The 144,179-nt window shown below is 33.3% G+C and overlaps 1 protein-coding gene across 2 annotated transcripts; it reads left to right on the forward strand.

Moving 5' to 3' along the window:
- The first annotated feature begins 4,947 nt into the window (after positions 1 to 4,947).
- Positions 4,948 to 101,144, forward strand: LOC123565066 (RYamide receptor-like). 2 transcript variants are annotated; one of them, XM_045359075.2, is made up of 4 exons: positions 4,948 to 5,248; positions 84,285 to 85,425; positions 98,141 to 98,452; positions 100,267 to 101,144. In XM_045359075.2, the coding sequence occupies exons 2-4, from the start codon at positions 84,667 to 84,669 to the stop codon at positions 100,366 to 100,368; spliced, it is 1,173 nt and encodes a 390-aa protein (XP_045215010.1). In that variant the 5' UTR covers positions 4,948 to 5,248; positions 84,285 to 84,666; the 3' UTR covers positions 100,369 to 101,144. The 2 variants fall into 2 exon arrangements, with proteins under 2 accessions (XP_045215010.1, XP_053393604.1); XM_053537629.1 differs by lacking the exon at positions 4,948 to 5,248 and having other exon boundaries at positions 81,723 to 85,425.
- Positions 101,145 to 144,179: the final 43,035 nt, after the last annotated feature.

Here is a 144,179-nt window from a genome sequence, read left to right on the forward strand (position 1 = left end):
TGTCTTTTAGCATGTCATACGGTTCGGAAAAACAAACTTTATAAAACTGTAAAGCTTTTTTGTCTCCTTGGCTACTTTCAGGACAAAGAAAGCAGTTTAGGTGGATGGGGAGCGGATCAACTCCTTTCCTTTATAGATAATAAGTCCAAAAAAGCAGTACAGTAACTTCTGATTTATATTATGATATGGCACTAAGGCAAGCTTCAAAATGAAAGCATTAATTTGACCTATGCGGTCACCGTTAAATGGAGTAGACATTACAGCCTACCCCTAACCCATCTTAAAATCAAAAATATTTGAGCATCTTTTCTTACTTCCAACAGATGCTCGTTTGTGTACTTTCATACAATTAGATCAGGTTTTCATAAAAAAATCAACCCTAAGGGTACAAAACCCTGCTAAGCAAAGTGTCAGCTTCAACCACTATGTTGATTTGTATATTATATTGCACCAGATTTATGTACCATTGATAATCGATAGAGTATTTATGTATCCCACACCACTGTCTGGTGGGAGACATATTGATTTACTTCTGTCTGTCTGTCCGTCTGTCACAAATCTTGTCACTCTAAGTCGAACTTTTCTCATCCGATCTTCACCAAACTTAAACAAAATGTGTTTGCCAATAAGTCCTCGGCCAAGTTAGATAACTAGTCAAATCGGCCCAGGCACTTCGGAATTATGGCCCTTGAATTACTGATCCAAACCACTCATCCAAGTCCATTTTGAATCACTAAACCAAAACTTACTGAACCGAGTGGCCCTTTGAATTTATTTATTGAACCAAAACTTACACCTGAAGTGTACTTGTTTTCACTATTCAGATGATTAGGCAGTTGTGGGAGACATGCACTTTTCTTAAAAACAGCTCTAGTATATATAATAATGTCAGTTACCTACCTTTTCGATTTTTATATCAGTACATTGATCAGATCTGAAATACATCTACATGTATTTATTCATTTATTTAATTGATTATCTAAATGACTTGAAAGTTGTGTAAGATTGCTATAGATTGACCTAGAACAAAATGTTAGAATGGTAAAAGGAAGATGCATAGCATTTACACGTGTACAACTTGTTGCTGAAATTAATAAATTTGATGTTCTTGAACCAGAAATAATCAATTTCCTTTAACATGTACATGACCATAATAATTCGATACTCATTTAAATTACTTCTTCAGGCAATTTATCAAATGTCTTTTATTAAGATTCGGGGTATGACTTGCCTACATGTTATGAAGACAAGAGCTACTTTATTACATGTCTGCCACTTCTGTCTTAATATCCTGAAAGTTTTGAAAAGCTCAGACATCACAATTTCGTACAGATTAACTTTGATTTTTATTACGTTAAAAGATAAGAAACACATTCTGAATGACTTGCTGTTCAATAGACAAATTAAATGTCACTTGTTCCTCCGAACCTTGGGCAATAGTTTTGACTTCAACTAGTACATACTGATACATTTTTCAAGCTGTATAAGAATATTTGCTTAGATAAATTTGAAAACCTATGCGATACGTCTATAAAGGTAATGATAATGGTAATATTCTTACAACATTTTCCGAGACATGTTTGGATTCACCGTAACGGTTGCTAGTTTGGGTCATGTTTTAGGGGTGTGATGGGTGCTTCACATTTTATTAACTCTAATGAATAAAATCAAACCAAATAAATACGAACATGTACTTTGTTCGTTACATTCTATGCTTCAAAAAATCTACTTACATAGCCTACCATGGATCAGGAACATTGTTATTTTCTATTGAATAAATTCTTAATTCCCCATGTGCTTTTAAAATTATTTATATTTATGACATGTGTTTAAATTCTTCAAAGTAATTATAGAGAAACCTAGATAGAGTCAAATGCAGATTTTCATTTATGGATCAACATTATATATAACATATGATGTCCCCATTTAGCTGTTCATATGGAATTTCCAACGAGACATTTCACACTAACGCGTAAGCAGTGTTACATTAAACATAGTGTATTTTTTCCAAGGTACGTTTTCCCTATAAAAGAGATATGTGTATATTATAGGCGTTTATATTTAATGGGTTATTAAGATGTTCATAGATTGATAAATATTTCCTATAATGATACCGGGCTGCTTGTTGCCAGTGTGTTGCCTGTTTAGGCCTATCTTTCTTTTAGGCTTATTATATTGTATTTTATAGAAGGTCGAATTCAATCATTATGAGAGCGTTATACTCATGAGACTTTCACATTCAAAAATTGCACGTTTGCACGCGTAGGCAGTGTCACATTAAACATAGCGTAATTTGGGCCTGGTATGTTTTCCAGAGAGATTTGTTTACTTTACAGTCATTTATATTCAATGGGTTATTAAGATGTTCATAGATCTTAATGAATATCTCTAATTCTGATAATTTTTCTTTGAAAGTTTTAATTTGATGTGCTGACTTTATTTTGATTGATTTCAAGCTTATGGATAATAAATCTGTAAATATATAGGCAATATTATTTTCACTTCCAACTCGGTTTCAAAAATATTTGAAAACATTAGATTGTTAATTTTCTTGTGTTGTGTGATTATATAGACCTACATCCGTAGAATTATGTTTATATCACTAGTTTATATTAAAATCATACGCTCTCAAGAGAAAATGACTACATGTTTTGGTAGATATGGTTTTATACGAGGATTCGAAAGGCATACTTTCAGCGATCGCCGCACGTCACTGACGTTATTGACGTCCGAGGCGACGTTTCTTACTGACTGCTATCAATATTCATCATTTTCAAAGTATCGTCCTTGATTTTCTATTCAGCGCTCATATCATGTGTGTTCACCCCTTTACGGTGAACAGCAACATATCAGTCCTTTGAAAGAGATAAAAATACATTTTTGTAAATATTTTCAAATGATCAAGGTCTTGGAAATAGACCCCTTTGAATTTATCTTTCAGATGAGGAAAAAGCGCAAAATCACACGGCGCCAAAATCACAGGTCTTTCGGTTCTCTGGCAATCCTATAGTGACTCTTCACCGTCTCTGAAACGCTCATACCACCTGTATACTAGTCTCCTGTTCACTGGTTTGGGACCATTTGTGTTATTCATCGTCTGCATGGTCTCTAACGGTGATTTTCCTAATTTAAAACAAAAACACAGTACATCGCGCTTCGGTGTTTTGTCAGAAATCGACATATTTGCTCTCAGGATAAACAAGCGTTCACACTGCATAGATATTGTCAGCGAGCGATGACGTCAATAAAATTTCAACAGCAAACGGAGGAATTACGTGATGTCACGTTGTAAAAATCTCATATGATTCAAGCGCGTTATTTTGGTAAAGATCAGTGGATGCATTTGACACTTTTATTAATGAACCAATAGTATTTTAGCGTGCGGCGACATAGCGTTACTGGTATTTTTATAATTAATGTGCTTTAAAAAAATGCCGGAAATAAATATTTTGCCATATTATCAGAATTGAAATTTTGTACATTTTGATATATCTTTAGTATTATACTCAGATGAATAAGCGCACCGTGGACGCAGTGACATTACTTTTGGATCAACCCTCGTATTATATAAACTTTTGTGCTATGTCTCAGTAACTATATTAGGTCACTACATGATAATATTCTCCTTGCAATCCTATAACTTATAGACAGTTTGATAGCATTTATTTTCCCTGGTACTATAGAGATAAAGAGAAACTTTGTCGTTTTCAATTTCTGTATTATCGGTCTCCATTATGCAACGTCTTATATTGCGCGATGACATTTGAAGATACTAGCAGAAATTACAAAAACTATTAATTGCACGTGATAGAACCCACCGCGTTTATATATTACTCTAATAAAATTGGGCAAAATGACTTTTGATTAAAGTATGAGTCTAAAATTTCTCTAGAGAAAACAAATATATACGTTTCATTGATGCCTTAATCAGTAAAATAATGCCAATGAGCTTATGCATGAATGACGCAAATTGATAAGAAATTATTGGAGGAGTTTAAAATAATCAAGTAGTCTGTTTTATTGGTGCCTGTTCTAATGACTCTCGCAGTAAAGTCAATCACATAGTCATCTGGGAATGATTTCAATATTTTCTTATTCTGCATTTACATATTACTGTAATGTGACTATTTTAACACTTAACTTCGAATTAAAGCAAGTAGAAGGAATGATGAATGAATTTTGCAAGATTGAATGCAGTAAATGTCAGTTTTCAGCAGACCTTTGGGAGCCTTAGGTTACGGGCTAATATTGAAACGCTTTGCATGTTTATGTCTCGTGACCAGAAATTAATCAGAGTGAGTAAGTCGTTATTAGATACTATTACATTTAATATATCAACATTTGGTCCGTACTGATAAAATGATATATCCATTCAAATGCGTTTTAGTTTATTTAAAAAATTTTCTACGGAATCTCGTCAGTTTTTTTCAACAACATTTGATTTACATAATATACACAATGCAGTAAATATTTATTGAAACAACGTGCATGTTAGTTGAATCTTGTTCTGAAGTGGAAAGTTAATTACCTGTATAGAGATAAGCGTCTTCTTTACTTTATCAAATCTATAGTTTTTATAGAATGATTGGAAGTGCAAAAGAATATTTTTTCCAACAACCTGATTTCGTTAAAAATCTTTTACACAGTTAGGGACTTCTGTGGAAGATTTGTTAGGGTCGCAAACTATGAAAGAATCTTTCCCCAGCGACGTATGTTCATTCTTTGCTGCGTGTCTAAACAGAAACAAGCAAAAATTATTTAGATAATATAAATGAAAAGGCTTTACCCGTTTCTGCAAGCATTAAAATTCGAAAGCAAATCTTTGTAAGTTAAACTGTTCAGTAAGGTTACGGTAAACGGTATTTTAGTTCTACATTTGTAAACATACATCAGCAAAGGATTTGCATAAGAGTTAACTCTGCTCGTGTTGTACACGTGTTTTTATTGCCCTGGGACAGCGCGGAGTAGAAACCTCACTAATTGTTTTCAATGTCTCCGCGATCACACTTGGTAAAATCCTTTCCAAGCTCAGACCTATATAAAATCATCTGCTTTATCAACTTTCATTCAATCTTGTTCAGACAGTGGCTTGTAATTATTTGTTTAGTGAATGGAATTGAAATTCTAACTATATTGGTATATTGGTAAGACTTTTGTATGCAGCTCTGCGATTCGAGCATGCTCTCTTATCTTTCATTTAAAAGAAATTATGAAATTGGATTGTATAAAGTGGAGAAAATTCAAAATGGTAAGTTAATTGTATTTAATATTATTATGTTTAAAACGAAATGAAATATATTGTTATAATTTTTCAATTAAATTGAAAAATCATAACAATATATTTCATTTCGTTTTAGACATCTGAATCGTTAACGATTTTTTGTATTAATTTCTATTTCTTCTAATTTTTGAAATATACAACAAAATACATGTAAACCATTTTATCATATCTGATTATTCTAAATTCAATCTGACATCTGTTGCTAAAACGTTAATTGAATAGAACTATAGGTGCCTTATATCATATCAGACAACATATTTAACTGTAGCATATAAAATAAATGTGAGATAAAGGAGTAGAGAAAGATCTATATTTGTACAGAATACAATAATAATATAATTAAATACTTAGGCAAGAATCATAGTTTAAACAATTATGATTAATTGTAATAATATTTGATAGATTAAAAATATGTTCATATTCATTGTAAAAGTAAGTGATTGGGACTAACCAACAGATTTTAGGCGAAAAATAATTTATCTCAAAAATAAATTTTAAAAACGTACCCTGAAAGTGACTAGTGGAACAATTTTATTAACATAAGATTTTTACAAAGAACCAAATATATTGTGCAGAAGGTAGTAAACGGTTGCAACGTGTTTAAAATAATGCAGAAAACTGTGTCATGCCAAATTTGGTGGAAATTTATATGTTGAAAATTTTCACCCATTTGTCAAACTGTATAATAATTATATACGTGAACTGGAAATTGTTTCATTTCAAACTAGGCCAATTTGAGCTTGGAGAAGTTTTAATTTGTTCCCAAATATGCAGTTAAGTATTTCTTCATAATGTATCTCTGTGATGGTCAGTGGCTTAATGGTCAGTGGCTTCATAATGCCTCACTGTAACGGTCAGCGGCTTCATAATGACTCCCTGTAACGGTCAGCGGCTTCGTAATGACTCTCTGTGACGTTGAGTGGCTTCATAATGACTCTCTGTAACGGTCAGTGGCTTCATAATGACACACTCTAAAGGTCAGTAGCTTCATAATGACTCTCTGCAATGGTTAGTGACTTCATAATGACTCTCTTTGATGGTCAGTGGCTTCAATGGTCAGTGACTTCATAATGACTCTCTGTAATGGTGAGTAGCTTCATAATGACTCACTGTAATGGTCAGTAGCTTCATAATGACTCTCTGTAACGGTCAGTGGCTTCATAATGACTCTCTGTAACGGTCAGTGACTTCATTATGACTCTCTGTGATGGTCATTGACTTCATAATGACTCTCTGTAATGGTCAGTAGCTTCATAATGACTCTCTGTAAGGGTCAGTGGCTTCATAATGACTCACTGTAATGGTCATTGGCTTCATTATGACTCTCTGTAAGGGTCAGTGGCTTCATAATGACTCTCTGTAAGGGTCAGTGGCTTCATTATGACTCTCTGTGATGGTCATTGACTTCATAATGACTCTCTGTAATGGTCAGTGCTTCATAATGACTCTCTGTAAGGTCAGTGTTATAATGACTCTCTGTACGGTCAGGCTTCATATACTCTCTGTATGGTCATGCTTCATAATGACTTCTGTAATGTCGTGCTTCATATGATTCATACAGTCAGTGGCTTCATAATGACTCTCTGTAACGGTCAGTGGCTTCATTATGACTCTCTGTGATGGTCATTGGCTTCATAATGACTCTCTGTAATGGTCAGTTGCTTCATAATGACTATCTATAACAGTCAGTGGCTTCAATATGACTCTCTGTTACGGTCAGTGGCTTCATTATGACTCTCTGTGATAGTCATTGGCTTCATAATGACTCTCTGTAACGGTCAGTGGCTTCATTATGACTCTCTGTGATGGTCAGTGACTTTATAATGACTCTCTGTAACGGTCAAAGGCTTCATTATGACTCTCTGTAATGGTCAGTGACTTCATTATGACTCTCTGTAATGGTCAGTAGCTTCATAATGACTCACTGTAATGGTCAGTTGTTTCATAATGACTCTCTGTAACGGTCAATGGCTTCATAATGACTCTCTGTAACGGTCAGTGGCTTCATTATAACTCTCTGTAATGGTCAGTAGCTTCATAATGACTCACTGTAATGGTCACTGGCTTCATTATGACTCTCTGTAACGGTCAGTGGCTTCATAATGACTCTCTGTAACGGTCAGTGGCTTCATTATGACTCTCTGGGATGGTCATTGGCTTCATAATGACTCTCTGTAACGGCCAGTGGCTTCATAATGACACACTCTTACGGTCAGTGGCTTCATAATGACTCTCTATGATGGTCAGTGGCTTCATAATTACTCTCTTTAATGGTTAGTGACTTCATAATGACTCTCTTTGATGGTCAGTGGCTTCAGTGCTCAATGACTTCATAATGACTCTCTGTAACGGTCAGTGGCTTCATAATGACTCACTGTAATGGTCATTGGCTCCATAATGACTCTCTGTAAGGGTCAGTGGCTTCATAATGACTCTCTGTAACGGTCAGTGACTTCGTAATTACTCTCTGTGATGGTCATTGGCTTCATAATGACTCTCTGTAATGGTCTGTGGCTTCATAATGTATCTCTGTACCAGTCAGTGAGGTAATGACTCTCTGTTACGGTCAGTGACTCAATGTAAAGCTCTGTGGTCAGTGGATTCATAATTATTCTCTGTAATGGTCAGTGACTTCTTAAGGATTTTCCATAATGGCTCTTTCTGATAGCCAATGGCTTAATAATGACTATCTGTTATGATCAGTTGCTTCATAACAATTCTCTTACCATTAGCATTTTCTGTTTGTTTACCTAAAACGCTAATCATGCTACATTATGACTTTCTGCAATGGTCAGTGGCTTCGTAATGTATTTCTGTAACGGTCAATGGCTTAATAATGTCTCCTTGTTATGATCAGTGGCTTCATAACGATTTTCTAACCATTCGTATTGCTCGGATTGTTTACCTTAAGCGCTATTCTCGTGGTAATATGTTACTTGATGCATTGTAATCGCCAAAGAATTACAAACATAAATAAAGGTTATTTGATTAGATAAAATTATTCAGATCTGCAATCTAATCAACAATAAGATAATATAATGATAGTAAGGTTATTTTATCAGATAAAATTTTTCTGCAATTTAATCAACAATAAGATAATATAATGATAGTAAGGTATTGCGTCTTTCGAATATTTCATGATATATACTTTTTGAGAATTAAGTGCTACATGATTTTTATGATTAAACGATTTTTTTACTTCAAAACATACGTCAGATATATCATGATTACTGGACAAAAAACGTAAACAAACAAAACTCCTACTGTTTATATGTGTGATTTTACTTAGGGACGCTGTTAAGCATGTTAAATAGCCCTTTATTTATTTTACAATTTTTGAAAATATTTATTGTCCAAAAGTACCAGAAGTATAACAGTACTGAGTCCAAGTACGGGGACACTTTTTTACAGCCACCACACAGCCCTTAAAGGCGTACCTTATTACAGCTTAAAAAATATGTTTATTTGATTACGTGCACCTATAAACATGCAGTTTGGCTCATTTATTAGTAGCCTAGTTACTCTTTTCGTACCGAAATACTGGCTAGTATTCGATATTGTTCTATTTGTACTTTATGATATCAAAACTTAAAAATCACTAATGACAAAGATTAATATATATTTATGGGGAAAATTGTTTCTATTTTATTTTCATCACTAAACTGAATATTTAGCTGACATTGCATCTTGTGGTGGCATTTTTGCTAGAAAACGAATTTAGGATTTCAGTGCCACCGATTAATAAAATTCTGGAGAATTACCTCAATGTCTGTAATCTCCTCCGTCTTCCAGTAAGATAAATGGATGCCAAAACAAAACACGTGGTTTTGAAATCTTGTTTTTAAAAGATTTTCACATAAAGATTTGTATGTGAATCTATCTGTGAAGTAATTTCAGAAAAGTGTATCTGTCTTTGAAGAAATTATTTAATATTATAACATTTGTTCTTTGATAATATGGAAAAAGGTGTTAACACTATATAGTTCATTAAATATTTGTTATACATTGGACCTTTTGGTCTTGCTGTTAACTTGATTAAACGATTGACTGTCATTCTTATAGTTAATACAATCTATAAGAATGTCACTACATCACTCCCCGTAGCATCGGCTTAAGCGGTACTTAGTTATACTTACAGATTAAATACACTCAATGATCCCAAATGACCGGAAATATAAAAACAACAGAATATCCTAGAACGTGTTACCCTGTTTTACGCCATCACACCGCACTTAAGGGCTGTTATGAAGATGGTTAATAAAATGTAAGAAAAACCTTTAAACTTTGGAGAACATGACACAGTCATACAATGTATACACCATTCCTGTGTAAGCAAAAGGTTTAATCTTTAAAATATGTTTTTCTTTCATCATCATCATCTCCTCATTCTAGAAGAGTGTACTCACGATTTGATTGAAATACTGTACATGCGCAGCCGCAAGAGACAACTATTTACATATAAAAACATTCTAGAAGAGTGTGCTCGCGATTTGATTACTGTACATGGGCAGCGCAAGGGGCAACTATTTACATATAAAGACTAAAAGTCTCTTTATACATATTCGAGAATCTTTGCAGTCATTGTGAATGGTCAAACCCGATAGAAGTCAAAATATGTTTTATGTCATTATATTTACATTCGCCCTATTCTTTTCCATTGAAAATTATGACGTTCATTTCGTATGAACAGCAAAAGGAAAGGCGCGAAAGTTATGTCATCGCTGCTTAGTGATAACCGATCGCTGTTTTGACGATGTCCGCGTATAGTCAGGGAGAACGTTCCTTAGATGACGTCGCAGTTGTTCCGACTGGTGAACAGAATAGCCGGGAAGCTGATTTTTATGTTAAATGCCGCAAAATATATGCAATTTACAACATTATCTTGTTTACAAATGGAAAGGAAATATTATCTTAATATGAGAAATGAAACTTTTTTTTTCGGTGTTCATGCGAAATGAACGACAGAATAGGATCGGCAAAGCGCGATTCATAGATTTGCCGATCCTATTCTGTCGTTCATTTCGCATGAACACCGAAAAAAATCATTTCATTTTTTAAATATTCGAAATTCTATTCCATTATATCATTGACTGTTGTTTAGTGTATATGTTTAATGACTATATTCTACATATTTTCAATATTTTCTTCTTTACTATATATCAACTAGGAGTAAAAACGTTGGTAGGACGAAACCTTTTATCGGCAACTTGTAGCTTCTTCAATTATTATTGTCTGTGAAGCCAGTTCCTAGAATACATAAAGGACACTCTCAATACTTTGTACGCTGAAAGTCACTTGGAGACATTGATGGAACAAATACTGTTTCCCTAACCATTGTATGCAGCATCACCCAATAACTTTAACAAAACCAAATCTTGATATCGGCCTTTGATACATAGGAAAACTAAAGAAATTCGTCTCTTGTGGACAAATATAACTAGAAATAATTTCCCAGCGGATCACTTTGGAATAAATGGTCTCAAATATACAAGATATCTTTATGAACTGACAATTCTTTGATACACATTTGATTTGAAAGTTCTTGAACTATTCGTACCGCACTGCTTTTAAATTCATTTCTAACGTCTTTGCACCAGGAACTATTTGCTTAAATAATATGATATTTGAAATACAAAGGTAAGTCATTATTCGTTGATGGCAATCTGTTGTGCTGTTTCACTAATCATAGCTCCTTTATTACATAAATAAAGAAAATACTCATAAATTCCTCAGAGATAAACATAATAAAATGGTTAATAAACTGTATATGTCAAATTTCTTTGATTATATCTGGCACCATGGCTCTACCTGATAAATGGTTTGTACGCACGGGTTTAAATTTTAAAGATAAACTGACTTTACTGTCATCATTATATAAAGCTGCATCGTCAAGAATAGTTTGTGCAAGTACAGATAATATTAAAGATATGCTTGATTGTAATTCAAGGCTTCAATACAGGTATTTGTACGCTTTCAGTTTTAACCTTTGTTAAATGTGTGTCTGTTTCGCAGTAAGAAATGTATCGAGCAATAAATATATATATATTGATTTTACTCATCATATTATCAATGTAATCAAATCTGTTTGAATATTCTTACATATGGGCAATCTGATATTGAAAAATACGACCTTTTTATACAGATAATATTGTAATCACGCATAATGCAATTTACCTGAATCGACCTTCTGAATCATTTACTGACTATATGCTTCGAAACAAATGGTTCAGAAACAAGTCCGACATGCCGCGATCTACATATTATTACCGTATCAGTAAGTAAGGTTCGAAAATAAGCCAACAGGTGAAGATAAATGCTCGTGTCCATTTGTACCCTACTTTCGAGTAGAGAACGTACATTAAACAGTTCTCACCAAAATATGAACATTAAAACACGAAAACTATCTTTACATTTTCAACTGTAACACTACCTTTAATACCGTTATACAGTAGCAGGCACCATCAAACTCATATAAATGTAAACGCCTTCAATATCAAATTTTAAAATGTTCATATGTTGTATGTGTTTAACCAGTTCTGAATACCACTTCCATCCCCTCCCGCCCCGCACCCCACCCCACCCCCCTGCAAACCAGAACCCTAAAATTAGAAATTAGAGGGAAAGATAATGTTGATAGGGCCTAAGTAAGTAAGTGATAACAGTCAGCTAACGATATGCCTAGTAGACTGACACATCTAAAGTTGCGATAAAATGAAAAAGAATACAAAAAAGAACATGATTGAGAGATGATCCTATAATTGTGAGAACTTCACTATACCATAAGTACGAAAGAAGACGCTGTAACAAAGTTTCATATCTGAACTTTACACCTTTGACCTCCTTAATGTCTTTAATGTTAAGTCCGTCCGAAAAATAATAGCAGTATTTGAGTCAGGAAAAAGTAAGGGTAAAACATGCGCGGAGTTTAATTTCAAAGTACGCATTTCATAGACAAAGATAATAAATTTATGATTTGATAAATATTATCTCTTTTGCGAATAATTGTATTTTGATCTTTTTTGAATTGGTTATTCCCTAAGCATAGATTTATCTATCATATTCAATTTATGTGTCTTTTCTTGCGTATCATCGTTGTACTAGAATTATTCATACCATACTTCCAGTAATAATAAGGTAGGGATTGCAAACATGTGCCTGTCGATACTATTTTTGAAAATATGTGGATGTATTGCCTAACCCTAAATATATAGGTAACAAGGAAAAATATTGGTTGACGTCTTAATGTTTAAATCTCTATAAGCAGTATCTTATCCAATGCTTGATGCAGCAATTTCCTATGTATCATTTATTGACTAGTAAAGTGTATCAACTTGCGCAAATATACACCATCAGTTGTTTAATACATTTTATTTATATGGGGACTACATATATTTTAAGCGTGTACTTGTTATTATGACGATTAATGTGTAAGCATTGTCTAGACAAGATGTTTTGTTAATTGCTTGAACAGTCCGGGAATGCATAAAACTTCACTGTCAGTATTGAAGAAAAGAAATAATACAACTGTAATTGATAATTATTTACGTCATTATAATGTTTGCTATTTAAGGAAATATAGATGTTTATGGTTATAATGAGTGCCACAATTAAAACCCTCTGCTGAATAGGCTGATCCTTATTTCAACTGTTATAAATAATGCATTTCATTTCTGTCTGAACATTTTCAACTATTAATCATAGATTTTAAATTGATAGCTGGGAATAATTGGAAGTACATGACCATTAAATAAGCTTCCTTTCTTAATTAACTCCCCTTCTCTCACAGATGATATCCACGAGCGGACATGGCTATCTTTCGTATTGTATTCATGTAACTATTAAGTCAGCATCAAATACGGACTAATAGATAATAGGATAAATGACACCGTGGTTTAGTAAATTTGCAAATGCATAAAAGAAATACGTTGACACTGTATATTTGTGGTACTATTAGAAATATATATATAGAATGCGTTTGTTACTAAAATACATATTTAGGGTGAGTAACAGTTAGTTTTCCTTCGCATGGATTTGATAGATTGAAATTTACATAACGTGAAGAAATTCCGCCAACTGTTCTAATATCTATAAAGAACTGAATTTTATTCAAATATATATATATATATAACTTCTGTAAGTTAATAATTATATGTTTACAGTGCAGATATTTGCTTAAATGAACTGGTCATTGAAACCAAATATGAATTCAATGTTCTTTTACTATGGTTTTGATATTTTAAACAGAATATACCGTTACTCAAAACGAAACATTTGACTTATTGGATATTACTTTACTCGGAGCGTTTACTTTGGCAGTTTTAAAGTGTGCTGTTCTTTTTATGCGCTGAACTTCCCTGCAAAATGAAATCTATCATTGTCATGCACAAAAACATATACACACTTGTACGAAATCATACAGCATTGATCTGGTTAACTTGTTGCCTGATGTAATTGAAGTACTCATGAAAAGCGAGCTCAAAAAAAAAAACAAAAAAAACAAGCCCTATCTATTGTATAGGATATTACCGTATTTTGTATAACGAAATAAGTTGACTAATCTTTGATTATAGATAAAAGAAGACTTTTAAGTTTTTTGTTTTTAAATTATATTATATGACTTTTATTTCCATTTAATGGTATGCAAGTTAAAACAGTTCAAGTGCTCCATGTACATGACAGGTGCTTTCGAAGCGGATAAAAAAGCTCGCTAATTATTTATTTTTCCAGGAAATGGATGAAGAACTCATCATCATATTTTGTCACACAATTTGTCTTTTGCTTGATTATTAGGTGAAAGGATATAATAATACTTGAACATATAGATAAATTTGGAATGCAACTGTGTGTTTACACAATGCTGCATAATCATTCTTTCGTAACGGATGTTTAAAAGTTTGAGAAACGCGTATTGTACATGAATTTCAAAATAGTTGTTAGTGAAGTGTATGAATCTTTTTGTTTTGTATTTCTTTTTGCAAAGTAAGTATCAACCAATGACAACCGCCTAAATTGTATTTGATGTTTTGTTTGTAACTATTGGGGGTTTTGTTTCTACTATAATTCTAGTATTTAATTGAAACAGAATTAGAAAAGTACTGGTTCTTTATATATGTTTGTAAATTCATTTTAATAAATCAATAATATCAAAGGTGTGGTCAAAGCCAGGAGAGTTAATGAAATGAATGACAACAGCACAACTAAGAACGTACTAGAAGTGATGAATGCGAAAAGCCATGTAGTAAAGATGCTAATGTATGTATGTGTTCACTATTTTAGTTACGAACATTTTTGTCATGCTACCTTCAAGACAATGGAATCAAAAGGTATTCAATAATGATAAATACTAAGGTCAACCCAAAGTTATATTTCCAAACATTAATGACTTGATGACTTGTTGGCATTTTCAAAATTTGTTGTAATGCATATAATGCATACATACTTTTCATGGCTGATTAGCATATTCAGTATGTCGGCATATTTGCTGTCAACCCAATCATCGGTTAATTATTACATATATGTTTCTTGGTCCGCCTGTCGACGTAATTTATCTTTGAAGGTAAACAAACAAGGCGTAATGTCATCACCCCGTGTAAGCAAATAATACGGCAGCGGTTGGATAAGGTAATCGACGGCTGACGGAAAACCGTTAGACATCGAGGTAGGTAATAAATTAAATACTTTAAAATATATAATGAATCCTAAGATGTGAAACTTAGAACCAGTTTTATAATACCAACCTGCGACCTCACTTTGGCGTCTTTATTTTTGTAATATTACCACGTTTGACATTATGTTCACAAAAGGAGAACATTTCCATATGAATCGATCATTACCCTACCCATGGTAGCTGTATTGGACTACCGTTTATGAAGTATGAACCCTATTTCGCGTACTTTCTGACAGCGGGGCATGTTAGTATGGATAAGACTACGGCAGTCTTTAAAATATTTGGATACGGTTATCAGCAAGGCTGGATAAGGTTATCAGTATCTAATTTCTGTACATTAAGTCCATTTTAAATTCCTTTTCGAAGTATTATAAGTTGTCAGTTGAATATAAATAAACAAATATACTTAGCTTTAATATAAATCGATGAAGTCCGCTAAGCACTAATGTTACTCACGGAGAATGAATAATATATTTATTGAATCTACACATATTAGTTAAATATTCCTTGGTTTTCCTACGTACACTAAAAAATTGCCCCGAACCTAAATTCTTTTTAATTCTTTCGAAGTTTCGATGAAAATATTTCGGTCAGATGTTTGTCCTTTCTGGTAAATAGCTTTGAGGTATGAGGTAGTTACTTTTTTCAGCACGTTTGACCATAGACTTGTTTACTGGATCTTTTTTTATAGGATAGCGGACGTGACGGGCGTGTTAACGTAGCCATATAGAGTTCTGCAACCATCAAACTGATAAAAAATGCACTTGAACTTTATGTAAAGTGAACCGCTGACGTACTTATCAATTCTTTTTAACATTTGCTTTCGTACTTATCAATGACAGCCGTAGTCTTATCCATACTAACATGCCCCACTCTCAGAAAGTACGCGATATAGGGTTCATACTTCATTAACGGTAGTGTAGGGTAAGGATTGATTCATATGGAACTGGTCTTCTTTTGTGAAAAGAACGCCACAATTTGTGCTCAGATTTAAAATATATCGACAAATTACGAGCAAACTGTCTAATTCCAGAGTCAAAATCTATTTAACTTTGTCAAACGTGGTAATATTACAAAAATAAAGACGCAAATGTGAGCTCACAGGTTTCTATCATAAGCTTTAAGATTGGTTCCAAATTTCACATCTTAGGATTCATTATATATATTAAAATATTTAATTTATTACCTACCTCGATGTCTAACGGTTTTCCGTCAACCGTCGATTACCTTATCCAACCGCTGTCGTATTGACCCTTTCCTTTCTAAGATACATATGTGTACTATTTCATATTGAAACTGTTTATGCATTATTATTGAAAATAAATTGAACTGAATGTATGTGCCCGTTTTAACCTGAACTTTGTCAAGTAACAGATTGCGGGGTTAGTCTCAGTGAGTGCATTTCCGTACACTACATGCAAATGTTATAAAATAATTACATAAGACGTCTAAGTTTTGAGACTTGTTCCAACATATATTAAATTGAAAAAGGATCTGAATAGAAAAATCTGAAAAGTCCTTGAAAACCTTCAAAAGAGTCGTAAATTGAAGACTAACAACGACATTCTGTTTCTGTGCTTCTACATGTTGTTTATTTGAACCATACTTTTAAAATTGTTCGTAAATTCATTTTAAGAAAGAGCTGCGGACAAATCGGCAAGTAAACTTAATTGCATTATGTATTGCCATCAGGTAATACATAAAATGGAAAAATATAATTAAGAGCAAAATCTAAACTTTTCTAAGTGAAGTACCACTCAAACGAATTTTATCTTATTACTCTTTGACGCCAAAAAAAAACAAAGAAAAATATCAAACATCAAACAGGGAATGCCACGCACCAAAAACGCAGCCTCCCCAAAACGAAACCCCCAGCACGCAGACGCGCGCACCACACACACATACACACGCACACGCACACACACCCAAAGCCAACACATAAGGACAAAACGAACAACACACACGCGCACAAAGCCAACACACAAGACGAAACGAACAAACAAAGGAACACAGTGGGGCACCGCCTTGGAACGGTCAGTGGCAAAAACACCACTGGGGAACTTAAACCGGTTTATGGTGCACCTAACCTCACTCTTACCTCCCACCATGTTCCAAAGACATGGGACAGTGTAAATAAAAGTAATCCCCTCCAGATGAATCTCTTACACACGTAATGGAAACAAAAAGGCATGGCATGTAAAACACAAAAATGCTCGTGTATAAATATATAAGAACCTTAAGAACCAAAAAACGTATGTACTCAATGCCTTTTCAGAAGACAGAGCAACAAGAGAAACACCATTAAGGGCCCGACGAAACAGGCCAGAAGACAAATATCAAAACAGTTCAGTCCTGGTAGGATTTAAAAACTTCTCATCATAGAGTCCTCCCCCTCATGTCAGACGCAATCAAAGAGGGAAGCGTAGTGTCCAACTGTAAACGGGTTGAACACTAAACATGCGGTATGTCTCAAAACAGTTGGGTCGTAACCTCTTTTAATAAAACGTTTGATAATCTTTCCAAATACATTTGGAAAATTACCGTGACCCAAGATCTTACGACTTCGGTCACATCGCAAAATATGACAAAATTTATAAAACTATACAATTGTGTCGAACACATAGCTTTTTGTGTACGCTTATGTTTGCACTTAGAAACCGCTGTTAATAGCGTTTTTCTTTTGTTAACATTCACTACAAAAAAAGACAAAAATATTATACATTGAAAACATCAGTTCTAAATTGAGAATAGTGTTATAATAAACAATGTTACCTACCTTTATTTTTACCATCAACTTCTATTGTAATTACATGCAATTGTGATTTCGGCAGTTAAATGATATTTGGAAAGGCAGTGTGTACGTTTTAACCTAATTATTGTTATGTAAATTTTATTTGCTGTTATATCTGTTTGCTCTTGTATTTCAGATATATACACAAACAGAGGCTACGATAAAACGTGTGTGTGTTAAAACAAAATCAAAACGTTTCCCTGTTTACAAACGCAGTTAATGTAAATTGATAGATTGTATACTGAAATTAGATTTTTCAATTATGTTTTCTCATTTAACTTACCATTTTGTTAATTTGTGCTTTGTTTTTGTTGGGTTTTATGTCGCACCGACACAATTATAGGTCATTTGGCGACTTCCCAGCTTTGATGGTAGAGGAAGATCCTAGGTGGTTCTCCATGCATTTTTTCATCACGGGAAGACATCTGGGTAGAACCACCGACTTTCCGTAAGCCTAATGGATGGCTTCCTCACGGCCACGGGCCCCTCCGTTCTTGTTCTTAAGAAAGTTAAATTGCTTAAAAGACTTAATAAAGAATTTGATTACCTCATCAGTAAAATAATTGACCTTCTAAATCAATCTTCTAAACGTGGATGTGTATTTGATTAGATAAATGGCTGTCAGGTAAAACAAAAAGATTCAAATAAATTTTCTGAGAAGATGTTTATTTTCAAATAAATGTCAAAATGTTCACCAGACTGAAAAATACTTTCAGGAAATGGAGTGAATGAAATGTTTTTAACTGCGGATATTGATCAAATTTATCTGGTACAGTTTAAAGTTAGAAATACAGGATAAACGGAACAACAATAATTTATATATACTATACGGAATATTTACATACTAGTTATCATTATTATTGAAGCTCCTTTCATTCTGATGTCCCTGTATACTAGAAAAATCAAGCATTCGATCTCTTAACTTAATTATGATAACTAGCTTATTATTTCTGTAATTTCTTTGTGATACAAGCACTAGAATTGATCTACTTAAAGACTAGGTGTGCTGAATACATTCGCCATTTCCAGTTCACTTAAAGAAACATTGCGCACGAGTGGCGTTATAGTAAATATGACAGTGGAAACGGCAGGTTTTCGGGGTGAATTGGAATGGCACTAGCTTTCTGTAACACCTCTGAGACAACTCTTACTCTGAATATGATATCGATTGTCATCGACAAGTTAACTGTTTGAATCAACCTGGGTCTGGAACTGATAGATTAACCTTTCATATTGCACACTCAGCATATGGTCTGTCTATTTTAATATTAACATTATGTTATTTGTCTGCCCTTAAGCTCTTTTGATTTTTGTGAGGATTGAGTGATTACTCTGGCATCCTAAATTACTAGAAAATTCTAAACCTATTGAAACGGAGCGTATTAACTAATGCCGCTTTGACAAATAACCAATGTTCTGTTACGAAAATGATGTCAAGCTCTAATTAAAGTTGGAGGATTAACGATTGCAACATATGACCGAGAAGTATCTTTTGATTTATCTTTATAATCTAGGATTTCTTGGATATTGGTATTAGAGAAATGAGCTACCAAACAAAACATGGACTGATTCTTCAGTTGAACACTTTCTAAGTGTTTTGGTAATCTGTCAATATAAAATGATTTTTCCAGATTAATTTCCATTATGTCTCATTTTAACTGAGACGAAAGTTGTATAATACTATGGCATGAAAGATCAAACCGAGTCTGCTATTATTCTGCTTGGTTGCATTCTTTGCTTCTAAAGGATCTTTTTATAGATTTTATGAAAACAAAATTATCAATATTGATAGAAATAATTTTGTGACTCCAAATTGGTATACAACAAAACTATATGAAAAATTTGCGATATTCATGCATTGAAAAATCTTCTTTTGTCATACACTGCTTTTTTCCTTTTCTTAAAACCTTAAGGCAGCAAAAAGTGTAAATCTTATAAGATCTCTCAGGAAAATTTATGTTGCATTTAAAAACATATAATTATTTTTTTGAAAAATATATACTTAATGTAAAATGCTTTAAAATGCAACATTTATAAAACGTCATTTTATATCACCTGTGTGTAGTGTTATACTGTTATTTTGTACAAATCTTGTTTTAAATTAATACAAATATTTATCATGATGATATCTGCTGGCTTTGTAAGTAGTATTTTGTGTCACTGAAGGTCATGTTAAAAAGTTTAAAAGAATTTCTATTTATTGCATGTTTTGCAAGCATATTTTCTCTTCCTATTTCTAAATTATTCAGCAGACGTGGTTTTCACCTAACATGTTTTATCCAACTATAAATAATTATCCCAGCTTCCATCGTTTTTTTTTCAACCAGCCCATAACTGTAATTTCTTCAGGTTTGATTCTTTACAAAACGGTTGTTCAGTACAGACCATGTCATCAATTTTTGGATTAATTATATTCTTAAAAACTTCCCAAGCAAGTGTGTTCAAAAAGCAAACTATCAAGTGTGTTCAGAAAATCAGGTAATTTCTCTGCGTGAGAGGCAAAAGAGATTAAAAGTCGTGACAAAAACAACAGGGAAATGAAGTGTTGATAATTCATGGGAATGTGATGAATGATACTTCATATGTCTTAATATATCAAATAAAACCTTAGCAACTTGTTTTGGAAAATAGTACTTCATGTATATTTAATACAATATAAATTTAGATACGTAATTTATTTCCTGCCTGCGTTGACATAGTGTTAACATACTAATTATAAATTGCGTCATCTTTTGGCCAGACTTAACCGTGTGGTGCACCATTAACAGGTTTTATTCACAGATGTTTTTTTTACTTAGCGTTCTAATACGATGCACTACTTTGTTCTTTTCTTGCTGGTTTTGTCCTCGTTGTTTAATGTTTTACTTTGTCAATGTGTTTTTCTTTATTTGTTTATTGTGCACATATGTTGCATTCCATGAACATGGTTTTCTCCTTGTATGATATAGGAATCTTACTTTTATAATCTGCGTAAGCAGGCGAATACCAAATAAATATTAGTAGTTGTAATAATTGTTTAAAATATAGGGATTGAAATTATCATGAATAGCGTTCCGCTGACGTCTGAAGTCTCTATAACTGTCCTGTGGAATGGGGCATGAGATAATTTACTACTGTCAATAAGTACGTTGTGTTTTTAATATGACCTCCTTTGTCCAAAATTTGCAGCAAAATTATTTAGACATTTGAGTACATTCTGTGAGATCCAATACATCCAACAGTGATTCGTTTAAAATATTGTCACTGACGAACTATTTGTTCTATCAAACACTGTGGGTCATTACAAGGATGAGTTATGTTCTTTGAGATAGACTCAGTTTGGTATTTTTAAAGAAAATCTGGTTAGTTTCTTTAGGCATCTTATATAATATGTTTCACATATTTACGTTATTTTGAATTTAATACTGTACAAGGAATTAAGCCAATCGCAAATTGATATGCAGGGACAAATGAGGTTGGTTTGGGACATGCTGCCTTATTAAAGTTTTCCACCTTGCGAAATTACAAATATGATCAATTAAAATTTTAAAAAACATGTACAGGCCTTTTTATTTCAGGCTGGCAGGTAGCTACGAAACTGTATAACATATACACATTTGTACGGCTAATCTGGCGCATATTAAAGCAGCAGTGTTTGTCCATGATAGTTCACACTTATTTTAAAATAAAGATAAACTGCATAAACCTATCTAGACCTAATACATGCTACAAGCAGTATTGTCTAAGATAAGTTATATAAAAGAGTGGATGGAAAGGCAAATGAAATACTGTTATTATTTTAGTGCATGGGGTTTCCTCCACCATCAAAGCTGAAAAGTCGCCATATGACCCGTAATTGTGGCGATGCGACGTTAAACTCAACAAAAAATGGTACGCGGTATTATTTTAGTTAAGGTATTTATTTTTCGTTGTTTGGTTAAAATATTGTTATCACAAACAATGTTGAAATCGACGAGTCAGTAACAACAGCCAAAGATTTATTTGATTGTAGCAGTTTATGTTCGGCTGGAAAAATAAAACTCTATCTCTACTATTTCAATCTGTTCTTTATAATAATCTATAACATTATAATTAATAATCTAATCTGTTTCAGTATACGTTAATAAAACAGTGGTCAAAAAGCAAACACGATGAATAAAAGACTTTGAAGTTACAACGTACTTGAATTGTAAATAAAATGCAAGCTAGATATAGAAGTTGAATTTGGTATAGGCTGACAGTGAGAATGTTATCATATGGTGATAATTTGATAATCTGTCATTAAACTACCTTTACTGCACATGTGTAGATGTAATTCCAATATTTTGACCTGTTTTTATGTAAATATTACAGCACATATGATACTGTCGTAGATATATTTTCATAATGTGAAGAATTTTTTCTAAAACTAAATAAATATCAAATGATATTAAGGTAAGGAAACAGAATGAATGAAAGGAATGGAACAAAGTCCTTTTAAAGGCCATTTCTAATGTTTATGGTATCTGTTTAGATATTTCCTCTTGACTGTTATAACTGTTGATGATTTCCCTGTTATAGAAATATGTTTCTTAATTCATATGTCCAGCACGTTAAACAAATACGGTAATGCCACTTGAAGAAATTGATATAGCAAATACTGTTTCCCCTTCCAAGTTACTTGAATGTGCGAAAACATCTCAAGCTTGTATCAACTTCGGACGAAATTGGGAAAGTAAAATAGTTCATCTCTCGTGGAAATAAACAGTGCCACATATAATATCCCAGTAGATCAATTTGGATTGAATGGGCGCAAATATATAGCTTTGCGGATTAACTATTCTTTGATAGTTATTTGCTTTGCTTTTATTATTACCATGATATTGAATTATTTCATAGAGAACTTTATCTGTAATTTTATGATTTTACTTTACATCATGAAGGTAAGTCTCAATTCTTTTTGTTATCAGCTAGTATATTTTCCACTACATGTAAAAGTAAAAGCTGTACATATTTAAGAACTGAATTTATTACTTTTTTCCCGCTGATGATTCTTTGACAAAAATAACCAAAGCCCCATTTTGGTTAATATCTATCTAAAAGCACAAAACTTACATTCGATTCTTACAAATGTATTTAAAGCGATTTGGTATATCCGTATATATCTGAAAAAGAATCATGAATATCAGACCATAGATCTTTACGACATCTAGATGGAGTAGCCAAAATACCTTCCCTTTAAATTGTGATTCGCCTTCCGATAAAAAAAAAAAACAGTTTCTAATTTAAGGTAAAATTTCATTCAACAAACAGTACACAGTCATGTCGAGTTAATTTGGATCTTTACAGTCGTGAAAAATACAGCAATTGCAAAACGCTCTTTATGCTGTATTTTGTTTAATTTTTGAAAACATGTTAGATCGTTAAATTTCTCAATTTATCGTTGCTAGTGTCACTCCGATTTTGTTTATACAATATGAACTTTTTTGTCTTTCTAAGTCAAGTAAATAATAAATATAGATAATTATTTTTTTCATGCAGGAACCGTTTGGAAAAGTCTCATGTTCATACTATACTTCCTACATTCCAAGCAAAGAGACTAAGAAAGTTAATTTGATAACTTTCGTTTTATTATTATGTCAAACTATTCATAAGAACTTGTTCGTGCTGTAGAATTAATGAATTAATGTAAATCATTTAATTTCGTGGACATGAAATGTCGCGTTTTTAATTCCAGAAACGGCTATTTTTTGAGGGTAGAAATAACTCATGGTTTTCAACTTAAGAAGATAAAATGATGAACAATTTTATTAGTTCGTCGGGATGTAATATGAACATGAAAATTAATGATTTCACAGCATTTTGATTGTAGTTATACAGTGATTAAGCCAACTGCGATATCTTCTGAAGCAAGGATTGAAAACGCGTGTCCCTTAGAAAAAGCAAAAATTGTTTGTTTTTAAGCTCAAAATCCTGAGACAAATTTATTGTGTATTTCATATTAATCACAAAATCAAGGTAAAATTCTACTAATTTTTCCGATGAAAAATTAAAAGGTATTGGTGGAATATTAACTTAAAGGTACTCTCAAAACATGAATAACATTTTAACGAGATCTCTTCAAGAAATAATATTCTTATACACTCTTGTGTTGTTTTACAATGTTTATGGGGGGGGGGGGGGGGGTTGTCTTCGTACGTTAGCTTACTTTGTTTAAGTCAGTCTCCTCGAAGCACGGTTGTATTTCTTTTAATTATATAACCAGAAACATATCGGGAAATGGCTGGAGATTTCATCTGTTTGTAAGCAACATACAAACAGTTTTCTCATTACATCAAACTTCAGTGTAAGTTTGGTGAAATGTGACTTGACGATCGTGTACATGTCTTATGGTAAGTTATTGCCAACGCTCTGAGCCGCCGATGGCAGAACTAAATACATATAGCTAAAGGCAAAGAAACATAACTCTCTGGGGGTTTTCAATCTGATTTATTAGTAAATTATCAAACGACTAGTGTAAGACTTCAATCATATCGCGAAACAGGATCGAGAATGTTGAATTGTTCGCTTTTGGCGAACAAAAAGCCTTTTGTGCATAATCGTGTATTCGCTGGCAATAAACAAGCGATAATGTATTAGTATTGATAGTAATAAAAATATAACGTTTGCGTCTCGTGCACATGATTAGGAATACCTTCATTTCCAAGAGAACAGCTTGATAAGCGTTTACATATCAATTTTTGTTTCACTTTCAAATCAGTTGTCACAGTTATCTTATCATGCCGATAATGTCTGATGCGTTTTTTTTAATTAGTTGAATAGCATGTTTCGTAACCTTAATTGATATGAATTGAAAGGGATAAAATGCGATTGCGTGCAGAAATACTTCATTGTAGGACAAAACCCTATAGATCATTACTTTTTCTTTTCTTCAATAAAATCACTACTTCCTTTTGTTCAAGAAAATCACTGTTTTATCTTTTTTAAGAATGCACAATGAGGTTGTTTTAATATATTCAGAAATTGTTTTATGTGTGTGTATTCGGGCGTAACTCTTTTTTAACAGTTTTCAGTCATAAAAATAAAGGTGACTACTTGTAGCAGTGAACGCAGTGCCCAATTTTATAGTGCAGCTTTACTGGAATATCACGCCGTAGGCAAGTGACATGATATCCTAACCAGTCACATTATACTGACACCGAGCTGACCTGTCCTAGCACTATCCTCTTTATGTTGAACACCAAGCCGATGAAGCTACACGTACCATTTTTACGTCTTTGGTATGACGCGGCCAGGGATCGAACCCGTGACCTTCCATACTCGAAGCGGGTGCTCTACCATTAGGCTACTGAAGTGGTTTCATGAATGATATAAATTCTGATATCAAAATATGAGTTCTAACTGCAAACCGAGCGTTTTGTGTTTAAATTGCTGTTATCAGTTTGTTCTTGTAACCTTAACCCATAAGCACCAGTATAAATTTGATCTCTAGTATCATCTATTTGTACTGCCAGAACTAGAACTATGTTCATAACGACCAAACCAAAATAAATCTATTAATTGAATTACAATTTACAACGGTAATATTGTTGTATCAAGAGCAGTGCTGCTTGTTGCCTGTATTTTGCCTGTTTAGGTCTGTCTTTCTTCTAGGCCATATTATATTTTATTTTATAGAAGGCCGAATTCCATCATTTACAACAAGATTGCAGTTATGGTTATGGAAGTGTTGTACTCATGAGACTCTCCTGGCCATTTGCTTACGCTTAGCGCCAAAATTAAAGAAGTCCCCGTTTCGATGTTCCTATAGCCTTTCCAACAGGACCTTTCACATTAAACATAACGCATTTTTGCTAGGGTACGTTTTCCCTGTAAAATATAGGCATAGGAAATAGAGATCAATATAATTGCACCTTTACTAATCCTACCAGGTGTTCTGTATTACAAAGGTGCTTCTATTGTGACATATTGATACAAGCAAAACTGTATTATCTGCACTATTAATTACTTACAGGTATTTCATTTTATTATTGGCTTGTTAAAAGTTATTTTTTACCATAAGTAAGTTGCCAAAATCATAGGAACCATGTTTTGAGCGGTAAATCAAACACATATGAGTAAATCCTAAATGCTTTTGTTGTGCAAAAAGGTATGATATTGTGTCTAAAACAGTTTTCATTTTCCACTCAATTGTGCAATTGCAGGGGAAGTAAACTAATAGATATCTCTGCTTATAAGTACTAGCCCAAGGCAAGAGTTGTCATTCTTTGTGGATCACAACTTTAAATTGAAAATGAAAACTTCTGTTATTGATATCTACAAAACTATCATAAACTTCACATTTGTGAAATCATTTTTGGTTATTTGAAGGACTTTGAAATAAATTTCTAGACTTTATTTAATGTATAACTATCATTGAAAATTTTAGGGTCTGTCTCTATAAAATAGATATATTATATTATAGGCATTTATATTCAATGGGTTATTAAGATGTTCAGAGAGCTTTATTAATATCTCTAATAATTATACTTCTTTTTGAAAGTTTTTCTTTGATGTGCTTACTATATTATGATCGATATCAAGCTCATGGATAATAAATCTCTAAATCTATAGAGAATATTATTTTCACTTCCAACTCGGTTTAAAAATATTTGAACAATTTAGATAGTTGATTGTCTTGTGTTGTATGGTTATATAGACCTTCAAACTGACAAACATCGTGGTATTATAATTATATCACTAATATGTATTAAAACCATATACTCTCAAGAGAAAATGACTACATGGTTTGGTAGAAATTGTTTTATATTATGTAAACTCTTGTCCTACGTCTGAGCACCTATAGGTTATTACATGATAATATTATCCTTGCAACCCTGTATTTTATAAGTTTGATAAAATTTATTTTCCCTGGTACTATTAAGATAAAGACAGACTTTGTCGTTTTTAATTTCTGCGTTACTGGTCTCCTTTATGCAACGTTTAATATTGCGGATGACATTTGAAGATACCAAAAGAAATTACAAAAACCATTAATTGCACATGATAAAACCCAACGCGTTTATATCTTGCTTTAATGAAATTGAGCAAAATGACTTTTGAGTAAAGTAATAATCTGAAGGTTCTCTAGAGAAAACAAATATATACGTTTTATATTGTTGCTTTAATCAGTAAAGTAATGCCTACCAGCTTATGCATGGAAGACGCAAATTGATAAAGAAATTATTTGAGGAGTTTTAAAGAATCAAGTAGTCTGTTTTATCGGTGTCTGCCCTAATGACTTTCGCGGTAAAGTCAATCACATATTCATCTGGGAATGATTTCAATATTTTCTCGTTCTGTATTTACATATTACTGTACTGTGACCATTTTAACATTTAATTTCGAAGTAAAGCAAGTAGAAGCAATGATGAATGAATTTTGTAAGATTGAATCCAGTAAATGTCAGTTTCAGCGGATATTTGGGAGCCTCAGGTTACGGGTTTATACGGAAATGCTTCGTAATCAGAATTTAAACACAGTGAGTAAGATTGTTATTAAATTCTATTACATATAATATATTAACATTTAGTCTGTACTGATAAAATGATATTTCCATTCAAATACGTTTAAGTTAGTTTAAGAAACATTTACATCTCAATCTCGTTAGCTATTTTCCAACTGCATTTATTTTAAATAATACATACAAATTCGGTAAAGCTTTATTGAAACAACGTGCATATTAGTACAGTCTTGTTCTGTTGTAAGTGGAAAGTTAATTACCTGTTATAGAGATAAGACAAAGTAAGTGCATTTTGTTTATTTTATCAAATCTATAGTTTTAATAGAATGATGGGAAGTGCAAAAGAATATTTTTTCCAAGGAAATGGTTTTGTTAAAAATCTTTTATACTCTTAGGGACATTTATGGAAAATTTGTTAGGATCGCAAACTATGAAAGAAATTTTCCTCAGCGACATATGTTCGTTCCTTGCTGCGTGTCTAAACTGAAACACAAACATTATTTGGATAATATAAGTGAAAAGGCTTTATCCATCTCAGCAAGCATTAAACTTCGAAAGCAAATATTTGTAAGTTACAACAATAAGGTTACGGTAAACGGTAATTTAGCTCTACGTTTGTAAACGTACAGCAGCAGAGGGTTGTCATAAGTTTTAACGCTGTGTTATATACGTCTTTTCATTGATCTGAGACAGCGCGGAGTAGAAACCTAACTAACTCATTGTTTTCAATGTCTCCGCGATCACAAATGTTGGTAAAATCCTTTTCATGCTCAGACCTATATAAAATCATTTGCCTTATCAACTTGCATTCAATCTTGTACAGACAGTGGTGGCTTATAATAACATGCTTATAATTATTTATTTAGTGAATGGAATTGAAATTCTAACTATATTGGTATATTGGTAAGATTTTTGTATGCAGCTCTGCGATTCGAAGATGCTCTCTTATCTTTCATTTAAAAGAAAATACGAAATTTGATTGTATAATGGGGAGAAAATGATAATTCAAAATGGTAAGTTAATTGTATTTAATTGAAAGATTATTACAATACATTTCATTTTGTTTCTTTGTATCAATTTTTATTTCTTCTAAAACTTTGAAACATACAACCCTTATTATCATATCTTATTATTCTAAATTTAAAATCACATCCGTTGCTAAATAGTTAATTGAATAGAACTATAGGTTTCTTGTATCATATCAGACAACATATTTAACTGTAGCATATAAAACGTGAGATAAAGGAGTAGCGAAAAATGTAAGATCTATATTTATACAGAATGCAATAATAGTATAATTAAATCTTAAGGTAGGAATCATAGTTTAAACAATTATGACTAATTCTAATAACATTTGGTAGATTAAACATTTGTTAATATTAAGGATAACAGTTTGTGATTGGCACTAACCCACACATTTTAGGCGAAAACTAATTTCTCTCAAAAATAAATTTTAAAAAGTACCCTGAAAGTGGAACAAATGTATTAAAATAAGATTTTTTGCAAGATATTCTTACAAATAACCCAAAATATTGTGAAGAAGGAAGTAAACCGTTGCAACGCTTTTAAAATAATGCAGAAAACTGTGTCATGCCAAATTTGGTGGAAATAAATATATGTTGCAAATTTTCACCCACCTGTAAAACTGTATATATACGTAAACTGGAAAGTGCTTCATTTCAAACTAGGTCAATTTGTCCTTGGAGGTTTTAATTTGTTCCCAAATATGCAGTATTTGTTTTTCTTCATAATGACTCTCGGTAATGGTCAGTGGCTTCATTATGACTCTCTGTAACGGTCAGTGGCTACATGATGTATCTCTGTAATGGTCAGTTAGGGTCTATCTGTTATGGTCAGTGAGGGTCTCTCTGTTACGGTCAATGACTCAATGTAACGGTCAGCGGCTTCATAAGGACTCTCTTCTTTAATGAACAGTGAATTGATAATGACTCTCTGTAATGATCAGTGGCTTCCTAATGATTTTTCGCAATGGCCAGTGACTTTATAATGGCTATTTCTGGTGGCCGATGGCATGGTACTGACTCACTGTTATGATCAGTGGCTTCATAACGATTCTCTTTCCATTTGCATTCTCTGTTTGTTTACATAAAGCGCTATTCTTGCTACATTATGACTTTCTGCAACGGTAAGTGCCTTCATAATGTATCTCTGTAACGGTCAGTAGCTTAATAATGACTCTTTGTTATGATCAGTGGCTTCATAACGATTCTCTTACCATTTTCATTCTCTGTTTGTTTACCTAAAGCGCAATTCATGCTACATTATGACTTTCTGCAATGGTCAGTGGCTTGCTTCATGATGTATCTCTGTAACGGTCAGGGGCTTAATAATGACTCTTTGTTATGATCAGTGGCTTCATCACGGTTTTCTTACCATTCGAATTCTCTGTTTGTTTACCTAAAGCATTGTTCATGCTACATTATGACATTCTGCAATGATCAGTGGCTTCATGATGTATTTCTGTAACGGTCAGTGGCTTAATAATTGCTCTTTGTTATGATCAGTGGCTTCATAACGATTCTCTTACCATTCGCATTCTCTGTTTGTTTACCTTAAGCGCTATTCTCGTGTTAATATGATACTTGCTATACATTGTAAGTTTTCACTTATGCATTGTTATCGGCCAAGAATTCCAACATAAATAAAGATTATCTTATAAGATAAAATTATTCAAATCTGCAGTTTAATCAACAATAAGATAATATATTGATAGTGAGGTTATTTTATAAGATAAAATTATTCAAATCTGCAATTTAATCAACAATAAGATAATATAATGATAGTAAGGTACTGCTTATTTCGGATATCTCATATACTTTCTGCTAATTTAGTGTTTCATGATTTTTATGATTAAACGATTTTTTGACTTCAAGACATTAATCATGATTACTGAACAAAAAATTACAAACAAAAATCCTGCTGTTTATATGTATGATTTTTCTTAGGGACGCTGTTAAATAGCTCTTAAATTCATTTTACATTTATTAAATTTTTTTTTCAAAAAGACCAGAAATATAACAGTACTGAGTCCAAGTACGGGACACTTTGTACAACTACAACACAGCCCTTAAAGGCGTACCTTATTTTAAAAAGCTTACAAAATATGTTTATTTGATTACGTTGAGCTATAAACATGCTTTATGTGTAGCCTTTACTCTTTTCGTACCGATATGCTGGTTAGTATTCGATATTATTTAACTTTGTTCTTTGATAAATAGTGAGGATTGCAACGGTTAACCGGTTAACCGAGTACTCGCTCTGTGTTTCGAGTACCGATTACGAAATTTAGTAATCGAGTACTAGAAAAATAAGTAAAAGAAAAAAGAATAGACATTTTAACGCGACATTCTAAACGACACCAAAGTGTCTACCTGTTATCTTTTCGATCAATTACCCAGATTTTAGATACACGAAGATGTAAATTGGCGCACAGTTGTCAATAATGACACGTCTTTGCAAAATCATGATCGCTGTAAATTTATTGCAGTACCGCTTATATCATGTATAGGTAAGAGGTTTTGATAACAGGGCAAAGCCCAGTATTCAAAATGTCTTCCCTACTTATTGGCGAATATGTGGGGGTGAAGAAATCTAACCTTCCTAATTAACCATGAAATTGCTGTTGTCAAACAAATTTATGTCTTTAGAGGTAACCTGAGTGTGAATTCATAATATCAGTATGTAACTGCATTCCTGTAAAGTCACCACAGTAAATGACTCTGATGAATAAATTGCTTTTATCACTTGATCTTCCTAATCAAACCTGTTAGTTAAAAATTACGAAATAAGAACCGGGTTCTTACTGAATTTTTGGGGAATCATGAAGAACCAGTAAGAACCAGTTTGCCAATAAAAACAATAATAAAATCAATTCACATCTGTGTGCAAACGTTAAAATTAGAGGTACATCATAAATAACATATCCTTTTTAATTCAAAAAGTAAACCAGTTCAATTTAATGCCGACTTCGCAGTTTGCTCCAGAAGTTCGGCTTATCGCCAGTATGTAGAATAATTACGATATTAAATGTGCTATTAAAATTTACTCAATTTTCATATGTTTTTATATTTTACGCTATTACGTGAACATAAAAAGTTAATTGTAATATATCAATAAACAGTTATCATCTGTGTTGGTTTTACATTCTCGAGTTTTCCCTTTAGCACAAAGTAATTATTTACAATTATCCAACAACAAAAAATGGTTTTGAAACATTATATCACTGATTACGGGAGCCATTGTGAAACAACTAATGATTTTGAATTATCTCTCTTCAATAGTCAACAAATGCTAAATGCGGCCTATTCTCACCTATTCCGGTTTTAACGAGTAAACCGAGTAGTCGATCAAAAACATAGGCGAGAACTAGAGTACCAAAGTCGGTACTCGTTGCCATCCCTAATAAATAGGGAAACAGGTGTTAACACGACATACATATATTCATTGATTATTTGTTATACATTGGATCTGTTGGTCTTGCTGTTAATTTGATTTAATGGTTGACTGTCATTCTTATAGTTAATAAGATCTATAAGAATGTCCTTTAGAAGCATATACTACATCACTCCCTGTAGCACCGGCTTAGGCGGAACTCAGTTATACTTACATTGATCCCAAAGGACCGGAAATGTATAAACAACGTAAGATCCAAGTACATGTTACACTGTTTTAAGCCGTCACATGGCACTTAAGGCTGTTATGAAGATAGTTAATACAATCTGTTAGAAAAACCTTTGAACTTTGGAGGCATCGAACATAACCTAGTCATACAATGTAAACACCATTTCTGTAGAATTTAGAAATATGTTATTCTTTGCAGTCATTGTGAACGGATGGTTAAACCCGACAGAAGTCAAACTATTTTTATATTTCATTATATTTGAAATTCTATTCCATTCTATCAATGTCTCTTGTTTAGTGTATATGTTTAATAACTATATTCTACACAGTTTCAATATTTTCTTCTTTATTATAAATGAAAATACTGGGAGTAAAAATGTTGGTAGTACGAACCCTTTTATCGGCAACATAATTGAAGCTTCTTCAATATTGTCTGTGAAGTCAGTTCCTGGAATACATAAAGGACATTCTCAATACTTTGTACGCTGAAAGTCACTTGAAGACATTGATGGAACAAATACTGTTTCCCCCTCCATTGTATGCAGCATCACCCAATTACTTTAACGAAACTAAGTCTTGATATCGGCCTTGGATACATAGGAAAACTAAAGAAATTCGTCTCTTGTGGACAAATATAACTAGAAATAATTTCCCAACGGATCACTTTGGATTAAATGGTCTCAAATATACATGATATCTTTAAGTATTGACAATACTTTCGATACAGATTTGATTTGAAAGCATTTGAACTGTTCGTATCGTACTGCTTTTAAATTGATTTCTACTATATTTGCACCGGGAACTAAATGCTTAAATAATATGAGACTTGCAATATAAAGGTAAGTCATTATTCATTGCTGGCATCCTGTTGTGCTGTTTCACTAAATACATCTCCTTTATTACATAAATAAAGAAAATACTCATAAATTCCTCAGAGATAAATATAATAGAATAGTTCATAAAACGTATGTGTCGAAATTCTTTGATTATATCTGGCACCATGGCTCTACCTAATAAATGGCTTCTGAGCACGGGTTTAAATTTTAAAGATAAACTGGCTTTACTGTCAACATTATATAAAGCCGCATCGTCAAGAATAGTTTTAGTTAATGTGTAAGTACAGATAATTGTAAAGATATGTTTGATTATAATTCCAGTCTTCAATAGATGTATTTGTATGCGTTCAGTTTTAACCTTTGCTAAACGTGTATCTGTTTTGCACTAAATGTATCAAGCAATAGAAAATAGATATTGATTTACTCATCATATGATCAATTTAACTATCTTTTTGAATATGCTTACATATGGGCAATCTGATATTGAAAAAATAACCTTTTTATTCAGATAATATTGTAATAACCCATAAAGCAATTTACCTTAATTAACCTTCTGAATCATTTACTGACTATGCTCTTCGAAACATATGTTTCAGAAGCAAGTCCGACATCGGATTAGCAGCTTGCCTCGATCTTTGACCTTTGATCTCATTAATGTCTACAATGTTAAGTCCGTACGCAAACTAATAGCATTATAAGAGTCAGAAAAAAGTAAGGGTTAAAAATGCGTGGTATTGACTTTTGAATTCAAAGTACGCATTTCATAGACAAAAGTAATGAACTTGTTTCCGTGAATATGTGGATATGTTTATTTATCATATGAGATAAATCTTATTCTTTTGAGAATAATGGTATTTTGATCTTTTTTTAATTGGTTATTCCCCAAGTATAAATTTATCTAGCATACTCAATAAATGTTTCTTTCCGTATGTGTACTTCCAGTTATAATAAGGTAGGAATTGCAAACGTGCTATCGATACTATTTTTGAAAATATGTGGATGTATTGCCTAACTCTGAATATATAGGTAACAAGGAAAAATATTAGTTGACGTCTTAATTTTTAAATCTCTAAGCAGTATCTTTTCCAATGCTTGATGCAGCAATTTCCTATGCATTATTTATTGACTAGTTAAGTGTATCAACCTGCGCTGATATACACCATCAGTTGTTTAATACATTTGATTTATATGGGATTATATATATTTTGAGCGTGTACTTGTTACTATGACGATCGAAAAATTGTAATTGTCTAGACATGATGTTTTTGTTAATTGCTGTTGAACATTATGGTTGAATGCATACAACTTCACTGTCAATATTGAAGAAAAGAGACAATACAACTGTAATTGATAATCATTTACGTCATTATTATGTTTGCTATCGAAGGAAATATAAATATTTATGGTTATAATGAGAAGAAGTACAGAGTTCAACAATTGTCCTGCATAGGTTGAATTTATCATAGCTGCTATAAATAATTCCTTCCATTTGTCTGTACATTTTTAACTATTGATCATAGATTTAAAATTGATAGCTGGAAATAATTTGAAGTGCAGAACCGCTAAAAAGCTTCAAAGCAACAAATTCACAAATCGAATGCCCGGATGTCACATTCACATGCTTTAGGACATATACTACTAAATTACAGCCATGAATTACTTGATTGATTACCATTAAGTTTGTTGTGTGCGAGGACGTAGACTGTTAGCGCATCAAAATACTACATTAGGATGTTTAACAGAAAAAAAAAGAAAAAAGAAAGCTTTGAAGTGGTGAACATTTTACTTTCAAGAAGTCAGACCAAAAGTAACTGATTAAAATTTAATACTTCCGTAAAATATCCATTTTACATGTTAGAAAAAACAACAACACCAAGTTCCGTAAAATATCCATTATTCACTTGTCCGCTACTGTCATAGTCTGTTATACTCCCTATAAACGTCTTAAAATGTACTCGTGAGTTAAATTAGTTACTACACGCGTGATCGATTTTCCAATAACACGTGGACATCGGATCAATGTGTACAGCCAGTGTTTCTTAATAACTGGATTTACTTTGTTGTTGGATTTAGAGACCCACAACGACCTAGTGACCTACTTTTTCTTCCCAAATAAACGTCATGCAAATCATTCTGAAAATACAGGTAGAATACAGCTATTCTACAATATGACAGGTGGATAATTTAGGCCCTACCTGAATTAATGTGTTTTTTCACAACTTCATCTGAAAACTTATTCAGTCTCTATCTTTTCAGTATACCTTTATAAATATAGAATAATAACTATCTTACACTGTAGAAACAAAGTGTGGTCTAACCCACCTTAATACATCAAGTGTTGTGCATACTACTGCATTAATTTGATAATATATTTAGACATTAAACACATTGTCTTGGCCTTTTATATGTCACCGTCAATTTTTAGCTGAATACTTGCTATTTCTCATTTTCTTCATCCAAAGCATGTATAATTACCATCGTGAAAATACAAAATAATACAGTTATTTTGTGGCGCGGCTTTAACAACTTATGTTAGCGTAAATACTGCGGAAACAGCTGACTTGACATTTTAGGCAATAGAAAACAAAATAGTTCTTTTTAAAATTTTTAGTTTTTTTTATTTTGGTGCAGATATAAACGCCCCTTGGACCAAAATGTAACGCCCACGTGGGCGCTTAAACGGGGGATACAGAATGTCAATAAGGTAATATGCCCTCGTCCTTGCGTCCACCGCAATCACGGGGTTCAGCACAGTGATGACCAATATTTAAAACAGACATTGCAACCAAGATTTTACAAGATGATCATTATATATTTATATAGGTTTGCCCTAGAAGGAACTTTTGGTATGCTTTAACTTGTAAATAATATCCACGGGTGGACTTGGTTTTCTTTCATACTGTACACTTATAACTATTATTTTCGAGAAGAAAGATACAAGGAATTAAAGTCAGCATCAAAGACGGACTGGACTAATAGATATTAGGATAAATGACAGCGTGGTTTAGTTAATTTGCAAATGCCATAAGATACGTTGGCACTGTTCATTTGTGGTATTATTAGAATTTAATTTATAGAAAATGTTCGTTACTAAAATACATATTTAGGGTGAGTAACAGTAAGTTTTCTTTCGTGTGGATAAGCTGTGTCTTTTACAATCAATAAATTTTGATTAATTGAAATGAGATAACGTGATGAAATTCCGCCAACTGTTCTAATCTTTATAAAGAACTGAATTTTATACAGCGCAAATATTTGCTGAAATGAACTGGTCATTGAAATCAAATATGAATTGAATGTTCTTTGATTTTGATTATAAACAGAATATACCGTTACTCAAAATGAAACATTTGGCTTATTGGATATATATAACTTTACTCTAAGCATTTACTTCGGCAGTTTTAAAGTTTAATATGAATAAATGCGCGGAACTTTCTTGTAAAATGAAATTAATCAGTGACTTGCAAAGAACATATACACACTTGTCATCACACAGCATTGATCTGGTTAACTTTTTGCCTGATGTAACTGAAGTGCTCCTGAAAGGAGAGCTCCAAACAAAAAGAACCGTATCTGTTGTATAGGTATTACCGTATTTTATATTACATTTGACTAATCTTTGATTATAGATAAAAGAAAACTTTAAGTATTTTGTTTTTAAATATGACTTTTATTTTCATTTAATGGTATGCAAGTTAAATCAGTTCAAGTGCTCCATGTGCACGACAGGTGCTTTCGAAGCCATTGTATCAATTCGGATAAAAAAGCTCGCTGATTGTTTTTTTTTTTCAGGAAATGGATTTTTTAACGCAAACACAGAAAGTTCAGGTACATAAAATTTGTCCTTTGCTTGATTATTTGGGTAAAGTGACATAACAATACTATACTTAAAAATATATATAAAGCTGGAATGCAGCTGTGTGTTTAGACAAATGCTGTATAATCGTTCTACCTTTACGATAATGGAGTTTATACATTTTTAGGAAGGCGTATTGTACGTTAACTTTAAAATGGTAAGTTAGTAGTGTATGTTTTAACGACTTTTTTGCTTCAATTATCAACTAATGACAGCCGCCTAAATTGTCTTCGATGTTTTATTTTTAATTATTGGGTTTTGTTTCTGTTATAATTTCAGTACTTTATTGAAACAGAATTAGAAAAGTACTGTTTCTTTATACATGTTTGTCAATTTATTTTAATAAGTCAATAATATCAGATATGTGGTCAAAGTCAGGAGAGTTAGTGAAATGAATGACGTTAACAGCACACGTAAGAAAGCACCTGAGAAGTTTTAGAAGGTTAAGGATTTTAGTGATGACGTAATTAAATTCTTCATTAAGCCCTTGTAAATAATTCCTTCGCATCTGAACTCCAAACAATTATTTTATTCAACGGGAAATCACAAAGTGAGATATATTTTTTTCTTAAATAAGGTGAAAGGGGAGACTTGTTCGAACACATATTAAATCTTTAAAAAATTCTGAAAGGAAAAATCTGAAATGTTATTGTAAACCTTCAAAAGGTAAACGGAAGAGTAATCATAACATTGTGTTTCTGTGTTCCTTCATGCTGTTTGTTTGAACCAAATATTTAGAGTTGTTCGTAAATTCATTTTAAGAAAGGTCTGCAGATAAAACGGCAAGTATACTTAATTGTATTCCATCCGGTAAAACGTAAAATGGAGAAATTTAAACAAGAGGAAAATGTAAGATTTTCTAAGTGAAGTACCGTTCAAGCGATTTTAATCTTATTACTCTTTGACGCCAAGATTTTGGTCACATCGCAAAATTTGACAAAATATATAAAACAAACTATACAACTGTGGCGAACAAATAGCTTTTTGTGTACGCTTATGTTTGCACATAGAAACCGCTGTGAAATGGCGTTTTTATTTTTATTGCTTACTTTCATTACAAAAGAAGACAACAATATACTTTGAAAACAACAGGTCAAAATTGAAAATAGTGTTATAATAAACAATGGTATACAATAAATGGCTCTCTAAATGCGCAGTGTTTTAGTATGCGCCAAAACTTATCTGGAATGTTTCATACCAAAATAGACCTATTACGTACAAATTCAAATCTTTAATTTTTAAATCATGAATGAAAGTAAATTTGATGATATAGTGAGAAGTGCTGATGTTTTCCGATCTGCGATGGATTTAAATTGTAGTCAGCGACCTTAACCACTCGGCCACGGAGTTTTGTTGAACTTGTTCTTAAGAAAGTTAATTGCTAAAAAGACTTCATGAAGAATTTGATTACCTCATCAGTAAAATCATTTACCTTCTAAAACAATGTTTTCAATCTTCTCAAAGTGGAAGTGTTTCTGATTAGATAAAACAAAAAGATTCAAATAAATTTTCCGAGAAGATTTCTTTCAAATAAATATCAAAATGCTCTATGTGTTTAACTGTGAATATTAATCAAAAATATCTGATACAGTTTCAAATTAGAAATACTGGATAAAAAGAATAACAATAATTTATTTTTACTGTACTGAGTATTTACTTATCAATTATTATTATTATTGAAGCTCTTCTGCGCGTGACTAAGTGGCCGAAAGTCATTCGTCTGATGTATTTCAACATGTACCTGCCAAAAATGAAACTTGATAATAGCAACCTAAGAATTCAATCAATTCTACGCAAACACCTAAGCTGACTGACAATCATAATTAACGTATTGTAACGAAAGTATATTTGCGTACACACATTTGTTCAGTGTATCTTTCAGCTGCGCTCTTCATATAAGATTAAATAAAGTACATAACATATATAAAGGCTATACTGGTATTCAACCAAAGACTTCTTCACTTGTCGATATATGGAACTTTATAACCACAATAGAAATTCTTGTATACGAAAACTTAGAAAATAAATTTGTTGCTGGCGGTTGAAACATCATGCTGTTGTTTTACCCTGTCGCTTACAATTTGTTTAATTTATGACCAATTTATTGCTCAAAGCCCGCTCTTTGAAATTAGCAAGTAATGCTCCTGTGCGAAGATAGAAGTCGAAATTTTAAAGTTTTTTTCTCTACTTCTTATTCATGTTGGGAAATGGTTAGTCACTGACAACCATATTTTATTAAAATACTAGTGACAAATGAAAATGACATTTCTCTTGTTGATACATTTCATTCTAATGACCCTGTATAATAGAAAAATCAAGCATTTGATCTCTTAACTTGATTATGATAACTTGCTTGTTATTTCCGTAATTTCTTTGTTACAAGCACAAGAATTCACCATTTCCAGTTCACTTCTATAACCTGTCAAAAGAAACATTGTATATGAGTGTGGAAACGGCAGGTTTTCGGGGTGAACTGGAATGGCACTAGCTTTCTGTAACACCTCTGAGACAACTCTTACTCTGAATATGATAAATTTTCTGAATTGATCTGGATCTGAAACTGATAGATTAACCTTTCATTTTGCACACCTTCAGCATAGAGTCTGTCTATTTTTAATATTGCCATTCTGTTATTTGTCTGCCCTTAAGCTCTTTTGATTTTATGTGAGCAGTGCGTGATTACTCTGGCATCCCTAATTCCTAGAACATTCTAAACTATTGAAACGGAGCGTATTAACTAATGCCGCTGTGACAAATAACCAGTGTTCTGTTAAGAAAATGATGTCAGTTGCAGTATAAACGATGGCAACTTTTGACCGAGAAGTATCTTTTAATTCATCTCTGTAATCTGTTCCTCTAGGATTTCTTGGATATTGGTATTAGAGAAATGAGCTACCAAACGAAACACGTTGAACATTTTCTCTTTCTACAAAAAGACTCTTCTAAATTCTTCAGCAGACTTGATTTTCGTTCAACATTTTAGTCCAGCAATAAATAATTATCCCAGCTTCCATTTATTTTTTTTTTCATCAGCCCATAATTTCTTCAAACTTGATTACACACCATGTCATCAATTTCCTGCATTAATTAAGTTCGTAAAAACCTCCCAAGCAAATGTGTTAAGAAAAGCAAACTGTCAGGGTAATTTCTCTGCTTGATTTGTCAGTGTAAAAACTTAAAGCATAATCTTGAAAAATAAGTAACAGGGAATAACGTGTTGATTATTGATGGCGATGCGAAGAATAGTATTTGGTATGTTTTGATATATCACATAAAATCTTGGCAACTCCTTTTGGAAAATACTACTTCATGTATATGTAATACAATATAAATTAAGAAACATAAATTTCTTTCCTGCCTGCGTTGACATAATGTTAACATACTAATTGTAGACTGCGTCATATTTTTGGCCAGATAACCGTGTGGTGCACCATTAACAGGTTTTGTTCATATGTGTTAATTTTCCATTGAGCGTTCTAATACGATGTTCCACTTTGCTTCTTTCTTTGTTCGTGTTGTCCTCGTTGTTTACTCTGTCAATGTACTTTTTCTATATATTTTTATTGTTTTCATATATTGCATTCTTTAAACATGGGTTCTCCTTGTATGATATTGGAATCCTAATGAAACGTTGTCTCTACTATTTCAATCTGTTCTTTATTATCTAAAATATTATTAATAATCTATAGTTTCTGTATACGTTTTCATTTATTTACTTAAGAAAAATCATTGGTCAAAAAGCAAACATTATGAAAAAAACTTTTTCGCTGTCAAGAGAAATTTGAAGTTGAACTGTAAATAAAATACAAGCTAAATATAGAGCTTAATTTCGGATTGGCTGAAAGTGAGAATGTTATCATTTGGGGTAATAGGATAATGTACCATTAAATTACCTTTGCTACACATTTGTCAATATAATTCAAAGATTTTGACCTGTCATTTTATGTAAATATTGTTAAGTTGAGACCACATTTGATAACACATATGATACTCTTCTAAATTTGTTTTCATAATTGAAAGAATTTCTAAAATAAAATCAATATCTAATGATATTAAGTTAACAGAATAGAAGGAATGAAACAATGTCCCTTTAAAAGTCATATGGTTTAAACAGTATTTTTTGATATAGTTACAACTGTTATAGTTTTACAAATATACAAACATACAGGATTTAGTAGGAAGCTATAAGCTTTTTTAGAAACTCTCTCCCTATACATAATGAAATTTCAATGGTAACAAAATAAATAATCCATTATACATGTTCTGCTTGCAGTTCCTTCGTTTATTTGTATGGTTTGTGACATAAATGTGTCAACTGTAATTTTAAAATAGGTTGACAAAAGAGACTTTTTTGGATAATAAAATTGAAATGTTTATATGAACTTAAATCTAAACTGTAAAATCTTTATTATGTAATAATATCTGAGAAGATAGGAATAGGAAAGAAGAAAGCAAGATAGACGAAATGACGGTGATAGGTCAGGAATGCCACTTTAGGCACATGCAGTTTTAAGACTTTCGTTAAAGCTATGTAGAAGGGCTAAACTGACCAAGAAGCTATTATCACAGCTATTAGTGTTCAAGAAATTGATAAATCAAAGAACTACATGTCAAATCTCTTTGTCTTCTGTATTTATTTATGTACCTGTAGAAATATGGAGTTATTTAGTGTGCTTGTAATTGAGGAATCGCCATCTAACAGCGTATTTAGTGTAACAGTGGTTTTTGGCCTAATATAGTTTAGAAGTTCTGCTCTGTTCTTATAAACTATATTAGGCCAATAAAAGTCATTTCTAATGTTTATGGTATATTTTTAGTTTTTCCTCATTGTTTTAAAGTTTATTGACGATTTCCCTGTTATATAAAATACACCAGTATAGCTATAGAAATATATTTCTTAATTAATATGTCCAGCGTGAATTATTTCTACTTATAATGTCATTTGATGACAGTGGTATAAAAAAACTGCTTCCCCTTCAATTCTTTACATTATCTCCAAGTTATTTGAATGTGCGAAAACATCTCAAGCTTGTACCAACTTCCATGAAATTGGGAAGGTAAAATAGCTCATATCTCGTGGGAATAAACAGTGCCAAATATAATATCCCAGTAGATCAATTTGGATTGAATGGTCGCAAGTATATAGCTTTGCGGATTAACTATACTTTGATAGTTATTTGCTTTGCTTTTGTTACAACCATGATATTGAAATATTTTGTTGTGAACATTATCTGTAATATTATGATTTTACACCATAAAGGTAAGTCTGTATTCTTTTTGTTATCAGCTAGTATATTTGTTCACTACATGTAAAAGAAAAAACTGTACATATTTAAGGACTAAATTTATAAGACGGGTAAAGGCAAAACAACGAGTCCCGTTAATGATTCTTTGACAAAAACAACTTAAGTCCTATATTGGTTTATATCCATTTAAACTTATAAAACTTATATTTAATTCTAACAAATGTATTTAAAGCGATTTGGTATATCCGTATACATCTGAAAAAGAATAATAAATATCAGATGGAGTAGCCAAAGTATCTTCCCTTTCAATTATGATTCACCTTCCGATAAAAATACAGTTTCTGATTTAAGGTAAAATTTCATTCATCAAACAGTATACAGTCATACCAAGTTAATTTGGATATTTTCAGTTGTGAAAAGGTTTAGGCAATGCCCAAACGCTCTTTATACCGATTTTGAATTGTGTTGTTGTTTTTTTTTTTGTGCACTTGTCAGATCGTGAAATTTCTCGAAATTCATCGTTGCTAGTGTCACTCCAGTGTTGTTTATACGAACCTTATATGAACTTTCGTTTACTTTCTAAGTCAAATAAATAGTGAATATAAATGATAACTTGTTTCATGCTGGAACCGCTTGGAAAAGTCTTATATTCATACTTTCTACATTCCAAGCAAAGAGACAAAGAAATCTAATTTGATAACTTTCGTTTTATTATTTTGTCATACTAATTCCTTAATGAATTAATGTAATATCGTGTTTTTTTTCCAGAAACGACTATTTCGTGGGGGGGGGGGGGGGGGGGGGGGGGGATGAACTCGTGTATTTCAATTTTTGAAGATAAGATGAAAAACAAGTTTATTTGTTCGTGGGGATGTATTTTGTGCATTAGCGCAAAAATGGTTTCCCACGAATATTAATGATTTCACAGTATCTTGATTGTAGTTATACAGTGAATAAGTCAATGCGGGATATTCCAAAGCAAGGATTGAAAACGCATGTCCCTTAAAAAAGCAAAAATCGTTTGTTTTAAGCTCAAAATCATGGGACATAATTATTGTGTATTTCATATTAATCACAAAATCAATGTAGGATTTTACCAAATTCTCCGATGAAAAATTAGAAACTTAGTGGAATATTAACTTAAAGGTATTCGCAAAGCATAAATAACATTTTAACGAATACTCTTCAATAAATAATTATTTTATACACTATTGTGTTGTTTTACCATGTTTATGCATTAAACTTTAAAACACAATGATGACTTTGTATATAGCCGTCTCAATAAAACAATTTTAGACTTCACGTATGAAACTTTTTTGTTTTTTTTTCAAAATTGTTTGGGCTTTGTCTTCATTAGCTTCTTTCATAGTCAGTCTCCTCGAAGCACGATTGTATTTCCTTTGATTATATAAACAGAAACATATCAAGAAATGGCTGAAAATTTCTCTTTTTTTAAGAAACATACAAACAATTCTCTCATTACATCAAACTCCAGTGTAAGTTTGGTGAAATGTGACTTGACGTTCAAGTACATGTCTTGTGGTAAGTTATTGCTTGCTACACAACTAATTACATATAGCTAAAGGCAAAGAAAACAGAACACTCTGGTGGGTTTCAATCTGATTTATTAGTGCCTTATCAAACGACTAGTGTAAGACTTCAATCATATCGCGAAACAGAATCGAGTATGTTGCGTTCTTCACTTTTGGCGAACAAAAAGCTTGCTGTGCATAATCGTGTCTTCGCTTACAATAAACAAGTGATAATTTCAATAAATTAATAGAAATAATTGTGTGTCTCGTGCACATGCTTAGAAATACCTTTATTTCCAAGATAACAGCTTGAAAAACGTTTAAATATCAATTTTTGTTTCACTTTCAAATCAGTTGTCTCAGTTATTTTACCATGCCGACTATTTCCGATGTGTTTTTTCTGCAATAGTTAGGCACCTTAAATGATATGAATTGACGAGAAATAAAATGCGATTACGTGCAGAAAGGCTTCATGGTGCCCCTTGAAAGCAACAAAAACCTTTAAATCATTACTTTTTAATTTCTTCAAGAAAACCACTGCTTTTCTTTTTTTTCAAGAAAGGTAGTGCCATCGGGTTGTTTTTTGATATATTCAGTAATTGTTTCATGTGTGTGTGTATACGGGTTTAGCATCTTTTTCAACAGTTTTTCATATAAATGACGGTGACTACTTGTGGCAGTGAGCGCAAAGCCTAATTTTATGGTGCTACCTTACTGGAATATACGCCGTAGGCAAGTGAAATGATATCCAACCCAGTCACATTAAACTTACACCGGGCTACACCTTACATTATCTTCTTAATGATAAGCGCCAAGCGAGGAAGCTACAAGTACCATTTTTACGTGTTTGGTATGACGCGGCCAGGGATCGAACCCACGACCTCCCGCACTCAAAGCGGATGCTGTACCACTAGGCTACTGACACAGAGGCGGTTTCATGAAGCCCTCAACAGACGGTAGGTTTTTGTTGTACAACACCAATTAAATTTAAGATGTACAGCCAAATATTATCATGTGTACGAAGCTATTCCTTGTTTTCGTAAGTCCGAAGTCTTGACTTACAGATTAGGACATGTTCTATTTTGTAAGTGGTGCCTTACGCACCACCCACGTTGACAAACAAAACATTGGTAAATAATTAGTTGATAAGAGGTAAGTGAATGAAATTCCAGATATAATAGCCCAAAAAATAAACACAAATCTGAATATGAAATGGCTTCCAATGCATAATGAAAAATGATTTGAGCCGCGCCATGAGAAAACCAACATAGTGCGTTTCGACCAGCATCCGCGCAGTCTGGTCCATGCTGTTCGTTAAAGGTTTCTCTAATTGCAGTAGACTTTGAAAGCAAACATCATTGATCCTGACCAGACTGCGCAGATGCACAGGCTGCTGCGCGGATGCACAGGCTGGTCTGGATCCATGCTGGTCGCAAAGCCACTATATTGGTTTTCTCATGCCGTGGCTCATTTGTGTCATGCGTAATCAAATTCATGGGACGTAAAAAGGTGAATATTATTTTTTTATTATTAATGGTTACATTCTTTTCAGTACCTGATGCACTATGTTTACTAGAGGTAAATCTCTGTGATTTATATGGGAGAGGAATACTGTCTGTATGTAAAAATTGTACAATTTTAAAATTGTACATCTTTGAGATAATTAGTGGTGTACAATTAGAACCTACCGTCTGTTGAGAGCTTCATAAATTTTGGTATCGAAGTGTAAGTTTTAACTGTAAGCCGAGCGTTTATGTTTAATTTGCTGTTATCAGTTTGTTCGTGTAACCTAAAACCATGGGCACCAGTATATCACGGGGAAATAAATTTGAACTCAAAAGTATCATCTATTTGTACTGCCAGAACCAAAACCATGTCAAGTGTGTGTCATAAGTTAATAACGACCAAACAAAAATAAATCCATTAATTGAATTGCAATTTACGAGAGAAATATTGTTGTATCAAGAGAAGTTATATGGAATACATTAATTCTAAATACTGTTAGCCAATATGTTTCAACGGCTGCAGGTCTCAAAGGCAACGTCCACTATTGTACCTTACATTGCAAACTCCACTGAGATTTAAATCTGAGTTTTTCTAAAATTAATTGGTTTTATAAATCAATGTTTATTTGTTTACATGACCATGTTTTAATCAGTAAGAAACACTAACACTTTTCACTGCCATCTAAAATGCGATAATTAAAAAAATATCTCCAACAGGGTAACAATACTGTTTATATTGTGCAGCTCGTGTACATTGCTCCATATCAGAGAAATATTACACTAGCACCAACAACTGTTTCATCCAAAACTATGTAAGGGATTGTCAATGCTAGAACTTTATGGACAGAACAGATATAATAAATAATAATAAAACAGTTTCTGACGTTTAACATCATGTTGTTATTTTGTTTTGTCACTCATACTTGCTTTGTGGTACAGTAAAGCATCCATCAAAGGGAGTGGGAAAAAGTGGCTGTTCACAGCAGGTGACTGCTTAATTCAGGTAATTATAGAATGAATGACCATTTTGGGAAATGAGACACTGGCTGCTCAAGACAGGTTGGCTGCTTTATAGAGGTAACCGCTAAAGTAGGCTTTGCTGCATGTCCGCCCGATAAACTGGCCAAAATCGGTTTGTTTTTTCGTCTGCTTGTGTTTATGTTGGAATTCGAAGTTGTCAGTTTCTTGCGCTGAAGAGGTTCGTTAGGGTGCGGAAACATACAATACAGTACACTAGATGTTTGCCGTAGTATTATGAATATTACAGATGAAATACTATTATTATATATAACCATCAATGACTTTTTTGATACATTTTAATTCATATACATTTGTAAACCTGAATAAAAGATAATTCAGTAATTTGTTTTTTCCACAATTTTCAATTATTTCTGAGCAAAACAAGCGATATGAATATATCTAATTTAAGAATTAGTATGCAGAATAATTTTTTATCAGAGAGAAAATGCATAAACTGTTATCAACAGAAGGAAAATGCACAAACTTTTACGCTAGGTAAATTTGACATCACATCACAGGTGTATCAATTTCAAATATTGAAATAACACAAGCAACTGTTTCTGCTATTTTAAAGTCAATACAAGCACTGTACCATTTGTGCGCACTTATTAATAAAGCTCTAGTGATTTTTCAATGTAAGCTCTGGTGATTTTTCAATAGTGCGTTATGACGAGTAACTTCCTATTCCTTGAAAATAAACGCAGAAAAGAAAGATGCAAATGTATAAACTACAAAATATAATAGTTTGTGTTTCTAAAATGATGTTGTAATTTTCAATATTATGCATTTGGGAATTCTAAGATTGTTTCTAAAATTTCTAAATGGAAGGCTTAATCACTAATGACGTTGCAAAGAATAATGAATGTTATTTTAAAGAAAGTGATGCCAAGTTCTATGTTACTTTCGATCATTAATCAGGATAAACAGAGACTGTGAAGTATCAACTTAATTTATCACAATAATCTTTTCTTTAAGAATTTATCATGTTGTATATACAGCCATATGTACTTGAATACTGTTGACTGCCTGTCAATAGAAATATGTTTTATATACTGATGTCCGTCATGTGTCTTGCCAACATCACAGACATTTTTCTTAGGTGACCCTTTACCAAGACTGTTCAGTTTGTTTGTTTGATTTGGGTTTAACGCTGTTTTTCAGCAGTATTTCAGTTATGTAACGGCGGGCAGTTAACCTAACTAGTGTTCCAGGACTCTGTGCCAGTACAAACCTGTTCTCCGCAATTAAGTGCCAACTTCCCCACATGAATCAGAAGTAGGGGACGAATGATTTCTTTAATCAAATAGTCACGGAGAACATACGGCCCGCCCGGGGATCGAAATCGCCAAATCGGGACCCGGCGATCCGTAGATCTACGCTCTCCCTATTGAGCTAAGCGGGCGGGTAAGATTGTTCAAATTACTCTTATTTGACGTGGAAAATACATCACATCGTAATTAATTGCTCTATTTCTTCAAACATAAGTATAAAGCAATATTGAACTTAGTCTTATGTTTCTGGAAACACACTTGTTTTACAGTGTATATTTTGCCATAAATTAAATTTTGGTCAAGTTTTCAGTTTGACAATAAATAACTATTCCAGCTTTTTTGTAGAAGATGCTGGTATTGTTTTTGGCATAAACAACAAGTAAAGTATACTTTTGTAAGTCACTGTCGCAAATCCCACAGCATATCATCTTGCCTGTTCATTCTCTTAATAAAACCCCTCCTTTGTGATATGCATTTTAAAACTTATTCTTTACTCAGTCGTTACTTACTCGTAGCATTAAGCAAAAGTGAATCACTTGATACATTCAAACAAAATCTTAAACCACTGTATTTTAGAGACTTTATGATATTGTTTTAAATTTTTGATAATTGTTTTAAATGAGATAACATCAGGTGTTAGTTTTTAAAATTTAGTGAGTTTTTACATTTCATCATTTATATTTCTAAGGCTTGTTAAATTAAATGGACAACGCCATTGAATATGCCATTGTATAAAAATAGGCGTTTAATCAAATCAATCAGTTTCAGCTTTCAGTTTTAGTCAGAATAACTAATTTTATAGACAATAAAGATTTAATTGGAGAAAAACGACAAAAATGTCAAGTAACATATATTGGATTGCCATTGATAACCTACAATATATCGCATCCTTGTTTCTAACGAGTGGATTTCAATAGCTAATCTCTGTTCCCTTAATTATTACACTGGAAAACCACTCAGGAGAGAAATATCCTGTTGCTTGAAATCATTTTTTGGGAAGTTTTTAAGAACAGAAGTAATGCAAGCAGTGGATGACATGGTTGGTGATATGCCATTGTTTTGAAACTTCGCTGATCATCAATTCCAACAGTGCATACCGATATCTTCTGGAAAACCGACAAAAAGCTGGAATGTTGATTGAAAACTTATTTTAAAATTGGCATTTATATCCATTAGCATTAATATGTTTGCAAAACATAAAAATGAATATTGTCTTATTCTGTAGTCTTTTGGAATGAAAAAAAAATACTCACGCAACAGAAAATTCCACGATCAGTCGCGAAATACGCGTAATTATTATGTCTCCCGTATGTAGTAGGGAAACAATTTGATTTAATGCTAGCCGTCTGTTTGTTTGTCTGGCTGGCTGGTTGTCTGTCCGTCTGTATATATGTCACAAAGTTTGTCCACGCAACTCCTGCGACATCACTAGATGGCCTTAAACCAAACTTTACATAACGTCAGCATTTTCTAGTTCGAAGATTGTTAGAGTTATGGCCCTTTATTTGTCAAATTTTATGATATTTTGGCAGATGTCCAAGCTTTACAGTGGCAAGCCTTGTTATGCACAACATCGGCCTGATTCGGTTCAGTGGTTTTCAGCAGAGGTACAGCGATGATTGGTCACATTTCGCAATTGTTTACACTACTTCCTTTACACTGAATTTCACAAAACCTCACGAGCGATTAGTGTGAAACGAAGTTATGCATATTATCGCCATGTTTATTAAATAATTTTCAGCAGACCCTAGATTTTGCTATTTCTCCTATACCACTGGTTGGAATTATAACTTCACAGGCCTAATTGTGTATATTGTTTGAGAGCTATGGTTCAGTGGCAAGTGTTGGCAGACATACGTTTTCTGTTAAAAACAATTTTAGTGTTTTCTTTTAAACGAAATTCTATTCGCTGAAATTTTAGGCTTGTATTTTATTTTCATATATGGAAAGAATATAATCCTATAGATTTCTAGAATCATATTGATTATAACAATATATGATTAAGGCCACTAAATATAATTAAATGTTTTGCCCAATGTATGTTAATCGTTTATCCTAGGTTTTTAGCTGGGGGAGATCCCGTGTACCCATAAGTTACATTTTATTCTATATTCCCTGCAACGGAAACAGTGTCGCAGAATTTTGATACATGTTTTCAAATTAATTTTAAGCCCTTATATATGCACTAACAGAATAAACTTAAAGAAAAATGATGAACTTTAACTTAAAACAAAATAATGTGTTAAAAAGTCAGTAACACGGTTTCCTCAAGCAGGGAATTGCACATAACGTGTAGTAAAACTTTTGTATCTAGGATGTTACTCGTAACTAAGTTCGGCTCAAAATTTGTTGCTTGATAAGGTATTTTTTTTTTAGTGACCAAAATCTAAAATTTGTAATTAAAATGATTTCTGCTGTTTTACCTGGTCAGATATTTGAAGGAACCTTTCAAAAAATGTTTAAGTTTTTATAATTAATTCCTTAATGTAATATAAACGTTACAAAAGCGATTAGAATTTTATAAATATCCACCTTAAATTAATTAAATTAAATCAATTTATTAACATATTCAAAAGTTATTTGGTACTTATCAGAAAGCGTGATTGTGTCAGTTTCACGCACAACTCCACCCCACACAAAAATGTCAGAAGGAATTTTTGAAATATCTCAATATTTTTTGTATAATTATCAAGCAAGACAATCTTAAAAGTGTTTTATTAGTGTTAGTTGTGTAAATTAAGTACTATATTAAGGACATAAAATTCAATATAAATCTGTATGTATGCTTCCCGAATGAGGATCTGGAAAATTTGAAAATAAGCAATTTCAATCCTAAACAAAATTTTATCATGATATTATATAAAAATGAACGGTAGAAATTTTGATACATTCTCAGGTTAAGAATGGTGTACTTCATATAGTGATACTAGTGAAAAAACTCAGTGATTGACATTTTGAGCGAGATGTTTCCTCTACCGTTACTTGTAAATGAAAAGTTAATGAATTTTGAAAATCAAAAATTAATGATAAATAATTTTATTGAGTATTTTGGTTAAATTTGACTTTTCTCCACTATTCCCCATATCTTATTTCCAATAAGCAAGCATCAAACATTCCATTGTCTATTTCAGCATGTCAGTTATTTTCAGGCTTTTGTTGTAAAAAATCTACAAAAAAAAGAGCATTTAGATATAATACCTACACAAAGCAGTTCCTAAGTAATAACGCATTTTTGCAGCAGTAGTTCTTCGGTCAAGGAAACGTGATCACATTTCAATTTTGTAATAAGATACAGAGACAGGTTTAGATATTCGTTACGGACTCGCTGTAAAGAAATCAACGAACATATAATGAATATTTGTTTCTGTCTTTGTGTATTCGGAGGGAACACCAGATACGGTATTGAAATCAAAATATCTTGATATCCACCCCCAACCACGCCACGAAACAAGTGTTTTGTTTTGAGGGGAAGTGGGGTAGGGGTTTGGTGTGGAAGCAGAGGGAGTCTATATGGAAATCACTTTGTTCTGACACGTCCATCTATAATTGTTTCCTTTAAACATCATAAATGGACACACAAAACAAGCCTTATGTATCATGAGAAAACAAATCACATATAAGGTTCCATACCTCGGACTTTTCTTTTGACACATTCATTTTCCGATTTGCACTCCAAACTATGACCTTTTTGTCTTGTTTTCTTTGATCATTTCTGGAAATTTGAAATTTGAATAAGGCTTTAAGGATAATGAGTCACGTTCAAGTACCATGTCCAATAACTCTTAATATTTGCCATTCATTTATTCCATAGTTTCACTGCAAAGAAGTTCCGTTCCGTCTATACCAAATTCATTTCAGACATATTATTTTGAAACTTGAAAGTAGCCAAAGGGTTTAATTATTTTAAGCACAACATATTTCATAGCATCGTTAACCATTGAATGTATGTTTAAGTGAAAGTGCTAGAACATTTAGATGCGCTATAAATATTTAAATTACTACTTTCCGCTTTTGCTCACATTTAGTTGATAGCAGAGCTACCGGCGCCGCAAAGCGGCGCCGACAGCGTCGCATTACGGTTAAACGTGTGAAAAACAAAATGAATAAAACTGTATAAAGAATTACTATCGAGTTGAAAATTCGTGGTACTTTTTTGGAATCGGTGTTGTTCGGGTTTCTTCCAGCACACAATGCTCATAGTAATTAATCAGTAAGACGTCAGTAGACGCTTGCTGTTTACGGTTGACAAAAGCGTTTCGCTTACTGTTTGAACGTTGAAAAAAAAATGTAAATGAGCGTCTGATAATAAGAATTTAGTGCTAAATACATTTTCTACGAAGAAAAAAAAAGATAAAATACAATATTTTCAATGCGAAACGATTTTCGTCACGCTTCCATAACTGAAATTTATTATATATACTTATATTTGAGTTGATGACGTCATACTTCCACAATTGTGCAGTGGTTAGCGAGTTCGCATTGAAAACCAGAGGTCGGGAGTTCGATTCTCACCAAATGCATTTTTTTTAATTTGTCTTTTTTTTCAGTTTCTTTTTTGTATTTATTCATTTATTATGAGCTTTGAAAGCATTGTAAAAAATAAAGTAATTCATGTGAAATTTAACAAGTGTTTTGTTAGTGGTGTCAGGTTCCAATGTACTGTCTGTAGATAAAACTTATTTTTAAAAAAGGTTCCTACTACCATTCATATTCTATACCAGTAGTGCTAAAAGATTAACCATAAAATGTCATAGACTGTTAACTTAGCAGTTCAGTAAATAAAACAGGAGTTTTCGAGAATTTCGGCAAACAGTGATTTTCTCTGGGTAAAATTCTCATCACTGACTTTTAAAGATGGCTAGTCTTTTGGATTTTAAACAAGCTTTTTACATGTAGATGATTTTCATTTTCCCATACCAGACGTCTATCATAGCAGTATATTTGAGTTAAAGTTGAACACATTCTTCCTTCTAAAATTGCATTCTAAGACATTCATTCAGAAATCATTATCATCAATTCTTAACATTTTAATAGATCTTAATGGACATAAACTTCCTAAAACGGATCCAGATAATTCCAGCAGCACTCCTTTAATTTTCAAGGGGCACTGGTGATTTTTCAAGGGAGCTCTGCCTTCTAGGTAGCACCTAAGTTCATATTATTATTATGTACAATTTAACACATATAAATGTAAGTGATAACGCAAGTTTTGCTGTTATATTGTCCTCGTGTTGTTTATATTATGCAATAGCATTAGTGTTATCATGAGACAAACGGTTTCAATAAACAGGAAATAAAACTTGTTTTGCGTTGGAATTATGTTAGGTAATTTTTGTTAATGAAGATTGATAGATTCTATCAAGAAATTGGACTTTTTTTTTTAATTTCTTCAGCTCATAAATAAGATTTGAAGCAGCTAACCTAGGTTCGTATGAGGGCTTTATTGCTAAAAACGTAATGACGATTTTGAGTATTCAGTAAATAAAACTCTTAATGTTCTAAACTATGTCCTTGATCCTTTCAAACTTGAAGCGTTTCTGACTGGAAGGAGTTCTATGATTAACTTGCATTACCAATAGTGGCACACAGAATGTGTAAATGTGAAATAGTAGAGGCGAAGGTAAAATACCAACTACGCAAATCTTACATATACCGGTAGCCCTACATGTCGTAGAAAACACATTTCTCTTCCATGACGATTACTTCCGTTGTATAACGTTAGCTTACCTTCCTGACTGCAGTTAACGAAGAATGTTAATTTCATAGCTCTTTTGTCATAAAAAATAGAAATATATTTGTTAAGTGTTTTCGTGTTAGAAGGTCATAACGATTTCTTTTTTTCCGTGGCAAAAAGCTGTAGGGAGTAAAATTACTCTAATTTCACGATACGACTCCTGTGATTATGTTATATTTGATACAACAGAAATGTTATACTGGTGATAAATAAATCTGTTTCTGATGGTATAAGCATGAAAGCTTATAACTTGTCGTATTAACCAAGCGTTCCTACTGTTGTTGTCATATTTAGAAAGTTCTTAGCAATATAATTATAGATATCAATAGACTAACTTTGCAGAATACGTTTCATAATTTGTTACCGAAGTGAAGAAAATATATACAATGGTTAGATGCGTAACCGTAGTAAACTACACTGTGGACATCTAAGGTTTTCCAATTCTATCGATTTATATGACACTGGGTATCTGTAGAACGATACGAGGAACAAGTTTATCTTAGGCCGAACGTTTGAATTGATGTGGATCTAGAACTGAAATTTTACCGTTCCTTATTACTTATTACGATTACACTTTTGCAATATTGTCATTCGGTAATTTGCCTTCGCCATTAAGCTCTTTTGATTCTTTATAAAGTACGTTATAACGATGACATTGTAATGCTTTTGCACTTTATTTATCCAAAACGAGAGAAATATATACTGCAAAATTTAATAGTTCATATTTTTGCCATGTCGAACTTGTTTACATTCGATAAAAGGAATTTTTTACAAAGACTATTGGAACGGAGCTTCATAACTAGTGCAGTTGTGATAATAAAACGGATGTTCTTTAAGTGGTGTCAAGATCTCTAAGTGGGAATATCTACGAGGGCGATAAACTCTATCTGTCAATTTATCATTGTATTCTTTCATTCTAAGATGTACTCTATTGATTGCAGGAACATGGCCCACCATACAAATGATAGGTTGGAAGTCTGAACACTGTCTTGTTTTGATCGCATGTCAATACAAATATGTTTTCTAGATAGAGGACGGTCATACGTCTTGTGTAGTAGCAATCAACTATAATTCATGCTTCTTTTTTCACATCTTAGATGTATTCATAATAAAAAAGAATTGAAAAATTAAAACAAACTGCAGTAATGAAGTCTGTAATATTCGTGTACTGAAAAATTATATTTGGACTGGCGTCGATTTTCTGATTTCTTGTGTTATCTTAGGCCAGCATTTAGTATGATTTCATGACATTTGTAAGAAAAATAGCATTTTTAACATCTACCTGAATCAAAAATTAAATACTTTGAAAAATATATAAATTATGATAATATATTATGATATATAATGTCTTCAAAACACAACAGTTTTTACACTGCATTAGGTATCCAGTGCGAACAGTATTTTATTTTACTTCTGAAAATATATCGTGCTCAGGTGAGCTTTAATGATCGCCCTGTGTCCGTCGTCCGTCGTCGTCTGTCGTCCGTCCGTCCGTCCGTCCATCGTCAAAAATTTGACTGTTAACACTCTAGAGGTCACATTTTTGGCCCAATCTTAATGAAACTTGGTCAGAATGTTACTCTCAATAAAATCTTGGACGAGTTCGATATTGGGTTATCTGGAATCAAAAACTAGGTCACCAGGTCAAATCAAAGGGAAAGCTTGTTAACACTCTAGAGGTCACAATTTTTGCCCAATCTTTATGAAACTTGGTCAGAATGTTACCCTCAATAAATTCTTGGAGGGAGGAGTTTGACATTGGGTTATCTGGGGTCACAAACAAGGTCACCGGAGCAAATCAAAGGAAAAGCTTGTTAACACTCTAGAGGTCACAATTTTGGCCCAATTTTAATGAAACTTGGTCAGAATGTTACCCTCAATAAAATCTTGGGTCATCTGGAATCAAAAACTAGGTCACCAGGTTAAATCAAAGGAAAAGCTTGTTAACACTCTAGAGGTCACATTTTTGACCCGATCTTAATGAAACTTGGTCAGAATGTTACCCTTAATAAAATCTTGGATGAGTTTGATATTGGGTTATCTGGAGTCAAAAACTAGGTCACCAGGTCAAATCAAAGGAAAAGCTTGTTAACACTGTAGAGGCCGCATTTATGACTGTATCTTTATGAAACTTGGTCACAATGTTAATATTGATAATCTTAAGGTCTAATTTGAATCTGGGTCATGTAGAATTAAAAACTAGGTCACCAGGTCAAACCAAAGGAAAAGCTAGTTTACATTGTAGAGGCCACATTTATGACCTTATCTTAATGAAACTTTGTCAAAATGTTAATCTTGATTAACTATAGCTCAAGTTCAAATCTGGGTTAGGTGGGGTCAAAATCTAGGTCACCAGGTCAAATCAAAGGAAAAGAGTTTTAACACTCTAGAGCCCATATTTATGACTGTATCTTCACGAAACTTAGTCAGAATGTTAAACTTAATGGTCTTCAGGACAAGTTTGAATCTGGGTGATGTGGGGTCAAAAACTAGGTCACCAGGTCAAATCAAAGGAAAAGCTTATTAACACTAGACGTCACAATTTTGGCCCAATCTTAATGAAACTGGTCAGAATGTTACCCTTGATAAAATCTTTGATGAATTTAATATTGGGTCATCTAGGATAAAAGACTAGGTCACCAGGTCAAATCAAAGGAAAAGCTTCTTAACATTCTAGACGTCACAATTTTGGCCTAATCTTAATCTGGGTTAGATGGGGTCAAAAACTAGGTCACCAGGTCATATCAAAGGAAAAGCTTGTTAACACTCTAGAGGCCACATTTATGACTGTATCTTCATGAAACTTAGTCAGAATGTTAATCTTGATGATCTTTAGGTCAAGTTTGAATCTGGGTCATGTCGGGTTAAAAACTAGGTCACGTGGTCAAATCAAAGGAATAGCTAGTTAACACTTTAGAGGCCACATTTACGACCATATCTTAATGAAACTTGGTCAGAATGTTAATCTTGTTGATCTTTAGGTCAATAGGTCAGGTGAGCGATACAGGGCCTTTATGGCCCTCTTGTTTCTAGATGATATCGGTATCGCCTTGGAACTGAAGATCAGCAAAATATGCTTCCATAAATCCCTCATTTATCATAAATCAGCTACACATCACATACCATGTCATTCATATCTTCCTTTGTTATCAAAGTGATGAGGGATGGCATCCGCTCATGAAAAAAACAAGGAGGTAATATAGAGTTGGTAATTCACGGCCTTTTAATTAATGTTACTTTGTTCTTGTCTTATTGCACCAAAGGAAATCTTGTTGCAACTTGTTTTGTAAAGTACTATTACATGTGATACAAAATGAATAAAAAAAACAACAATAGAATTTCTTTTCTGCGCGGGTGAAGAATCTGACATAGCTTTTAGATACTTACAATGATTTGCACAACAAATGGAATGAACATGAATTTCAAATCTCTAAATGTGCAGATTAGTTATCTCAACCATGAAGAAGGAAATGCATTTAAAATTTTAATCGATTAGAATAACATTGTTTCAAAAGAAGTTAATGCCTTTAAAAGTTCCTCAAGGCTTTTATTTTTATGCTTAATTGTATTGATGTTCATTACGGACTCGCTGTAAAAATATCAACGAACATATAAAGCATATTTGTTTCTGTCTTTGTGTATCCGGAGGGAACACCAGAAACAGTATTGAAATCGAAATATCTATCTTGATATTACCACATAAAACGTTTTTTTTTTTCGGAGAAGGAGAGGTGTTCGGGTGGGTAGGGGAGGGGAAGTTTTATGATAATTACTTTATTTCGTCCTGTCCATCCATAATTGTTTCCTTTTAATATCAGGAACTGATACACATGGAATTTTTAAACTTTTTACATATTTTATCTAAACAGGCCTTAAAGATCATGAAAAAAGTACATATCAGGTTTCATACCTACTAGGACTTTTGACACATTCTAGAACGGCCACAGGTATTAATTGAAATTTTGAGCAGGCTTTAAGGATCATGTGATAAGTTCACATATAATGTCCCATAGTTCTAACTTTTTTACCATGTTTTTCTATATTATAAAGTAGTTCTTCACGTTTGGATCAATTTTTTTCTACAATGTAGAATTTGATTAAACCCTGTGTTTTCCAAAACTTCAGAATATGCTTGATTTTTTGCTAGACTAATTTGAAAAAATGAACCTTACGCAAGTTTTCATAATGGGAGTTTATGGGAAAATCACAATTTTCCTAACATTTTCGCGAATAGAACTTTTTCTACAATGCAGATTTTAATGAAACTTCTCACAGTTGTAAATAAACATATAGCCAATAATATTGTGCAATAAAATGTACAGGCCCATGATTAAAGTGATCCGCACATTTCAAGCTGGTTTTAAAAAATTATTTTGAATTATTTAACGTGTCAGACGTTTTAAAATCATATTTTAACTTTAGAAAGATAGTAACGTTGACATTGTAGTTAATTTACTCACGGGTTGCCATTAACTCACAAAATGATGTTCATTTCCGTACGCTGAATCCAGGCTTTAATCTACGTTATCCGGATAAATGACGTTACGTCATCATTTCCGGTTTATCAAACGTGCAGAAGTACCTTAACTCCAAAATAGTCCCGTATTGATTTCAGACAGATATTATTTTGAAATTTTAAAGTTGCCACAGACATTAATGATTTTGACACATACCAGATTTCGTAGCATCGTTGACCATTGAATATGTTTAAATGAAATGTTTAGACCTTTTAAATCCGTTAAAAATATTTAAATTACTACTTTTCGCTTTTGGTCACATCTAGCTGATATAAATATGTACAGTTAACATATAAATGTAAGTGATAACGCAAGTTTTCTGGTATATTGTCTTCGTGTTGTTGATATTATGCAACAGCATAACAGCATTAGTGTTATCATGAGGCAAACAGGTATGAAACGTGGGTTTCAATAAACAGATTGATAGATTTTATCAAGAAATCGGACTTTTTTTAATTACTTCAGCTCATAAATGAGATTTGAAGCAGCTAATTTAGTTTCGTATGAGGACTTTATTGCTAAAAAACTTAATGACGATTTTGAGTATTCAGTAAATAAAACTCTCAGTGTTCCAAACTATGTCCTCGATCCTTTCAAACTTGAAGCGTTTCTGAGTGGATAAATTGATGTTATTTGTAACGAAATATCGAATAATAAGTACTAGTATTATTCAAAGAATCTTCTTGACACGAAGGTTGCATGTCCACTACACTTTGATTAGAACATGTCAGCAAACCTACTTATGTCTGCTTATTTGCAAATCTGGTTAAGGTTTGTTTGTCGAGAATATTGATTTTTTTCTTGTTTTGTCGGTCTGTTGTCATTTCACATTTTATTTGCACGTTACATAAAGAACAGATAAGAGAAAATAGTTCTTTTATCTACTTGCTTTATCAGAACATGTAGGAAGAATAGTGGTACATAGAATATTAAATGTTAAACAAGAGTGCCAGAATGTCACAATATACGCCCGTCGTAGCAAATTTCTTTACACTAGCACCTGTATTTGCAAATGGAATTTTAATTCTGTGGTTGTGTAGTAATTATTGTAATTCTTTTGTTTTTCTAAATCCACAAAAAAAACTCCTTACCAGGTAGAGATACCTTAAAATACATCTAAAATGTGAAAGTAACATCTATGTTGTACCGAAGAAAAGTGGTCTTGGTTTTTTCCCTACGGTCAATTATAAAAAAAAGGTTACAATATAAGTGATTTATAGTAACAACTAAGGGAGTTAATCTTAAACAAACAAAACAAAAATCAAAAAAGAAAAATCTAAGTCCACACAAAAATCCTTATCAGGTAGAGACAGGTCAAAATACACCTCAAAATTGGGTGTAACATGCATGTTGTACTACAGAAAAGTGGTCTCGATTTTTCCCTATGATGGTGTATAATTGTGCCAAGTTACATCACATTCCACTCGATGCATGAAGAAGAAATGCTCCGAACAAAGTCATTCTTGTATGTGACCTTTGGCCTCTAAGTGTGACCTTGACCTTAGACCTAGGGACTGGTTCTTGTGCATGACACTCCGTCTCATGATGGTGTACAATTGTGCCAAGTTTCATCAGAATCCCTTCATGCATGAAGAAGTAATGCTCTGGACAAAGTTTTCATTCTTGTATCATTTGACCTCTAAGTGTGACCTTGACCTTGGACCTAGGGACCTTGTTCTTGTGCATAACACTCCGTCTCATGATGGTGTACAATTGTGCCAAGTTACATCAAATTCCCTCCATGCATGAAGATATGCTCCGGACAAAGTCATTCTTGAATTTGATCTTTGACCTCTGAGTGTGACCTTGACCTTAGATCTAGGGACCAGGGACGTTCCCATAATACGTCCCGTTTTTCAAATGGACGTATAAAAATAGATGTGAAGGTAAAATACCAACTATGCAAATCTTACGTGTACTAGTAGGCCTACATTCGTAGACAAGAGGGCTATGATGGCCCTATATCGCTCATCTGAGTACCATTGCTCTTAATGGTAAGATCAAGTTTTGGAATTGATCACATTGGCATACACTTTAAATATCATCAGGATAAATATTTTCTCGTAACAGTCCCTTTTGACTTATGGGTCACGTACTAGCCAGTTTGAGGGTCCTAGGCTCAAATGCTGCATTTTTGTACTAGCATGACTATTCGTTACACTGGAAGACTTAAATAACAATCTTATTAGATGCTGCTGAGGTATATTCATTTACATAAAATAAAGGGAGGTAATTTGTCATAAATTCAGTCAAAAGTTATCTACCCTGATTGTCCGAGTCCATCTGATGGAATAAATGACAATTTCAATTCAGTATCTTTATTGGTTACTGCTATACACCCATTTTAATTTGAAACAAAGGGAGGTAATTTGACATAAAATCAGTCCATAGTTAACTACCCTGATTGTCTATGTCCAACTAATGACAATAATGATATTTCAAATGAGTCCTATAAATACTTTCTAAGATAAATCCAGTTTTATTAAAATCAGGGGAGGTAATCATGCATTGGTACATTTGTATATGCATGTAGAAGATACAGAGTACAAGCCTTTACAACAATATATTAGAACAGTATTCATATCGATAAACGTTCAATCAAGAGTTATCTAATATGACTATTTCTTACCACGGAAGACATAAATAACGTTTCAAACCAATCTCATTAGAAGTTGCTAAGGTAAATTTATTTACACAAAAACAAAGGGAGGTAATTTGTCATATATTCAGTCAATATGTATCTTCACTGATTGTCTTAGTCAATCTTATGGCATAAATGAAATTTCAGATCAGTATCTTCATTAGTTACAGAGATATACCCATTTTAATATGACAGGGAGGTAATTTGACATTAAATCAGTCCATAGTTAACTACCCTGATTGTCTAAGTCAAACTAATGACAATAATGAAGTTCCAAATGGGTCCTATAAGTACTTACTGATATAAATCCATTTTGATTAAGATCAGGGGAGGTAATCAGATATAAAATAATTCCGGATCTGACAGATTCATCATGGAATTCAAGATTTATTGTTGTTGAAGATATTTTGCAAGTTTGTATCAAATCAAACCATAAATGAAGTCTCTATTTGGTTGCAATAGCCAAAATAGCAAGTTTTGACCTTTAAGGGGCCATAACTCTGGACTCCATGATGGGATCTGGCCAGTTTTCGGAAGAAACCGAGATATTATGCCAATACAACTTGGGCGCAAGTTTGATTAAAGTTGATTGGAAAATGTCGTCTCTATCGTGTTCACAAGCAAAAAATAACAAAGTTTGGCCCTTTAATGAGCTATTTCTCTGGAACCCATGATGGGATCTTGCCAGTTTTCGAAAGGAACCGAGATATTATACCAATACAACTTTTATGCAAGTTTAATCAAAGTTGATTGCAAAATGTGGTCTCTATCGTGTTCAAAAGCCAACAATAGTAAATTTTGGAATTTTAAGGGGCCATAACTCTGGAACCCATGACGGGATCTCAGGCTGACTAGTTTTCGAAAGGAATCGAGATATTTTACCAATACAAGTTGTGTGCAAGTTTGATAAAAATTGATTGCAAACTGTGGTCTCTATTGTGTTCACAAGAAATTGGGAACGGACGGACGATCGGACGACGGACGAAGGGCGATCACATAAGCTTACCTTGTCACAACGTGACAGGTGAGCTAAAACACGTTCGTCTTCCATAATGATTACTTTCGTGGTATAACCTAAGCTTAGTTTCCTGATACTGGATATATTCTGGAGTTAACGAAAAATTTCTTAATTTCAAAGCTCTTTTGTCATAAAAAACAGAAATATAATGAGTGTTTCCGTGTTAGAAGGCCATAATGCCAAAACTAAATTTCTATTCTCCGTGGAAAAAAGCTGTATGGAGTAACATTACTCTTATTTCACGTTACGACTCCGGTGATTATCTTACATTTGATACAACAGAAATGTTATACTGATGTTGAACCAAAAAATCGTTACAACTAAATATCAATATATGGAACTTTGCTAATTACAAGAGATAATAAATCTGTTTCTGACGGTATAAGCATGATAGCTTATAACTTCTTGTGTTAACCAAGCTTTCCTGCTGTTTTTGTAATATCTAGAAAGTGTTTAGCAATACAATTCTATATATCAATAGACTTAGTTTGCAGAATACATTTCATCATTCATTTGTTATCGATGTAAAGAAAATATACACAATGGTTATCCAATTATATCGATTTATGACACTAAGTATCGGTAGAAAGATACGAGGAACCAGTTTTACCTTAATAAAGAAATAATTTTAATCAACAGGTCTAACGTTTGGATTGATCTGGACTTAAAACTGAAATTTTACCCCGTTCCTTATAACGGGTACAATTTTGCAATATTGTCATTCGGTTATATGCCTCCGCCCTTAAGCTCTTTTGGTTCATTATAAAATACATTATAACAATGACATTTTAATGCTTTTGCACTTTAATTGTTTATCCAAAACAAGAGAAATATATACTGTAAAATGTGATATGTCATATGTTTTTTCATGTCGAACTTAATTACATTCGATAAAAGGAATTTTGTACAAAAGCTGTTGGAACGGAGCTTCAAATCTAATGCAATTGTGATAAAAAATACGGATGTTCTTTAAGTGGTGTCACGATCTCTAAGTGAGAATATTTACGAGGGCGATAAACTCTATCTGTCAATTTATCATTGTATTCTTTCATTCTACGATGTACTCTATTGATTGCAGGAATATGGCCCACCATACAAATGGTAGGTTGAAAGTCTTAACACTCTCTTGTTTTGATCGAATGTCAATATAAATATTTTTTTAAATAGAGGACGGTCATTCGTCTTGTGTAGTAGCAAGCAAATATAATTCATGCTTCTTTTTTCACATCTTAGATGTATTCCTAAAAAAAAGAATTGAAAAATTGAAACAAACTGCAGTAATGAAGTCTGTAATATTCGTATACTGAAAAATCATATTTGGACTAGCATTGATTTTCTGGTTTCTTATGTTTTCTTGCATACCAGACGGGGATTTCCGGTAATTTTACCGGTGCTGGAAAAATCCATCTTACACCCCGGGGTGTAAGATGACTCTCGTGCTGTAAATGACGTATTACGAACTATATATATGTAGAAGATTTATGTTGTAATTTATATTTTATTTAAAAAAAAACGGAATAAAAATCCAGTACCTTGACAGTTCCTCTTTGTTCCCGATTTGTTTCTCGATTCAAAACACGTAATTTTATCAAAATTTCATAATGCTACATTGCAACTGATAAACAAAACCGGAACTAAACATTGTTATTTGTCTTTGAAACATCATGACGTCTTTCCTGTTTACGGACGTTGGTTTCCCGCGCTTTGTTTAAATACGCTGCTATAAGAAATAGTTCTTAAAAGAAAGCCGTTCGATTTTGATTTTATTTTCATTATTATTTTTAGCTCACCTGAGCACAAAGTGCTCAGGGTGAGGTATGGTGATCGCTCACCGTCCGTCCGTCCGTCCGTCTGTCCGTCCGTCCGTCCGTCCGTCCACACTTTCCTTTAAACAAAATCTCCTCCTAAACCAACAGGCCAATTTTGATGAAACTTCACAGGGATGTTCCTTGGATGGCCCCCTTTCAAAATTGTTCAAAGAATTGAATTCCATGCAGAACACTGGTTGCCATGGCAACCAAAAGGGAAAACTTTAAAAATCTTCTTCTCAAAAACCAGAAGCCCTAGAGCTTAGATATTTGGTGTGAAGCATTGCCTAGTGGACCTCTACCAAGTTTGTTCAAATCATGACCCCGAGGGGTCACTTGATTTTACATAGGAAAATATTTAAAAAATCTTCTCAAAAACCAGAAGCCCTAGAGCTTAGATATTTGACATGTAGCATTGCCTAGTGGACCTCTACTAAAGTTGTTCAAATTATGATCCAGGGGTCAAAATTGACCCCGCCCTAGGGGTCACTTGACTTTACAAAGGAGAATCTTCAAAAGTTTTCTAAAAATAAACCAGGAGGCCTAGAGCTTAGATATTTCACATGTAGCATAACCTAGTGGACTTCTACAAAATTTGTTCATATCATGACCCCCTGGGTCAAAATTGACCCCGCCCCAGGGGTCACTTGATTTTACATAGGAAAATCTTCAAAAATTTTCTAAAAATAAACTAGAAGGCCTAGAGACTAGATACTTGACATGTAGCAGTGCCTAGTGGACCTCTACAAAATTTGTTCAAACCTTGTCCCCCGGGGTCAAAATTGACCCCGCCCTAGGGGTCACTTGATTTTACATAGGAAAATCTTAAAAAAAATTCTAAAAATAAACCAGAAGGCCTAGATCTTAGATATTTGACATGTAGCATTGCCTATTAGACTTTTACAAAGTTTATTCAAATCATGACCCCTGGGGTCAAATTGACCCTGCCCCATGGGGTTACTTGATTGTACATAGAAAAATCTTCAAAATTTTCTAAAAATAAACCAGAAGAGCTTAGATATTTGACATGTAGCATTGCCTAGTGGACCTCTACAAAAAGTTTTCAAATCTTGTTTTTAAAGTTACTTAAAGAAAATTTCAACTATATTTTCTCATAATTCTTTTGATTGATTTCTATTATGATCTTTTGACCTTGAAGACTTGTCCTTAAGTGCAATGATAACAGGTGAGCGATATAGGGCCATCATGGCCCTCTTGTTTGAAATCAGTATGCAAGAAAAATATTCTGTCAATGGTTATAGGTGCAAATTGGAATTTTTGCCTCTCGGGTAAGCGGTAACTCGGCAGGAGCCTCACTACCGCCTAAACAGTTACCCTCGAGGCCGGAAATTCCCATCTGCACCTACAACCAGTGAAAAAATCTTATAACCTTAGGCCAGCACTTAGTATGATTTCATGAAATAGGTAAGAAAAATAACATTTTAACATTTACCTGAATCAAAATATTAGATACTTTTGAAAATATATACTTGATATATAATATCTTTAAAACACAACAGTTTTTACATTGCATTGTGTATCCAGTGTGTATAGTATTTTAATTTACTACTGAAAATAATTATATCGTTGTTCTAGAAGATATCGGTATCGCTTTGGAACTGTAGATGAGCAAAATATGCTTCCATATATCCCTCATTTGTTATAAAACAGCTACACATCACATACCATACCATGTCATTCATTTCTTCCATTATGTTTTTGTTCGTGAAAACCTCTCGTTCAGCTGCTTTCATAAAAACAAACTAACAGCATATTTTCTGAGTAATTTATCAAAGTGATGAGGGAATGGGATCAACTATTGGCATCCACTCATGTAAAACCAGGAGATAATAATTATAGTGATGATAACTGACGGCCTTTTAATTAATGCTACTTTATTCTGGCCTTATTGCACCTAAGAAAACCACGGCAACTTGTTTAGTAAAAATAGACTAAAAAATGCAATAATAAATAAATAAATAAATAAATAACCGAATTTCTTTCCCGCACGGGTGAAGAATATGACATATATTTAAAATACTTACAATGATTTGCATAACAAATGGAATGATCACTAAATGCGAAGATTAGTAATTTTAACCATTAAAAAGGAAATGCCTCTAAAATTTTAATCGATTGAAATAAACCCAAAGAAGTTGATGCCTTCCATAAATTATTATCGAAAAAAAAAAAACAGAATTTAACAAGAAATTAAAATAGTTTATGATCGTTTATAGAAAAAAGTGGTAGCAATATTGTAAAAAGACATTGTAAGATAAATAATTCGTACACAAAGTGAACAAAAATATTTTGAATTTCAGCACATATTTCAAGTACCCCTTAATAAGTTAAAATTAAAATGCAGAGACCATAAAACAAATTTCGGCATCTGTAGTTCTATTACTGTCTTGTTGGTTGAGACATGAAAATTAGGTACGTGCTGATTCTTAATTAAGTACAGGTGGTCATAACGTACAACATAAAAATTGTCACCGATCCTTTTCATATGGGGACAAACATTTTCATTTGGGCCATAAGATTCGGGGAGTACTTGACGGGATTATTTTAATAAGTTGCCATTTTAAAAGCATTTATTTAAAATGAAACAATGGAAAATAGCAAGTATGGTGCTACCTTTGCATTAAGATAGTGTAATAATGTTCTGTAAGGAAGCTATAATTCCATTCGGCAGTTTGCATGCTGATAAGAAAAAGCAGCCGCAAGCCAGGAGAAAGTATACAATATTTTCTAGTCTCGAAACAAAACGATATCACTATAATATTTACAAGAACTTAAATACGGTTTTACCATGAGCAAAAAAGTAAACATAATGAAATTCTCAGTTATTTTGGTTTCTGCGAAATCATATAAAGTTTCGTGGTTTTTGCAAAATAAAACGGATAAATATATTGCGTTGGGATATGAATGTGTTGATTTCTACTTATCAAGACTTTGCCTATCTGATGTGATTTCATTTCATGGCAACCACAGAAGCCACCATAACTAGCCCCAACCACCCATCCTCCACCCTGTATATTAACGGTTTCACAGTATCTGATATATTGTAGGTCTGATAATATTTTTTTATATGTTGTTAGACGTTTTACGGGAAGTTTGAGACAACCATTGTACATGCCCAACTTTCCGAAACATAAGCAAATGTCATGAAATGCGAATTTGATTATTTATATACCTCTTCCGAAATTGTTCTCTCTTATTATTTTGGCTATAAATGTTAAATGTCTGGGAAATCTATCACGCAAATGTCAAATGTACACAGTTTTTATTACCGTTTTATGTTACTTATTAATTATACTGATATTTATCAAAACTGAAATTTTGTTAAAAATTTTGGAATCACGAAATCGACAGCTAATGACAACAAACAAAACATGTTCAATGGTATCGCCTTTCCGTTTGTTTGTTATATTTCTGTTATCTGTTATTTCAAAACAGTATAAGAAAAATCGAAGTTTCGTTATATATTATCGTTAATGCACTACCTTAAAACATGTATTTTGTCTTTTTGTGGTACAAAAAAGGCAAATGGAATAAATGACAAGATTAGACTCTACCAACAGAAATTTTAAAAAATAATGTGTTGTACATAAGAAGCAAGTTAGATTTAGATACCGAACTTACGACGAAGGCCGTAAAAATGTGACAGTATGATAATTTTCTTTGCTAGGCATGTTCAAATGTATTCAAAGATTTGACCTGTCATATTAAGCATTGTTTATTAGTTACGGACACATTTGTCAAAGTACCTTCTTGAATCTATAATAATGATGTACACGCTATCTATAGAAATATAAATAAAAATAATGAATTTACGATTACAATAAAACGAATGAGTAAAACAGTTTTTCTGCATATGGTACATGTATATCTGGTTATTGATCGGCTGCTGTAAACCTAGTTGTGTTGTTAATTTTCCTTCTAAATCAGATTTCTTAATTCTGTTGCCCAGCAGGAATAATCTCTAATGTAAAACAAAACAAAATAATGCCACTTGAAAAACATTAATGTAACTATTGAAAAACTATTTTCCCTTCAGTTCTATAAAGTATATTTACATTTTCATTATTTCAACAAGTAAGTATTGGTTGTATTTAAAAAAGAATTTGAAAGTATGTGGTGATATAGTGATTAAAGTGTCAGGAGCCGTAGAAGTATGACCACACATTCTCATATGATATCAGTATTGATTCTCTATGAAGCAGGCTCAAGAATGGTTCAAATCAGATTGAAGCTTTCTTAAGAATCGAGCTGAAATAAATTAGTATGAATTAAATTTATGCATCCATCCTAGTCATAAATATTGTCACAAATAATTTCCCAGTAAATTACTATGGATTAAAATGTCGTAGCATAGCTTTACGGATTAACAAATCCGTGAATGTGGTAAACATTTATTTAGTCTTCCACTATGATACCTAATTTGTTTTTAGAGAAATTAACATTTGATAAGATAACGTCCATATTATAACGGTAGGTCTTTCATTCATTGTCTATTAGCGTGTACATTTTTACATATGATTTTACCGAAAAGTATTATGTAAAAGATCTTCATATCAATGTATATACCTAGGATCCTGTTTCAAGTGACTTGTTAATATATGCAAAAGAACATTATATGTGTACATTATAATGGAGCATATTGAATAAACAACAAAAAATCACGGGACAACGATAATTGTAATATATAAATGAAGGTTTGCCGTTCCTCCTTGGCTTTCTAGGTTGGAAAATATTTTCATTCATATAAAAACATTTAAGACTTAGTGCGTCATATTTGCAATGCAGCTTTGTTTTCAATTGTCTTTAACCTGTTTATTCAGTTTCAAAGAAAGTCTTTGAAAACGATTGTAATGATTACGGTTTAGATATTTGAACTAAATTTCTTAGTCTTCGTTGAATTTAATTTCAATGCGTCCTTGATTGATGTTATGATATTGTGTTTGAGTTTTAGCATTGCATTCAACTAACTGTAGAGATATTGATCGTTTAGCTGTATAAATGCGCCATACGAGTCCAGCCTAAGTAATGGTGCCACTTTTGTCGGCAAAAAGCACGCTTTGCAGTGCCATTCTTATTGCTCTTCGATTAATTGAACCAACCATACAACTACGATGAACAAACAGCCCACTGTGTATATTCATGTTTTTAATTAGAACCCGCTGTGATATGACCCTTTTTAATGTTTGTACATTTAGTGCCATCGAATACTGTTTTCACTTTAGAAATGATATATTTGTCATTTACTGTGATATATCATGTATGTCTCGCGGCACCTGCTGTGAATACCCCTTGTTTATACAGAAAAATTATGGCATTTTAAATACTATCATTCAAGACTAGCAATATCTATATTGCTGAATCAACATCCATATGCGTAACAGTTTCCGGTGTGTGTCTGAAACAGTTCAGTAACATACCTCATTGATTTGTCTGTTTGTTTATTTTGGGTTTAACGCCGTTTTTAAACAATATTTCAGTTATGTAACGGCGGGCAGTTAACCTAACCGCTGTTCCTGGATTCTGTACCAATACAAACCTGTTTACCGCAAGTTACTGCCAACTTCCCCACATGAATCAGAGGTGGAGGACGAATGACTTCAGACACACCCAGGGGTCGAACTCACGACCCAATGATCCGTAGATCTGCGCTCTCCTTATTGAGCTAAGCGGGCGGGCTACCTCATTGATTTAAGTGAAAATGTTTATCATTTGACCAGTGGTGAAACTCGATTGTGTTTAAATGAACTGTACAGCAAGTCATCATCAGTGTTTACTTTAAATGTATTTAAAAACGGAAGTAAGTACTTTTCGTATTTTATTTATCTAGTCTAATCCATTTAATTGGTTGCCAATTGGAACTCGAGTTTTAATGCGTGCTAAAAACAAAACTGGTTTCTCATTGCACTTTATGAGCATTTTTAATGAAAATTGGAGGCGTTCTTGTTAAAAAAATTAATGTTAAATTTAAGAATACCCCATAAACATTCTCGACCTTCCTAACAATGTCCTTAATCTTTTCAAACTAGATGCGTTCCTGATTAGATAAAGGAATGTTGACAACAAATACGGAAAATAAATGATCTTCTTCCCATGAAGCACACTTAGGAATGTCGGTCACATGAATAATTGTTACGGACGAGTTTTGCTAACGGATTTCTGTACAAAGTATCACACCTTTCAGGACAATTTATGAGTTATTTACCATTTTTGAAAACGAAATTAGGTTGACGTTTCACAGAATTTATATGTCTGTTCAATATTTAACTTTTTTGATAATATAATATTTTCTCTATATTATCACTGAACTGATTATGTAAATAGCAAACAAGTTACAGAATAGCAAACGTTCCTTCTAGGGCACATCTATATATAATAATGATCATCTTGTAAAATTTTGGTTGCAAGGTCTGTTTTGAATATTGGTCATCATTATGTGGAGCCCCAGGATTGGACGTTTGCGCCTTTACCTATAGGGTCTCTGGAGGGGACCATTATAAACTTAAATGATTTAGAGAAGGAACAATAGGTCTGTGACATTCCCATATCACGGATTTCAATCTACAGTATGACAGATATAAAAAATATATCTTAGAAATATAAGGTGATTTGGACATTTCCTTTATTGAAAATTCGTCCGTGGTACTTAAGACAGACATACATTTCCTGTATCAGTAAGTTACCAACAGGTCAGGTAACGTTGGTGACAGTCATGCTTGAACAAATTCCGTCACTGATATTATACCGTATCATTTTTAATTTTTTTACCAGATGAAATTAATTGCTAAAAGTTATTGATTTCTTTCTTTCTATGTATATTGTCAGCATTTAGTTGTATGTTGCGTATATTATATCTATACAGTGTGTATGGAACATCGCAAAGCTGCATCTAGTTTTGTGTAAAATATCAGAGTATTTTCCATGGTTGTAATTGATTGACTTATCAGGGATATAATTATGTGTATATTAATGACTTGATGTATGCCATAGATTAGAGTAACAGCTGGTTATAGCATTTAATAGTTTAATAGGAAATATAATGAATGAGATAAAAACTGTATTTGTTTTAATTAAAACAACAATACTTGCATTAGTTATTAAAGGTATTATGCGCCATGGTAATGCAGTTACATTGATGACTTTCGTTTAAAATGTGATATCAATTAATCGCTTGTTCTTCTAGAAAACATTTAATTTCCCCTGAATACTGCACTAGAAGACTGCTCCTATTAATAGACACTACAGACAGAAATATTTCACTGGTACTGAAAACACTTCTTCACCGAATTATGTGTAAGACCTTGTCAATATATTGAATTTTGCATAGTTAATCAAAACCTAGGCCAAATAAAATTGTTTATGATGATTTAAGCATTATGTTTGCTTTGTTTTATTATCTATTTATATATTCTTTGATGCCCGTTTGATTTGTACAATTACAAGACATTCTCCATGATGATTATCCAGTCAGTATGTTTAAGGCAACATGTTCGTCACTTCTAAATTATTGGGAAAACATGACAATTTCTTGTGGAAAAGACGTCAATATGGGTCCGCTGAATGAAAAACAATTACGAAATAAGGCGTCATTGATACCAGATGATACATTTTATTCTTGTAATATACAATAGATATATAAGTGTTTCGTCTACACTTTTCTATGGTTTGTAGCAATAGTGTGGCAAACAAACGCTAGAAATATATGCATGTACCTAAAGTCTGATAATAGTCTGTAGAATGCTTTATACAAATATTTTCATAAGCTGTAATCAAACATTTTTAACATGTATTATTGGAAACGTGAACACAGATGATACAAATTCTGTCAAGTGAAATATCACTAGCTGTCGGTAAAAGGCTTTGAGGCATCTGTTTCTCTAAATATGATGGCAAATGTTATAGACAGCACACACTTTCAAATTGATTAGAATCTGGAATTGATAAGTGAATAATTATTTAGCGGAAATATGGCAATATTATTATATTCATTTACATTTCTGCAACAATGTCGAAAATGTTGATATTAGGTACAATTGGATTCTAAGGTTTAATGACAAGTGTCGTTGTGGCAAATAATAGATATTCATTTAAAGGCGTTCGCTACAGTTTTTTCCGGACTGGCCGATATTTACCCCCAACACCGTGCCAATTTGGTTGTGTTTCTAATCGATGTAGCTCATTGCAGAGTTGGAGCGGAAATGATTGTCGAATGTCGCGTACGGCAAAAATTCGCAAATTATTGTATGTTCGCATGCATTTAATGTATAATATGTATAATATACTGACTAGAGGTTAGGGTAAGTATCACCATGGTTACAAAATATATACATTTAAAGTACTTTTAGTTCAAATTGCTTCAATACGACATATACTGGAGTCTGTAATTTATACCGTCGCTCCAACTCTGCATTGAGTCACAGCTGTTTCTAATCCCGTACCGTACCCATACCGTTCATCCGTATTCGTAAATTATAGGTTTTGTTCGGAGAAAGGCGGAAACTTTGATCGTTCTATGACATCAAAATGCTTCAGAAACACCTTAAAATCCGCTTATTAAGAAATCTGCCGTTTGATAATTTGATATATCTCTAAGTCATTTGCTCAAACACTGAAAGAGTATTTCGTATCAACGGGCGTTGAATAAATGCCCGCCACACGCCACCTCGTTGTAATTTGATTTAAGCGAAATCTAATATGGTGACCTATCAATTTTCTTTTTGTTTTAGATAAGGTAGACATAACCAAAGGTATGTGCAGAGTTTGATTAAATTCTATTATGTGAAACTCGATAAAATAGCAGAAGTACCAACTTAAAATTGACAAAAATATGCAAAAATAGCTCTTGGGTCTGCTGAACAAGTATTCCTTTCTTTACAAAATCATTTTCTTTTGATTTTTCTGAGCATGTTCCAAATAGATATATTGTTTTCCGTTATAAAAATGCTTAGATATCAAATTTATGCTGATTATTGTACTTTACTTTTATATTTTAGGATTATAGAAATTTTGAAAAATGTTAAAAATAGCACCATATCTAGGGGCAAATTAAATTGAAACAAAGCTGGTGACCTACTATTTTTATTTCATTTTTCAATACATCATAACATGATCTTTTGATACAAAACATTTCATCAAAATCTATTATTGAGAAAATTTTACGAAACTGTAGCGAGCGTCCTTAAGAAAATGGTGTCAGGTTTAATTTTGGATTGTAGCTGTGACCGGGAAGTGTGTTTATCAAAGTAACATGTTATTCCAGGCTTTCTTATATTGATAGTTGTACACAGAGACATGAAAGGTATAATGACACGACATATTTCGGTGCTTTTAATAAAACTACAGTAATTGACTGCTAAAAGATTCATCAAAGCTAAATGCAGAGTTTGTACAGTCTTGTAAAGGAAATCATTTTTTTTTATTCATTTCTCGGCTAGCATAAAACGTGTTTATTATAACATATCTCGAAACAAGTAACATACTTATATTTTAGATATTTAACCAAATTTAAAAAAGAAACGTATGCATTTATACATATTGTTTAGTATTTCATTCTATTCTACACATGTGTTCGCATTTTTCTCTTCCATCAGAGATTTTCATTCGTACCTGGTGACTTCCAAATCTATTTTCGGTTAAATACAAATGGTGTATATTTGACGATGTAACTTTTTCATATTTCCATATTAACGAAACAAAAATAACTTTAACTGATAAAAAAAATCGCACGAAATTTACGACATTAAAGTTTTAATGACCAGAAATATATATACAGTAGTGTACGTCTGTTGCCTTTTTCTAAAATAATCCTAACATTAAAAGATTCTATAACATTTTCCTGTAAAATACGGTAGATATTTGTACTGCAGCCAAATTTCTTGTCTTGATTTTAGAATGAATATGCATCCAATTGAAGCGATCGTGTTGGACAGAAAAGAGTTTAATAACTTATATATTATGCCTTTAAACCGAAACATTTCTTATACTTGTAGCCCCCGTGTAATGAGATTTTATTTATATTCATATGTATTTTTTTCAAAGTCAGAAAAATAAGGAACATATATTTTAATTCATTATTTGCTAATTTTATGTAAGCCGTGCATGTAAGCACTACTGATGTTATGTATATTTAGATACATATGAAGTTACTTCATTTAAGTAGTGCACGATCTGAAAAACATACAGGACTAAGAAAAGAGTTATTTTAGCCGAAAATATGATTACAGACTTCCAAAAACGCCATAATATTTCAATGAAAGTCTACGAGAAAGCACTTGGTAGCCATTACATTTTTGGGTAAAATATGTAGAAAAAACGGAGACAACTCTGTATTAACTTTATTGCAGGCTTAGGCGACTACGTACATTTCATATCAAGCAAACTATGTACTTTTTACGTCAAAGCGTGGAAAGGAGGCATAGTTACTGCAGAGAGATTCGATTTAAGCCAAATATTCAACTGGTCTGTGATTTGAAAAGAAAAATATGTGAAGATCAAATCAAGAAATGCCATGTAGTGACATTTTCTGTAGTGAACTTTATCAGCAAACAGACAATCCGTTTTGAGAAATTAAAACTCATATATATATATGGGTCAAAGTATAAGACAGTGGTATAATGTCATTTAATCATTTAATTATATTTCTTTATGTTTAACAATACATACATGTAGAAGTGTTACTAGAAGAACTGATATGGTTAAAGAAAGAAGTCAGCTCAAGTTTGCAACGCGTTTCGTATTAAAATACTTTTTCAGGCAAACATACAATGTATACAAACATACTTATGACGTCATGACGTCAGATAACATGACATCATAACGTAAAAGTATGACGTTACGTTTGGCGCACTATTTGAAATATATATATAGTCCAAAAAACAGCAACAGAACCTATAGTTGTAAGAACAATATTAAAGTAAATAAGTACCATATATTAATGTATGTTTACTATCATAAAATTACTGTTATATGAGAAAAAAAATTAACTGTGAAATTGAAAATTTGAAAACAAATTAATAGTGTGCACAAAAGCATGTCTACAACAGCAAGTCAGGATCAATAAGATTCAATAATACTACTGATATGGACTGCCACGAAAGCAAACAATATAAAAGTACCAGTGATAACTGAAATGCTGCTAACATATGTTAGAAACAGCTAAAATAATTATTATTTTGAGAAAATAATACAATAATGTCAAATGAGTACTGTATATTATACATAGTCTTTGAATTGAGGCCCTGTGGATATACAGTACCTAATTTGTGCATCAAAAAGGTTTCCTTCAGCAGCCTGTCCATTTTATAACAGTCAATAGGCATCAAACTAAAATCTAAGTAACTTTCTTGCAGAAAAGGGAATATCGTGCCTGTTCAATCTAGAATGTATAACTTTTGCACTGTGCAAACGGGGTTAAAAAGCAATACCATAAATTTCATGATTTTTTTGATGAAATATTTTATTTTGCAAATGAAAAATAGACAAAAGGTTCCCGTATTCAATCAGTTTTTATTCTATTTAAATATCAGAATTTGTCTAGAAAAAGAAATAGCAATAATGCAAAACAAAATTGATTATCATTTAAAGAAATGGTCTTTCTTGAATTTTTAATATGCATCCTTACCACGTACATCACTGAGACACATGAAAAAAAAATTTAAAAAATTGAAATAATCTATTTCAAAGGTAATCAAGAGCGCACATGGGTATACTCTATACTTGTTTTTTCTCTACTTTTATTTTATACAGTGTTAACTTTCTTCTCAAATTAAGCGTCGTATCATGCAAAGTGGATACTTTTATTTATCTTTTTTTTGACATACAAAACGATTTTATAAACAAAACTGAAGGGGAAATAATTGCAATTGTTTTATGTATCTCAAAGATATTATTTCTGTTTTATTATTATTTAGCAGGTCTGCAGAATTGTACAAAACAAGTGTAACGTGTTTGTATGATGTATGTCATAAAAGAGAAAAAATAAATTAAAAAAAAAATCAAAATGAACAGCTACATTAGTTGAATAACCTGGATCAACAAAATTGTTGATGTCAAATCTATGACTATTTATACGGCGAGAAGCTTTTGGCTAGTTTCACCAATATACTGTATTTTACCTTTTCTACATGTTATTAAATATATAACATTGTTACTTGTACAATCTACATTATGTTTCAGTTTGTAAGTAGTACAATGTTGTGAACTACTAAAACTGTCACTTTCACAAACTGCTAACAATATGCACATCTTGGGCTGTTACATTTACTAGACATGAAATGTGGATATATATTAGTAGACAAATATTTTGTTTTAATTAATGTATCTTTAAGATTTCTAGGACGTCTGAATGCCGTAACTGCCTTACATTTATACAGTTCTTTAACAGCAGGATTACTTGATAGACGTAACAAATCCCAGTACTTATTAATTATGTTACCTGTATTAGGTAATGATGGATTGTACTCTATAACAAATAGTATAATATTACAATTTATATACAATTTCTAGAAGAACTGATGTAACAAATACTATTTCATGCATATGATCACCTGCCATTCTTTACAGTATACATCTACTATTACATCTACGAAAATACATCATTCTTGTCTCGCGTATAATTTGGAAAAATGAAATAGTTCATCTCTTCTGGAAATGGATGTTGCCATAAATAATTGCCCAGCAGATAACTGGATTAAATGGTCGCAATATAACTTAAAGGACTGACAAACCTGTGATCGTGCATAGCTATTATAAAGTGATATTAAGGATGACATCCCGTAATAGGCCTTAATTTCACCAAAAGCGTACATAAAACTTGATAATGTAAGCTTTGAAAATGTCAAACAATAGAAATAAGGTGCATAGTGACAAGTTATATAGTGACAGAAGTTCTCAAAAATGTCCTTTAGATTACCTCCCCTGATAATTTTGGTTTTTCATGAGTTATCTCCCCTGAAAACTAGAAAAAATTAATTTTCTCCTTTTCCCTACAGGGAATTTTAGATTTCTTTTTGATATTTATATCAGAATCATATAATGCAGCTTTCTACCGCAAACATTTCTCGAAACTCAAGTTCAGATTCTTATAATCAAAGATGTTATATATTTCCCATAGGCATCAATGTTAACTTCAATACCGATTATCTCCCCCAAAAATGATAAAATTTAAAAAATCTCTCGGTGAAACTTTTTTAATTTTGAATGTCTTTAAATGTGTACTAAATTTCCCCTTTAATATAATTGTCCAATCATTAAAGATAGAAACTATGGCTATTACAATGTATCCTTAAATGAGTTCTTTGGACACTGTTCCTATTACAATATATTAATATTATAAAGCGCATTATTTATTTTATTTCCGTTTTGTGAATTGTGCTGTGACTTGATATTTTTACATTGTGAAGAAACAATAAAATATTTAACGTGTACTAAAAAACGAAGATTGATAGATTTTATACGGAAATCTGAATTTTTAACGACCATTTAGCTAACCTGGTAACTTAAAAAGACTTTATTGCTCAAAACGAAATATTGAGAATTTCGTGTACCCATAGTTAAATTGTGTCTTCAAAACAATTTATTCAGTCTTTTCGAACTAGTTGAGTTTTCGATAAAATAAGTGGCAACGCTATGGATAGAATTTATAACTTAAAACAATGTCTTCAACTCCTTTAACCACATATGTATCAGATTGGATACATATTATGATAAAAAAGGACGGATATATAAGTCTGCCTATCCGTATTACTCTGCGAAATCTCCGGTTGGTTATCAAGAATTTAGAATTAGCATCCACACTGTAACTTAGATTGAAATGTAACACTGGTAGTCTCTTTCAACACTGTAACTATTACCCCCAAGTAAATGTTACAAGCATGGATATTGCACTTTAACATAAACATTAGTCACTTCTCAGTAAATGTGTATTATGTAGTTATTTATTCCAAGACAAGAGGCAAGATATTGTTCCTATAAATCTATAATCTTACATGATAGGGTTCTCTCTTCCAAAAACGGGATAGAATGAAACGAAAATACGAGCTTTAGCATGTTTTTTTCATCTAATATATTCCTAAGGTTTGGAAAACAACTATTTCACAGACAAACATGTAAGATTATTTTTCTTGCCTTTCATTGCGTGATATATTGAAAACCGTTAGTAAGGAGCTGTTACCATAAATACCAAAATTATAAGAGTGTTTCCATGTCAAAAGTTCATTACGAACAAATTAGAATAACCATAGTTAATTTCAATTCTAATTGAATTTTGATACAATTTTGTAGCAACATCACTTAAAGCAAAATAATTACTCTTTGTTTCCCTGAGCGACTTCTGCGAATATGTTTCATCGAATATATAGCTCAAGGGCGTTGTTCACTATTTGTAAACCAATATTTCATTCACCATTGACATTTAAACTGTTTTACAATTAATTGAATTTATAGACCAATGCTTATTATTGTATTATTGTAATGATGATAACCATCTTTGCATTAGTTATTGAAGGTATCTTCAAATATTGTGAAGCAGTTACACTAATTCATTTTCGTTTAAGATACTGTATCAATTAATGTCTTTAATTAGCCTTTAATTGATCCTCTACTAGGAAGCAATAGTATGTCTACAATATACAGGTCATGTGGATTGCTCTTAAACATAGATGTAATAAAAAGTAATGTTATACTGATTTTAGACTGCTACACATAAATCTCTGTAAGAGCATGTCCAAATGTGGAATTTAACAATCTGTACAAATATTTGGTTAGACCAAAACCTAGACATAGTAAAATTATGTTCGACAATTTGAACATCAAGTTGTTTCATGTTGTTATTTTTCTTGTTTTGTAGTATATCGATTGCTCTAAGTACTGTTAGCTTAATAGGAAGAGCAGAAAACGTCATGTTTTTCCCAATGAATAACTTGAGTCAATATGTTTAAGATCCCTTTTGCCTCTTATCTGATTAATGCGGACAAGATGTCAACTACTGGCGGTGGAAAGGTTAATATGTGTAATGGATCAAGGCAAATTAACTGCGTATGTATTTGAATATATGTAAACTGTTGAGAGATGAACGAACCATTGATCTCTTCTGAAATGTTTACGTTCAGATGCGCGTGAAAAAAATGACATAGTAAGCATTCCATCTTTTTAGTTGTTCTCTTATTTTTAATTAATTTCCTAGCAAGTTTCATTTCCTTTTCAAATTCTTGTTCATAATGTCATCGAAATGAAGAAAATGCATAAACCACAAACGTGTAGTGTCACAGAAAACATGACAACCGATTCTATGTGGCATTAGCTTTCGAATAAAGCCTCAGAGGCAACTGTTTCTCTTAATATGATAATAAATGTCAAGACAATTTTCCAAAAAGGCACTGGATCTGAAACTGATAATTCAACCATAATTCAACCGTTCTCATTACACATTTTTCCGGCCACAGGCAGGTATTGATTTCATCTTTACTCTCTGGTAAGGTCATTTAACAGCTAATTAAAATTGTACATTTTTATTGATGGAAGAAAAATTCCACAGGATTTGGAATAGATAATATTCTCTTAAGGGGTGTGCAGGCGCTTTGAGCTGTATTGTTAGACAGTATAATCCGTTGCAAGATTCCTGTGGAAAGAGCTTACGTCATAAACCATAATCCCCTCGGTAGTGAAACTGCGGCAAAGTTCGACTACAAACCTGACAACCTTGCCACTCTGATACGGAGTGATCTCCCGTAAACGATTTACAGTCAACTCGTCCCCTAGTCAAATCGTCCCCAGTCATCGCGTCCTTATTTTGGTCATTTCGTCCACAACTTTTCGGCCCCTCCTTTTTATCCCCCGCCAAAGGCGGAGGGATATAGTTTCGCCGTTATCTGTACGTCTGTCTTTCGCCGCCCCGTCCGTCCGTCTGGAGCCATATCTAGGACGTGGTTTGGAATATGTCAATAAAACTTTATATACATGTTTACCACTATAGCGAAAAGCAGTTGCAGTCAGATTGCTCAAGTAACACCATTTGTACATAACAAACTAACCAATTGGTAGAATTTGACTAAACTTCTTTCATTTTTCCGTGAACATTTATTATCAACATGTGAAGTTGTGTACCCACACCCGGTTACCCCCACCTCCCTGGTCATACCCCCTACCCCTCCCCCACCCCACAATTTTTATTTTCATTTTGTTTTAACCTTAAACCTTCAATGAATATTTATCAACATGCAAAGTTGTACCCTCCCCCTCCCAACTAGCTCCTCCACCCTGTCACTCCCACCACCCCGATCATGCACCCCCTCACCCATCCCCCTAACATTTTTTTTTTCATTTTTTATTTTCCATCAATATTTTATTTCAACTTGTGAAGTTTTTACCCTCGTCCGGTCACCCCCACCCAACCATTTAAAAAAAAAAAATCAAACCTTTCATGAATATTTATCCCCATGTGAAGATATATTTCTTTTCCATTCCTCACCACAAACCTATTCGGCAGGGATACCAATTCATCTAATTTGCTTGTTAGTCTTATTTTTGCCAAAGTTTCCTAGATTATGATTATGATGTAAAATATGTGTTCTGCAAAGAATGTTCTACATAAAAAAAAACATGAAAAGTTACTTTAAAAACTACATTTTGTTTTGCTTTATAAATACCTGATCGTATGTTAAAGTGCAGAGTACATGCACGTTTCGTAGGTTAAAGTGTGCATTGACTAATGTGGCAGTGTATCTTTTTAAAAGGACATTTCTTGTTCAACATATGATCTATTTTCAATACTGTCATTCAGCCATTTTTGCGCCCTAAAGCTCTGATGTTTTTCAATAGTGCGAGATGACGACAACGTTGTTATTCCCCGAGACTGTAAGCGGAAGATATCTAATGTTAAACTGTAAAATATAATAGTTTATATTTCCGCAATGATGTCGCAATTACTTTTATTAGGATCTTGGAAATCTTAAGTCTGTTTGGACGGAGCTTACTTGTTAATGCCGCTGTGACAAATAACGGTTGTCCTGTTAAGAAAGTGGTGTCAAGTTCTACGCGAAGTCGGATTATTTATGAGGACGATAAGCTGAGGCCGGGAAGTATCACTTAATTTATCATTGTTATCTTTTCTTCTAGGATTTCTTATATTCATTGTAGGGACATGGATTACGGATTGTAGGTTAATACTTAGCTTGAACACTTGTCTGTGATGACTACCCATGAATATAGAAATCTTATTTATTTAAGTGTCGTAATTAAAGAAGAGATAAAGGATAATACCCTTTTAATAAATGTTATAGCATTGGAACAAAATTAAGTTATTTATTAAAACTACAGCTGCAAACTTATGCAAAATGTTTTGGCAAGATCTGTGCCATTCGTGAAAGGACAACGTTGGTTTCTCTTCTTATTATAATCTTACGCTATTTAATATAGTTTAACATTTCTCCTAATAATAAACATTTGTAAAATAGTATATAAAATAGTATTTGTATTATTATATAATTAGTGTCTGTCTATTAAAACCGTTTAATCGCAATTTGCATTTTGTATCTAGTGTGTGTTGTGTCTAATAATAAATGTGGCAGATTATATCTGATGTTTTATTTTAACATTGCTGTTCTGATAAATAAATGAAATTTTTTAAATGGAGTTACATATAGTACACCCTATTTATGAAATATCTATTAGGAAAGCAACAATATTCTATCTATAACCATCTATAATGTTTAGCAAATTTGACGATATATATTATTCGGATTTTTTAAAAGTGTTTTCCGCGTCACATACATGTTTGTATTACCGTGGAAATTAATAATCAGCAAAATATGATATATGTCCTGGAATTACTCATTTGTTAAAAAGCATCTGCATAACATATATCATGCCATTTTCTTGTGATTACATTTATTCGGTTGGTAAAATTACCTAGTAAGTGCTTTCAGAAAGGCAAATTATCTTAGTAATGTGTTACTGTGATAAGATAATAGAGATTAGCTATTTGCACGCGCTCGTAAAATCAAGGAGGCAATATAGTTTTAATGAATATGGTCATTAAAACAAGGTTTCTTGGTTTCTGTAGTATTATATCAAATAAATACTTCTAACTTGATTTGTAAAATAGACAACATTTTTTGTCTTACCAGAGTTAAGAAATATTACAATATAATTTGCATCACCGTAGGATCATATTTGAAAACTTCAGCTGCATATGCGAGTAAAGGTAATTAGTATTTTATATGTTTGAAATAGAGAGATTGAAGAAATCTTATAGAAGGTAACGTATCCAAATACCAGTAGTGTTATTCAAAATAAAAAGTTTGAAAATTATTCCGGGCATATATACTAAATGAATAAACTACACATCATTACTGAAGTACGTGCCATTAGACTCTACATTAAAGTAAAATCGGCTGGCATCTGTAATCTCCATTAATGCTTGTTGATTAGGACGAGTGATTGTTTAGTTGTAAGACAAGATGCATAGTGTTCCTTAATATTACACCCAGGTGGTCAAAATGTACAACAGCATCGTCTAGACAAACATAATTGTCACTGATTTATTTTAGGTAACATTAAATGCTGAGGGTACATGTGGAGATCCTTTCAAAAAGTTGTCATTCCTTAAACACCTCTCCTATGTTATTTGTTTTAAAGGGACTAACCTACATGTTTTAGGCGAAAATAATTTCTTTTTATAAATCCATAAAAACTGAACGTGGCTAGCGGTACAAGCTTTTTGCAAGATATTCTTATAAATTACCAAAAATGTTTTTGCAGATGGTAGTAAACCGTTGCAACGCTTTTGAAATATTGCAGAAAATTTACATTCTTCTTGAAATTTTTCTAAAACTTAGTAAAAAGATTTCACTCAAACTGTGGATGAGCAGCTATAATAATACATACGATGTTTTAGTATACTAGCAGACATTAGGCTTCTGGTTTTAGTATACTAGCAGACATTAGGCTTCTGGTTTTAGTATACTAGCAGACATTAGGCTTCTGGTTTTAGTATACTAGCAGACATTAGGCTTCTGGTTTTAGTATACTAGCAGACATAGGCTTCTGGTTTTAGTATACTAGCAGACATTAGGCTTCTGGTTTTAGTATACTAGCAGACATTAGGCTTCTGGTTTTGTTATAAGAAATAGCATAGTTAATTTCTCAAGCCAGGTTTCTAGCTTTACTGATGGAAACAGACTTCAAATGTCTGGCATTAATACAGCAAGAGTTGAATACACGTCAAGATTACAAAACCAGTAGAAAGTATTCAATAATAGCACGTCTCCAAACAAAATACTGGCATGGTATATTGAAGAAATATAAATTGATTTTCCCCGATAAGATTTCCTTGCTTGTTCTTTGAAGTAAACTTCTTACCAGTCAGTATAAACTTACAGAATTAGAAGAAAAGGACAGTTGATTTATACCAAGATTAAAATGTCAGTATGCTTTCATGATCAGTCTGTAGTATTAATATTGAAATAGTAGATTTGCAATATGTATCAAGATATAAACAGAAATAGGAGCGATACAAATAATTGTTACCCCTTTAGACTATTTTCGCTGTTTAATTTAGGATTTCTATATGATTTAATAAAAGGTATAACAACAAAGCGCTCATGCTTAGTTTTACAAACTACTTAACTACCGCTTATACAGAATTTTCAAGTATCGAGTAAAACAATTAAAAAGAATTAATCTCTTGCACTTCTTTTGGGAGAAATAGTCGTTGGAAATTCGTTTGGAAACAAACATCAAACATAAAATGAACATAAAAGTAAATAAAAGTCATGACGTTTACCAGTATAGTGCAAACTTAATGAAACATTTTCAATGAAAGAAATAATATAATAACATAATGAAACATCTTAGGTGTAAGAAGGATGTAGTTTAAACACAGTAAAATATCTTAATTATAAAGAGATAGCAGAAACATTGTAAAATATATCGATGGAAGCAAGATGTAGTGTACATACAGTGAAAATGTCATGAGTATGCAAGATGTTTTTTGACATGATAGTGCAAAATCTTATCTCAGACGCCACCTTTCCATTTTTTAGATATACTGTATTTCATGTTATATACTGCACAGCCTTTTTGTTTTGCAGTGACAAATAACCGTGCACGCTTTTTGCAAGATCAAATTGAAAATTTGAAATCGAAATGATGGTATTTTTTAACGAAAAACACAAACAATTTATTTTTACGACATGACAATATGCGGCAGACGCATGGCTAAAATGTAAACACCTGCCGAACTTTCAATGAATCCACGAGTTAACTCTTACTGAATAACAAAAGTAATTTTGCTAAAACTTGAAAAAATTGCTAAGTCGAAAAAAGGATCATGACATTGTTAAAAAGCAGTCTAGTAAAACAAAATAGTTATGTAATCTATGTATTGCTTGTCAGATCATTCTAGCAACGATTGCGTAAAGGTCCAATTCATTTCAACGAAATCAGCTTACATGCAACTAAATATCGGTAAGTCAAAAAGGGGCATAACTTTAACAGAAAAAAATAGGATTACGTAATCTGTATATTGCATGTCATATCATAACAGTAAACAAGTGTGTGAAATTACAATACTTTCTCACAAATAGTTACAAGTAGTTACCAGCTTTTATACAAAATAAAATATGTAAAAAGATCCTTCGGAAGCAAAGAATGCAACCAAGAAAAATAATAGCAGGCTCGGTTTTGATTGAGACTTAATCAATCGGGAAACGGACGTCGACGCGCACGCGGATGTTATGTGTAATAGCTTTACATATTCTAGAAGAGTCGAGCTTAAAATCTATTTATTTGGTTCAGCTGTTTTAGTCTTTATTTTTTGTCTTAGAAAAGAGCTAGACTAAAAAATATCTGAGATTATAACATCACAAGATTGGTCTAGATTAATTGTTATAATGACGTCAACTTGTAAAGAAATTTATCAGAAGCGTGAAAATAAAAAGCGTCACATAAAAATGTTATTATTTGTAAATTTTAAAATAATTTGCTTTTTAAAACATTTATACAGCCAATATTTTGTTATATTTGAAGTTTGAAACTATCCTTTGACATGCCAAACGAACATGTTGAAGTAAATGTCATGAAGTGCGTATTTGACTCTACATACTGAGGAGCTTTGTCGGATGTTTTGGACACAAGCATATTAATCATTCAAGAACATTCTCACGTGTGCAAATGTCAAACATATAAAATGCTTTCTTACTCCGTTTATTTATGTTAATAAAAGTATTAGACATGTCTTTGACAGACTATCCCACTCCACAACCTACACAATCTGACAGTAAAACGTTACTAAATGTGTGTTTGGCACTATATATATATAGATATATGTAACTTGTATAATGACTGGCATTTTACTGTTTGCTTTTAGCTTCGTTTCAAATCGTTTGTATTGTATCAACACCCGACAAACATGAAATTACATTCACTGTGCAATGCTTTTTTTCAGGAAACTCTTCAAGGATTGAGCACAATTTAAAGGAGAATTGCTATTTGGAGACATTTAATATTCATCGCAATTTGTCGTCTAGAATTAATTAACCTATTAATACAAACATTTAACGTTCCTGACAGAAAGGAAGAGTACAACAAAATCACAAATCATCAAAAAGATAATTTAATAGTTGGCAAAACATTAGTTTCATTGAGCCAATGGATTTTACAACAATACCAGTAGCAGTTTTGAGACAGGCGAGGATTAATTTGTCAAAATGTCGTCTGCGATTTAGCATATGAATTGATCGTTTGTGAGCAGATGTATAAAACGTACTTTTGTGTATACTGATTCAAATAATTGAAGGTGCTGCCTTGAATTCCGAGCACGAAGAACGATGGAATCATTTAACGAAACAACCTCATCAGATATGGCCACCATATCAGTGGCAAATTACAGTGACATTTCACCAGTAAGAGGTCCACTTGTGGTACCTATTTATCAACAGGTTATAATAATAACTATGTATAGCATCATTATTCTCCTATCAGTGTTTGGAAATTCTATCGTCTGCTACATCGTCTTTTCATCTAAAAGAATGCGAACTGTGATGAACTTTTTCATCGTTAGTCTTGCCCTAAGTGACATTCTAATGGCTGTTATATGCATTCCATTGACGTTTGTTGCTAATCTTGTAATAAATTCATGGCCATTTGGCGACGCGTTATGCCCGGTTGTGACTTTCCTTCAAGTTGTCACGGTGTTTATGAGCTCATTTACTCTAGTCGCCATTAGTTTAGATCGTTACTCGGCTATTGTGCACCCACTGAGACCAAAAATGACAAAACGGCAAGCATTCATTGTGATCTCTATAATTTGGATCTTATCCGTCGTGATTCCACTCCCGACGGCCATTACTTCAGAAGTTCACCAATATATAAACGATACAAGTGCGCCGTATTTCTGTGAAGAAGTTTGGGAAAATATAACGGCGCAATCAATTTACAATGCTATAATTCTCATCTTCCAGTATTTTATTCCACTCATGATACTGGTATTTACATACGGCCGCATCATATTGGTTCTTTGGATCAAAAAGCCTCCTGGGGAAGCCGTCTCCGACCGTGATGAAAGGATGTCCAAGTCAAAGAAAAAGGTAAGTGCTTAAAAATTATATATAATATACTTATAATTTACTAACATGATCCATTCACGGACATCAGATTGCCAACGAGTTTAAGTATATCATGATCTAATTCCTCTAAATTGCCATTTATGTCGATTAAATTGATTAAGTTTCTCGAAGAAGAACATGTGTACTTATGTGTTTTAATGGACGTGAATTTCATATATTCTCTGTTCTTAAGTGTCCGACATATGCTCTGCGACAGCATTGATTTAAAGGTATATATCTGAAATTTACTGATGTTGAGGTAGTTTATAGTTAATCAAATTAAGATAAAACTGGTGTTCTCTTTCAATTATACCATGTTACTGTTCAAATATTTTCATAGAGCACTGTGGGGAATCACATCTAAGATATATATCTTATGTCAGCATAAATATCTTTTAAAACTACATAGATTTCAATCACTATCACCTTCTGATTATTTTGTACACTTCAAGGAACTGCGACTTCATAATTTCGTATGTGTTCGTAATAACCAGAAAATTATCGTCATTATAAACACAACTTTTGTTAGCCTATGTTATGCTGTGTTTAAATTCCGTAGCATATCATGGTAGGAAATTTATTCATGTTTTACAAAATATCACTTTGGTTTAGAAATTGTTTTGATCATGTGATTCCCCAAAATGAATGAGGCTACAATAATTATATTCTATTTTACGATGAAAGCCATTGACCGATAGTAGACGTCTGTACTGATTTTTATTTCTTTACGAAGAATTATAGTCATCGAATAAAAAGATTAAATAACATTGTACGGAACAATATATTATATATTTGGGCTCGTATCAATCTGAAAAACTTATTGGACTTGCCTTCCGGCTCGTCATATATGAGCCGCGCCATGGGAAAACCAACATAGTGGGTTTGCGACCAGCATGGATCCAGACCAGCCTGCGCATCCGCGCAGTCTGGTCAGGCTCCATGCTGTTCGCTAACAGTTTCTCCAATTCCAATAGGCTTTAAAAGCGAACAGCATGGAGCCTGACCAGACTGCGCGGATGCGCAGGCTGGTCTGGATCCATGCTGGTCGCATACCCACTATGTTGGTTTTCTCATGGCACGGCTCATATGTTTTATCAATGGGCACTCGTCCAAATGTATTGTCATATTGTACTGAACAATGATAAGCATAGAAAATAATTGTCTATATGTTGGATATTAGATTTTTCAAGAAATGGCACACCAGTGTGATAAAAGTTGACTGTTCTGTATCTGTTTTGCGAATAAGTGCACTTGATTGGAATAAACATGATTTCGTTTGGTCTGTCTGATGATGTCCTTGGCGCCAGATAATTACACACAGTAATACTGAATATTTACGCCTCTGAGCATATCCTATTCAGATGCATGTGAAAAAAAGCATAAAAGAACAAAATATTTCTCTTTATCCAATATCTTCATGGTTCATATTGACAATCTTTAGTGGTGCAGAAATGGCACTACTTTTGTGAAATATGTCTCTTATCATCAGAATTGAGAAGTTGTTTCGTTAAAGCGTATATTTGGCAATGGTTTATTGTCACTAACCATAAATTTTACATCCTGGTCCATATAAGGGGATTCAACTTAATGTAGTTAAATTAATGGGGAGTGTTGCATCGGTGATCTGATTGCGGTCCCGAGCCTTCCGTAACGCTATTTTCATCACAATTGTGTACAATACAAAGTTGAAGATCATTGCACAAATAAGCTCCCAGTTCACCATGATTTTGTACCCTGGCGGCCACAAGGTGTCGCTCACACAATCCGTGTTGTTCTCATTGTATACATGCCAGCCGAAAAATGGTAATGCACTATTGAATAATGTAACCACCCATCCGACCGACATCAATATGACCATCCGAGTAGTGGTAAACTGGTGCATATATTTCAAAGTAAATGTAATCGGAACAGTCATTGGCAAAGACATTACTGGGCTGTTTATACTATTTTGCTAGTGCCAAACCTCTCTCTGACCCCTTCCTTTGTTCCTGTATTACAAGACAGTTTAAATAAAATTACTCCTAACCAGGTGAATCTCTTAAAGACTTAACAATAACCACAGGAACACATTGTAAAACACAAAATGTGCTCATGCAAATATATATAACTCAAAACCAATGGAAGATATATGTTCTGGAAAAATCTTTGAGTATCATCAAATAAAATAACATTCAAAGCACGACAAACCAGGGTAGGGGTCAAATATCAAACAAGTCCGTCAAAAAAGAGGTGTTAGAGAATTAGATGTAGTCCGCAACTGTCCCGTCATCGCAAATCAGAAATGCGTAGTGATCTGCATTAAAATGCTGAACACTAAAAATGCAGTGTGTCTCAGAACAATACGGTCCTACCTTCTTGCTTCGTTCTATAAGTACTGTCGTTTTATTACAAACAATTCAGAAAATACATTACCTTGCATATTATTATTTATTATTAAAAGTGATAAGCTCAGTAATAGACACTACTGCATGCACATGCCATTAAAAGGTTCATGAAATTGGCCATACTTTTTGTAAACGTTTTTAAAAGAATTTTAACAGGTCACCATTAAAATTCACCCATTACTTCTTACTATTTAATGGGATTTTCATGACTATAGTTTTAATGCCATATATTAAAAAGCCATGAAATAAGTATGGTAAAATATACCTTGTTAAAATGACTTTGATAGCCGTGAAAAATTGCTGAAAATAAACCATTAAAATAAGTTAATTGGCTCCTTAAAACTCCATGAAAAATTTTAATTGGCATGAAATTAATGTGCCATTAAAAAAGTACCCCTTAATTCCACATTAATTAGTAAATACTACTGTGGTCATTAATTTTTTAATACTCTGTTAATGGCCGTTAATTATTAAAAATTGATTAATGGTCTCATTAAATATGTCAGATTCAATTTTAATGCGTTCGTAACACTTTAATGGTATATCAAATTAAGGGCCATGAAAATTTGCCATCAGAATTAGACATCTTAAGATAAACAACTTCATATTGGTATTTGCCGTATTGACTTGAACTACGTATTACTACACATGTAATAGTATCTATACATATGTACTTTTTTTGTAAAATGCTAGAAGAATATTTTATTTTTATTTTTTCTCTTATTATTTTGTAATGTAAACACATGTAACAGCCTCGTACAAACATTTGTCATATTGTATCCTCATTCTGTCATATGTTCATATGAAATGAGAAAATAAATGGATATTGTATTGTATTATATTGTGTTGTACTGAGAAGGGTTTACAGGTACCGGTTTAATAGATCAAGTGACAATGTGGGTAGTTTTAACTATTAAACATTTTTATATTGACAAACATTCTGACCAAGTTTTTATTGGTACAGACATTAGGCGTCAGGTGTATTCAAAAAGCAACTGTTGATGGCAATGTCAGCACACAATGGGCGATCACAATTTAGCTCTCCTTCTGTACTTTGTGTTCAGGTGCATGCACTTAAACAGCTAAGAGCAAATGTTTGAGGATTGCATCACAAGTAGCTCCCCCCAGTCAAGCGTACCACACTCTTTGATTCATTGAAACGAAGAAGCCATTGATCTGCCCATGCCCCAAATGAATTTAAATCAGACTGTAAATCTTCACAATCATGTGTACTGTTCACTTCTCTATAAACCTTAGTTTCTACTCAAGGATTGGAAAATTTGAAAATCTAAACTGGTCTGAACACATTTCATAATCTAAATTCCTTACCTCACCCACTTTCTTATACAAATGCTGATTGTTTGGATAGGAAAAAACAAACAAACAGAAAAAGTGGCATGCATCAATACGTATTTACCCTTACCAAAATAATGTAGATTGATGTTACCAAATAAATTAATATGTTTTCATCCGACTTTCATTCAAATAAATCCGATTTTTTGTAGGAACACAATTTGGCAAACATTTGAAGAAAATGGCGTAACTGCATCAAGGGGAAATAGCTTTATTATTATTATACCAGATTTATATAGCGCCCTTTTCATGATCAATTTCACGTTCAAAGGCGCTTTACATAGTTCAAATGCAGCCACAGGGCGCATAATTCATCCTCTACTAGTACAGACACAGAGCGATCTGACCAGAGGGACAGAGTGAGACAAAGCCCCCACGACAGAGAGATCAGAAATCAGATACAGGCTTGTCCGGCTAACTTAGCCTAACTCGTTGCGAATAGACAGCCTGGTTCTTTAACGTGCCCAGTGTAAAGCACTGATACAAGCAAGGATTGCCTGGGTTCCTGACCAGTACACCTCTAGCTGGGTGGGAAACACTGAAAAGCGTTTCTGAAAATTCCCAAGTAGCTGCCGGGGATCGAACCCAGACCTCAGGATTGGAAGGCCAGTGTGCAAACCACTGAGCTATCCGTCCACAAATTTAATGCAACTAAATATAACATCATGATATATAATAGACGATGTGTGCGTAGTATGTATTTATTGTGATAGAAGTCCATTTTAGAACAATATGGGCCTGGAATTATAAGTATTCAATGGGTCGAGTGCAAGCCAAAATCAAAATATTTTTTGTGCTTCTGAAAATATACGAATCACACATTTTACATAATTTAGGATTTAATGGGCATCACATTACTGTTAAGGGCCATTATTTTTACTCTTAAATGAAATTGTACAGAACCTTAACATTTCGTGGGCATTAAATCAAAGTTAAGGGCCATGAATTATCCTGTTAAATTAAAAAAATACAGAATTTCATTATTTTTTCAAAGCCATTAACTTTTTTAGTTACCGAACCAAATTTTTAACGGCATGATTCATGGTCAAAAATGGGTGTTTTAATGGATTTTAACATGTAACCCATTGATATTGTGAAACCTGTTAAATAAACTGATGCAAAGAATTAATGGGGTTAATTAACAGTTTTTCCTATTTTAATGGATATTTTACTTGGTTTTAAACCATGTTTAATGGTGTGTGCATCCAGTAGTGCTTTATATTATACAATTTTTCTTCTAAGAACTTCAATATACTCATGTCTCTTTGAATATTTGTTTTGTCCGATTTGTTATCTGAATATTGCAATTGTCAACTCATAAATATTTCTTACAGAGCCTTAAATTATGAACCTTTAATAAGTTCAGGTGTTTGATACCTTTGATATATACTTTGATTTGTTATTAGTTCTGTTGTATTTTAGGAAAATAGAGTGTAGTGATGTTGTTTCTTTACGTAATTCAACTTTAGGTAGGATATTGCGTAGATCTATTCATAACCTCTCATATATATTTTGTATCATATCTGACATCATTGAGCTAGGTTACTTTTATGCTTCTAATGGACCTTCACAAAATTTGATTAATCTACTGGCAAACCAATCTTCTTTCTTCTATTGCAAGAGTATAACGTTGTATGGTGGTCTATTTAAAGCAAAAAATAACATTTTTTCTGAGCCATATGACAAAAAATGTTTGGCGTCAAGACGACACAAAGAAATATGCTGTATAAATCGCCCGCACGTCAGCGCGATACAACGAAATGTCCCAAATAAGCCACCTTAAACACTTGACGTTTCTATTGTGCAATAAATCGACCAGGCTTTTTTCCAGTGCAAATTAACCTTGTTGTCTGTTATCACAGTTAATTAATTTCGACCGAGGAGCAGCTTCGGGATACTTGATTGCTTTATGAAAACAACTTTTGTCGTAAAATATGAAACTACTTCAATGAATGCCAACTGTTTGGCAGATTGTTATTTAGTGATTCTGGAATAATTACAGAAGCTCAAACGTTATTAAAGATCAAACAATGCAAAATATGATAAATGGGGATAAATGGGGATACTGCGATGAAATATCAAAACTCCGTTCATATTTACCAAATTAGAAACATAGCAAATCTTGTATTTATTTATTTGGGTTTTACAGCGCACCAACACAGTATAGGTTATTCTCACTTACATCGAAATAAAAACATGAGGTATGGAATCAAAATTTGTACACCTGCTGGACTCACAGAGTTACAGCAAAACCAAGTGTTAAGACCCTATTAGTCGCCTCTTACGATCATGCAAGGGTAAGGCAGTTGTTACAATTCTTTTAGCAAATCATGTAAAATTGATTTTGGAACTGAATATCTTTTGCAATAAAGGTAATATATTCTGTTTTTAAACAAAAATGAAATTCTGTTTAATATATTGTGTGAATAAATTCACCTCAAAAAAGTGTTTTTAATTTTGAAGAAAAACATAATCAAACAACAACAAACGTAGAAAAGGACGAGATGTCTAACATGAAACAGTGTATAAATCACGTAACGATAGTAGATTTACTGATATATGTATTGAATTCCAGAAAATGACTACATAAAGAGTCACACACAAACCCTTTTAAAATCTCAGCATTTTCTAAGAATTAGTGCATATTTTTGTTATAATGCATTTGCAATCAAATCACAGGGATAAAATTTCACATTACTAGGTTAAACGTACTTTTCTGCGATTGTTTACTTTCATTTCTTTACTAAAGACAGCTTTTGTTACATTCTGTTGTTGAAAACTTTTGTTCAAACTATCATACAAATGCTTCAATGTATGCCCATCCAGTTTTAAGTGTGAGCGGTTATGATAAAAATTAAATTAAATCAAAAGCCTAAATCATCATTATGACTTTTCTCATATGTAGATTGAAAACGTTGTTAATTGTTACCTTTTTGGGAAAGAAAACAAAAGATTAAACGTTAAGAGAATGAGAGACACTGCATTACGTTAAATGTAAACTTCGGGTAAACGTTAATACATGTATATGCATATATATTTTTACATACTGAAAGTATATGGCGTCTACATTTAAATCATTTTCGATAATGTGTTGTCTGCTACAAAAAATACAAGACACAATATACCATTATACATAATTTCCATTGTTATTTTATACTTTGCATAAAGTGCAAGTACTTTTCAACTGTCCTAAAAGAATCATCTATGATCCCATAAAATTGCGTAGAAAAAGTTGTTTTGACAAAGTGTTGTCACTTAATACAAAAAATTCACTGTAGATGAAAAACAAGTGTGCCGTCTGTAAGCGCATACGTAATGCTTTTCCACTACTTGCATATTTTAATGCTTTAAATCCGTCTTTGGGACGAACTCAATATGCTGTGCTCTGCGCTTCCGGGAAATCTACCCTTCCTCATATTTTAAGTACATTTTTCAAAAGGACGTGAACGTATATAGACCCGAATGAAGTGAAACGATAATCCCTAAAATCTATAAAAGATATTGTAGCCTCGGTTGGATTTTGTCTGACCATAAGAGGTAATGAAAAGTGCAACACTTCTCACTTCTAGAAGTGGCTTAAGCAGAGCTTTGTTATACAGATACAGTGAACAAAAGACCTCTAGCTAAGTAAATAACTTAGTAGTAATTTTCTCATTTTTAAAGTATTAATTTCTACATTGTTTGTTGATTAAATACTAATAATACTAATATACTTTCTTAAAGAACACAATATTGCAAGTTCGTCACAAAGGATCTCTAAAGCTCTTCAGTTCTTCTTTCTGTAACATATATGTATATAGAACCTGTCTGTTTGCACAAAAATTACCTAAGTATATCTTTGCTCTTTAACATATTGCAAATTTCATTTTAAATTAGATATTATATATCTATAGAAATTAAAGAATTAGGTTCAGATTTCAGTAGTGTTAGAGTTAATCCAGTATCAATAAAATCTGCAAGAAGATCCTCTTGAAGCATAAAACGTAACCAAGCAAATGTACGGCAGACTCGGACTCTGTTCATGAGAGGTAATGAAAAGTCACACTGTTCCAGAAGTCTCAAGATTCTTATAAATTGTGTGTATAACTTAACCGAAAAACGAATTAAGTTTTTGTCAGCGGGATTCTCTCAGACATTGGGCCAGACTTTTGGGAAGTTAATCTAAAAATAATTGAATTTACATAAATGTGGTGTTGTAGAAGATAGCTTGTTTATTCGACATACATTGTTGTGCGTGACACATTGATTTAATTCAGTCATTGTAATTATATATAAAAACCTGCTGTGTCTGTTTTATTAAATTGGCAAACGTCTGAAAAAAAGCTTGATTATTAGACCCGTGAAGAAGATTAATTTTTATGCCCCCGAAGGTGGGCATATTAAAATCGAACTATCCGTCCGTCCGTGCGTGCGTGTGTGCGTCCGGTAAATTTTTGTCCGGGCTGTAACTCTTCCATCCATCAAGGGATTTTGAAATAACTTTGCATAAATTTTTACCATACTGAGACGACGTGTCTTGCGGAAGACCCAGATCCCTAGCACCAAGGTGAAGGTCACACTTAGAGGTCAAAGGTTAACATGGTCTGTTTCGTGTCCGGTCCATAGCTCTGCCATCTATGAAGGGATTATGAAATAACTTGGCATAAATGTTAACCATACTAAGACGACGTGTCATGCGGAAGACCCAGACCCCTAGCTTGAAGGTCAAGGTCACACATAGGAGTCAAAGATTAACAGGGTATGTTTCGTGTCCGGTCCATAACTCTGCCATTCATCAAGATATTTTAAAATAACTTGTCATAAATGTTCCTCATAATGAGACGACGTGTCGTGCGGAAGACCCAGACCCCTAGCTCCAAGGTCAAGGTCACACTTAGAGGTCAAACGTTAACATGGTCTGTTTCGTGTCCGGTCCATAACTTTGCCATCCATCAAGGGATTTTGAAATTACTTGGCATAAATGTTCCCTGTAATAAGTTGAGGTGTACTGCACAAGACCCAGACCCCTAGCTCCAAGGTCAATGTCACACTTAGAAGTCAAAGATGTTTCTTGTCTGGTCCATAACTCTGCCATTTATTAAGGGATTTGAAAATAATTTGACACAAATGTTAACCATATTGAAAAGGTGTGTCACTCTTATGACCCAGGCCTCTTAGGTCAAGGTCACAAAATGATATGTATTTGTTTTGCGCATACAACTGTGGCATTCTTGGGCGTACTTCGGGGGCATTTGTCACCAATCGTGACAGCTCTTGTTATAATTCTTTTTACTTTGATTAGATATCCTGAGTTCGTGAACCAGACCTTATATTTATATACCTTCAGTATTCGGAAAAAACAATGCTGACTATTTTAGGACCACCAATGCCGAATTTGTTATAAAACACAAGGTCTACACGTTTCATTTACACATTTGGATAAAATATTACCGAGAAAAAAAAAACGATTTTAAAGACACGTCTGACAGTTTTCTATATGCATATAGGCAAAACTTTTCATACGGACAGAATTTCTTTAAACTTTGTGTACTGAATGAGAATCCAGTTTAAAACGGAAATATGTATTAAACATCATAGGTACCGTGCTTGATCTTGAATTATCTGCCCTTGAAAATAGATTTTTCAGTATTTTCCTACTTTCAAGGGCAGACAATTCATAACCAAGTCTGGATACCTATGTTTTGCTTTATTTTATATTTCTGTTTTTGATTTGATTCTCCGTCAGTAAACACAGTTTAAAGAAGAAGTTCTGTCCGTAAGAAAATTTTGCCCCATGTCAATGTCTTCGACTGTGAACATGACAAAATGATACCTCTAAGTCCTGGTCTTTCCCATGGACCGAATTTCTTTAAGCTTTGTATAATGAATGCAAATGATGACTAAAACAAAAATGTAAATTGAAATGCACAGTTTCCTCGCCTTAATCTGGAATTATCTGCCCTTGAAAATTGGATTTTTTTTAGAATTTTCAAAGGCAGATAATTCAAGATCAAGCACCGGTACCTATGATTTTTTTATACATGTTTCCGTTTTAAGCTTGGTTCTCAGTCAGTACACAAAGTTTAAAGAAATTCTGTCCGTAGGAAATTTTTGCCTATATACATATAGGAAACTGTCAGATGTGCCTTTAATGTCATATCTGTCGCCTGGTCGTTTGCGCATTGTATTAGTTTTCTCATTTAGAAATGATTATTATAACCCTAAAATAGCATTATATGATAATAACAGTAAATTACACAACATTGGGCATCGTCTACTTGATGAAAATGTGAATGGTTTAAGGTATTTAAATTTGGTTTAAAAGCGACATAGACTAAAAAGCTGCCTGTTTTCTATCGTGATTTTTAATGTTTGACGCCATGACCTACTCACGATAACGTACAATGATTTCATCGCAAATTAATGTCAAGCATTCTTCGTAAAATAGCAAACAAATCTTGTCGTGTTATGAAACTTCTTATATCAAATGCTGTTAACTTCCAAACTAGAAATCATACCATGATGATATATCTACTTGACTGTCGATGAAATGTTTTTAAAATATTGACCAACAAGATATATTGGATGCACCAGAGAATGTGTCATTTATAAAAGTTAAATAATTCAGTTCAGACAGTTGTCTGATTGTTCAAAAGCCTGCAGTTTTATAACTGTCTATATTGACAGTATGATAAATTCCCTAAGCTGGTCTTGATCTATTTTCCAACGATATTTGAGAGACAAACAAATCAGTTTCTGAGTTATCAATTTCAACAGAGTGTTTAAGTGGCAATTAATGTCACTTATTACGGAGAAACTGTTTCAATAGTGTTAGATATTGGCAGAAAAAGGACGTTATTACAAAGCAATGTACGCCATCATACCTTTTAGAACATGGACAATATTTTTCTTTTTTGTTTTGAAGACGGAACTTTTAGGTTTTCATATAACAAAAAATATTTTACAGTCATTCCACTGTTACAGGGCCTCTGTGACTTATGGAACATGATGATATAATGCCCGGGTGTTGGGCAACTGGTGTCATCCTCCACTACGAAATGCTGGAAAGTCGAAATATGCCCAGTAACTGTGTCGGAATGACGTTAATCCCAACAAATAAAATACCACTCTTACATTCAACTTCCTTTCGACACTTCTTTTTCCTACGGTATTATTTCTGTTTCAATTAGATGTTAATAAAAGTACCAAAATAAATCAGGGGGTTGTGAAACGTCCTATAGTAAATGCGTTATTTTATCGAATTGCGTGCAAAATTAGACAAATTTCTTATTTACTGTAATCCAATACACACATCATTTTAAGAAGACAATGTAATAATAACATCGTCAATTAATGGGGAAAATGTTGCTTCGTTTTCCAATTTGTCCGGATCTCTGCCCTTACCTAAATATCATTCTTTATAGACTAAATATAAATCAAGTTTAAAGTTTTAATATTGCATTGTGCAGTTTAAAACAGTTTTATTACTTATAGCTATTTGCAGTCTAAAGTACTCCTTGCTTTTGTTTTATGTTGTTTTATGCTGACAGCGTGTATAAGGTATTATAGACAGTGAGTCGGCAGGCACTTTAAAATAATATTGATAATACTTAAAACTTAAAGAGGATACTTCGGAAGCTTAGGCTGCAAATTGAGGTTCGGTTTAATCAAGTGTAGCTGAGAGGTTCGGTTTAATCAAGTGTAGCTGAGAGGTTCGGTTTAATCAAGTGTAGCTGAGAGGTTTAAATTTTTTGATGCTTGACAATAATTAAGAATAAGATGTTTTGTTCGTTTAGACGGGTATAAATCACATTTGGACCTCTTGCAAATCAATGAATCAAAGTAGCGAAGTAAAGTGCAGCACCCCTTCCGGACGACCCTACCAACGACTTGAGTGGATCTCTGTTATACATAGAAGTTAAATATATACTCCATGATGGCAAAGCATTTTTGTTAGACTGATTTTTGTTGCTATGAAACACAATTAGTTTTCGTTAACATTTCTTCAGTTCTATTGCAAAACGATTGTGGTCAATTTGTCCTTTCGAAAAAAATATTGAATAAAAACCGATGAAACAAGTTTGAACACTGATGTTACCGTACTGCCGATCTTTATTCATATCTACATTTGTATCATAATTGAGTATAACCGGTGTAGCTTCGAAGCATTGCTTAGAGTGTAAGATGCTTTCATATAAGGAATTTACCTAGCTGATTTACGGAAGGATTTCCTATCCAAGTGTCCACCCGTGTCTGAAGTAAAGGCACCTGGGGACTACATCAAAACCTTGGATCGTTACCGTATGACTCTGCTTTTTGTCGATTGGATTTAAACACCAGCAAACAACAAACAAGCGAATACTTGGGTTCAATAGTTTTCTTCTGATTTTAAGGCTTCTATCATTGTTACGGAACTGACTTGCGAATGACCTTCAATCGAATTCATGACAACTACTTCTATGCTGACTGTTTCTGACGTATTTTTATGTTGAACAGTCATGATGTACTAGAAAGTTGTTTAAATGCCAATTTCCTTTCTGGAATGCAAGATCATTTAAGTTTTGTCCTAGTTCTCAACGATGCAATATTATTGATAATGAAAAGAAAGTGTGCTTATGACATTTTTAGTTTTCACTGTCTACAGCGCATTTAAGAAGGGGCGACTGTTAAAACATACTGTGAAATCATTAATATTCGTTGGGGACTAATTTTCGTAGATTTCATGGTTGAAACAAGCCACGAAATTTAATCCCAACGAACACTTAGAATTCCAATTCATCTTAATATGTTCAAAACTTGAAATCCACGAATTCATATCCCCACAAAATTGCCGTTTTGACCAAAACCACGAAATTTAATGCCCAAAAAATTAAATGATTTTACATTATAGTATACAGATACAAATGTACTTCTTCCTTGGTTCGCTGCAGTCTTTTTATCTTATTATAACCTTAATGAATACACCATATTTTCTATTTCAGATAATAAAGATGATGATTGTTGTCGTGATAATTTACTCCATCTGTTGGCTTCCCTTACACATTATAAATATCGCTGGAGACATCAACATAACATTCTATAATCTTCCTGGAATGAACATCATGTGGACAGTGTCACATTGGCTAGCTATGTCAAACTGCATGTATAACCCCTTCATTTACTGTTGGATGAATGCTAAATATAGAAACGGATTTATAAATGTGTTCAGTTGTTTTACATGTGGATTATTAAAGTCACGTGATGAGAAAATTGAACTTCAACGCATGCGCGGGAGCCACACTAACACCACTCGGGTAGGATCTACTTTCTCACACCCATATCATAGACCATCAGCTACTTTTGACACTGAATATTCATTCGTTGATGGAAGAAGCGTTACTTGAAAAAAAAATGTTAAATTTTACAGCATCATTTACGTTGCAACGTAAACGTTATTAGGCATATTAACTGAAAGCGGACAAAGAGCAGTTAATTACTTCATTTTCCCACTTTTATCGTATGCGTGTTATTACTTGTAGGGTTGATGTTTATGTTAGGTGTATGTTTTGCACATTTTAGCATATGTACGCATTTCATCAAGTTTGGCACTTTTTAGTTTTAGCCGAAACCACATTTATTTGCCTGCAAAGTCAGTCATTTTCGTCACCGTTTGGACATGGTTTACTCTGACCATATCATTGTCATATATATGAATCTGGCCGATCTGCAAAGGAATAAAACGGGTTTGAATATAAACTTTTCTCAAATTGAACTGAGGAAATTTGCCAGTTCAGGAATGTAGGAAAAAATAACTAGTTTTTTTTTCATTACTGACCTAGATTCAATTCTTTATTAACAAAACGCGAGGCTAAACGTCGGTTATTCCCGAAATATTGAAATATTAATATGCAGGGCAAAAAATGAAAGAAAAAATAAAAGTCGTTTAAACTTGGTTTTGGCGTTACCTGAAATAGCCGTTGATATGCATTTTGATGAAGACCAGAAATCAGTCAGTTTGTTTTTCCTTGATTCAAGAGATAACCTGGTCCGCATATTTTTTTTTTTTTTTTTTTTTTTTGGGTGGGCGGAATACTCGATCGGTAATCTCCTTTAACTGCTCCACTTAAAGCTACTTTAAAATACAATCTGCTAGTGTAACCTATTTTTTCATTTACTAAGTCGATATCTCCTCCATATCAGAAACTAGATGTTCATCGTCTTTTGTATCTGATCTCTCTACATTGATTTTATCAAAAGTACTTTTGGGTTTTGCAGAGTTTTCATGAGTGCCATATCTTCTACTTTGTAATTTGGATTCTATTGCTCTAAATTAGATGCATTTATTTTGAAACTGAAAGGGCTTTAATGCCAAAACACGTAGATGGAATGAATCCTTATCATTGTAGTTGAATTCAAATTTACTTCAGTTCATCTTGAATTAGAAATCCTATTTCTTTCCATTACATGACATCGATTGATAAGTGTGTGTGTGTGTGTGTGTGTGTGTGTTGTAATAAATTTGAAGTAAGGATAAATAAAGATAGGCAAAGGGAAGCACGTATAACTATTTTAACCATTTATATTTGTGTTTGTGGGAATATATATATTCAACATACGCCGACGTGATTCATTATGTGTTGCATATATGTTTTCATTTGAATATATTTCTATTGTATATCTTTTTCAACTATCGTGTGTTCTAAAGCTATATAATTGTGTGGCATCGTGTGAGTAGTTATTTTCAAAACTTATATATCATTCTAAATCCATACATATTGTGAGAAACATCCCGCCTACACATACAGAATCCGGAAATGCTTGTCGGCATGCATTAAATATTTGCCGGTTTTTAATCGAGGTTCTTTTCCAGCGCGCCGCTACGCCGCTTGACGCTATGACGTAACAATTGTGACGTCAGAACAATGAAATGTTGTTTAATAATTCACTGTTTCCCGCCTTCTTTGTTTAATATGAAAATGAATCGGATCGTGTTAGAATTAACTGTAAAAACGTCGCTTAATAATACGAACAAATGCTAATGAATCCAGCCGTACGATGCGACACAATTATATATCGCTGAGGTGAGTATCAGCTCTATATGTTTGAACATATTTATTGTTGTTTTCAGCCTTACATAAAGATTGAGGTAAATGCACGAAAATACCGGGGAAATTCTGTGCCAACATTGAAGATTAAATGGACATCGATCGACAGACATGATTCCCTATAATAGACGTTATTATTTGTATTTTGTCGTTGTTGTTTCATTTTATTTCAAAATGCCTTGTAGTTTACGACGATCCGTTTGAAAATACAGACTTTGGATTCGTTTTTTAGAGTATTTAATTTATTTTCATTTAATGCAAGAAACATTTAACTAAACTTTGCTTAATTATATTTTTGCATTGTATAACAAGGCACATGTATTTGTTACCGCTTGTCAGTTAAAGCTAAAATTTAAATGTATCGTTGCTATAAAAGTATCATGTATGTATTTGAAAGTTTGGTTAAGTGATTTATATAATGTACACTAAATATCATCTGGATTCAATACTAGTATTCATAAACTTCTATAAAAAGCTGTATTGCTTACAATTGAGTAGAACATGTGAAATATTCCGAAAGTGACGTAGATTTTCTAAATAATTAAAGCTAAAATAGAATGAATATATTATGGCTTTAATCCGAAATTAATGTTCCAAAAACACTGTTTTTAAAGTTAAATTGAATGTTTCAGAAAAAAAATTGTTGATGTCACATAATGATACCCTACTGTGTAACCTTTGGGTATTAGACAATATTCATAATTGCATTAAGAATTGAATAGACCTGATCAAATATCGATCCACAGTAAATCTCTGAAATATATAATTATGACTTTGCTGTATATGTTAGAAGATACGTTTTGCTTGAGACCGAGTCTTTAAAATATTGTGAATCTGTCTATTTAACTTTATTTAAATGTAATGGTTTGCTTTGTTATGTAATAAATATTTGAAGCCGTTACTTTGATGTCTCATTTTCTTTTAAGTTTACATTTACATTCTGCTCCACACAATTTGTATAACAATTTAATTAATGAACATTCTGGACGACAAATCTAGAGTGAATAAGGTAAAGTAAATCATCAACAATTAAGTGTTAAGATAAGTTGTTTGTCCTATAACGAGGATCTACCAATGCATGAATGTAAATAAGATAAACAGACACACTAGGATAATTTATTTTGCTTCAAGTGTGAGACAAAATGTGATAATGAATATTTTGTTTGGAATACTTTGATTACACAAATTCAGTTTGTTTGATGATTAAACTTAGAAAGTTATAGACATATTTGGTCTACTCTCAGCACAAATAACATTACGAAAAAGGAAATATACAATGGACAGCGCAAGCACTTAACAACAAACACAACACAATATATCTTTTCTTATTTTTAAAATAATAATAACTACAAAAGATATTTGGCACAAGACTCACATATTGCAGCAAGAAAAGACGAAACAAGAAGCATTTATTTCTGTTTCTATAATGTTGGGATTACACTCCCACGACCATTAATCTAGAAGATCACCAATATATCATTGGTGCGAGTGCACCGTACTTCTGTGAAGAGGTTTGGGAGAATGAAATGGCGAGTCAATCTACAGCAAAATTGTTATTTTGACCGTTTCAAAGGAAGTTTTAAAGTAACACACACTCAAAATGTGTATGTTTTGCTTATATATAATACTGTATATTATAAGTTAATTTTGCAAGCGAAAACTTTTGATTGCATTTGATTATTTACATTTTGCAAGTCAATAAATGACAGACATCTTCTTACAGAGGACTGAGAAAATAAACTTTCTTGTTGATCTAAATAGTCGTTAAATTCTTCTCATATGTTCGGCGAAAAGCATGTTACGTTTGTTATGTACCTAGAGGTGCTATTAGATCTGTTCAGTCCATTAATTATTATTTTTACAGAGTTCAGCTCTAGCCAGGGCTAGTTTGTGTGAAGGATATTACGCCTCATAAACACACTCAAATTAACTAAGCTCATTTTGCCAGTGGACCCTCGTATAGACTTGATTAATCTATTTTCCAGTGAGTGTTACGCATTTTATTGCGAGAGCAAACCGCTAGATTGTGATTTATTTAAGGCAATGGCCGAGATCATTCTGGGTCCTATATTAGGCCTACGAAAAAATGTTAGTTTCCGGTAACATGCTAAAAGATTAAGTAGTAGGGTCGGTAATTTGTTGTTGTTTTTGTTGTTTGTTTGTTTTTTTTTTTTTTTTGTCAATTGAGATTTTTCAGAAATTCTTTTGTCAATGTCAAAAATGAATTCAAATAAGGGGATTATGCCTTTAGAGCATCAGTAAGTTTATTTCAAAGATCACTGATCAGAAAAAGTGCAGTTTTATCCAAGGCCATAAAAACATTTAGGGTCGGGTCAAAAATTTAGGATAGGTCGGGATACCGGAAACAAACAACGTTTTAGGCCTTATATAAGACATCGGCGATTTAGGGCAAATGAAATATACATAAAAAAATTGAGTAGTTAGGTCGGTAATTTGTTGGGTTTTTTTTTTTTTTTGTTAGTTGAGAATTTTTAGAATTTGTGTGTGTGTGTGTGTGTGTGTGTGTGTGTGTGTGTCAAAAATGACTTCAAATAAGGGGATAATGCCTTTAGAGCTTCAGTAAGTTGATTTCAAACATCGCTGACCATGTTTAAAGCAGAAAAGTGCAGTTTTGCAACATTTCGTTAAAAAGTTGAAAAAAAAAACTAATTTATCCAAGGCCATAAAAAAATTTAGGGTCTGGCCAAAAATTTGGGATAGGTCGGGATACCGGAAACAAACAACTTTTTAGGACTTTGTGACAGGAAAGGCCGTACCGGCGACAGTAACCATCAGAACAAATCAACACCCTTTACAATATTTACAAATTTATTTACATAAGATGATTATTAACAATGAATAGATATGAAAAGAAAAAAAAAACTGATTATAAGAAAGAAAAAAAAAGAAAGTTCAGTATCTCTAGATACAAAAGTTCTTATAGTCCATTCTAATCTGACGTGACACAGGTCTTTAATGTAATTGTGAACTTTAAGTAGCACAAACAAAACATAGCTTCTAAATTCAAAATACAGTCCCTTTAAACCGTGAATACGTTGATTCCGTATTGGCTCCCTATGGTGGTAGGTGATTGCATCCCTGAGCTGACTTCAGAGGATAACAAAAATCATCGTCTTTGTGGTTTACGGCACAACCATGGGACGAAAGCTCTGCGCTGGGAATATCACATCCAGGCGAGTGAAGACAAGTGAACCTCGGGCATTGTACTTCCGGGTTATGACATCACCAGGAAAAATCGTCTGGCGGAAGAAGCTCGATCGAGCATAAATTTCTAGCAAGAAAATAATTCAGACATAGATTCGTCTATAATGTCGGAAGGTGGTGTGCGCAAGGCATATCTAGTCCAGTCTATTTAAAGGATAATGTCCCGCCAAATACAAAATTTCATGGGATTCACGGCTAAGCCGTGAGCTATGACTATTGTCATTTTCACGGGATTCACGATATAGCCGGGAAATCTAACTACTTTGGCGCGAATTTAAATTGACAATTTGAGGCCCATTATAGTGGTTTTGGGGATAAAATCATAAATTACTGAAGTTTATAAAATATCAACTTTCTTATTACTGAACAGAATTTAATGAAATTTACATGGAAATTTATGTTATGAAATACAGAAAAATATAAGAGGTATTTCATGCGTGAAATCTGACATTTACCTCAATAACTCAAAAATTTACAAAAAGATGATGCAATACCTGCATTACACTACAGATAAAATAAGGCCCGTATGTCAATTTGTGACACACGTCCCCCCTTAAAAGAAAATTTATAATTTTCTTAATTGAAAGCAAAATGACATACTGAAATAGCAAACACAAAAAGAAAACACACACTGTCACTATCTGTACACCATATAATATAGCCACTTGTCTACACTCTACTTAAATAATCTGCACCTACATTTTCTCTACCAGGAATTGCTCTGATACTGATCCTATATGGCTGCAATGCCAGTGCCCATCTCATCAGCCTGGAATTGCTAAGTTTCGCTTTATTCAAATAAGTGAGCGGCTGATGATCTGTCTCTAATACAAAGTCTTTACCGAACAAATACCGGTGAAACTTAGCTACATGCCCATACTATCGCTAAACACTCCTTCTCTATCACTGAGTACTTTTGCTCCCATAGGTAGCAATTTTCTACTAGCATACGCTACAGGTAATTTCTCTCCATCACTTTCCTGAAGCAATACTGAGCCTAAACCTAAATCTGAAGCACCTACTCTCAATATAAAAGTCTGATCTAAATCTGGCAACTTCAAAATAGGCGACCCATTAAGCTAGCCTTCAAAGTCTGGAAAGCCTTTTCTTGACTTTCACCCCCACTCTACAAGATTTGGCTGACCCTTTTTCGTCAAATCTGTGAGCGGAACTGCAATGGCGCCGAATTTGAGATAAACTTAAAAAGTATCAATAAAGTATGCATACAAAATAAATATCTGTCAATACCTTTGAGAAATTGTCTAACAAATCTACTACTTCCTGTTTACATTCTACTGGTAACTCCGGATTATCTCTACATCTTGTACGTTTCTGTACCCTGCTTTATAGGACACAAAACTATATCCTTTTCTACCTCTACTCGAAAACTCATCACTACTTTCATTCGGATCTAATCTGTCATAATCTCTCTGATCCTCCTCTACAATAGCTGCTCCAACCTTACTTAAAATACCCTTATCTGGTATAGACTTACTATCATCCTTCCTTTCACAGTACTGTTTCAGCATGTTTGCATGAAACGTTTTTTCAACTTTCCGTCTACATCTATCCTGTAATCTAGTCTATTTACTACCTCTACTACTACGTAAGGACCCTTCCAATGTAACAACAACTTATTATGTTTCGTAGGTAACAATACAGTACCTTACTACCTCCTTAAACCTCCTATCTCTAGCCTTCCTATTGTAATACTTCTTGTATCTAGCACTACTTTTTGCTAACATGTTGCTGAGCTATCTTACACGTATCTTCCAACTTTTCTTGCAAATCCATAACATACTGGTAAGTGGTTTTTAACCTCATCATTCTCCTCTTACCAGCCCCATAACTCTCTTAGCACAGTTATCGGTCCACGGATTGTTCTGCCCGTAAAGTAACTCAAAGGGAGAAAATCCCAAACTTTCTTGCGGAACTTCACGGTAAGCAAACAACATAGCATTCAAATACCTATCCCCAATCTCTAGGTCTCTCACTACACATACGCTTCAACATCTGCTTTAAACTACCGTTAAACTTCTCTACTAAACCGTTACACATGGGTGATACGGTGTTGTAGTTAACTGCCTTAATGACAATAACCTACTACTTCTGCCATAAGGTCTGACGTAAACTGCGATCCACAATCGGTAAGCATTTCCTCTGGCACTCCTAATCTACTATACATACTACTAATGTCTCTGCTACTCTCTCAGTTTCAATACTAGGTAGTGCTATGGCTTCTGGATATCTAGTAGCATAATCTACCATAGTCAAAATGTACCTTTTTTTCCTATCAGTCATAGGTCGATAGGACCAACGATATCGACAGCAACTCTCTTAAACGGAGTATCAATCAAAGGCATTTTTTCCTAACGGAACTTTACTTACTCTAACCCTTAGCTATAGTACGTTGACAAATACTACATGACTGACAGTAACCTTCCTAACCTCTGCCATTACTCCTGGCCAGTAAAATTCGCCTAATACCCTATCACCTAGTTTTCCTTATACCTAAATGGCCTGACAGTAACGAATCATGTGCAACTTTCATCACAGTTTCTCTAAGACAATTAGGTACAATCAACTGTCTACTTTTGTCTAAATTCTGGGCGGTATACTCTCTATATAACAATCTATCCTTATCTCAAACCTAACTGAACCTTTACCTCTACACTGCTTAATCGTACCTTCCTCAGCCTTCTTTCTACCAAATCTAACGTGCTATCTTTCTGTTGCTTTCTAAGAATTCCTCTCTAGATATATCTAAAATCTGAGACGGAACTTTAAGCTTTACTTGCTTCTTAACTTTGGCTTGCGCCCTAGTTTCTACTGCTGACGCTAAACTACTAAACTGAGGTTCTACAGCTCCCTCTACATACCAATTATAACATCATTGGTAGGATTATCTACAACCAACGCCTCTACTGTACCCTTGAAATACGGACAATCAATATCTATTCTACTACATCTAGCCTATGTTCACTCCCATCTATGTACTTACATCTACGGGTTTTCTCTAAAAACTGACTTGCTTCTACTAAGTTCCGTTTCACTATCACACATGTACAGCCTGTATCTCGCATAGCGATAACATCCCTACCATTACAAGTACCGGGTTTTGTAGGACATGTACTTACACTAAGCATACCTAACTCCTCAACATCACTTAGTTCTATAATGCTATTTCCACTCTCTGACCTACTTGACTTACTCCTATCTCTATCTCTATTTCTTCCTCTACCTCTACTCCTAGATCGGTCACGGCCTCTACCTCTATTTCTATTTTCCTTACTATTTCTATTCTCCCCTTTACTACTTTCCTGTTCCTGCTCTACTTCTAACTCTGCTGCTGCATTAGCACTGTTACCGCCGTACTTTCCACTCCTACAGTAATACGAGCTATGCCCTATTCGACCACACTTATTACACTTCAGTACACCAAAGGGTTGAAAACTTCTACCTCTATTAGCAACATTGCTACTACCTCTATTACTAGTGCCTACATTACGACTAATAGGATACTGTCTCTGAGGTGTTTCATATGGTTTATAGCTCCGGTCCTTATTGGTTCGATGCACGACATACTTGGGACCTCCACGAGTCTTTGCAAACAAATCTGCATCTTCTGCTACACCTTAGCTTTAACTAACTTCTTACTACTCAAATTCTGGTATAGTTCTCTATTACATACACTAAAAATTGGTCCCTAAGAATAAAATCTAACAATCCTTCGTACGTTTTTATCTACCTTACTCAATCTAGCCAACCATCTAAATATCTACTTATTCTGGCTAGAAACATCACAAAGGTCTCATTATCCCGAGCCTCTCAGTTCTAAACTTTTTCTTATAGCCATCGTCAGTGAGTTCGAACTGACGTTAGCAAAGCGGCTTTCAGTTTATCATAATCCTTCCTATCTTCCAACGGAAGCCTATCAAAAACCTCTCTTGCCGTACCCTTTAGAAGACCGGTAAGTTAAGTGACCATATCTCTTTATCCCAATCCGCGCAACAGCGTACGTTTCGTACACATTCAAGTACGCATCCATGGAATCAATTTTCTCATCAAAGGGAGTCATCTTAACCTTTACCTTTTTCTTACTCATCTTTTCTAAGTCTGTCTTAAACTTATGCTCTGTTTCTAATTTCCTACTTTCTGCTTCCCCTTTTCTGTTTTCTAACTTCCTAGCTAACATTAACTTCTCCTTTTCCATTTCTAAACTTATCTAGTTCTAACTTACGTTTCTAACTCTAACTTTTCCTTCTCAGCCTCTAAGCTACTACGTCGTTCATATTCTATCTTTTCCTTCTGCAACCTAACTTCTAACTCTAATCTTTCCCTATCTGCTTCTAACCTTTCCTTCTCTCTTTCTCTCTCTGTTTCTACTCTTAATCTCTCTGCTTCTAAACTACTTTGTTTTTCATATTCTATCTTTTCTTTCTGCAACCTAGCTTCTAACTCTAATCTATCTTTCTCTGCTTCTAACCTATCTTTCTCTGCCTCTGCTCTTAATTTCTCTGCCTCTAATCTATCTTTCTCTGCCTCTAATCTACTATGTCTTTCCTCACGTTCCCTAGCCTGCTCTTCCTTAACAAAGTTACGTAACTCCTCTCCTTCATAACCTAACTCCTTTCCTACCTTCGTTAACTCTACTACACTAGTCATGATTACACTACGTTAACACTATATAACACTACGCACTACAGCTACTATAACAACCTGAGACACTAAATAAACAATCGTGAGGGAATACTAGACTACACTAGTTTACACTAAAGCTCTACAGTTACCACTGAAGCCAAAACAAAATACTATACTCTACGTATATACTACACAAAACGTCCTCACTAAAATAATAATACACTAAGTTGCGCAACAGTACTATGTGTCAATCAAGGTTGCATAGGCAACAAGCAACAAAGTACAGTGACAGTAGGCTGCAACAATACCCTAGCCTTATCAAATATCAATCAACTGTAACTAGTGTTAACACTTTAGTGTAACAAATAAAACAAATATAAATCAAAGTGTTTATCCTAAGATAAAGTATAGGTATAACACAACTGTGTAGCACTAAAACATAAGAGTAGGTTAAAAGTATATGCAAGTAAACAAGCTTGCTAACACACACAAAGTAAAAAAAAAATACTGTATCTGGTATGTATACAGTACACTAATACAAAATAGGATCACTGGGAGAAGTAGGGCGACGCACAATTAAGAGTGAGTAGGATAACTCTCCTTGTCAAGGGCGATCACTCTCAGCACAGATATATGGTGGCTTAATCATAGAGTGACACAAAATAAACCCAAAAGAAAAATAAAAGGAACGAACTCACCCCAGAATCCAAGTGTCGTATACAACTGTCTATTAGTCTGTGACCACTAAAGCTGGTTAGCTGAAGTTACGGATCTGTCCTTGTCTTGTCTGAGGTAAGCCGTCACTCTGAAAAATGAATAAAACTATTATATGTGTAACAATAAAACAAAACAAGAGGAATCTATACAAATTATTGCTGCAGTTAAATGGGTGTTAATAATGTTCGAATAGCTACTGTGTCTGGTCGACCAATCCCACTTCTGACACCATTGTGACAGGAAAGGCCGTACCGGCGACAGTAACCATCAGAACAAATCAACCCCCTTTACAATATTTACAAATTTATTTACATAAGATGATTATTAACAATGAATAGATATGAAAAGAAAAAAAAACTGATTATAAGAAAGGAAAAAAAAAGAAAGTTCAGTATCTCTAGATACAAAAGTTCTTATAGTCCATTCTAATCTGACGTGACACAGGTCTTTAATGTAATTGTGAACTTTAAGTAGCACAAACAAAACATAGCTTCTAAATTCAAAATACAGTCCCTTAAAACCGTGAATACGTTGATTCCGTATTGGCTCCTATGGTGGTAGGTGATTGCATCCCTGAGCTGACTTCAGAGATAACAAAAATCATACGTCTTTGTGGTTTACGGCACAACCATGGGACGAAAGCTCTGCGCTGGGAATATCACATCCAGGCGAGTGAAGACAAGTGAACCTCGGGCATTGTACTTCCGGGTTATGACATCACCAGGAAAAATCGTCTGGCGGAAGAAGCTCGATCGAGCATAAATTTCTAGCAAGAAAATAATTCAGACATAGATTCGTCTATAATGTCGGAAGGTGGTGTGCGCAAGGCATATCTAGTCCAGTCTATTTAAAGGATAATGTCCCGCCAAATACAAAATTTCATGGGATTCACGGCTAAGCCGTGAGCTATGACTATTGTCATTTTCACGGGATTCACGATATAGCCGGGAAATCTAACTACTTTGGCGCGAATTTAAATTGACAATTTGAGGCCCATTATAGTGGTTTTGGGGATAAAATCATAAATTACTGAAGTTTATAAAATATCAACTTTCTTATTACTGAACAGAATTTAATGAAATTTACATGGAAATTTATGTTATGAAATACAGAAAAATATAAGAGGTATTTCATGCGTGAAATCTGACATTTACCTCAATAACTCAAAAATTTACAAAAAGATGATGCAATACCTGCATTTACACTACAGATAAAATAAGGCCCGTATGTCAATTTGTGACAGACTTATGTAAGACATCGGCGATTTAGGGCTAATGAAATATACATTTATGCTTCAATTAAGAGTTACCTACATGTTTCGGAGATAAAGGTTCGAACATCACCAAATCATAGAAAGAAAGCATTGTTTTACATGACAATTAAACAGCATATAAACATATATATTATTCTACAAAACCATTGTCAATTTATTCATATATGTATTGAACTCCGGAAAGGGACAACATGAAGGGGCCGAACTTCTGGACAGTTCAGCGCCTTTAAAAACTCACCATTTTTAAAAAGCTGGTACATGTCTTTGTTTTGATGCATTTGCAATAACGTACCAATGTTTAAACTTAACATAACTAGGTAAAACATCTTTTTTTGATAATTGTTACAAATTTCATTCTTTTTTAAAGGGGGCAACTCCTTTAGAATATTTTAAGTATCCAATTCTATGGGACAGAAACGTAAAACATGTATTGGACAGATAATTGGTTTGTCAAGATGCTGTTCGTTTACTAAAAAATTCTCTTGTTTTGTGATATACTGCTTAACCTAAATCAATATTTTGCTAGTGAAAATTTAAGCACATTTCATGTCAAAATGGCATTAAAATCCACTTCATGTTTTCAAACGCCAGAATGTTTGGCGGATTTTAGTGGTTTTAAAGTAAGGAAAGCACTGACTATGTTGTTGTGTCATATAGTTTTCTTCTGTCAAAGCAATGTTTATGCTGTATTTAGAATTCTGAAGTTATTGCAAGGGCACTTAAAGTTTCAAAACGTACTTGGCGACTCGTACATATCGTTTATATTTGTTTCTAGAAATATTTTTATTTTACTAATCAATTTATTTATGCACTTAACTACTCCTCTAAATGAATGGATGCAACTGGAATAGCGCGATATCTGTAATGTACTTTATAATTACTGCAAGATTCATTAAAAAACATATACGTGCCGAATAAAAATTACATTTCTTTGGTTAATGAATGCTATAGACAAACTAATAAACCGAGTTTGACCAGGTATGTTCATAAGAGAATATCAATTAAATATAGAACAAACTCGATTACAACCCTTACGCCGTTATTACAGAACAAGAAAAGGTAGTACAACGTATCACAGCGGCTCAAAAAAAGCTGGTACAAAAGAAGGATATCTTGTTAGAAACTAAATGTTAAACATAGGCGATCATTTGATTTCAAGGTTACAAAGTAACTTCCGATATATTCAGTCAGCAGGTTTAAAACACTCGGAAATATCTTGTTGATCGTATGTAAACGCAAGGAAAATTAAAAGTAGACAGCGGTTTCCATTCGTTTTGACAATGACCCCTCTATGACCAATGATTCAACGAAAAGGGTGCTGTACAGTGGCAAGAAACTGTAACGTGCCCTTCATCTCTGAAAATTCTAAAGCTTTCCCTTCTGCTATTATGGCAGTCCACCAAGACGCATATGTTTAATGATATCTTAATGCTTTTACATGGCAGCAGAATATCCCAAACATGCAGTGTAAATTGCAAAGTATTTTACTAATTTCAAATGCATGTTAACTTATAAAAGCAAAAGGGTCGAGCCAAAAGTTTTACTAACTTCAGAAGGTCAGCTTTTCCTATATATTTTTTTCTAAAACACAACAACTTTATAACTGATCATTCCCATTGTCTTGTTATAATTTTTGGTTCTTGAATTGTTATGCCGGAAATAGGCTGTTTCTTATAGATTATCTATCCTGTTCAATTATCTTTTATTGTACGAAATGGAATCGTGACGTAATCTATGTAGCACATGCGTTTTGTGCAATTTCCCAATACAAATTATGAAATACAGACGCTATGTATAAATTTCCAACCAAAGGTTACAGACCATCAATTATTTTCCCATAGACTTCCAATACATCATTATTGCCTGTATATGGTTTTCCATAAATCGAAATACAATGTAGGTATATCGAATCACAACTCAAGAACTATTTAACGTCCTCAAAAAGCAACGGACGAAAAACAGTGGTATTTTATTTGCGTATTTTTTTTATTTCTATTTTTGTCAGAAGGACATGGCCCTCTGACAAGAAGATAACATTGCGACCAAACTCAGAAACGTGAAAATAGATAACAATGAGACTAACCACCGGAGCCTGACATTAGATAACAGTGCGATTAACCTACGGAATCTGACATTATATAATAGTTCGACTAACCTGCGTTTCAAAACTCTCAGTTGCTTTATTTATCATGACAAAGACATGTCTTCACTTCTCTAATCAATTCAGTTTTTGTCTAATAATATGTATTAAGATCAAAAGAAAATTGCGGCATCAAGCAATGATATTTAAAATTATCAACCAGAATGTTTGATTTTGGTGTTTATTAATTTCGACTTTGGGTGGAATTGCCAATTAACAATTGAGAAACATTTTATAGCTTTATAGAACAGAACAGAACATATATTTTATTTTAGGATTTGAACTTTACAGCTCCTCACCCGTAACATGAAAATATAAGCTAATGTCAAGGTCAAAAATAAACAGTAGAATGTTGTACAAGCGCAAGCTATAAAGTTAGTGTGTGGTTACGCCTCCAATAACGAGGATAATATGTGATAAACATAGATATACAAAGCGATTGTTACCAAAATCCCTAAAATACATATATACAAACTAGCGAACTAGTTACGTATAACACTGCATGTAAACCTCATAAAAACAACAGTTGCAAATTCCCATTCCTACTGGGTAAGTGTATTGAGCCTAATTTTCAATGCACATATGATAAAACATGTCAGATTTTTTAGCACAGTGTGATTTTGTGAATTAAACAATTACAATAATTTGTATACATTCGATCTAATATAAAAATTTTTAGACAAATAACATTTTCGAATAACTTTGTATCTGTCACATACCAGAATAAAATGGAATACATCCTCTACATCACCTTTATTACATAATTGGCATATTCTTTTGTTACGATCTAGCCTGCTTTGACCATACCTTCCTGTCTCAATTTTTAGGCTATGTGCACTGAGTCTTAACTTTGTAAACTCTTTCCGATCTTTTCAGGTAACACTCATAACCAAACTTTTTATAGACTGTTTGCTTTGTTTTCGGTGCTTCCGAGGGATCTACTTTCCAGATTTTATTTCTGTTTGAGGTACTTATATACAAACAATACACTGTTATTTTCTAAACTATTTATCCAGTCCTGAACAAAACAGTGAATAACGCGCTGTTTGAAATACACTAGAAAACTTTTTTGTCCAACAGTACTAGGATTTTCCCAATCATAGCCAAACCATATTTATAAAGTAAAGGTTTGAGGCCCAACTCTTCTTGTTATTTTGACAGTCTTAGTGAAGTAAGATAACATAGAGACAAGCTATGTCTTAAAATATGAAACAATCTCTGCGAAAGTCAGCAGTTTGAGAGATTGTTATTTAAAACCTGGCGAAAAATGTAAAACAAAATAATTATCGAAAATCGGTCGTACATTAACAAGATGATAAGTGAGACTACTGCAAAGATATAGTCGAAACAAGTCATATGTAAGAAATTATCGTTCATTGAATATGCCGACATCATCGTTCATATATACGAAAGTATCGTTATTATATACGAAAATAAACAACCCTAACAGAAACTCAGTTCAGTATCATATTATCATTATTCTGAAATATTGACTGATTGTTTGACAACGTTAATACTTTATATTACAACCTAATCTTTAAGTACATGTCGCTAAGAATCAAATTATCATTTTTACAATGGCTAAAACCGTATAAGTAAATGACCAAGTTAGAAGTATCAAATAGATATCATACATGAACAGTTAACAAACAACCTCTTTTAACTCTTGTTATAAATACAGAAATCAACATTTTGAGACCAAAGTCTTAAATTGTATAGATATATGGTTTTCAATACTTCAATTATCAAGAATAGGGCATTATAATTGTTTAGTTTTTTAGTCATCTCAGTAAACACAGTCATCACCGTTATCACAATGACCTATCTAATCTAAAATCACATTAATGCGGGGTACAAATACACTTCGGTCGTTATGTTTACATTAGGCTATGTAAGTAGAATATTGATTAGATCTTTTACAGACAATTTATATAAAAAAAAAACAATTTTCATCAGTCTCTTACTAATGACAGGTTCCGTAGATTTTTCGCACTGTTATCTGATGTCAGACTCCACTGTTATTTGCATGCCATACAGGATATTCCTATGCATTTGCTGGTGCTAAAATATAGAAAATGTCATTGGTTGAAGATACGGATGAAAATATCTGGCTCGAGGGCAACTGTTTAGGTGGTAACAAGGCTCTGCCAAATATTTCCATTTGCGCCTTCAACTATAATAGTGTCCTTTTCTTTCATGCCGTTCTTCTCGGTAAATAGAAGAAATAAAGTAAAACTGTGCTTTTTCTTTTGCATTATTTTGTTAAAGTAACGTATGCATTTACGCATTCATTCATAAATTACAGCACGTGTGTTATCTTTCAGTCCTAGGTGTAAGATTAGTTTTTCCAGCGAGAACATCTTGTCTGGCATTCAAGAATAACTTGTCTTACATCCCGGGATGTAAAAGATGACTCACGTGCTGTAATTAATGAATGAATGCGTAAATCCATAAGCTACTGTAATAAAATAGTGCTGTGCTTAAAAGAAAAACGATCGCTTTATTTAATTTGTTCTAGTATTTAAAGAATACGGTATTCAAGAAAAAGAATTATCACTGGTTGACGGTGCAGATTTAGATATCTTGCTCTCAGGTAATTGTTTTGACCTTAGAAATAACCACTGACGTTAGAATTATTCTTTCCTAATTGAGGCGACTCTCTGACTAAACGCGCTCCGCGGATTACATATTAGTTAACCCGAGGATGATTGATTGATTCTTTTATTTAAGAGCATAACATATGTACATATGAACAGATAGACATATATCAGCAAATTTACATGCAAACAACTAAATACTATCGTTACCTTCGAATGCATGGTCAATATGTGAAAACAAACCCCATTGCGACCCTCTTATTATGCGCAACAAGTTCACGAATCGAATGGTACACTACATGTGGGAATGGATTGACCGGCCAGTGTATACACCCAGTGTATTCCTGTTATGCGCCATATTGTTAGGCTGCACTTTTTGAGCTCTGATTTGATTTAATTTCGTTGTCGTTAATAGCGGGAGTAGAGACGTGATTTTTGGAGTGTAGTTTTGTGAATGTGTGCTTGGTGTGTTTGTGTCATTATATTTTGGATTGCTGCATGTGTTGATCCAGAATCAGCAACAGAAACAATCACATATAACAACTTGTAATATTTATTATTGATAAACACTTTGTGAACTTTCGTTCACCATTGTAGTTTTTAATCATGGATTTTATTATGTATGACAGCAATTTCTTACACAAAATAGGACAATCAACAAGGTGTAGACTTAATCCTATTGTGTTATCAAGGTTAAAAGATTTGAGAATATTGAAACAGTACAGAGGAAAAAGAGCTGGTCGCCTGAAGGCACAATCCTTGAACAACAGTAAAAGTGGTTACGGTAAGCCAGTGGTTTTCAGAGGTGTAAACTTAAGCAACCTTATGTACCCTAAGAAAAATGGAAATAAATTGAATGGACAAAATGAACAGCTTACATGTTTGACGCTAAATTGTCGCTCGGCAGTAAATAATGATGTTCTTATTGGTCAATTATTACGCGAGGAAAAGATAGATTTTGCTCTTCTTACAGAGACTTGGTTTTCGGACGACAAACAACACCATATGAAACGTCTGATCTAAATCAAAATGGCTACAAACTGAGTGTTACGAACAGGCAAAATAGGGTGGGTGGTGGTGTTGCACTGACGTGTAGATCTGCTGTAAACTTTCGGACCACTTTCGGAAATTCTCACAGTTTTGAATATGGTATTTGGCAGTTGATTTTCAAGAACATTACTATGCATGTAGTTGGAATTTACAGACCTCCGTCTTTATCCACTTGTTCCCAGTTCGTCACAGACTTCTTTCAATATATGGAAGGAGTACTATCACAGTACTCAAATGTAATGGTCATGGGTGACTTTAATCTTCACATCCACGATGACACAAATGCAGTAACAGAATTCAATAATTCTTTGTACGCCATGGGTTTACAACAACATGTAGAATTTAGTACACACACTGGTGGTAACATTCTTGATTTGGTCCTTACGGAAGTCGTAAATGGTGATGAGATAGTTTCTTGTGAACAGGGTCCATATATTTCTGATCACTGTGCAGTCAAAATTGTGACAAATGTTAGAAAGGAAAATATAACAAGTGAGGTGGTGCTCTTTAGAAATTTCAAAGACATGGATACGAACACATTTTCAAGCGATCTGAGAAAAATTACAGTCGAACGTGATAATGTCGACCTATTTGTTGAAGAATTTCAGACAGCAGTAGAAAAGGACCATTTATAGAAAAAACAATCATCCATTGCGCTCCAAAACCCTGGTTCACAGACAAACTTCTTCACCTTAAAAGAGTGGTTCGCAAATCTGAACGTTTGTGGAAGAAACATAGACAATCACATCTGCATGAAGCCTACAAAACAGCACGTAAAAACTACGAAAAAGAACTCAAACATGAGAAAAAATCATCTCTGAGTGAAAAAGTTCTTAATGCAAAAGGTGACTCGAAAAAGCTTTATAGATTTGTATCTGAGACAACAGGCACTAGGTCTGAGAACCCTATGCCAACTGGACATAACAGTACACTGGCTGAGAAATTTGCAGATCATTTCATGAATAAAATAGAAAAAAATCGAGAATCGTTGAAACATTTCGATAAGTTTCAACCATGCGAAAAAGATATTCCTTGTTTTGACAGTTTTAAAGATCTGAGCGAGGAAGAAGTTAGAAAACTTATAAACCAACTACAGACAAAATCATGTGAACTTGATATTCTACCAACAAAAGTGTTAAAATCATACTTGGATGAGCTGTTGCCTGTTATTACCAAATTGGTTAATTTGTCGTTGCGCGACGGCATCTTTCCAACAAAATGGAAACAGGCAATTGTAAGACCTTTGTTGAAGAAAATGGGACTGGAACTTGAATTCGCAAACTACAGGCCTGTTAGTAATCTATCGTTTCTGTCAAAATTAATTGAAAAAGCAGCTCTGTTCAGACTCAATGATCATGTAAACAAACACAATCTCCTACCAAAAAACCAGTCTGCTTACAGGAAAAACCATTCTTGCGAATCAGCACTGTTACGTCTTGTAAATCATTTACTGGATGCTATGGAGAAGAAAGAAGTTACGGCGCTAATTGCCATCGATCTCAGTGCCGCTTTTGATACTGTTGATCATGACATTCTTGTTGATGTGTTAAACAAGCAGTATGGCGTTCGTGGAACAGCACTGAGCTGGGTTGATTCCTATCTGCGCCCCAGAAGTTGTCGTGTAAGTGTCAATTCAGCCATGTCATTTCCACGCCAATTAAATTGTAGCGTTCCACAAGGGAGCTGCTTAGGACCGTGGCTATATTTGACATATGCGGGGACACTGTTTGATGTTATTCCGCCGTCGATTTCAGTTTACGGCTTTGCGGATGACCACACTGCTAATAAACGCTTTAAACCATCATCTCCAACAGTAGAATCCCAGGCAATGCGAGAACTTGAACAATGTGCTAAAACAATCAAAAACTGGATGAATGAAAATAAGCTTAAAATGAACACTTCCAAAACCGAGTTCATCATGTTTGGTAGTAGGCAACAGCTCTCTAAGTTTTCAACTGACAAAGTATGCATTGTAGGTGATGAAGTGAAATCAGTGAGCTTTATTCGATATCTAGGTGCATTCCTGGATGAAAACTTGAATCTAAAAGAGCATGTAAAACGAAAGTGTAGAACAGCAATGCTCAACTACTTCAGAATAAAATGTATCCGGAAATATCTTACCAAAGAGGCTACCGAAACCCTTGTCCTGTCATTGGTGATATCCCATTTAGATTATTGTAATGTCATCCTGTATGGTATTGCTCAAAGCGAAGTAAACAAAATGCAACGAATTCAGAACATGTGTGCAAAACTTGTCCTAAATCGAAGAAAATATGACAGTTCCAAGCAAGCGCTGTATGACCTTCACTGGCTACCAATCAAAGCCAGAATCACATTCAAAATGCTCACCTACATGTATAATTGTTCAGTTGGAAACTCTCCAGAATATCTTTCTGAACTTCTCATAAAACAAACACAGACAAGAAACTTGCGTTCTTCAAACTCCGTTACTGGGTGTTTCGTTGTTCCTTTCAACAAGCGCAAAACATTCAGCGACAGAAGTGTTGGTACTGTTGGACCTAAACTCTGGAATGAATTGCCTCTCGAAATAAGGAACTCGGACACAATAGATGTTTTCAAAAAGAAGTTGAAAACTCATTATTTTGGAAATTACTTTGCACTCATTTAGAGACTGTGACTGTAATTTTTAAGAAATTGAAGTGACGTGAACTGGATGATTTTATTGTATAAATACATTCGAATATGAACTATATTATAACAAATACAAAATACAGTTGTTTGTAATAACTTCTGGACATGTCGCAATAACCCAATTATTCTTACTTAATAACAAACAGCTGTCTTACTGTATCTTAATATTCTAATATTTTATTAATTTTATGTGATGTCTGATCTTTTTTTCAATGCTTAGTAAATAGTTTATTCACAATGGTATTTATGCTCATTTATGTTATATGTCATTAAATATCTTAATTTTGTCGTATTTTTATGTATTTGTAAAACGCCATTGAATATGTTTTGCGTAAAAATAGGCGTTTAATCAAATGAAACAGTTTCAGTTTCAGTTTCAGTACTCTTATTGCCGTATTTACTCAACTAAAAGTGGTAACGGATTTACTTTGTTGTTGGACTTAACAATTTATATTCGTGTATATACTTACTTGACATTTTAGGCAGTATAAAACAACATAGTTCTTTTTCAAAATTTTAGTTTTTCTTTCGTATTTTGGTAAAGAAATAAACGCACCCTTGGTAAAAAATATAACGCCCCATTGGCGCTTAAAATAAGTAGTTTCTTGTTTAACGTGGGTAGTCGACGAAAGTCCCCACCTGGAATGGATGGAACAACTTATTTCTAGCCGAGCCCACGGCAGGCGTCATATATACCTCCCCACCATCCAGTCTAGACCGATATTGTTGGAAACAGTATCAATTCAAGTAAATCACCCAGCACTGAACACTAGTCGGGATATCAGCAGCATCGGGAATCGATCCAGGTCCGGGAATCGAACGCGGATCGCTGGGGTTGTAGTCCAAACTGCTAACCACTGCCCTACTGACTCCCTGATTAATCCAATAAGATAAAATGATCTTGTCCTTCTGTCCGATCCTGGGGTTCTACACACTGATGACCAATATTTAAAACAGACATTGCAACCAAACTTTTACCAGATGATTATTATATATTTATATAGATGTGCCCTAGAAGGAACTTTTGCTATGCTTTAACTTGTTTATTAGTTGAACGGAGTATGAAAATGAATATAGTTGTCTTATATTTAACCCTTATCATGCTGGACATAATTGGTTCTGCCTTTGCGACCAGTGCAGTTTATGGCCAGCCATCTGATCATGACCCGCACCGTTCACCATTCAGTCAGTATCTTTTTGGTATGCATCCCTTTTAACAGCTAATTGGACTGGCCAAATTGAAAGCTGGACAAGTTCATTATAGAAATTCAGCAAGATAAGTCAGGAAAACTCTTGTTATGGAAAAACTTTATAAAATCTTTATCTTGGCGCGAATTTAAATGAATTCATTTTCCCTCTTACAAATATAGTATAATAACTTTGAGAGATTATATATCATTAGAAATCACTTCAGTTGACATTTCCTCGATTTAAGTGGCCAACAGCTTGCATTCTTTTATTAAGTCTGAGAGACCAAGAGAAACAAATCATTTCTTTTCAATAAACTTTGGTAATAAATTTCTGTATTACATAACAAAAGAAATCAAGTTGTAAGCAGCCGGATTTACGGTGTCAAGCGTCCCTGACTTTTGCGAAACTCTAATATCAGAAATTAATATAAAAATAATTGAATTCCGTAAAGGCGGTGATGTAGTAGAAGACCTTATTTCCCAGGCATTGTTATAGATGACATATTAATTCAATTTTTATATAGAAACCTGCTCTATCTGCTTTATCAATTTGGAAAGTGTCTGCAAAAATGTTATTGTTAAGACCCGGGGAGGAAATTGAAAAGTTTTTTATCAATCTTTATCTTTGATTAAATGATAGATGTGATCTACCTAAACAAAAAAAAACAACATGCGAATTGTTTTTAACTACAAAAGCCGATATTTAGATGATATTATTTGTTACAAAGTATGAATAGTTTCTGTGAAAGGCATAAGTCTTCCATTTAAAGACGTATCCTACTTACCTCCTACATGTACATACTAAAATTATGAATTATACATGCACTTCTTAATAGAATTGTCAAATAACTATCGTAACAGATCCTTGTAATATCTTAGACGACAATGTGTAAAATCTGCAATATCAATTATTGCAGGTTTTATAAATTGAAATAATCAACGCCCGGGAAATTTTACATATTTCCGCGTAAAAAAATATACATGTATATCAGAAAATGTAAAAAAATAAATGCCTTTTATTTAAAAGTATTTAAGGGAAATGGAAGAGTTCAAAAATATTACGCATTATGCCTATGTGAGCATTGTACTCTTTATGAAGACAATTGAAAAGACTGAATCTTCCCATCTAATTAATTCCCTCCACGAAGAAATGATATAAACCATTTAAAACATTGCTAGTAATGGCACATATTGAATACAAAAGTCCGCTACTTGCTATTTTTTCACCATTTGATAACGTTGTCAATAAACAACTTATATCTGACACATATAAGTCACATTGTTTATTAAATACATTTCCTAGAATTTTTAATGAATGGTTACTTCAATACAGAACAGAACAGAACAGACTCTATAAATTTCACCGATCATTATGGTATGTCACGATGCCCGTTTGTAATTGTATGGACATAACTGCATGACCATTTAAATCAAAGTCAAAAGTCAAGTCAAGTTTATTTGCAAATCGGCAGTTATCTGCTTTTGGCAATATACAATTATGAATATGGCAAACATACAATTCATACAATTTAAAATAGTTTTAAAGCGTTAACAAAGACATTTCATACGTTACATCATGTAGTTAACATATCAAGTGTTTTGTAAAAACTCTGCTCTACGGCTAAAAGTAAATTTCAAGAATTTACATAGATTATATACTTGCTTTTTCTTAAAGTTTGACATAACTCGAACAAATTTGTCAACAGTTGGAAACGCTGATGGTATCTTATGAAGAATTCTTAAATCTCTTTATACTGGACAACATAACAAGAAATGAAATTCATTTTCAACAAAATTCTGTGAACATAATTTACAAAGTCTATCTTGTCTATCCAGACCACTGTATCTACCAACTTCAATTTCTAAGGAATGCGAACACAATCTAAAACGAGACAACTCTTTATGTAACTTATTGTTTCCTACATTATCTAAATATTTCTCAAAACAAAAAACATCTTTGTACTTTCTGTATAAATCAAGTTTCGACATATTTTCAATAGTCGTGCCATTTCTGTACGAACTGGTCACGCAAACGTTGCTTAAATAGAGCTGTGTAGTTAACATTATTGTCGAAGTTATTGATAAGGTTATGAATATTAGTAGCTCAGCAGTTACCTCTTACATTATTCAGCTGATCAACATAAATATTGAATAATTGTGATGTGGATTGTTTCTTAATCTTAATCCAAAATTTCAAGGCTCTTTCTTGACATAAAACGGACAATGGAAATCTACCCAATTCTCCAAAAATCGCATAATTAGGTGTTTGTTTTTTTACCCCTAACAAATATTTACAAAATTTAATAAGTATCTTATCTACTTCACTACAGTTGTACACTCCCCAGATTTCAGATACATACAATAAGATAGGTGCAACCATAGAGTCAAAAAGCTTTAATTTCGTTTTAATGTCAAAATCAACTCTGTCAAATAAAGACAGTAAATTATGATACGCCTTCAAAGCTTGGTCTGATAAGGCCTTAGTAGCTAATTTCTTATATCCTGTGTTAGCAAATTTTACGCCTAAATATGTAAATGTATCTATAAATTCTATATTTACACCATTTATTTTAATAGCTTTATCATGAATAGATTTACGCTTTTCAAAAACACAAACTTTTTATTTTCGAAAGGTTAATTTTAAGACCCCATTTACATGAATACTGATATATGCTATCGACTTGTGCCTGTAGACTATCGATATCAGTAGTAAATAGTGCAATGTCATCAGCAAATAACAGAAGATATTTTGATAAAAGTTCAAGATCATATGGAGTCAATCTCTCAAAATTAATACATTTCAATATCATTAATGAACAGTATAAATAACAAGGGAGATAATGGCTCTCCTTGTTTCAAACCAATCGAAACATCGAAGGAATCTGATACATCTAAATTTAGTTTAACACATGATTTTACACAAGAATATATTCTTTACAATATGTATCATTTTACAACTTATTCCAGAATCAACTAATTTAACCCAGAGTGCATCCCTAACAACAGTATAAAATGCTTTTCCATAGTCGATGAAAATACAATAAAGTTTTTTGTTTTTATCTTATATTTTCTTAATTAATGAATGAAGTATAAATATTGCGTCAGTTGTAGATCGTGATTGCCTAAAACCATACTGCACATCACTAAAAACATTTTCCGATTCGCACCAAGAGTTAATTCTGTTTCTCGACACTAGCGATAAAATTTTACCCATGATACTAACCAATGTTATTCCTCTATAATTAGCAGGATTGTCTCTATCACCTTTTTTATGAATAGGTACAATGATACCCTTAGTCCAGTTTTCTGGATATACACCCGAATCAAAAACTTTGTTAAAAATAATACATAAATATGGATTTATAAATGCTTTAGCATCTATAAAAAAGTCCGCAACAATATTATTAAAATCGGGACTCTTATTTCTATTCATAGATAAAATGACCTTTTCTATTTCTTCATTAGTAATTTCACAATCTAGCTGGTCTATCCGAACAGATTCATTACGTTCATTATCAAAAATATCATTAGGAACTTGCCTGTCCGAACTATTCGACAAATCTTCAAAATGCTTTAAGAAATCGTCAGAATTAGAAATATTTCAACTATTGTTTCTTTTGTTAAATTTCTTTATATATTTCCAGAAATTTCTTGGAGACTTTCTACTCAAGTCAGAAAGCTTTTGTTTTTCTTTAAAGTAAAAATCTCTTTTAGCTTTATTTTTAACTTTCGCATAGCTATCCCTACTTTCCAAAAATATTTAAGTTTACTTCTATCGCATTTACTAGCTTTAAAGACCCTTTTACACTTGAAAAAATAGTTCTTTGCTTCTTTACATTCTGTATTAAACCACGGAGCTTTTTTATCATTTTTACGCTCCTTAACTGTACAGGTTCTACCAAGATTTTTAAATGATATAACATGAATAACATCTGATAAACAATTAACACACTCGTTTATATCATTCTCTCCATTTGTTAGTTTATCACATGTTTGATCAAATATGTGTCTTTTCAATTCAAGGTTATAAAAAAATGTTTCCTTGTTATCCTCATTCCACCTTATTTTATCAACCTTGATCAATTCTGTCTGTATTTTAAACTTAGTACTGTTATTCAGTGAAAATGCAACCGGACAGTGGTCCGAAAATTCCGTTAGCTCTAAAATATTAAAGTTGGTTACATTAGAGCAATTACTATAGTGTGACAAAACGTAATCCACCGTACTTTGAATACATTTATTTCTTATTTTTGAATGAAAAGTTCACCATTTTCGAGACGTTCATTCTAAATCTGTATATTATTTTCTTTACAAAGCGACAATAATTGATTCCCAAAAGAGTTAACTGTTTCATCGTTATTTCTCCTGTTTGGTAAGTCATTCAAATTATCATCATCTAAAGGCGCAGAAATGAAACTGTTCATATTTATAGTTTCAATGATATCCGGTCTCTCTCCAGTTCGTGATTTGAAATCACCTGTGCAAAACACATACCCCAGGTCACTGTACTTCCTTATGTCTGTGTTCAATCGCACTCAAATAAACACGAGTTCGGCGATTTATATAAGTTCGAATCTTCTGGTGGAAAATAGCATACACTTATATGTAATATATCCTTATCATACCCAAACAAATTGTTTTTCAATTTAATCCATACTATTCCTTTTGCATTCGAATTAACTACTTCGATTTTACCTAAACATTGCTTTTTAAAGTAAATAACTATGCCCCCACTAGCACGTTTTGATTTTTGGCTATTTTTTGGTCGGGGACAATTAAAATATTCAAATTCCGGTATAGATACATTTGAAAATTTTGATGTCCATGTTTCTGTAAAAAGTATCAGGTCATATTGTGAAAAAAAACTTAAAAAATCAGCGTCATTTATTCTAGATGTCAAACCATGTATATTCCACAGTACAATCTTTAACTGTTCCCATAGTGTTTCCTATACTGACCCTTGATTTGTTTCCATAGAATTACTGCCAGCAAAATGCAAACACGGAATAGAACTTGAATTTTCAAGCTCTTCAATCGGAAGGTCGTTGACTGTGTGTAATCTGTTGCCAATGTATACACGGTCAAGGTGGAGATTTGCACGCAAACCTGCATCACGTGCTTTCTTCATATATGGGGTCAACAACCTCCGTCTGTCCTGAATTGCTTTAGGTCTAGGGTACTGGTCACTTGCCCCATGCCCTGTCGCTTCTTTTTTATCCAAGACCTTTTGCTTAATTACTGATTTTACATCCGGGTCCCTAAATGTAACTACTATTGGGCGTTTCTTGTCATGATTATACTGCCCAATACGATGAGCTCGAACAATTTTGACATTCTCCTGCGGATTATCAATTTCTAACTCATCCCTGCAGAAATTATACACTAATGATACACAGTCTTGTACTTTTCTCTCATCTGCTGTTTTCCTTTCTTCAAAATCATACAATAGCAGATTATCACGCATGGAGCGTGCCTGGAGATCAATAATCTCCTCTAATAGTCTCGTATTTTCCCGTTGCAAACGGTCATGATCTTTCGAAATTTCTTGTTGCACCTTTGTCTCATTTTCTAACTGTTTATCGATTAAATGATTATGAGAATCGAGAACTGATTGAATTTCATGACAAACTGGTGTAGTTTTCTTACATATTTCTTTTACTGAAGTAGAATATTACGTAATTAAAACATAATAATGATTTGTAATAATTTAAACAAATGAATAAAAAATGTTTTCCTAAATTTTTAGTTCAAAAACAATCCTTGGAAATACCAAAAGATTTAACAAAAATGCATCTTTTATCATAATTTTTAAAGGATTTTCTTTTTCCTTTTCACTATATCAGTAGTTTATATCATACATATCTGAAAAACATAAACATTACGAGTAACCCTGTTTTTCTTTTCCTACGACATCTTAGATATTTCTCAAATTTCGTCTTGTTTATCCAGAGATTTTATCTTTAATCTTTTAATCCTCTCTGCATTCTTTCCATCCTTGAGTTTTGGTTCAGAAAAATTGCCATTTATAAATGTTCCTGACCGCTTTAACCTGCTTAAACATGAATAAGAATTAAACAGAAATTATATTTATTCGTGGCTGCACTATAAAAAGATGCATTTTCTTTACTTTCCTTACTTGTAAACAGACATCTCCTTTTCATAGCATTTGCCTTTACCGGAAATGCCCTTAAATCTGTCTGTTATGTGAAAGTCGATGCACAAAAAAATCTTTGATACTTATTTCGCCTATATTTCCATCACGTAATACGACCGACTGTCCTAATGTCGATCTTCACCGGATTGTTTTGCGTTTTATGCTAGTGCTTTAGCTAATCCCATTTTTAATCGTAATACTAAATGAGAAGCATCCTTGTTTTATTCAGTCGCAGTAATCGCGACATTTTTCTGCGAATGCCGTTATAAGAATGAATTCGTGACCTTGACCGACCCATGCCACCTGACTTCGGTTTACAAATCAAACTACTTGATAACGCATTATAGATAATTTATCAAAATGAAAGATTTATGCAACACTCTGCCTGATTGGACGAGAGTGTCAATTTGTTTCACTGTGCTGATTGTGCTACGCTGAGTGAAATGTAGACAAAGCGTTTATCCTAAACGACGCTGTTCACAGTTTAAAAGCTAACCTTTGCTCAGTATATTTAGCAAGAATATTGATATATCTCAAAATGATAAGTATGTTTAATAAATATGATAAAAACTTGTTCATATACCAACATATATCAAATTAAAGAAAGAGCTGAATACGTTCTGCGTATCACATGAATAAGGGTGTGATAAGAGTCTTCTATGTAGAGAAGTGCTTTTTAAAAGAGTTTCCTTGTTACAATTGTCGTCTGTATATGAGGAGGTTTCTTGCTTTTGTGACTTATTCAGATTGCATATTAAAATGAGTACTTGTTTGCTTTGATATATTTGTTATAAATTATTTAACTGATTTATTATATATGAATATTTTTCTTTAGTATGGTATGCAAATATTGAACTCAGTTGAAATCTGTTTAATTATGTATATGCTATATAATGACTGAATCTCATAACATTGAAATGAAGGTACGCTGCATACAGTTTATCTAAGTGATATGACTACGGTCAAACTTTGCTTATGAAACAGAAATATTGAAATAATTACAGCTATATGTGTACCTTGGTCTTCACTTTTTTATAGGTGTGACGTCATTGTCCAAAGATTCATGAATAGCGAATATGCATTTGTTACAGCGGGATCAGTTGGCCTATTTTAGGGGTCGCTAAAGCTAAAAACAAAAAATCCTTTAATTGATTTTTTCTCATGTATTCTCATCAACCTTGATTTGTAGCATCTTTATTAGGCCCGCAGCCAACTTTGTTCAGTTGGGACATTTGACCCCTTTTAGACAGAGCCTTTAGACAGCGTCTCATTAACAGCTTGATGGATCTTTGTCATACTTGGTCTGGAGCATCATTATAAGGTCCTCTTCCAAATTTATTTATATATGAACATGGGCCCTATTAGGGACCACTATAGTTAAAAGTAGATATGCCTTTCTTCGCATTAACCACTAAAATGTAATGGATTTTTATCAAACTTGGTGTGTAACAATATCGTAAGGTCTCCTGCTATTTTGTTAAAAATGGGAAAAGGGACCAATTTAGGTAAAAATATAAACACTTTTAATGACCTCTTCTCATGAACCGCTTGATGAATTTTCATCAAACTACTGTTGTAATTATTCGTCTAAGGATAAACGAAACAAAATTGCAACCCTACGAAGCCTTTGTATAAAATTAAAAGAGAACCATTTTAATTGTTAAAGAGCGGTGTTTAGTTTTGCAATTTGAAAAATGTTAGACGAAAGATGAATGTAAGATGAAAGTTTCATAAACTTCTTTCCTTATTAGACTTCGCCGGCCATCATTTTAAAAGATATTTCTTGTTTATCAATAAGTCCTCGAAAGAGTTGATAACAACGTGATAGGTCAGAAAACGTGATTTAAACCAAATTCAAAGACATGTCTCGTATAAATGTGAGAATGCCATAACACACTGCAATGAGGAATCATATTCATAAACAGGATAAACAAAACAAAATTAGTGATATTCTATTCGAAAAAGTTGGGTCATGTCTTCATTTTGTTTTGGCCATGTCTTTATTTTATATGTATGTATGTAAAATTCCATTTTGCACAAAAAAATCTAGACTTGCATGTATTTTGAAAATTTGAGGACAGTTGCTAAAACTTCATTTAATATCAAACATTTACTGGTATATTTTCTATCATAGAGGTTTCTATATCGGATAAAATTCAAAGAAACCATTGATCGAATTATTTTTTTATAAATCAAGTTCAGATATAAGGTTCATTTTTGTAAACTTGTATAATAGTCGTCCGCTCGTATTTTAGAAAGAATAAAATATTTTCTTTACCAATGTTGATTTATTTTCCTTTCCATAGATGAGTGACAAACAAATCAATTTCTGAGTTCTTATTTAGATCTTGGTGCGTAAATTAGCAATTAATGTCAGTTAAGAAGGAGAAAATTGATCCAATCAAATCGGGTTTTGGCAAAAAACGCAAGATTATTTCAAAACAGTGACCACATGTGGCCATGCTTTGGTCGAAAAGCCTTTTAGAGGACAATATTCACGTACAATGTTTAGGTTGAAAACCGGATCTTTATTAATAAAAACAAAAGTATTGACATTATGTTTTATCAAATATGCTGAAAATATCATTTTGTCTTCACTCTCGGTACGTTAATCACAAAATCGAAACTTAATTTGATAAAGCTATCAACTTCTGTTTTTAAGAAGCCAATGAATAGCTCTCGAGGTAAGCTAATTATTAAGACTGGAGAATGGTATAATGTTTTCAAAATATAGCTAGGGTTGTAATAACAAAATGAATTATGTAGTAAAATTTAAGGCATGCTTGATATAGAATTAACTTACACTATTACAATAGATATGGTGTGGTAAAATCTTTAAAAAAGGGCTATGAATATCTTTGAAGTCCAGTATGATATTAGATGTTTCATGGTCTGAACATGGACTACAACAGTATTTGAAAATTTATAAATGACGAACAACACCCAACATCACAAACTGTCTCTAAAGCTACCTAATTTTGACAAGAATATACCATTAAACAGCGTACACCATTGTCCCTTGCACAAAGTTTCAAATTAGGACCATTTTAAGTAGTTTGTCATATGACTTAATCATCTGCTATTGTTCCACATTCCTTGCTTTTCTGATTTACCTGAAATTGTTTGAACCGCAGTTACTTGTCAATTTAATCGCTAACATACTTACGAAACCTTTTGTTATGCAATTCTGATTCTGTGTCTGACAACATTCTGTTATGCCGATAAACCTTGATTGAAAAATCTTTGACACATAAATCAAAAGGTTTACGAAATATTCAGATCGTATGTTGTGAGTAAACTGATTAATATATAGGAATACAAGTAATAAGACAGATGAAATACCTATTTTAAAAATAGTTTATACCTTATTTTTAGATATTGCTTTATTTGTTAATTGAATAAAAATGCATTTTAGGCGACAGAAATAGTTCTAATAGTGTAGACTTATACTAAATTGTTACTAAGCTTGTGTTGAACCCACTGGTTGGTTTTAGCACAGGGTTTATCGTATTAAAAGAAACTCTATTTACAAGATTTAAGAGATGTCAATTATAATTATGTGTTTTTACATTACTTTGTCTTTAATCTTTACATATTTACAGTTAACCATCTTCATATTGTATGTCAAAGCTATATAGCTGTGCATAGTGTGTTTTTTCAACTTTCCGAAATCAATAAGAACCATCCACCCGCTCAGCTCAATAGGGAGAGCGCAGATCTAGGATCGCTGGGTCATGTTCTCCTTGACGAGTTGATAAAAGACATTGTGTATAAAACTCATTCGTCCCCCACCTCTGACGCACGTTGAGAAATTGGCAGTTACTTGCGGAGAACAGGTTTGTACTGGTACATATTCCAGGAACACTGGTTAGATTAACTGAAATACTGTTGAAAAACGGCGTTAAACCCAAAACAAACAAACAAACACTCCTTTTGAAACATGGAGCGCAAGTAGGCAAAATAATAACAGGCTCGGTTAGACTGAGTCTATTTATGAGAAGTTATGAAATGTACAACAACACATCTAACGCCTCTTGGCACCAACTTAAGTCAAGTTCATTATCATTATTGATCCAGTTCTTAGATATCTTCCTGTTATGTATTACAGATATTTAAAAAATACATACATGCCTATCTAATATATAATAGTTAACAATATCATACTACACTAAACATATATCAACAACACAACGATGCAAATGTACTTTTCCCATGACAAATATACCATCTCTACTTTTTTAAGTCTTTTTACCTATAAATGTTGTTTGTCTGCTCTAACATTAAACCTACATACTTATATAAGAAAATTGCCACTACGGGTTCAATAATTAAAACGGTTATTATGTATTATCGTGACTACATTATATTTATATTGAGTCCGCTTGTGGAAAGCATAGACATAGTCGTCCAAATGGCTGTTCGGTGTATACACGTTAGTTAGTGCGTTAGTGCGTTAGTGCGTGCGCGCGTGCGTCCGTCAGGATTTTTTTTGTCCGGACAATAACTTTGAAATGCATGGAGCAATCTTTTTCATATTTGGCACGAATAATTACCTCAATGAGACGAAATATCATGCGTAAACCACAGGCTCATATCTCAAATGTCAAGGACGCAGTTGGAGGTCAGATGTCATTTAAGATAGTGTCCGGGTCATAATTTTGGCATGCATAAAGGAATCCTGTTTATATTTGACAAGAATGTTAACCTCCATCAGACGTAATGTCAGGTGCAAACCCCAGCTTCCTATCTCAAAGGTTAAGGTCACATTTGGAGGTCAAAGGTTATTTCAGATCCTGTCTGTGCCATAGTCATAACCTCGACATGCATAAAGAAATCTTGTTTATATCGGGTATGAATATTTACCTCCATCAGATGTAATGTCAACCTCAGGCTCCTGTCATAAAGGACAAGGTCACACTTAGGGGTCAAAGATCATTTTAGAGATTGTCCGTGCCATAATTTTGTCATGCATTGAGCAATCTTATTTTTATTTGGCATAAATGTTTGCCTCAATGAGATAGAGAATCACGCGCCAACCCTAGGCCCCTATCTCAAAGGTCAAGGTCACACTTAGGCGTCAAATGTCATATAAGATCTTAGGCCAAATCTTTGACATGCATAGCTCAATCTTTTTGATTTGCCAGATCCATTTTCACTGGACTTATAATTTTTTAGATTTACTTCCCTTTTTTATTACTATAAATAGCTAATTTTGTATTTTTTATTATTCGCCGTAGGGAAAGACCAAGCCTTTTCTGTGGTACAACAGTGATGGTACTTCCAATTTTTAGGTGTATTTTGACTTGTCTCTGCCTGGTAAAGATGCTTTGTGGACGATCGTTTCCATTAAAAAACTTTGGTTTAGGACTAGATATTGTAATGAAACTACGATATTGTAGTCTAATTAAATTTTCATTTATTAAATTTTACCTGGTTAAATGTGACATTTCTTATTTTTAAAGTAATATTACTTTTATGTCTTTTTTTGGTTTAGGCTATAGCTAGTCAGTGCATTTTAATCGTATTTGTTTCATGAAAGAATATATTTCTATACTGGGAATGCTCCGTGTTAGTAATTGTTTCGGTGTTGTAAAGAAACTTTGTTATTAGCATATCAATTGAGAAATGATATATAGCAGAAGCTATATGTTATAATATATCGGAACAATAGGGAGCAGTTAAACGCCTCCAGAATTAGTTTTTCAAAGCTTTCATTATGTATTTCACGCGGAGTATAACCGATTTAGAGAATTGTATTAACGTTTTTGTATGAAATAATGGTGGCACTCTTTCACGACGTGTATTTGGCGCCAAATAATATACTGAAGTAACGTTAACATTACCATGTTTTGATAAAAATTTGCATAGTTTTTATTTCATATTAGAATTAAATATGCAGCCAAGCCAGTTTCCGTTGTGTATACGTTATACTGAATAGAAAAGTGTTTGAAAATGTCTTGAAATGCCTGATGAGTTGTGGCTACAACAGTATCGGTCGCTCGTTCTCTATTATTGATTATATCCAATACATTATAGATCCAGATTTTGTACATCTAATCTTCTAAGGAAAACAATATACAGAGCAGAATATAAATTAACGCAAATCGGCAATATGTATGTCCCGTTACATAGCTAATATTAATTTCCTGATGATCTACATGACGACGAAACGGAAAGTATAAATTATTTTGAACAATCAAAGAACCTGTAAGAAATGTTAATCATATCCTTTATGATGTACTTTTAAAGGATAGCATGTATTTTCAATTCGAATTTTAGCAAAATTCAGCGGGAACCACATTTTTCGTATCTTATTTTAACATAACAGAAATACAAGTAAGGTACTGTTTCGAAATCTACCTTGTCGGGCAGAGCGAAATCAATGAAAATTGAGAAATGAAGTTTAATTCATTCTTATTATGACCATTGGTAAATTTGATAAACTTGAAATGAATTAACTTTGATTAGGTTTAAAGCAAAGTCTATCACGTTATGTGCATAAATTTATGCTATTTATTTATTTTTTATTTATCACTCTATGGTCTTTTCAGTATTTGGTCTCATTGTATCAACGTACAGTGTTTTGCCGACGCATTGGAGTCATATCTTGTTTTTTTTTAAACTTGTTAAAAGAAATAAAGGAGAGAACCCCTAATCATTTGACATCGCCAACAACTTCTTCTGTCAATCGCGATTTCGTCTTTCCCGTCATGATACCGAAAACATTTGTTTGTAAAAGCTACATAACCGTGAGAAAACAATACAAATTCATAAATTTGTCAAGTAAAACTAGAAAATGCTTTTGTAAAAAAGCGCATGTCTCCCCAAATGCAAAGTCCTATAGGCAAGAAGTCAATAGGGGTCAGGAGCGAAAGTGAAAGAGACACTGGTGGTTGGCTGCAATAGGGATCATCTACTTGGCATGTCCAGTCATCCCGCTAAATTTCATCACTCTTGGCCTAGTGGTTCTCAAGTCACTGTTCAGCCTCCTGTGACCGTGACCTTTGATCAAGTGACCTCAAAATTAATAGGGATCATCTACTCTGCATGTCCAATCATCCTATTAAGTTTCAACATTGTAGGTCAAGTGGTTCTCAAGTTATTTCCAAAAAATGATTTTACATGAACAGGCCACTGTGACCTTGACCTTTAATTGACTGAATCCAAAATCAATAGGGGTCATCTACTCTGCATGTTCAATCATTCTATGAAGTTTCAACATTCTGGGTCAAGTGGTTCTCAAGTTATTGATCGGAACTGGTTATCAATGTTCAGGCCCCTGTGACCTTGACCTTTAATGGAGTGACCCCAAAAACAATAGGGGTCATTTACTCTGTATGACCAATCATCCTATGAAGTTTCAACATTCTGGGTCGAGAGGTTGTCAAGTTATTGATTGAAAATGGTTTTCCATGTTCAGGCCCCTGTGGCCTTGACCTTTAACAGAGTGACCCCAAAATCGTTAGGGGTCATCTACTCTGCATGACTAATCATCCTATGAAGTTTCATCATTCTGGGTCAAGTGGTTCTCAAGTTACTGACCGGAAATGGTTTTTAATGTTCAGGCCCCTGTGGCCTTGACCTTTCACAGAGTGACCCCAAAATCGTTAGGGGTCATCTACTCTGCATGACCAATCATCCTATTAAGTTTCAACATTCTCGGTCAAGTGGTTCTCAAAATACTGACCGGAAATAGTTTTCAATGTTCAGGCCCCTGTGACCTTGACCTTTAATGGAGTGACCCCAAAATCGATAGGGGTCATCTACTTTGCATGTACAATCATCCTATAAAAATTCAACATTCTGGGTCAAGTGGTTCTCCAGTTATTGATCAGAAATGGTTTTCCATATTCAGGCCCTTGTGACCTTGACCTTTGACGGAGTGACCCCAAAATCTATAGGGGTCATCTACTCTTTATGACCAATCATTCTATGAAGTTTCAATATTCTGGGTCAAGTGGTTCTCCAGTTATTGATCGGAAATGGTTTTCAATGTTCAGGCCCCTGTGACCTTGACCTTTGATGGAGTGACCCCAAAATCAATAGGGGTCATCTACTCTTTATGACCAATCATCCTATGAAGTTTCAACATTCTGGGTCAAGTGGTTCTCTAGGTATTGATCGGAAATGGTTTTCAATGTTCAGGCCCCTGTGACCTTGACCTTTGACGGAGTGACCCCAAAATCAATAGGGGTCATTTACTCTTCATGACCAATTATCCTATGAAGTTTCAATATTCTGGGTCAAGTGGTTCTCTAGTTATTGATCGGAAATGGTTTTCAATGTTCAGGCCCCTGTGACCTTGACCTTTGACAGAGTGACCCCAAAAACAATAGGGGTCGTCTACTCCAGCAGCCCTACAATCCTATAAAGTTTGAAGGTTCTAGGTCAAATGGTTCTCCAGTTATTGCTCGGAAATGAAGTGTGACGTACGGACGGACGGACGGACGGAAGGACGGACGGACAGACGGACGGACGGACAGGGCAAAAACAATATGTCTCCTGGGGGAGACATAATAAAATCTTATCAGTAGTTTTGCCTCAATATTTTTTGTTATGTTTCATGTCAGTTCTCCCGTTGTTGGTTTGTTTTGCAAACATTACCTAGATTTACAAACTTTAAAATAAAATTTTTACAATAGAAGTGATATACGTGATGAACTATCCTTTATTGTTTCGTATAATTTTAGAAAATAAAAAAAAATCTGTTTATCTCATTTTCGTTTTAGAACACGAGCATTAATCAGTCATCTGAAATCCATTAAGCCAAGGCAAAAACAATTATCATGCACAATTTTTGTACCACACGAGAAAGGCTCTCTATAATAGTGTGCCTGGTAGTGACTGGCATAAGAGTAACGGCTTTTGTATTCCTTGTCTAAATTCCACATAAATTTAGGCTTCGATCTGTTGTATAAAACTGAGTGCAGCTATAAAACTATTTTCAGTAATTTAGAGACCACATGGTATAACATGCAAGAACATCTTTTTTAAGTATGCGGCAATTAACTACACAGGTCTAGTTTTGATGTGAATACAGAACATACAAAATCGTACTATCACAGATTTTATTCCTAACTGCTACAGAACTGTATTTACCTTCATCAAATAAATATTTCATGACACTGTCCTTTTCGTTATCAATAAAAATAAAACATATGTCAGTAAATAATGAACTATTTCAGGAATGGTAAAACAAGATATTCAAGGAATTTGCTGATATATTGTCGATACAGTTTGTGAACTCTAGACTTTGTAATGACAAGACACTGAAATGTTATTACATGCAGGTTCTAGTTGAAACATACCTTCTCAGAACATAATATAACAATGAGGTACAAACAGTATTATCCGCTTGTCCTTACATAATCCTGAGATGATATTCTCGGTCAGGAAGTGAGACATTCTTGAATTAGAAAAATTACATTAAAACAGTTCAAGGAAAAGAAATAGGATATGAATAATTTGAGACACAGTAATACTATGCTACATGGCAATTAACGGTTACGTCCTTCCCATTAAAAAGTCAATACACAGTGGCTTCAACATGTTCAATCGGATTAATCCTGCTGAGAAACCTAAATCCTAAAGAAACCATTAAAAGGGAAGTGATAGCGTTGGAAAATCATGTGATGTGTACATGTATCAAGGATCATCAACACGCTTGATAAGATTCCAAGAATTGCCAAACATTCATGTACAAATGAATAGAAATATCAAAACTAAATGAAGTAAATATCAATAAACATAAAATACATGGAATAAATATGAAAAGCAAAGAAAAGATTGTTTTTTATTCACTTTTACATTGGGTGCCACTTCAGCTAAAAAGAAAACAAGATAAGCTTTTTGTAAAACCTAGTCAGCGACCCATTTGTTATGCTCAATATAACTGATACTGAAAGTTCTCCGAAGTACATAATTGCCAACGCAATTGCAATTTTTCTTTAAAATCGCTTAATTATTGAGAACTAAACTTTTTCTGCGTTTTGATTATGTAGATCTCGTTTTGATTCGCCTCCTCTGATTTGCCAACAATTTTATTTAGTTTAAATATATTGGTCTAAATCTATCGGATTTTAATAGGTTTAACTTCAATTTCTGTAATTCGAGATTTAATCTAGTCAGATATGTTCAGTCTGTATTTTTTTCTGAGATTAGATCACGTCAAAGTCTTCTAAATAAAGAAAAGATTTCGTTTTTCGTTCAAATTACATTCTGTACCTATAGTTAACTGAAATCATATTAAAATTGAAGAGGATTTTCGGAAACATATTGAACGTTTTGATTTACTTTTTTAAATTTCTTTTTGTTGTTAAAATGTTGTACAAAATTCATAATGTCTTCATCAGAAAATATAAACATGCAATATAATTACAGCAGAGCTACCGGCGCCGCGAAGCGGCGTCGACAGCGTCGCATTACGGTTAAACGTATGGAAAATAAAATGAATAGAGAGATCTAACTGTGTATACTATCGAGTTGAAAATTCATGGTACTTTTTGGAATCGGTGTTGTTCGGATTTTTTCAAGTACACTATGCACATAGTAATTAATCAGTAAAGACGTCAGTAGACGCTTACTGTTTACGGTTGACAAAAGCGTCTCGCTTACTGCTTTGAATATTGAATAAAAATGCAAATGAGCGTTTGATAATAAGAAATTAATGCTAAATACATTTTCTACGAAGAAAAAAAGAAATAAAACACAATATTTTCTGTTTGAAACGACTTCTGTCACCCTGCCATTACTGAACTTTATTATATATACTTATGTTTGTCTCATGACGTCATAACTCCACAATGGTGTAGTGGTTAGCGAGTTCGCGTTGTAATCCAGAGGTCGTGAGTTCGAACCTCACCTGGACCAGAATTTTTTTTTATTTTTATTTTTTATTTCATTTTTTTTTTGTATTATTATGAGTTTTGAAAATATTGTATAACTAAAGTCTATTGTAATTAAATTTGGAATTGGAACATTAACTTTTTACATACAGTCCTCATTGCCCAACATTCACACGCAAAGACGCAGAATTCCTTTGGCTATTGGCCTAATGAGATTCTGTTAGGTTTGAAATTTTCAAAGTTCAAGCTTTTCAATTTGAAGCAGTTATCATTTTGTGACTGGTTTCCAGTATGATAATAAGTTATGTAAAATTGTTGATGCAGTGCGTTTTAATAAGAATAACAGAAATTATTCAAATACGTTTTTTTTTCTTTATCTTGGTGCAGATGTTAATCTATACCAAACTTTCTTTTGATTATATACAGAATATTTGTAGAGTTTTCACATGTCGAGAATTAATCTTGATGCAGTCTAAAACATGCATTCAGAAAACATGAATTATCATTAATAATTTTAATAGATCTAAAGAACATAAACTTCCTAAACGAATCCATAATTCCAGATAATTCCAGCACCACTCCTTTAATTTTTAACGGGCACTGGTGATTTTTCATGGGAGCTCTGCCTTATAGGTAGCACCTAATTTCATATTAAACAAGTCAACAAAGAAAGATTTCACGGTTGCAAAAGTAAAATTCCTTTCGGCACCTAAACAGGACACTGGTTCTCAGATTGCAAACGCAATTGCAACTATTCCTATAAAGAAAGCTAGACAAAAATGACTCAATAAGATTTGACGGCTTCAGTCCTTTTTGTTGTTTATAAAACAAAAATCCTATCGTAATACCGTCGAGAAACTCCGCCATGGAAGGTCCTAAGCCCGACTGAGAAAGAAGGATTGTGCGTGAGGCCAGCACCCCCACAAGTTGCCAGAGAGATGGACAGGTACAATCTGGATATTCTCGGACTCGACGAAGTTAGATGGACATCAGCAGGCAAACTCACACTAGCAACAGAACACACGCTAATATACCATGGCCCTCCTGAAGATGGCAGACATAAAAATGGAGTAGAACTACTTCTCAGCAAGAGAACAAGCAAGTGTCTGATGGAGTGGGAGCCAGTGAATGACAGAATTATCAGAGCACGATTCTGGTCCAAATTCCAGAGAGTCACGGTTGTGCAGTGTTACGCCCTAACCAAACAGGCTGATCAAAAGGTAAAGGAACCTTCTATGAGCAACTTCAGGCGGTACTTGACCAGACTCCAAAAAGAGATGTCATCCTCGTCATTGGTGATATGAATGCCAAAGTGGGAAACGACAGCACTTAGAGAGAGATGACCATGGGAAAGGAAGGTCTAGGCGTCATGAATGAGAACGGGGCACTCTATGCTGACTTTTGTTGTGATTGGAAGAACACTTTTCCAACACCCACGAATCCATAAGGCAACATGGAAGTCACCTGATTTGGCCACTGAGGTGCAGACATAGTATCCAAACAACACTTAAAACATTATCATGACGTCACTCATTTGTTCTCGCTGTACTGTATTTTTAATATTGGACTGCTTTCAATGGGACTTAATACAGTATTTTCCACGTGGAGTCAAATATTATTTTAATATTGGACCGTGTATTTAATATTGGACTGCACGAGAAAAACGATTTATATACAGAATCAATGTCTTCGTGTAGTCCAATATTTATCAATACATGTAGTGTAATTCCATATAGAAATATTGTAATCAAATGAAAGCAGTCCAATATAATAACACAGTACTGATAATAAAAAGGAAAATTAATATAAAAACTAAGTTTTATGTATAGATCTAGATACATAATATATATGGATAAAATCGCAAAATTTTAAAAATAGCATTATACATATTTTGCATGCGTCAACGTAGACTTACTCCCTAAACGACGACTTCCTAGAGCAACAATTTCAACAATATTGTTCACGTTTCCAGTTTTAAAAATTGTGCAAGAATTTATTTCTCTCTGTTTAAAAAGCAGTTTTATAAGACCAATCATGATAGTTCTTTGAGGCCGTACTGTTAATGGCCTTTATGATTTTGTAAAGTTTAAATGAAATGTCATAAATAAAAGTAATGCTCCGGACAAACCTTATTTTGTATAATAAAGGGAGATAATTCAAAAGTTAGGTAAGGTAGAGTTATTGTTCTTTGACACTGCTCTTTGTCTTAATGGCCTCTATGATTATGTGAAATTTTAATAAAATGCCTTTAATACTTTTCAAGTTATACTACGGACGGACGGACGGACCGACGGAAGGACGGACAAAGTGTCAACTATATGGTCGCCCTTCGGGAAGCATAAAAATAGTAATAATAATTTACGATTTACGAAAGTTATGTGAAGCATAGCATCCTCGTATACATAGCTCATTTTTCGTTATGTCACAATCCACATTTTCCGAATTTATCCGAATGATTGTGTGTGGTTAAAAACGGTCATTGATGGATTGATTTTGAAATTAGTGTTATACCTCATAAGTCAGTTTCAATACCAGTATTGTTTTTATTCAGTGAAATTCTAAAGGGTTCAAGAATGTTCTATTTCTTTTTTGTTTTTATTGTTATTATCAGTGTAGTAGTACTTCAAAAGAACTCGTAAATTTTGTATTTGAAGGAGGGGCTCAGACAATTTTTTGTTGACATATATACAGATTTCATGACCAGGAATAACTTACACTTAGTTGAAAAATGACATTGAGGATACTGGTGGAAAACATCATTAGTCAGATCTAATTGAGCAGGCAACCCATAATGGTTAGAAAAAAGCCCTACTTACTGTCAAATCGTAAACATAAAGCTAAATGCATTGTATACAGAAAATCCAGTAGCTTTGAATGTAAGGTACTGTTTTTCTTTTGTGCCCTTATAAAATACATATCATAGTATAAACCATGGGTAAAAGTTGAAATTTAACAAATCCTGAAAATCTTGATTTTAGCAGTTTTTTTTCCTATTGTAAAATCCTTAAATTCCTGAAAAGTCCTGAAAACTTTTACCCATGATAAACATACCTCTTGATTAATGTTAATGAAGCATCAATTTGAATCAAAACATAAAAAATATATAATGTAATCTTACTGTGGTACACGTTCATGCCCAATAATTTTAAAATCCATGCATGAATGACAAAGATATGGACCGGACACGCCCATCAATACACTATCATGAAAAATGACCTTTAACGTCTAAGTGTGTCCTTGACCTTTGAGCTACGGACCTGGGTCTTGCGCGCGACACGTCGTCTTACTGTGGTACACATTCATGCCAAGTTATTTGAAAATCCATCCATGGATGACAAAGATATGGACCGGACACGAAAATTGCGGACAGACCGACAGACCGACAGACGGTTCAAAAACTATATGCCTCCCTTCGGGGGCATAAAATCAGGATGTTCCTTTCAAAATATTAACGTTTATAGCACCCTATGTAGAACAAATGGCCTACATTTGTTCAGTCTGTGAGACTGCCTATTGGAAAAGAAAAACAACTGCAGTTAAGGGACACGTGTTCTTACATGAATCTTAGTTTTGTCGAAATATCTTTTAATTTTGTAATCGTATATTCTATTTCATTTTATACTATTTTTTATGAAATACCGAAATTTTAGTGAAAATAAATCTAATAAAGTCAAAGTGAATGATATCAAATATATTTTTCAGTATTCCAGTTGGGACTACATTAAACATCCATTGTGATAATAACTTAAATAAGAGTAGCTTCGAGCGCATAGATAAAATTCATATTTAAAGCAAGTTTTCCTTAGTTTTCAGCTTCCGCCTCGCCACTGTGCGTCGTGTATTAACCAGTTAAAAAGGAACGATATAATATATCACAAGTTTAGCATGATTTGGACTTACCAGTAGCTGTATCCGATAATATATAAAAAATGTCTGTTCTGTTAGTCTTCTTACACTAAATTTGAAGATTTTCGGGAAAATTCATGTACAACCCAACAAAAACTGTCATTGAACTAATAAATCACAACAGTATATTGCCAGGCGTGTAAACAAACAACCCATTTTCTCATTTAGTGCACATGCAGCAGTCATTTTCTCCAGCTGTCCGATTCCAACAACGCTTTCAGCTGTTCAGTGAAACATTGTCCTAATCCGCCATACCCTTGCAAATTTTAACACAAAGAATGATTCCTTGTACACATTTAAATAAAAGCTTTACCCTTGCCATGAATTAAAATAAATCCAGCTTTTTATTTCTAAAATGTCACAAAATTTATTTCCTCCCGCCGTCACTCATGAGAATATTACTGCTTATTCCGTACATGTGTAAACACAATTAATAGCATCACGAGAATCACGGGCTAACGAAAGTCCAATATTACGAAGGCGAGAAACCCGAGAAAAACGCAGTCGTGTATTATGAGAAAAACGTGCGTAAAATAGTCATGAGGATCTACAGAGTATTTCATTATCATATAGCAACTGTTATTAAATGCGGTAAAGTGAATAAAAACCGAATTAATTTAAGAATATTTTATGTCAATGGTTTAAACGTAATATTTTTATTGGTTATGTCACAAAAACAATGTTTTAAGTAAGATATAAGCCTCAAACGATCGAATATGTAAAATATTGGACGGTCCTCAGCGCTAACGCGCTTCGGACAGTCCAGTATTTTAGCGCTAACGCGCTTCGGACAGTCCAGTATTTTACATATTCGATCGTTTTCGTCTTATATCCTCTACATACTATCCAAATAAAAATATATGGAGTTCCGGTTTAGACCATGGGCGTGCGACGATCCCGATGAAATTCGGGATATCACGGTCTTCGTGAATGTTAATAAGCGTCCGTCAGATCAGTAGGCCAAACGCAATATCCGCACAATAAGATATCTACGACACAAAAGAATATTCGAAGTAAGCTGTTAATTTTGTTGCGTCACAAGCTAATCAGCCGGTAACATGACTACACTGATAGAATTTGTGATACAAACATGTTTTATTCATTACTGAGTAGCATTTTTAAACGGCGACATTTTGAACATTTTTAGCTTTACATTGATTTACAGTGAGAGTAGATACAGTTACACTGGCGCCGACATTTTGAAAATTTGAGAAAACAAAAACGTTCTCCAACGAGTTCTTCAGCTCGGGAAATGAGAGAATAGATTAACCTTGGTGTCGCTTTTTAATTCCTTCTCGGTACTTTAATTTCTTGGAACTTCTCTGTTACTCACTAAGCCTATATTGACTTTTTAAAATTAAGAAATTCGTGATTTTACTTGCAGGCATGACTGATTAATGGAATTATTTTACTTTTATATAGAATATGGATGGCACTCCAGTACAGCATGTGCATGGTTGGACCTGTTGACATTTATAGAAACGTGAGTGTAACTAAGTTTCCAATGTAAACAAATACCCCACCTATAAAAAGCATAGAAATTCCTTATTTTTTATATTTTTATTTATTCATCAATTTGAAATGGGCCTTTACTCTTTCTTTAGGCTCACTGCATACACAGTAATTAAGTTGAGCTAATGATTCTGCCCATAAGCTATGTTCAGCCTAAATATAGGGAATCGGATCGGCTTATACAAAGACTATAAAATAAATAGATCGGCAACTTGAAAGGCATATAGAGCAAATCTCGCCAAACAAACGTGACAACTAAATGAGATCTCGTTTAATGATATGACATTCTCCACGCGCCATTTTGTATGCAAAAGCAATTATTCATCGGTAAAAACGTGTATTCTGTGACTTAAAACTATTTCACATTAAACTAAAGTTTTAGAAGCTAACGTGTATCTTAAATGTAGTTTTAAAGGTACAAATTGTAACTCCATGCTCGCCGATGTTTGTTTTTACTAAAATAACGCAGATTCACGCTCTGACACGAGATCACGCGAAATTACAGCCAGTTGCCATTACTTCTATGGCTTATAGAAAAAAATATAGATTTTAAAAGGTGTTTTTCATGTTAGAATTTTGCATATACTGCATTAATTGACCTCGTTAATCAGCTTTTCTATAAGAAATCATTTAAACCAGTAATTTCGCACATCTGATTTAAAAATAGGTCAGTGAGTCCCAGGCATATACATGCTTTTACCCATAATCATGAATGCACAGTGTTCGAAATTAGAGGTAGTTCAATAGCCAATGACTACAGAATTTCAGCTCATGCTACTGATTTGCCACAATAACAACCTCGACCAGGCTACCATTTATTTCCTAATGTGATTGAAAAAGCATGCTAGTTAAATGTGTAAATCATGGTGATTTAATATGATTTCCATTGATAAAACTTTTTTTTTCAAGAATGCATTACACAATGTACAGGTTGAGGAACATGTCCTTATTGTTTTACTGAAACTGTACAAGCATTCTTGATTAGTTGGTCAGAATTATGAAGGAATTGAATTCATTGACAAACTGTTCCATAAATGCAAGAGTTTAAAAGTTGGAACCACAGTCATGCAGAAGATGTAATTACTTTCACAAATCACAGAGCTCAAATTTTGCACTCGCTAAATGCAAGTCGGTTTCATGGAATGCGAGTTAAGATAAAAATTTCATACAATTTATTTTGCAAATACAAATAATAGTTAAAATTTTTGCGTTTTTTTGTTAAACATTTGAAGATTCGCTTTCATTTGAGGACAAGGCAGTGACAGTGTTTTCCCCACAGGCAGATAACAGAAAACACAACATCTTTTGTCGGTTAGTCATTTTTTGTTGAATGAATTACTGATTATAAAGAGATGTACAGGTATATCGGATAATTAAATCTAGAACGCATGCTACCTTACTACTTCGTACATACGGTTGAATCAGTACTTATGATATTAGGTACGGAAATTTGCCTTGTCGTAGTTTCAGCCAGTAGTTAAGTGACGCCCATCAATAATGCGTTCCGAATAACTTTGAGGGTCATTTTGAGCTATAACGCACAAAATTGTACGTCAAGGAAAACCGTGCAAACAATATTGACGTTCTGTCATGATTTTTTAGGATATTCTAACATTTTTAATTGAAAGTCTAAATTTGCAAGTAGATTTTCAGATTTAGCAACAAGAAAAAAACAGCTACTTGCTAAAATTTGCAATTGGTCAAAAAAGTTAAATTTGAGCTCTGCAAATGCAAACCGAAGCTGCTCACATTACTTGTTGGAAGACTGTTCCGATGCATTCAATTCCTGTTCTCCTAGGAATCCCCAATCGAGCATGCCCTAAACAATATGATGAAGTATTTTGAGGGTATGAGACCAGTTGTTTTATGGTGCAAAAAATTAAGATATTTTATGGTGCTTTAAGTTTAGGCATGTGCAATTGGTGTCAGGCTTGGAAAATTTTCTATCTGGTTGCCAGAATGGGTTAGTTGAAATCTGAATTTTGTACACTGCACGCATACTCAAATATAGACTAGTCACTAGACTGATAATAAC

The sequence above is a fragment of the Mercenaria mercenaria genome, chromosome 2, assembly GCF_021730395.1.
Source record: "Mercenaria mercenaria strain notata chromosome 2, MADL_Memer_1, whole genome shotgun sequence".
Classification (NCBI taxonomy): Eukaryota; Metazoa; Mollusca; class Bivalvia; order Venerida; family Veneridae; genus Mercenaria; species Mercenaria mercenaria.

Coding starts and splice junctions, on each gene's coding strand:
- LOC123565066 (XM_045359075.2), top strand. CDS start 84,667: ATGGAATCATTTAACGAAACAACCTCATCAGATATGGCCACCATATCA. Junction 85,426..98,140: donor TGTCCAAGTCAAAGAAAAAG/GTAAGTGCTTAA, acceptor TTTCTATTTCAG/ATAATAAAGATGATGATTGT. Junction 98,453..100,266: donor GCCACACTAACACCACTCGG/GTAGGATCTACT, acceptor TGTTGTTTTCAG/CCTTACATAAAGATTGAGGT.